This window comes from Cinclus cinclus, chromosome 3 (assembly GCF_963662255.1).
Source record: "Cinclus cinclus chromosome 3, bCinCin1.1, whole genome shotgun sequence".
NCBI lineage: Eukaryota > Metazoa > Chordata > Aves > Passeriformes > Cinclidae > Cinclus > Cinclus cinclus.
Window position 1 is genome coordinate 82,557,123 of NC_085048.1, and position 133,007 is coordinate 82,690,129.

At 36.2% G+C, this 133,007-nt stretch overlaps 2 protein-coding genes across 3 annotated transcripts; both read right to left on the reverse strand.

Annotated features, from left to right (window-relative positions):
• Positions 1 to 16,808: 16,808 nt before the first annotated feature.
• On the reverse strand, positions 16,809 to 118,929 carry BTBD9 (BTB domain containing 9). The gene is made up of 11 exons (XM_062490335.1): positions 118,795 to 118,929; positions 113,666 to 113,876; positions 112,770 to 113,133; positions 110,921 to 111,185; positions 108,889 to 109,108; positions 104,984 to 105,103; positions 52,050 to 52,159; positions 44,523 to 44,712; positions 37,338 to 37,445; positions 21,487 to 21,565; positions 16,809 to 16,913 (listed from the first exon to the last, which is right to left on the reverse strand). Exons 1-11 carry the CDS (start codon positions 118,874 to 118,876, stop codon positions 16,809 to 16,811), a joined length of 1,854 nt encoding a protein of 617 aa, XP_062346319.1. The 5' UTR covers positions 118,877 to 118,929.
• A 3,172-nt stretch (positions 118,930 to 122,101) lies between these two features.
• GLO1 (glyoxalase I) lies at positions 122,102 to 129,930 on the reverse strand. 2 transcript variants are annotated; one of them, XM_062489223.1, is made up of 6 exons: positions 129,859 to 129,930; positions 128,780 to 128,862; positions 127,466 to 127,606; positions 126,594 to 126,661; positions 125,599 to 125,688; positions 122,102 to 122,616 (listed from the first exon to the last, which is right to left on the reverse strand). In XM_062489223.1, exons 1-6 carry the CDS (start codon positions 129,928 to 129,930, stop codon positions 122,579 to 122,581), a joined length of 492 nt encoding a protein of 163 aa, XP_062345207.1. In that variant the 3' UTR covers positions 122,102 to 122,578. The 2 variants fall into 2 exon arrangements, with proteins under 2 accessions (XP_062345207.1, XP_062345206.1); XM_062489222.1 differs by having other exon boundaries at positions 122,102 to 123,705.
• Between the last annotated feature and the right edge of the window lie 3,077 nt (positions 129,931 to 133,007).

Below are 133,007 nucleotides of genomic sequence, written 5' to 3' on the forward strand. Positions count from 1 at the left end.
AAAGTCATAAGGTGAGGAGATAATTAGAATTTCTCTTTACCTGAATCTTATGCCATGCTGATTACCATAGTTTCTGAAAATGCACTTTAAATGACAATTAAACTAATTTTTTCTCTTCCTCCTACCCTGAATATTTTCTCAGGAATTGCTTTCTGTCTTCTGTCCAGGACCACTCAAACCATGTATGTTTTAGAGAATGTTTCCCTTCAGTTGAAACATCAGACACCAGTCCTTGCCAGCAATGGAACTGATTTGACAGAGCAAGAAATGTGTGACAGCATCTATGCGAGGAATAGTTTCCCTCCCTTTCTGGAGGCAGTTCATACATTCACAAACTGGTCAAATTTGTTTTGTAATGCACTGTTCTATCGCTTTGGGAAAGTGAGTTAGCAATTTCCAAGGTAATTCCCCAATTTTCCTGCCAAGAGCTCTGACAGGAGCCCCCAAGGAAAGAACCATTAAGCAAACATCTGTCTAATTCCTTTCTGTCAACATCACAACAGCTTCAGAAGTAGGGACTGACATGAAGGACCTGCCAGCTTTACCAGAGCCCACATTCTGAGGCTGAGATTAGCAGAAACTCAGTCTCAACAGTGATAAAGACCCAGAGAGATACTTAAGTGCACAAAGTAGCAAATTGCTGTTTTCCAAAATGTATTTTGATCGCCTTGATACAATATATGTCAATTTTTATAATAAAAATCTCCCTTGAGAATCTGCTGCAGGATTAGCATTGTCACCTGTCTAGTGATGATACATTGTACTGTCAACTTGTCAAAATGATTAAGTGACCAAGAAAGCCAAAATTTATCGAGAAAGTGCTAAAAATAAGAGCAGAAGGGGATATTTCTGTTTGTCAGCATCTGCTTTGTTTCAGTAGTTTGGCTCTGATGGTGGACGGAAAAGGAAAAAACACGGGGAGAAAGACAGGTAAGGAAACCCATTAATCTTGAGGAAAACAAGACTGTGATTTGCCCATCAACCTTAAGATTAAAATCAAAACAATGGGCAATTTTATTGTCACTTAAGAGGAAAATGTTAAAGCAACTTGCTACTTCACATCCTTAGAAGAATGATCTACAAAACACCTGTTACCTAATAGTTTCTAGAATATTTTCTGGGGAACAGAATATGTTAGTTATCTTCCTTGCCACAAAATGGGCCAGCCAACACTTCCAGACTACACCTGAAATAACACTTTTGCACAGTATCTAGCAGAGAATATTTTCATCAGTTAGATGACTACTAAAACTGTGATCTCATGTCACCAGGGAGGTGCTGCAATTTATATTAGTGACAGAGACTGTACTGTAGTTACCTTGACACAGACTTGTAATCAAGTTGAAAACGTTTAATATTTGGGATGTAGATGTTACAGAAGTATCTTAATGGAATAAAAGTCAGCCACTACATTTGATACAGGACTGCTTCAGGCAGCCTTGAGCATTTTCTGTGGTGTGTCAGCAGAAGGCACATAAATCTATGTCAACAGCATGGTTGATTTGGCTTGCCCACTACTGAAATCAGTGGAGACAATTAAGAGATCATATTCAATACACCTATTATAGGTATCTGCCAGCTTCAAAGTTCAGGCTACTTTCAACTACATAGTCAGGATTTCACATATTCACATATGAAATATTCTGGAAAGCAGATGATCTAAATTATTTTGGCATCTCTTGACCTTAGAAACTGTTACAGGTAGACACGAGCCTTACCTGTAGGTCAATTGGCTGTTGTGGCACTGAAAGTTCATGTTTCATCAGCTCCTCTCTCTATCAGAGAGGAAAAAGTCCTTGCAATGTTTACAAGAGCATCTCCTTGACTGTGGATCATATGATAGCCTGAAGTGCCAGGCCCTTTCATGAGCTGCTTAATATACATAAATCTGGCTAAAGGATAATTTTCTGGAGATGAATAATAAGGCTAGCTTCCTGTTTTCTTATTCCACTGAGAGAATATCTGAAATGTATAACAGTTAAGCTTAGAAATCATAGCATTTAAGTTATTGGGACAGTCCTTTCCCTAAACAGCTATCACTGGGAGCTGTTCAGAGTTAATACTTGGGAAATAAGAAAGAAAATGCCCTGGAGTACCAGTAAATTTGTGGCTTGTGTTTCTGAGCCTGCCAGTATTAACAGTGACATGAAGGGAAAACAGCATCCTCTTTGAGCAGATGTTTTATTCACCCTGGTCATGTCTTAGAAACCCCACGTGTTGTTGGGCCCATCCAAACAGCTGTGTGCCACTGCAAGGGACAGTGGAAGTTCTTAAACACACCATTACTCAAGCCTGAAGCTGGGAAATGCTAGAAGATTACAGGATTTCTTGCTGTAAGTCATGGGGCCTAGTCTAATTTGAAACAAAAAGAAAGGTCAGTTTAATGGGGAATTCAGATCTCATAAAATATGCAGGATAACATACGTATGCTTATACTATTGCTCCTAGTTCCAGAAAAGTAGGAAGAATACTGGACTTGCTGGCTGTTATAATCAGGGGCTGGCACTAAATCACAGATGTGCCAAAACTTTCCCCAGTTAGTTTTTAAGGCTTTTAAAGTACTAACTCTGTATTCAGTGTTCTCTGCCCAAAGACTTCCCAAAGTCTGCAACTGGGAGCGATGCCTTTGACAAGGGAGCAACTGACATTTCCCACTATTAAAATAAACATTTGTACCAAGCCTGTATGAGAACATGGACAAAGAAAGTATCTATGTAGTAATTATATGTTTTATTCCCCTTTCTGTAGATTGAACTTGAAAGATGGAGAACAGAACTGTCGCTGGCAGGAAGCCCTCCACACTGGAGTTACAGAAAGATGAAAGCTGCTGGGAGCAGGACAAGAAAGCAGGACCATTAAACATATGGGAAAAGACTTAACTGTACACATCAACTGGAAAGCTGTTGACTGAGAACATTTGAACACCCCTACTGTTATCTCCTGTGTTTGTGCAGAAAACCACATTTCTTCTAATAGCCTCAATTGCAAAGCTGTGCTTTTTTATTCTCCTACTAAGTTTTAACCAGGACAGTACTATGGCAGCATCGAAGGCACAGGCAATTCCTTTCCTTGTTCCATTCACTTCCAAAAGTAGCCATTTCTATCTGGTATTACCATTAATAACCAGATAAATCACAATATAACTCTAACGTAAGTTTATATATTGGCAGCAAACTTCTACTAACACTATATAGCTTAGAACATGGCTAAAGGATCATTGTGACATATGTTTCATTTATATCAATAAAACCCCATTTATCTGTTTATTAATAGTAAAACTTTAGCTTAGAAATATGTTTATAAAAGAAAGCATTACCTCCATTATGTGATACTGAAGTCTGAGCAATGTAAGTAGCAATAAAACCATACTATGTCAGCACCTTGGCAAAAATGTCTTTTCACCCAGCAGCTGATAACAAAATGTGATAATGTCACATCTGATTTAGCACAGGGCATTCAGCATGAAGAACACACCAGACAGAAATAGATCTTTTTCTACCACATTCTGCTTTCTTAAAATACACATCGTAAGTGTTCATTTCATTAGACTGCTGGAAAGCAAGACCTTTTCAGATGCTTATAGTGGCATCAGTTTAACACATTGCAATGATGGATTGATAGTAATTTGCCTTCTAAACAGAATGCACTTATACAACTGCACCAGGCAGCCTCAGCTGTGCCTTAAGCAAATTTTAATAAATACTCTTACCATGCCCTCCATTGATACATGCAAGTACATTGGTTTGTGCATGATCTCTTTGTACACGTGCCTAATGAAACCATTAAATCAAGCTGCAAAATAGCTATTTATCAAAAAGTAAATACCTCTGAACAGAGCTCAGACTTGGTCTCATGCATCTCCAAGGCAAGGGCAATTAGAAGTAATTGTTGCTAGAATAACTTTCACATGGATTTTAAGCAGCAATCCTGAAGTCTGTGACAAAGCTTATTACCTAAGGATACAACAGCCCATATTTTCAGAGCTCACAAATTCTCTGATTGAATTCGGGATCTCTCATTAGCAAAGCGTGTGCATGAGCACAGCTGATTTGCTGGTGGCCATTTGCATTCATCAGGTGTGCAGAAATACTTGCGAGCATGCATCACCTACAAGACAAAGATGTCTTTGTATTAAATAAGCACAGCTGTGCTTAGTCTCTGCTCTTGCCCACACATGAGCTCCAGGCAACAGATCCAACTTTGAGAGTTCACTGGAGAGCAGTTACACCTCCATGAGGATTTTAGCCCGAAAAAGAGGAGGCTCAGGAGACGCCTTATTTCTCTCTACAACCCCCAAAAGGAGGCTGTAGCTGGGTGGGGATTGGCCTCCTCTCTCTGGCAACCAGTGCCAGGATGAGAAGACACAGCCTCAGGCTGTGCCAGGGGAGGTTTTGGTTGGACTTCTGGGGAATTTCTCCACAGAAAAGTTGATTCAACATTGGAATGGACAACCCAGAGAGGTCGTGGAGTCACTGTCCCTGAAGATGTTTGAGAAATGACTGGAAATAGCATTTAATGCCATCATCTATTTAACAAGGTGGTGTTTAGTCAAAGATTGGACTTAATGATTTCAGAGGTATTTTCTAATCGAGTCTGTGATTCTGAGGATGACCAAAGCCCTTGGGTATTCTATAGCTGTGCTTCCCTGGCTGGAGCAGGTTCATCCCCTACATACAGCACCTGCAGGTGCTCAGCAGCAGCTCATGTCTTCTAAAAACCACAAGTGTGAATGCAGGACTATGAATGAAACTGGGCACTGACAAGCAAGTCTCAGGTAAAACACATATGACCTGGCAGATGTGAAAATGTAAAAGCTATTGCACAGTGCACAGAAGGGTGGGTCATCTTCATTTCCTCCTCAATAGACGCACAATGGGAACACTCAGGATGGCTTTTGTAGAGGAGATAATTAACTCACAAATACATTTAGTGCCTTGAAGAAGTCAATGAACACAAGCATACCAGTGATCTAGTGGGTATATTTAGGTTTCCAAAAAGAAACTCAGTTGTCATAGGGCGTAGAAGTGTCCCCTCACAAAAGAAGATGTTCAGACGACAGAAAACCAAATATACCTTTTATATTATAAAAACACCCCCTTCTTGCCAACTTGATTTTATTCCAGAAATGGTGATATTTCAGTGCTAAGAATACCACTATCTCCCTTACACACATGCTGTGAACGTTCACATCTGAAAAGCATGGAGGTGTTTGATCAAACAGAGCTACAGATACATTTCCATTAACACGTTGAGAACAACCAGCCTGTGCCCTCTCTGCAAGCCAGAAGGGTTCCTGTGTAATCAGTTTGTTGCTGAGGGAAGATCTGTGAATATTTCAGTTTCTCCCCAAGTCATGCAGTCTTCAAGGAAAAACACCTAGCAATTTAAACATCAACCTTCAAGTTAATGTTTACCACCTTAAAGAGCAGACAAAAAAGAACAGTCTTTCATAAACAGGACTAAAGGAGGCACTGCATAGACCAGGCACTTCCCAATGACTCAGGTGCAACAAGGAGTACTTTTGTGATGTGCCTACTCTTATTAAGTGGGATATGCTTTTATCTCTACACCTGTTCTTGCTTTTGAGGCAAAACCCACACACTTTTCCAGCTGCAGAAGGTCAGCATATTATTGGATGAGAAAAAGGGAAAGAGAATGGCAAAGCATGGATATACAGACTCATATAAGATTTTATATATTTTTTTTTTGTCTTGAGCTATAAGGCAACCATTGACTACTTTCCAAGATATTTAATTTAATTAACACAGCCTAAAAGGATATTTAGGCAGCAGTTAATGGAGGGTAAAATACAAAATGAATAAGCAACAAAAACATCCTGTTCATGTGCATCTTGCTTTGTATTGTAAAGACAAAATGATTGTGAATTGATCCGTATCTGGTCTAACTCTTACTGAAATGATGTGTCATGGTGTTTTAAACTTCAATTGCCACTGCTCATTAACAAGTGAGCCCATCTCTTAGAATTAGAAACAACTTTGAAATAAATCCTCAGGCTGTAGCAGTGACAGTGCTGACTGCACTCCACTACTGCTGGGAAAGGCAGCTTCAGTATTTCCACTGCAGTATGCACTCCCCTTCATGAGCTGATGATTTTACCATAGCACAAAGATAAATTGGACCCTAACAAGAGCAAGAATATTTCTTCTTAGCTTTGTTCCCATCCTACCTCTTTTCCTGCACTCTATGCGTTTTTTAATGTGTTTTTTCTTCTTGTCTAATATATCCAGCACTCACTACAAATTGCATTATCTTGAACACAATCAAGATTTTGCTGAGGGCTGCAATGAAAATTTCCCAAAGGCCTCAAGAGGCCTGTGATTTGTCAAGACAGTAAAAATCATTGGCTCTCTTTTTTAACTTGGACACATGGCATGGGAATGCAGATGGCTCCAGCATGAGCTTCTCATTAACTGGATTATACCATTTTCTGGCTTACTTTCAGCCTGTACCTGGTTATGCATACATCATTTCAAAATTAGGCTTCCTCACCTCAGTATTTCCACATGTGTCACAATTTAGTAACTGACCTGAGTGGCAGCTTATGCTTCAGAATCTACACATCTGCTTCTTAAAATAAACAGGAGGATCTGACGCTTAAAAATCTCTTTTTTATTCTCAAAATCTAATAATAACTTTCAAACATAACTATTGTATGACTAATCAAGGCACAAAAGAAATTATAGTTAATTACATTATGGCACTGTATGGTTTGCTGTGGTACCTCAGCTTGATTTTACAATTTAGTATACTCTTTTTTTTGAGTTTGACCTCTCCACTTTCTAGGTAACAAAGGTTATAAACTTTTATGAAGGAAATAGCATGACATACAAATGTTTAGAAGATTACATGATAGAGGAATGTAGCATATTTACAGAGAGGGACTGTCGTAAACTCACTGCTTTAGGTCATGAAGTTCTGAAAGATGGGCAAGGCTTACAAAAATTCTGCTCAATATGTGAGGCTGATAAGCCATGAAGATAAAGGTCTAATATTCATGAATCAAACATTCCATGCTTCCACCTTTCATGGAAGTCTGATGGACATCAAAGGGTTTATCAGCTACAAACCTCTGCAAAATCAAGTGTTTTTTGGTTTGTTTTTCAGGAAACAGAATCCCAAGCCTCAGTATTTGTCCACTATTTTTTTTTTTTTTTGTGAAGTAAAGTGAAATACTCATTCATACATTCCATCCAGAATGTAGCAGCACATCCTGGTAGCAACACCCAGCACCTGTTGGTCCAAACATTTGCAGTAGCTTCGTGGATGTCTGGTGGCCTGGAAATCACAGTGAAAATCACCACCATTTCCTATGTTGATATTAAGACTGTGTCATTATGAGTTAATATATCAATGATGAGGTTATTAACTTCCTTGCTGTGATGAGGTATCAATACAATTCTGCCCAAAGTCTTCTATTCACACATGCAATATGTGAGCAGCATCAGACAGGTTCTAACATTATGTTAACAAAACTACAGACAAGCAGTTAAGCACAAAAGATCACTTTATTTTTCAAATCACACCTCTCTCATTCTTGAAAAGGCGTATTTCTAATTGTTACTATTTTAAATATACTCTATATTTTCCTGTGAAGTTAAATACTTTGAAGAAGAATCCCCAAAGAAATAAATACAAAGCACAACAGTTTCACTTTATAATTTGCTTTGAGCATTGTCTGGTCCTACATCCACTCTGGCAGTCTGCTGCTCTTTGAAACTGTAAAATTCACAGCCAGCCTTCCTTGCTGCCACAGCCCTCTGCTTATCAGCTGTCAATAAAAACTGTTAATACAATGCCAGAGCATGCACAAAATAGCTTACAGCAGTTTAATAATTCTAAAACTTTCATTACAAATACACACATTGCTACTAAGAAAATAATTGGGATGCTTCTTTTTCCAGATGCTCATAGAAAATTCCATGTTACAAAATGCTTGTCTGATGATGTGCACGTCTGCTGGTGAAAAGGAAATCAGTACTAATGAGGTTTGCCGGGTTGTTTAATGGATAACTTACAAAACCAGACAATTCCCAAAGTTATCAACTGGGTCACTGCAGCACAATCTGCAACCACCATTTAACCTGAAATCTAATAAGCCCAAAGGGTTGGTAATGCACGTCTGCCACAGTATAAAATGACAATAAAACGACACCAACATTCAGAACACACCATGTGGGGTTTATTCTCATATGATGAGCACAGTCCAATGCAATAGCAAGGATCCTGCAGCCAGGGATGGAGGCCTGATGATGCAGTTTTATGATGCTTGTCATGATAATGGAGAGGTGGAAGTCATCCAGTGCAGGCAGCATCATGTCCCTTCAAAGAGAAAGTTGAAGCACTTCCCATACCAAAGTTGCACTCCTGAAAAGCTTTTCTTGAAAGAGGTATCAGTGAGAGCCTGAACAGGTGTGGCTGTGAGTTCATCCCAATTACATGTCTCACCTGGGACAGTACTCCTGAAAATGCAATTGGGGTCTGGCAGGCTGGTTTTGCTACATAAATATGCACTTAAAGAACATTCAAAGACTATGATAAAAACTGTAGCTGAAACTCGTACCTGTTGACAACAAAGTCTGAGGTAGTTTAGAACCACTCTATGAAAAAGAAGGAATTTAATGCACAAAAATTTCAAGATATAATTGCTACAGAGAAGGGGAGGGTAACATAGTGTAAAATGGATTTAAATTTCTGTCTGTCAAGAAAGAGAAGCCACTAACAGAGAATGAGTGAAAAAGTTCACTAAAAGCTAAACTTCTGTTTATCCTGGCTCTCAACATTAACATTCACTTAAAACAGAAAACCAAAGAAAATAGTGAAATTGAGCAAAGCAATTTTACAAGAGACTGGACAAGGTTAATAGACATGGGGTCCAAACTGTGAAGTAATGCTGTAATGCTGTACTTCACAAAATGAGTCCATGTGCTCAGTGTGATGTTCAGCTCCCTGGACAGCTGAAATACCTTCACAAAGGGACACTGAAAAGTTATGAATTCTTTCAAGGTTCACTCTTGATGATGTAGTTTACTTAGAAAAGAACAATTACGTACAATTAATACCTTGGACAATGCACAACTAGCAAATTGAGCAGATATCTGGTGTACTGTGGTGAGCAAGAAATCCTTAAAATTTAAACTTAAGTTATGTAAACCAGCATAAAACCTACCCTACTTCCTAAGGCAACAGTAAACTTGTTACTTATTTTCCTCCTCAGGGTAACAGACTGTAAACAGATCATGGATGTACAAGGCCCAAAAGGACTAGTAATTCCTACATCCATAGAGAGCCAAATTCAAATATTGCTCACTGTCACTTGACAGTCTAGTGGTAGTTTAGAGTCTGGTGTGAATGAAAGGGGATGATGATATTTTATTCAGCATAGTATAAAGAGGTAAAAATCATTTGTTTAAATTTCTTTATACATCACAATACAGAGGAAAATTACTGGGAACACCCCAGCAACAGTACATGATGCTATGTAGGGAGGAAAAGAAAAGGAATAACAACCTCCTTGCTTGTTAGGAGTAACAAGAGGGGGAAAGGAATAACAGGATGGGGAGATCATGTAAGAAAAAGTAAGAGCTGGAAAGATTGGGGACAAACAGAACAAGCTCAGACCACGAGAACTGTATACTTGTGTTGCTCTTGCCATAAAAACTAAAGCCTCACTTCCTATGTTCTCTTTTAGCACTCATATGCAGATGACTGATAGATTCCTTAACAAAATCCCATTTTTTTAACAAAAAAAGGCCATATAGAAACACATATTTGCAAACAGTCACTCAACTTGCTTAACACATACGTTTCCATCACTATATATGCCCAGATGCAACCGTGTAATTCTGTAACAGGCTTTCTTTCCCCCAAACTGCTCTTTTTGCAACTCCAGCTCTTACTTTAAGTGATATTTCTAATCTAATTATCCAAGCCTCATGAGCTTTGTATTACTGCATAAAAACACTCTTTTAAGTATTTACCTCTCAAAAATGCGTGTCACAATTTCTGACACAGATCCAGATCATGCAACAAGGGTTTACTAACCCTTGTTATTAAAAATGGCAAAAACAAACTTGGAGAGTAAACCAAACAGGATCCTGGCCTGTAGAAGCAGAAGAAACCTGCCCCTGTTCTTCAGCAATGAACCTGCCATGATTGTTTCAAAAGCCACTTCTCAGCATGACAAATCTCTACGAGAAATTACTGAGAGGAATCTTACCATCTTTTAGCAAGTGAAGATAACTCAAAGATCCAACAGACAGCTACAGAAGATGCCCAAAAGCCAGTTCTGTGGCCTGACCATATTTCAAAAGCACAAGCTGAAAGTTTTGAGTAAAGACAAAAATTTCTTAACATCTGTGGTTAAAAACACTTAGAGGATTCTAAGTGTCAACCACAAATCTCACCACCTAGCAACTACAGCTCCAGAATACAGAGACAACAGACAGGTGATGTAGACCACAAATTACATGATTGAAGGAAAGGCTGCACTGGGATTGCTCAGCCTGGAAAAGAGAAGGCTTTGGGATGACCTGACTGCGGCTGTCCAGTACTTAAAGGGAGCCTACAAGAGAGATGGAGGGGGATGTTTTACAAGGACATTTAGTGACAGGACAAGGGGGAATGGCTTCAAACTGACAGAGTAGGTTTTGACTAGGTATTAGGAATATACTCTTTAGTGTGAGGGTGGTGAGGCTCTGGAACAGGTTGCCCAGAAAAGCTGTGGATGCTCATCCCTGGAAGTGTTCAAGACCAGCTTGGATGGGTCTCTGAGCAACCTGGTCTAGCGAAATGTGTGCCTGTCATGGAAGGGAGGTGGGAACTCTATGATCTTTGAGGTCCCTTCCAACCCAATCATTCTGTGATTCCCTGATTCCTCTATAGAAGGATGCTGTGATAACTTGGACTACAGGGCACATAGTTTAGATACCCTCATCTGAGCAGTAACACTGTCCAACTCACTTGGCATTTCAGGACTTGCCTGGTACTTTCTGGACATATAGAAGTTAAAAGACCATATTAGACTAATTTTGTAAATTCCTCAGACCACTTAAAATAATTGACTGAAGCTGTTGATGTGTATCTGTCAGTTTTCAGGAGTCAGAGGACAATTCTGAAAATGATGAGAAACTTGTTTAACTGAGCAGCTGCACAAAGATAATAGATGTGCCAAGATGATAAATACAGAAAGGATGAATAAAAGCTCACTTTACCAATAGTGCAGCTTTCCTCCTCTGTGATAGCCCAGGGGCTAAAGTAGTAAGAGGCACTAGAGGGGCATCTTTACACCTGTGCAGGGTGATGCCACCACTCATTCAAATATTTAGTAATCAGAACTTCAATTCCATTACGTTGATGTAAGGAATCAATTACAATTTTTTCAGAACACTGAGCTGTATTAGTGTATTAGGGTGCAAGGAACAGTATGAATAGTACTTCTCTAATGACTGACTGTGTGAAAATGGATAATGTCATGGGTGTACGGAGCTCATTCTTCACTTCCACCATCTGGACATACCGTAGTAGTTAAACACATCCAGTATGATAAGACGGGTGTGTGATTGCACAGGCAGTCAGTACATGGGCATATGACAGATACCTGTATTTTCCTCGTGCTGCACTTTTTATTTTGGGCTTTCTTTATCTAAAGACAGTTGCAGAGTGATTTTAAAACTCTCCATGTAAGCATTCAAACACAGACCCAGATTCCACCATGGAATATGACTGGGACTTGGTCATTACCTCAGCCAAAGCTCTGCAACAAAAGCTTGGCAAGGGTCAAAAAGATGGCAGGGTTTTTTTTCAGCAGGTAACAGAAGTGCTATGAAGGTTCACTCTGTAAACACTGGAAGCCATGGCAGGCAAGGTAGCTAGGAGGAGTATCTGTGTTCTTCAGACTGCACCCATCTTTGAGATGAGCATTTAAATTGCTTTATATCGTATACACCTCACTGTAGCCAGACTGCCAATATGTAACAACTGGACAAAAAACTTTGGACTGGTTTGCCTGTACCTTTTTTAGACATTTGGACTTTTAAAGCAACCAGAATCCTGCCATACCACAATAGCAGCATTTCACACCTGCCTGCACAGATACTTTTTTTTCTTCATTTTGGAGCTTTAGAACATATTCTAAATGCAAGCTAAATAATTAGCTATGACCTCAATTTAATGCACATATACATACATATATATATATCTGTGTGTGTGTGTGTGTATATATATATGTGTGTATATATATATATATATATATATCTGAGTATTTAAGCAGTCCTAAAACTCGACCCAGGACCGTTCCTTCTGTATCCTGAATAAAGCTTTGTGGAGCTTACACACACACACACACACACACACACACACATATATATATGAGTAAACTAGTACAACTGACAACAACAATAACAACAATCAGTTCAGAGAGAACTAATGATTCTAACCTAAATAGAACCATTAACTGAGAGATGGGGATGGAAACCAGGCCTCAAGCATCCTCTGTGATCTACAATTATTTCTGAAGCATGGTTTAGTCCTCTGGCAATTGATATGATGACACACAAGCCTAAACATTTACTCTTGGATACATTAACTCTTACTGGCTCTATCATTTGCTTACTACTCTAGCCACAACAACAAAATTACCAATGCATTGACTTGTTTATTTGACAGTAGACTAACATCTGTCAAAATATAAACCAATTCTCTTCATAGAAAAATGCAATCTATATCTTATTAAATCAAAGTTCTAACTAATCTCTTATTAAGCATCTCTAAGTGGGTGTCACTTTATAGCCAGACACAACAATCAGACAAGAATGGCATTAACTTTGTCATCTAATTTTTGTACTGAAAATTTAATTAGACTGAAACAGTTACAGACTTCTTTTGCTTTCTTTCATGGAAACCAACTCTCATCAAGTCAGGTACTCAACTGAAAAGTCTCTAATGTTGTCATTAGTAAAGATGAAGATGCATTAAACTGAATTTTTCAGCAATTCTGAGAAGCACTGAGCTCTTACATGAGTCGTCATAATGAATAATACAATAATTTTCATGGAGAAAATAAGAAAGAAATGGAGCTCTGAAGGAAGAAAACTGCAATGAAGAAGAGTTCTTAGTCTAACAAAATCAGTGATTTCTCCTCTGTATTGTCTTTTACATTAGACTTGCATTAACTCCTCTCATTGTAATTCCATTTAACAGCCATTTGAGCTTGTTTTAAAGCTGATTTGAAAGGGGTTGAAAAACATCTTGAAAAACTGTAAGCTGCACAATGTTTGCTCACTTCAAAAATTAATTTCCTCAGATAATAATTTTCCCCTATATTCGGTGAATAAAAAACCTTTTATTTTCATTTGGAAAAAGTTAACTAAATAAAAAGATTTTAGAAAGGTCTTTGCTAAGCTCCACATGAGGTAAGTCTAAGCCTGAATTCAACCTGTGGAAGTAAAATTGAGAAAAGGAGGCCTAGGGAATTTAAAGGTACTGAAGTACAAAGAGAATCAGTGGCTCAATATTGTCAGTATAGTTATTTCCATTATGCAGAACTCTAATAACAGGTCTATTTCATTGTTTCTGATAAGAAAGCAATGAGTACCTGGTCAGTTCTGCTCTAACCTTGTTCTAAATAGAGTAAGACTGATTACACAGTTCTGAATAATTGCAGCAATTCATCACTTTGATAAACCCTGATACTACACAGTAACAGCACAACTTACTTTCACTGACAGGAAAAACTAAGATAAAAAAGGAAAAAAAGAAAGAAAACTTCAGAGGAATATACAGAAGTACATGTGAACTCAGGTGTCAATAAATGCGGACAATAATTAGCAAGAACATTCAAACAAAACCACAAATCAGTTCTGTGTTGTATTCCTCCTCCTTTGTCACTACTAACACACTGTGACATAATGTTTAAGACAAGAGACCTCTTCTAGGCAATGCAGGTATTAGGGGTGTTTGCTGGTGGGCAGTATTAGAAGACCCAGGGGAGTTCAGCTCTCTGTAAACATTGTATCTTTAAATAAAGAGGGGAAAGGTTGAAAGTATGAAGGGCTTGCGGCAGGACTTGCCTTAAGAGCCTGGGAGCTCACTTGGGTCACCTTGATGACAGGTTCTCAACTGAGTAGTTGAGAACTCTAAATAAAATGAAGACTCTGAGAAAAGCCATTGCGACTGACAAGAAGTCTAATACCAAAAATTGCTATTCACCTGCATGAAGGGACAATCCAAAGTTGGTTCTTTTTATAGATTCATGGGGGTGGGAAACCAAAGGGTTCACAGGACCTCAGAGTTTTTGCTTTGGGGATCTTAGATACGTTCATGTAAATTCCTGGCAGAGAGTGAATGTCATGGGAAATAAAGAGACATTTCTGTTCCACAATGAGTTACAGGACAAGATCAAACAGATGTTCCATAGGTTATAGCCTACAAGACCTATTTGTATCATAAAACCTAACTGTGCACATCAAAGATTACAAATGGAAAAATTCCATTCTTTGTGTGAGAGCCTAGGCTCAGACCAGATGGCATAACCTTTTTTGATTTTAGTTTTTTTAACATTTTCTACAATGGTGGCAACTAAATACTAACAGCTAGGAAGTTAGACCCTTTGCTTATCCACGGTTTGAGAAAAGCAGACTTGTTTGATGGAACTGGAAGGAAATACCACCAATGCTACACAAGGACATATCTGTCAAAAGCAAGACATGCTCCAGGCATCTCAGTAGTTTCAGCATGGATTAAAACCAAACTTTTTCAGTTGCAAAGGGACAAAAATTCCAACTTTTTGGACTTACACATAAACATGAGAGTGGTGTCCTCAGTAGCTGGTCTCAATTCTTCCATGCTCCAAAGGCTGTCAAGGTAATCAGCCCTGAAGACTGGGAGGTGGCTGGCACAAGCATTATCCTGCCTCAGAACTCCACACTGTCTAAGGCAGCTGTGGCACATGAATTACAAGCCTTATACAGCACGGTGGGCATCCATCTTCACCACCAGACATTTACAAGTCAGAACATAGCAGTGGGAAGGGAGGGAACTGTATGCAAACATCAGAAGTAAATTGTAATTTGACAATGAAAAATACCGTGGTATTATTGATTAAGCCTAATCAATTTTGTTTGAAAGAAAAGGGATGCTTTTCTTATTTGAAATATCCTCTGATTCATTGCTACCACTGATTATATTTCTTCTTGGGTTTAGCACAACTAGAATCCAACAGGGAAATTATTTCAAATTAAGTAGTGTGATAAATTAACATACAATTTGCTATGTTGATATAACTCACTTTATCACTATGGTTATGTAAAGGAAAACCGTATTTATCCTGCACTAGCTTTGTTTTCTTCTGACAAGGTTATTTATCATCACAGGAAATTCCAAGTTCATAAAACTGGTTAGCTGACATTTCCAATATAATATACTTCGTGAGGAGGAACAAGCATCCTAATCAGTTTTGCCAATTACATCAGTGTTTGTCTTAATACAAAATCTCTTTATCCCATACTGAAAGACCGACATGGAGTTCTTCCTAAAAGTCGTGCAGATCTGGAGACTAAGAGACTACATCATCATCAGTGTGAAAACACAATAAACAAAGTAGCAGGTAACATATTCCAGACAGATATGGATGGATAATGAACTCTGTGACTATAAAGTAAGAACTAGATCTTTTACAATATGGTGCAAAAGCATCACATTTTATGAAGATCATGAGAAATGTTAATGCATACACAGCCTTTGAATTTTTAGCTCCAGACTGTAAAACAACTCTTCTTGGAAAAATGTAAATTATCTGCAAATTCTTCTTTTGGTGTTTGAACAACTGCTTGTCAGTGACCAGATGGAGTTCCACTTTTCTAAACCAAACATTTTTATGTTCTGTTGCAAGTTGTCTTAGGCAGGCAAAATTTAAATAATCATCTTCAGGAGTGAAAAAATACATTTTTCTTCAAGACAGTTGTTTGATTTAGAAACTTCCATTTGAATGTAGGAAATTACAATTTTGTACTTTGAAAAGTCAACTAAGGTCAAGATTAATATAGATACATTAATTAGTTTGTTGATATAATGAATGCTTTTCTTGTCATCCCACTGATGAATGAGAGAATTTGCATCTCAGCAGGTAAGCATGTCTGATACTTCCTTAATCTACTGTACAGCATTTGCTATAGCCAAAAATAAGAAACGAAATGGAATAAAGAATCAAAATGATTTAGAAAACAAACTACTAGTTACAAAGGAATATGGATAAAGAATCACTTTAAAAATAAAATATATTCTGGACTGATGTGTTCCATAAACATTTTTTGGCTAATAAAAGCCTCCTGGGAATAAATACTTATTTTATATGCTTTCCATTCTGCTTGAGTAATTTTAGATTTCCACTGTAGCTCTGCCTTTTATTTCCTTCTGTTTTCCTTGCCTGGGTTAGATTAGAGAGGTAGGGTGTTAATGGGGTACTTGATGAAGATTGAAGACCTATTTTCTCCCCCCTTGAAGACCAGCCTGATTTGAACATATTGAGGAGAGTGAAAAAGTCTCTTCATATCCTTGGGAGAAAGCCTTTTCCATTTCAATACTTCCAGCTTTCATGATGGTCCCCTTCATTCACAAAGAAAGAAAAGGTGCCAGCACAAGAAAGTTCTGAATAATTTCACAGAATGTCAGTGGGGTTGCAAAAGCTCCCTTTCAACCTCCTCTATGGTTGGTGAACATGAGGATGCGAGGTGGATCCGGGAGGGGAATGCAGGGAACCAGGTGCTTGCAGCTCCAACAAGGCGAGAAACAAGCTACTGTCCACCAGTCCCCACCTCTGTTGTTGCTACTTCCTTACTACTCTCGTCCTTGTGGGTACTGTTTTGTGCTGGGCACTCAAAATGCACACAGTGAAACACCTGGAGAGAACATAAAATGAAAATAAAGCAAAACAATTTAATGCTGGCAAAAGCATGATCAAAGTAAGATGAAGTCTATAATCAGTGACAAAGCCAAAAGAGAATGTTTCACCATGAGATCAAAAACATTTACTCATGGGCAATAAACATTAGACAGGGACAACACTGGAGCAAGAGAAGGCCATCAAATTATACCAACCTTTGCATATGGCACTAAAAATCAGAAAGATGGTTCCAAAGCAGATAGGGATATTTGTAAACTATTTTTTTCTTTGCCAACTAGCAGGAATACCTATGGCATGCTATTGGATAATAACAACAATTATATTAATTGTCTTAAACACATTTTATAATCTAATCACTTCCTCAAAAGGCTGAATGTTCATGCACACTAGAAATGAAAATTAAATCATTACCAACATGATTCTATTTCAAGATTGCCCTCTGCTGTAATAACAATGGCAGCTCTACAGACATGTCCTGGCGTACGTAGAAAGGCATTCAGAGTGTCCAAGGTGGCTGCTGCTTCACCAGATGAAATATTCCATTTGAAATAGTGATCATTTTCTGATGATTCAAACAATACCTGGGACCAGGTGACTGTATCTTAGAGTAAGAGGACCATGTGTTAAGCATTTTTTTCCAATTTATTTTCTACTTTACTTACTTCTATTTGTTCTTGAAGAGCCTGGGAGAAGAAGGGGGAGGAACTCTTTCAGATTGTTACAAAACCTCTTTCTATATGATTTCTTATTGCTATGAATTGCACAACTTTGCCACATACTAAACATAAATATTTTCTTACACTGCTTTATATTTGCTATTTTCCCATGCATTGTAGTTTAAAAATTAAAGACTGATGAATGCTAAATCCTGAATTTTAAACTTATTTTCTTAACTTTGTATACTTCTATGACATCTTCTACTATTCTTGTCTTTAAGGCTCTTCTCACAAACAAAGGTAATCTCTTATAATCTTAACTGCCCTTTCCCAGACCCTTTCAAATTAATATATGCAAAATCAAATATCATAAACAAGACATAGATATACTAAATATTTATACAAGACTACAGAATACTATATTTTCTATCTTTTCTTCAATACAACTTCAAATCCTATTATTCTTTTTGACCATCCCTGCTCAAGTGAACATTGAGCAGACATCTGCACTGACATGTTTGCAGTAGCCCCAGGTCTTTTCTGAGGATGTAGCTAGTTAATTCAAATTCTGACAGCATACATAAAATGAATTTTAAAAATCTTCAGTCACTACTTGTTTTTTTTTAAATCCCCATTATATTTTTTGTGCCACTCAGTGTAAGTTTTTTTAATGCAGATACATTGAAATATGTGCTTATATTTCTATATATACACTCATGCTCACAGAAAGATGAATTGCTATGCCTTATATATACATATATGAACGGACTACAAATCTGCACTAGCACCCACACATAGACATGTGCACAAAATGGTTTTCCTCTGCATTTTTTCTGGTTTTTCCTAAAGCTGAACTAATTCCTATACTGGCATGCATTCTGTCCATCTGTTACAGTTCTTGTGAAGCCAATTTTTGTATTTCTCTCCACTTCTAAAGTAGTCCTTTTGTACTCATCCCACTCCCATGTTTTTAAAGTAACAGCTATTGTGATTTTTCCAGCTGCACTTTTCAGGATAAAGCCTCACAGAAAAGAACGTTCTCTCCTCAGTGCACCTCTGTAAGATGCTGCTTTCCTTGAAAAGAAGCACAGAATATGAGGGAGGTCTCTAAGACAGAATATTCTGTATTTCTACTGCATCCCACAATAATAATGTTTCTCATTTAAACCCTCACTTTACACAGTGATACAGCTTTTTTACACATAGTGAGGATAGCCCTGAAATTTAGCTAATACTAGCCTAGAAAGTCAGAAGTACACAATCCTTAAATTGTAACTTTCATTTTTACTGATTCTTTCATATTCACATCTTAATGGTCAAAAACACGTGGTATATTGACAAGCCTGTGAATTTGGAACATTCTCATTTACTCTGCCACTTCAGCATATAAAGAATACAGCATGTGAGAGAAGCCTAAGCTTGAGAGCACAGTTAAGCCCAGCTGCTTCATCCAGTACCAGATTAAGAATTTCAGAAAAGTATCACTAAAACAAACAATCTTGCATGTGCTTCTCTTAAAAGAAAAAGATGACAGTTCAGGATCATCCTGTGACCCACATCATGTTCTACTTCTTATGGATATTTTAAGAGAGGTCGGACACACACACAGGAAGGCCAACTACAAATACAGTGGCGCAGTAATTTGTAAGATAAAGCTCTCACATCAGCAACTAGGTGTCCTTTCCAGGTCAGTAATACTGGAGAGGAATAACAAGAGAAAACTTACATAGTGTCAGGTGATCTGTCTGACAAAGACATGATGACTAGGAAAAATAATTCTTTTCTCTACAAAAGTAGGATGTGCATAAGCTCGAGAAAACAGAAATTTACACTTCTATCACGTTCAAATACATCAAAAACTGTTCAAACTCCAGTCAAAAAAATTGTGAACATCACATCTTTCAAAATTTGGAAAACATGGCAAGAAAAAGATGAGTTTAAAAGAATAAAGAATTCACAAAATGGAGAAATTTTATGGGATTTATTTTAAATTCCAAAAATCAATTCTTCCCTTTGGGATGTACAAATTGTGTTTCAAAGTTCAAAGGTAAGTGTTGGCAGAACAAATAAGGAGTATTTTGCACCTATTACAGCAACAATCCTTGATAAGAATATGCTGCTGAATATGCTGTATATTTTATATAAAATGAAAATGGCTTGACATACTGTACAACCAGCTGTGGGCAAGTAATTCTGGACACTGCTTGCATTCTTACTGAAACAACTACTGAGACTATAGAACAAACCAAGACTTTGGTTACACTGTTACTATATAAATTGTAAATATGAAAAATAACTTGCTGGTTTCCTTGGAAAATTAAAATCTGTGACAAAATGTTACAGACCCTCTATTTAATATATGTATAAAAGTAATTTAGTCATATGTGCACACTGACAATGTTCCTCTCCTATAGGTGTTAGACGAAATAATTTAAAAAACAAGAAACAAATTAGTGTTGGATGCAGATTTTACAGACAAAAGAGGAAAAGACAAAGGACAACAGCACGTGTTTATAATTCAAATGGGACACTACATGAATAGCTGTAACCTCTATCCATACTCATCTTCATCATAGATAATGCAGTGTTCTATATAAATAATAAAGCAAGATACTGAAGTCCTGGGAAAGAGTAACCAATTTGAAATTTGAATTATGCCTAAAAGGCCATTGCTCTTCAGGGCTTAAAGCTACCTTTAAGAATTCAAAGTTGAAAGCAATGTTTTCTGGTTTACTAAGTTTATGCAATGCACCTTGTTCTTTTGTAACAAACACTGGCATGAGAGGAAACAAGACTGTCAATATGGATCAGTAATGGAAGAAGCCTTCTTCACACATGTACTACCCCATAGGCAGCTTCTGACACTAAGGCCTCACTGACTAAGGCTGAACTGTATGTGGTGGGAGACAGTGCTCAGAAACACAAAATAAAAACCTGTATTCCCAGTTCTGTTGGTTGGTCAGCTACTTTGCAGGAGTTGGCTGAGATGTTGATATCTGGTGCTACTTTTGTTTGCAAGAGTTGTGCTACAACTGGGCACAGATGCTCCCAGTGCTTAGGAACCAATAGCCCCAAGTGCTAAATACAATCAGAAAATCTCACTTCTGGGGATGACAAATTCTAATGAATCCAAATATCATAGAGCTACCCCAAGCTCAGTGTAAAGCATCCAAGTACCGTATTTGGTGGTGAGCTACATGTGTGGGATACAGACAGGCAATTCTATACACACAAACAGTGGTTTTTGGTGCCTCTTATAATGTTATCATATAAAGCCCTAATCTCACAAAGACCTACACACACTCTTAAATTCACATATTGTAAACTGTTTCACTGAAGTCAAGAGTAAAATCTGGACTTCATCTGAGATGATACACAATGATTACAAAAGAGAGAAGCACAAGTAAACAAAGATGGGATGATATTGCATTTGATGGGCTAGGATAAAATATGTTTTTCTGTATAAAATGAAAAGACTCTCTCGGTTTGACCACTACTATTCAATTGATTTACCAGGTATGAAAATTATTTATAACTCAATCAAATAAGACCTTCTTATGAATAATGAGATTTTTCTTATGTTTTATTAATTAAAAAGATAATATATGAGTGATAAAACCCAAGCATATCAGAGACCATACACCTTTCTCTAGTGCACTAAATTAATATTTTAATTGTTCATCAAAATAAGGATTGATTTAAAACCAAACCCAATAGGAGTGTTTGATGTCAGTGTGGAAAGGTCAAAACAAGGAACAGATAATAGCACTGTTCAAGTGTTTTGCTAGTCTGCCAGAGCAAAAAGATGAAGCATGTACATTTGAGAAAGCCTTATCAATTTCACTGCAAGATATGAAAAACTGTGCTGTTGTGTATTCATGAAGAACGTAGGATTTTTTAAAAGTTCCTTACCTCATTAGCTGTGTTGCGAGTTCCAACTATTCTGATAAAAGATGCAGGCTGTTTATCAAAAGTGATTGTTTGCCAGGATCTACAAAGAAAATTCAGAAAGACATACAAATATTGAACACAGTCACAAAAACCTGTAATAAAGCATTCAGAATGCATTCAAGTGACAGTATGTACTATTATCATTTAACAGGGGAAATGGAGAAACACTTTTCATTGCCTGAATATCCAGCACTACTTCCTCATTTTTAAGTGTCTTGACTGGGCTTATGCAATTTCATCCATACCTTATACCACTATAATTTGTATGCAGGGACAACAATTATAATATTATAATTTTGCTGAAAGTTAAGAATATGGTCAAAGAAAAATGCCCTAGACCAAAGTCTAAAATCCTTGACTAATATTGACTGTATTAGATAAACAAAAGGTCATGAATAATAAGATAAATAAAAGTAAATGCATCCTCCTATGAAGTCATGCGGTTAAAGAAAATTACAACAGTAGGAGGAAAAAAACCCCAAACCACCTAAAACCTCCAACTTTTCACATCTAAGTATAGCAGTAGAGGAGGAGCCAAGCCTTCTGCATGTGGGCAAAGGTCCTTCCTTTGAAGGAAGTTACAAATGTCACAAAGCACCATTTGCAGTTCAGGTTGTAAGCATTTCCTCATCCTGACACAGTGTCAGTGAGGAGAACAGACCACTCTTCAGGCTAGACTGAGAACACTAGAGGCACAGTGGGACCTCTATAATCTTTGTTCCTTACTCACACTCCTCTGCTCTGAGTGAGGTGAAACACCTCAAGCAGTCTAACACACAGCAGGAAAAGGACACCATAACTTTGTGCTCACAGTAAAAGAAAACAAACAAGAATAATACTAGGAACTAGAGGTTTCAGTTGGACACCAATTTTCCAGCAGTTTAGTACTTGAACACATTAAAATTTAAATTATTTTACATTCATAAAACATGAAAAAAATTTCCTGAATTTAACTTCTCAGCCAAACTACACTCTATCACAGAAGGCTTCAGAAATAAAATTAAGTTAGGTCTAACTTGATTAACTTACTATGGAAAAAAGCTGGATAGTTTTCCAGAATGGCTTCTGAATACCTTCAGAAGTGTTTATGTAAGAAAAAGAGGACCAAAGCAAAACTGGAATAGAACACTCACTACCAGCAGACTACCCCAAAGCCTGGCAGTATGAACAGCTTCATTGCTGACTATTTGTCCAGCATTTGATTTTTCCTTGTTGGGAAAATTCTTTTTGTCACAAACATAGCACTTCTTAGCTTAATTTAGTTGGCTATTAGTTTTATCACTGCTGTCTGGTTATATTTTCTGAAAGAAGATTACAAATCCAATCAAGTCCTAATTTCAAGCAGTTTACTGGTTTTACTCCATGAAGTAATGGGTGTAATTAGAGTCATTCATGACAACAGAAGATTGATTATTATTTTTAAAGCTCAGGCTGCTTCTTCATGCTTTAAATAAAATATAAAATGGGAATAGACTGTTTTGTTGATTATTTCAAGACCTGAAAGATTGTTATGATTTAAGCACCTCCCCCCTAAACAGGAGAATTATTCTTCTTGAGATCCCTTCTAACATTACTCTAGTACAGTCAGTCAATCTCCACGGGCAAATAGAACTTGTTACCTTGAACTACAAAGTCCCAAAGATGAGAGGCTGGGACAAAGGTGATCACAGCACTATTTCTCATAACAAAGTATTGCCATAGTTTGCATTATGCATACGCTTTGACATTTACACACACAACTTTATGCAAGGAGAACGATGATGCAAAAACCAGTTTGCTTTCTAGTGATTTGGAAAATACTTTAAAGCTGCACTAAATAGAAGAGTTTAAAATCCTAAGGAAGCTATTAAGAGCCTGTGCCTCCCTAGACACTAGTGTAGACTTTGTGTTCTGTTGTAAAAAAATACCTTAATTAGAGACCATAGAATAGAATGTAAGTGAGTATTTATTTTTACTGTTTCTGAGTACTGATCAGATGCACTGCAAGAGCTCAGTGCAGAATTTCCAAGTATGGCAATAAATGCCATTGTATGTCCCATGATGTGATACCAGGGAAGCTGATGCATCTATTTGGGAATACAGCTGAAGAGCACAACAGATAGTAAGAGAGATTGAGAAAAAGATCTCTGAGGATTGTTTTGATGACATACTTCCAGATCAACTCCTCCTGGAAGGTCCTGTGTTTCTTCACTTCCCACTGCATTGCAAGTCCTTACTTTCTCCTACAATGCTATAATTAGGATTGAATTATAATTAATCCTTTAATAATATTAAAATATAATGGAAAATAAGATAAAATTTCTTGAGGGTATGATAGATAGCATTTTCAGTAAACTCAGTCCTAAGAATATATACTATTTTGGTACGTGTCCATTTTGTTCCATTCTCATTGGAAAAAGAAAGTCAGAATTGCAGATAATTTGTAGAAGAGTTATTAAAATTCAAGAATATGGCCACTAGAGAATTAAGACTTGATTGCATAATGAGAAAATTAGGTGTCTCATTTTATTTTCTTAGCAAAAAGGAAAAAAGCAAAATAGGAAACAAGCCAAATGGATTTGGAGAGAATAATTTTTGAAATAAGGAACGCAAACCTTCACTGGAAAGTTGCATGGATTTGACTACATTTGAGAATGTTGGTATATGCAAGGCAATACATCTACAGTATAGATACATTTATGCAGCAGAGATAATTTATGCATGTAACTATACCCCTATGAGAAAGAGATTACTGACAGAACATTATCAAGGCATATCTGACCTATTTTTTGCTGATATAACAAATTCACTTAGAATTCTATTAATTTATAGAGCTGTAACAATTTTTCAGTGGTGTTCTTCAGTTAAATACATCATAGATAATCCTCAAGTTTCTTTTTAACCTTCCGTTTTTTACGACTAGTTATCTCTGCTGGTAGTATTTTAATAATTTCAGTTTCTCTGTAGAAATTCTATTTTGCAAATTGTTTTGCAGTCATGTCGTTTACCTAGTTGTTTTAAGCACATATACATGTGCTTACTTTACACTTTCCTCACACAAGCTTGCCTTTCTATTCTCAAAATCACTTTTGATGGTCATGACAAAAATTTCCTCCAAACTTTATACATTGCTCTCACATTGATTCACACGTAAGTCACCCTGTACCAGGAACAGCAACATTAAAGCAGATCAAAACCACTTCATTTTTAGCCTGGGATTATATAGTCCTGTGTAATGGATGGTATTTCTTCACCTTTACTCCCCATATGCCAAACAAACAAATCTTTCAAACTGGTGGCAATACTTTCACTGTCTTTACCTAGGACACAGTCATAAAGAAGCTATCAGAATTTACTTCTCTCATAAAATGATATTGCTGCCTTCTGGACTTTTTGTGTCTCTATACACCTTATTAGTGACCCTATAACAAATATATTTTTCAGAGTTTCACTTTATTAAATATTCAGGCAGTGTTGATATTTTTTATGCTTTGACACCTGTCTTGCTGGTTGATTTGTTTTAGATTTGCTGGCTCAGTCTGCAGCAGTTCTGGTCATCACTTTCAAAACAGAAATAATCACTGCGTCAAGCAGAGGTTTCCATCTCAAAGAGAAGACCCGGGACTAGCAGCCTACTCAGATTTATACCAGGATCCTCAAGACGAAATGCAGCACTACAAGTTGTTTGGCTAGCAGCTCCATTTTAAAACAGAAATTAGCCTTGTTACAGTCCTACAGCGTTTAACACTCTACATCTCACCTCAGCCACATGACTTCTAACTCTCTTGTTCTGCCTGACTCCCCTAAGGAGTCACAGTAATTGATGATTAGCATTCCAAAGCCATGCCTGCATCCTGTGAGCCTGTCATATTTAATTACATTTTAACTATATTCGTCTTCTATAATAACCTGTACATAATTTAGATAATTATCTTTTGCTCTCTTATTCTCTGACTCTGCCTGTCTCACTTAGAGCTCCTTGCAATGAAAATCACTTTCTCTGTTTAAACATATAAACAGACTCTTGAGCCAAGAATTTTCACCTCTCCAACAGCAACAGCTGAAAACCTGATGGCTTTGTGCATCTCACAATCTCTTCACTATACTCTATTCAGAGGAAGGAGAAAGATCACTAGAAATCACCCCATTTTCATATTTCTTATTTTCTTTTTCCTTATTAGGCAATTGCAAGAAGAATGCAAGAAATTCTGATGTCCAGGTCAACAAAATTAATGCCTTGCTATTCCTTAAAGTGTCTATAGCTCCAAAATAGCAATTCACCTCCTAAAGAACATAATGGGTTTTTTCAGCATTTGGAATATTTTCCTAGTTATTTCTAAGAAAAGCCACTATCTTTCTAAATATTTATTACACACGATAGGACATAAATAGTGATTCTTCCCCATTATTTCTTTGTCTTTCAGAAAGAACAAATTAAGGAAGAAGTGGAAGCTTATATTTTATTGAGGTTTTCTAATGAGCCAGTAGCACTACAGAATACTACCACAGTGTGGGCTTATACCAGAGCAGCACTGACCAGAGCTGAAACCCAGTTCAGGCCAAAGATGTCAGACAAAAGAGAAAGCTGTTACATGTAACTAACATACATCAATCTGTAATAACCATATCATATTCATAGGCTAAGCATGTACATTTTCATGTGCACATCATGTCTCCTCACTTTCCAAGATGACATACAATTTCAATTTTTCTGTTCCTCACTCCAAGAAAAAAAAAAAAAGAAAAGCAGACTGGGAAGCAAATGTAACCTACATTTTACTTTCTAATATTTGTGTACATATGCCTTATTCTACAGTAAGTGATGAAACACTTCTTAGCTTATTTTGATGTAGACTTTTTCCAATTGTGACTATGTATTTTTTAAATGGAATTTGTAAAAGCAGGTAACAGGACAATTGAAGAAGAGTTGTGTCCTTTTTCTATATATTAGTCTGATGACTGTGCTGGTATAAAGAAGGCAGATTGTAACCAGCATGTGATGCTGCCAAATAAAATAATTGTGTGCACAGATAAGCAAACTTACTGAGACTGGAGGAGTACCACAGTATGCATGGTATGTTACACTCTCTGCTTTGCTAATGAATACCATACTAACCTCTCTTATGGAGTACCTATAAAATAAACACAGAAGCACACACCATAAATGCTATAAAAGTAATTGTTATACAGATACTCTTTGTTATAAAAAGGTCTACAGCTACCTTATAAATTGCCTATAAAACCCATGTTTTCCACCATAACAGCTCTAAACTATGAAGTGAAGTAACACTCTCTCTCCTCTTACAGTTGTAATTTAACATAGGAATTCAGAAAGGCAAATCCATAAAGAAGTCAGACCAAGTAGCTGGCTCAGCCAACCCCTTGCCATCCAGCCTCCCAAGCCATTGAGGGGGGACGACAAAGGATGAGAAAGAAAATATTGCTAGGAATCAAAGGTCATCAGTGTTTTGGTTTATAAATCGTAGTCAATTATGATAAATTCTACTACTGGCCTACCTCAACTAAAACTGAGTTTCCATCTCATGGTGTGACCATGACAGTGCTTCTCAAAAGGTGGCTTATCAAACATGGGATTCCTAAGGAAGCAAGGAAGGTACAAGCTGGAAAAAACAATTTTTTATCTGTTGCTCTCAGAGATGGAGGCATAATGGATCTAACTACGCATCTTGGCAAAAAACCCCAAAAAACACCAAACAGCCAAAAAGGACTTTTAAGTACTAACAGAGGTAATAAAAATGGTTCATATAAATATTACAAGTGAGTGGAATAATCGTAAGAATAATGATAAATACTAAAAGTAACCTGTTGCAGTATTTGTTACATAATAGCTTTATATATTGACAAGTAAAAACATGGCATTTTGGGAAACTTTGCCTCAAAAGTTTTTATTGCAAACATACTTCCCATAAGGACTGCATAATTCTGAAAGGATCTGAACTAAATTTGTAGCTATTTGTAGGATAATTTCTATGATTTGGTCCCTTGCACCAATTCTAACAAAATATCGTTCCTCTATAAGAATGCTTTACTAAACTGCTACAAATGTTGTATTGCATACAATCTGTTGTAGAAACGAAATGTGGGCTTGACAAAACAGACCTACTAGAAAAAAATTCTGACATAAAATAGATTTCATGAAGTCTATACTGGCTTTCTGACATCTTTATTAAAACTTCTCACTTGAAAGACTCCATATAGTAACACCTGCTTTCAAAGCCTCAGTGTTGATATTTTTACTACTTCTAAAAAGTATTACAAGAAGAAAATGTTAAGATATAATCCAATTGAACAATGGAAAAACTGAATGTAATAATTATCTTTCTATCTAAATGAAACAATCAATTTTCAAATATTTCCACATACCATGTAGGTAACTGCTAGCATTTTTGTACTGCATAAGCCCGTATAATTTAGCTTGCTTACATATATTTTTAAGTTTCAATAGGTTGCCTTTCTGTATTCCCCAAAATACAGCTTATGTTTTAAAATTTTACATAAAATTAAATTATTAGTAATCTTCTGGAAACTGGCAGAATGCAATAAGGCAAATTTCTATGTTGTAGCAAGAACTGTGTGTAGTACCTACACACACATCCTTGGGGATTGGCAGTGGCAGATGAAGCTGACAGAAGACAAAGGTTGTGAACTGGAGTAACTTGAGAGTTCATCTTCCTTCTTGTGTACACCAGAGCACACATGCACATGACAAGTCTGTGTAATCCCAGAGGCTGAACTGGGTTTTTCGTACTTTCTTAGTGCCAACAGTTATTGCTCCTGATGCTCACACTGGTAGCAAAGATATGAAAAGCCATCCAATGTGATAACATAGCCAATAATACAATGAATGGGATGCTTTCAACTTTGAATACTTCTCATGCCCATATATCTGCAACACATTGTGGGCTACTTTTATTATATAACTTTTCATACCAATGGAAAAGTTGATTAAAAACAAATATATAAATAATTCTTTTAGAGATATGAGACAGAAACATACTCCGTATTAATCAGTTTCTTTGTAGTGTGCACACTAACACTATTTATCGCACTTGTCTCTTACATTCCCCTAGGTGTAATTTCATGGCCCACTCATAAAAACTTCACATTCTCAGCAACCGTTCTTCTATTACTGTCGATAACATCTAATTGACATGTCAAACCTCCAAGGAATGCGGTAAATTGAACCACAGCCTCTAAGAAGAATAAAACAGTGAAAAAAGTAAATCAGCATGTGCCCCCTCCCAACAGCAATGCAAGCATAGTGAGGTTTGGTAATGGAAGGGAGGAAAACTGTTACCCTTTCTACTACCACACTGAATTATCTATTAACCTCAATGTCAGAATGGAAAGCCTTGTGACCTCAGAGTAAAACTCATCCACTAAAAACCCTGAACCTGAATCCGTGACTGCAGTAATTTTAGACATGAGAATGAAGTGAGCCAAGACAGACAAAAGTAACAAGCACAACTTTTCTTCTGTTACTTTTTGAACAGAAAAAGTGAAAATTCATCGGAATAGTGTCTGGTAAACTGAATTTTAGTATTTAGTTAGGAATTCTCTGCCTTCAAAACTTACAGACAAAGAACTGGGTAAAATTTCACAAATACAATTTTAAAAAGAAAGGAAACATGAGTCATGATGAAAGAGCACAAAACAAAGTCAGGCAAAACTTGTTTGCATAGCAACCAAGGTATCAGGAAAAAAAGTAGAATGATTTTATAAATATGTACATGAAATATATTAAATCCATTAAGAAAGCAAAATTAGTTTACAGGTATAGAAGAAAAATAATGGAATTAAATTAGGCAATATGATGATGTTCTGTGCTAGTATTGAGAAATAAAAAATTCTTTATTTGGGAATTCAGTGTAATAGAAAAGCAAAGAGCAAAATGGAAGCATCATCTCTTTAAGTATCTGAAACAAACTGACAAAGCATTATTCTAAAAAAAAAAAAAAAAAAAGACCACATCCCACAGTGCAGAAAACCTCAAAGGATGAATCTAAAGATATAATAATTCTTTAACTTTGTGTTTCATGATTATAACCTGTCCTGGTAAAAATACTACCGTGAATAAATCAATAGCTTAATACTGCATGAATCTCAATGCAAAACATTTGTAACCCTAAAGACCATACCAGTTTTGGCCAGTATAAACAAATGCCTACTTTTCAGAGTTCTGATGAAATTAGATCCTGAATATCAACAACCAAATTAGGGCAAATCCTTTGATTTGACATGTTAACACCTGACTGGCCTCCTGATAGTAGATGTCAACAATTGCTATATTATTTAATGATTTGCCCTGTAATAAAAGGCCATAGAAAAAAAGCAACTTATATTCCAATCATGACTATTTGGGGATCTCTTATTCTCTTATTGATTTATTATCTTAAGCAACAATGAATTTCAAAGTAAATAGATATAGCCACAAAGCAACAGTTCAGCTATTAGGCATTCCTTTCTTATCTCAGGCAGATAAATAGGCCAGTTTCACAGGAGACATGTACAGTTTGGATAATTTTTCTGGTAGTAATATTTATTTACACGGGTGCTGAGAGGGTGCATGTGTGGGTACACCTACATGCATGTGGGTATACACGGAGACAGCTTCAAGAGAGGTAATTTATGACTGTGAAGGCAATCCAATGTACTGCCACAAGATAATAATTCTTGAAAGTAAATGAGTGCTGTTTTATTTTTTTAATTTTGAATAGAAGACTCTACTACAATTATTTTAGACATACTGATTTACTTATCTTTTAAAAGTATTTTCTTTCTGTATGGTAATAGCAATACACATATCTGTTTTTAATTTAACAATTTTTGCGGGTCTCCAAAGAGACACTGTCAAGTCTTTGCTGGCATGGGGGAAAAAACAAATACCTGAAAGAAACAGGTAGTGGTACTGTGGGTATTATTTGGTATTGTTTATCTTCTCTGAGGCAGAACTGAGCTAACATCCAAATTGATGTCAGAATTAGTGTGGTGGTTTCACAACTCTCCTCACAGCAATGTGTATGAAGAGGAGCCAAGACTATGGCAGCCACAGGGCAAAATGGAGCAAGGCAAAACTTTAATGAATCTGGTACATGCAGAGCAGTAGTGAACAACTACAAGGAAAAACATTTAAGGCAGAATAGGACACTGCAGGCTTGCTCAAAAGATCCATATATATTTGTGGCTGAAAAGCAAGCACAAGGAACTGAAGGTAGAAGTAGAAAAATAGAAAAGACAAATTAACAATTTTAAAACCTTGTGATCCTGAACTGCTGTTAAAAAATGTAACTTTAAAGAAGCCAGACCTTTCTTCAATCAAACTGGAATCACCTAAAATAGAAGTTAGCAGATGAAATGTTAGATGCAGAAATTCTACAGAGCTGAGAGGCTCCTAATGCTCTGAAATAGAAACTCTGGTTTCTCTCTGTGAAATCTTAATTCTTTCTGCTTAATAAGACAGCACTGTGAAGCTAGAGTCTTTCTTCTTTTGCCTTATTAGAATATTTAGAAAATGTGAGCATATAAACACAGGGAAAAATATGTACTTCTATGCCTCTATTATGCAGGGCTTAAAAGCTCAATAATTACACAAAATGACCCTTTATATCTGTCTGACTTTTTCCAGTAGGCATTATTACTGGGATAACGAACAAACTAATGAGAACTGTTAGTTTATTTCTGTGAAGTGAGACTTGAAATTGAGCTTAACAGTGTAGCAATTTCCCAGACATCTTGCTTGAATATATTTCATTTTGCATTGTATGCATGTGGCTACAGTGAGTTCGGCAACCGTGGAGCAGGCATCTGGATTTCACAGAGCTGCTATGAAATTTGCTTCATGTGAAATAAACAGGATGAACCATAGTTGAAATATACTCCATTTGACAGAAGAAGAGGTACAAGAGTAGCTCTGCTGTGAAATTAACTTCATGTAAAATAGGATGAAGTATGGTCAAAAAAATCTGCTTGACATCAGAGGTACAATTAGCAGTTCCTTTTATCCTGTTCCACCCTGCCACTTGGGAGATCAGGCATGAGACAGAATTAAGGACTACACAAACATTAGGAAAAATGTTGTTTTCTCATTCTAGGTGTGACAGAACAATAGATGAATGCACAACTGATGGGAAACGAGAAGAAATGTGATGCAGGCATACAGGCAGTTAGAAACAGAGCTGAGAAATGTTTGAGCCATTTTATTATGCAAGGAAACAGTTCTGTGGAGTAGTTAAGGAGAATAGTGATGAATGAAAACTGGTGCAAGGGAATTCTAGAAATGGGATCATACAGTGAAGTGCAGGAACTAGAAGAGGACAGGAATAAAAAACTGCTGTGTTTGTGGTTAAGTATAAGAAACTACAAATATAAGTATACAATGTGCCACGCGCAGTTACGAGGAAAGACATTCATACACTTCAAATACTATCTCCATAGCAGAACAAATAATCATATAATGATAGATATTAACCTGGTTTCACAAAAGTATACCCAGGGAAAAAATCCCAACTTGAGTTTGCCACTATTACTGTTTAGAGCAAAGTATTTTCTCACTTGAAATCCTCAGACAATATGCAAAACACTTTTCTGTACATCTGGAAAGTGGTTTAGGACTGTTAAGCGCATGACCTAGATCTCTCTAGGCGTTCTTTACCTGTGAATTATTATGAAATAAAATACACTACCAAATGAAAATCTGAACTGCACATAATACGTCATAAGGTGGAAATATGAAACACTGGACAAGAGCAAAAACCTCAAAGTTGAAAATTATTCTGAAAAAATTAATCAAAAGACAGTTAATAAATTTTGATAATGAATCTTGCATCCACACCCCACAGGTTGTTTTTTGTGAAAATATTGATTAGATTTATACATAAACTACAGAAAATAAATGTGGGTAACTGAACTAAGACTTTGAAATAGTTATATAAAAAAACCTCAATAAGCAGTGGAAATGTGAAATTAAGTTTGGCAGCTTTTGGACATTTATAACAGCAGAACATTCTGGATAACAAAGAATTAAAAAGATATGTATCATGCAGCATGTTATAAACCTCCTGGAAATCAAGTAACACCTGCCACAAGAAAATCCCAACCAACCATACAGATAGTTGACAAGAACTGCTTTAGGACTGTCCATCTATACACAATATTCACTGTCTCCCAAATTCTATCAGTTTTAGACAGAACATACTATACCTGCTGACAAGGGATTAGAGCCATTTCACAACAACTACAAGGAAGAGAACTTTGAATAAAGATACTGAGTTGATGAGTCGTGATAGCCTGCTTAGTATTTGTCTTTGCAGGATATATTTTATCAGAAGCGTTCATTAACTCTGAGGTCTAGTTCTCCTACTGGCCTTTGATATCTTCTGTTTTTCATTTGACTTTCAGACTCTGTCAGCAAATTCTCCTGACAAGTGCAAGCCTCTATTGTTTGACACCAGCATGCTCAAGTCCACTTATCATAAATGTTTTTAAGAACAGAAGGGAACACGACTGTTTTTCATTACTGTCATACTGTGTAGAGGAAAACAGCTTATTGTGGAAAAGAAAAAAAAAAACAGTCTCCACAGAGCATGTGAAAATTGTCATTTACACAACCAGTATGCATTAATTGACTCTCACTTAGGGAAGGTACACAATCTTCCCCTGTGAAGATAACAGACATCCAGTTTTTTATTCAGCCTTTTAAAACAGGGAGAAGAGAAGGTTAGGAGTAGCCTGTCACTTCCTGCCTTTGAGCACTGAATTATTAATTTACACAAAATACTACATTAAAAATGCCATTAAAACAACCTAAAGCAGCACACTGATGCTTTAAAGGGGTTCAAGCTTCAGCAGTCTGCCAAAACCAATACATGCTCTTTAAACATAATTTAATTTTCTTTCTCATAGTTTTTTTTTTTTGCCACTTCTCGATTATCAAAGGTTTCTGTCGAGGTCTGTGTTTGGGTAGGTTCACCCTACCCTTTGTGCCAGCAATTGAGCAAAAATTATTTGGTGATCTCACAGAACACTTGCAAGACAGCAGGCTAATGACTTCCACAAAAGTCTAACTCACTGCAAGAACAGGCAGCCAGAAAGCCAGGCAGCAAACAGCAAAGGCAAAACGTCTTATCCACAGAAAGAACTCTTACCCACACATCTTTGAAGACAGAACAATTAATAGGGAATATTACTAGTAATGCAAATTTTGTCACTGAAGTATTTGGTCTCTTCAAATGTGGGCCCCGGTGAAAGTCTCCCAGGTTTTAACTATCCACTTTGATTTTCTACACTGGAAAGTGAGTTATTTTCTTCAGTCTACTGCACAATATTAAACACAGAACTGATGCCAGAAAGGGTGACCTCAGGATTTCAAGACCTTATCAACCACTTACATTGCATTCAAAACATCCTTTACAAAAGAATCCCTTACATCCTTCTCAAAAGAATTCATATTTTAGCCTGACATGAATACACGTAGAAGTTTACTATCCCTTCTGAGAGGTACTTGCAGTCAAGCAGGCAATCACAGTCCCATGAAAGGGCATATCTACTTCTTATTTTCCTTAAACAAAGACGCAAGCCTAAGTGAAGACAATTTTTATACCAAAATAGGATTAGTTCATTTCAGGCTGGGATGTCAAATATTCATTTAAAAAAAAAAAAATTGGCTGAGATAAAGAACAGCTCCAAAACTGGACCACATTAGCAAAAGATTTGTTTTGTTTCATCTGAGTGAGAGGGGAGCACAGCATTCAAGAATATACAGAAAACAAAGAGATGTAGGTACTGTTGTTTCTATCCCTGCATGCTCTAGTCTGGTTAATAAAAATTACCAAATGTAGGCATTGTAACTCTCTGCCTAAACCTGATGGTGAGTCAAAGGCACACTGCTTCAGTTTGATCATTCCTTTCTTTGGGCAGCCTGTAAATCAGCAACAGAAGGCATTCAGAGCTAGAAATACCAATGTAATGCTAAGAGGAAGGACAGACAGATAAAAAAGAAGCCCTTTGCATCCAGCAGGAGTATCTTTACTGTTACAAAAAACCAGAAAAACTGCACCACCTCCACTTCATCAGCATCTGTTATTTTTGGTTAAAATCCAGCTCTATCTTCTCTATTTGTTGTCGCTGTTAAAATTATCTGAAGAGAAAACAAGTTGTTTTCATGGCAACCCTACCCAGGTTTTCAGTCTGACCTTTTTTTTTTCTTTTAATTACAGAAACTAAACCAAAAATTAGTTCTTCACATATCCCTGTCAGTGACCGGTTCAATTTCTCTCTCTTCATTAAGAAGTCCCTCCCACCATATTGAAAGTTTACCCAACAATTTTAAGTGAGAGCCTTCATACAGCATGAGACACTGAATGATGATGTCTCTTGCATTCTACCTTCAGCTGTTTTTAAGTACTAAGAGAACGGCTTTTTCAGATCATATTGTGTTCCAGTATTTTTCATAAAAGAAGTTAGTGTTCCAGTACTGTATGTAATTACATACTGTATGAAATTACAATGCTCTGCTCTTTACAGACCATTCCTAACATTTGTAGCATTTGGCAGTTATATAGCATTTTATACATTTATTTAACATATTTGAGAGAAAATATTGATATTATAGACATTATTGTATATATTTATTTTTATATGATACATATGCTTAGTTATCAAACTGCCATTACAATTAAAGTAATTTATGAGCTGAAGTAACTTCAGTGTTTCTGCAAATCATACCTGAAAATAAAATGAAACATATTTAGCTTTCTTTGACTGAAAAAAAAAGTCTGTATTTCTGATCATAAAGGCAAGACATATAAATTGAACATAAAAAATGCTATCAGATGCAAAGAAATCTCCTGAAATTTGATGGCCAGTGAACTCTGGAAGCTTTAAGACCCAGTCTTTTTATTTGTTTTAAGCAGATCGTTACAGACAGTGCTAGGACATTCTGTGTGTAGACTTCAAGAATAAAGACTGGCATTATGCCAGCTGACTGCACATCTGTCAACACAAAAAGTTAGGCAAAATGCAGTTCTTTAATCCACATGAAAATTGTTCCTGCAGCCACAGCTTTGAGAACTTCCAGAGTACCTATGTTTTGAATCACGATTTTGAAGTATACCCAAAGAAGGCAACTATCTTTACTTTAGGGATATACCTTTATTTACTCAAGGCTAAAGCTTTGAAAAATAACAAAAAAAAAAAAAAAGCAAAAAAGTGTGGTTTGAACATAGTGGAAAGATATTTGAACTGGGCAGTCTATCAGCAATTTCAACAGCACTGTGCATACTTAAGCAAGTGCTCCTTTTGGCTCTCATAAAGCTTTCAAGATCAAAATGTAAAAGGAAAAAGTGCACAAAGATTCCTGGTATCTCTTTCTTTCCCTTTTGTGGTTTCAGCCTTTTAGTGCTCCCACTGCTGGAGGCAGACAAAAAGATGAGTTTTATCTATTACGCTGAGATGTCTTTGAGAACAAGTAAAGATTTAATCATTCTCCAGACCTGCAGGCAGAACCCAGCTTTTCTGCTCATCAATACCCTGCCCTTTACAGGCACTGAAAGGACATGTCAAGTTCTCCTTCACCAACACATCTAGAGTGTATTGTAAAGCATTTGAGCCACACCGCTAAGAGATGAAATATAAACTTTAGAAAAATGTGTGTCAGCAGTGCTGCGACAAAGGACTGAGTAACTCACTTCATGTGACAAACTGAGAATTCAGAATACCTCTGAATTTGTAAAATCCATTTTGTTTTGGTTGGCACAAATACAAGATGAGTGGGGGCTGACCCCATATAAGCTGAAGACTTGAATTTTGTCCAAAGAAAGAAAGCACATCTTATGTAAAACTGACTCAGGGAAAATGAAAGATGTAAGATTTTTATAATTCTGAGCTTCCCTGGGGCTTAATCAGGAAATCACATCCCATCAACATTCACTGAATGCTGAGCATACATGGATTCTGGATATATAATATATAAATTTGCAGACTGTCTTTTCAGTCCCATGACCAGTACCTAGGTCATTCTTTGCTAGGAATTAGAACCATCATTACATGGTTTAAGAAGGGTCTCAGCACTAAATTACTCTTCCATACTTCAGGAAGGGATTTTATCAGAAAATATTTTATCAGATTTAGCAGAATCTGCAGTAAAGCCAACAGTGAGTACACATGTGGAGAGTATTCATGCCTGATTTCTCCTGATTTAAGTATTCAAATGAGAACGGAAGTTTTTCTCTCTTCTTTATCTCTGCTTAAGGAGCACTCTTTCTCTGGAAGGGTGCCTTTCAAAAGCAGAGTGTTTGGTACATAAGTCAAGTACTCCACTTTTGAAGAGAGACAAGGTCAAACTTTGGCAATTGTGTGGTCTGTTTGGTTCCTACCCTCACTCTCCCCACTCTCTTCAGATGTCATACAATGATTTGTGCATTTTGATAAGGAAGAAAGACATTTGATTAGCAAAATCCTTTATCAAGCACACTCTCTTTCCTCTCCTACCACATTTCTCAAGGCATGGTGGTTTGACATCAGGGGTCACTATAAACATGTGACCTCCAGAAAAACACAGTTTAACTTTTTGTGATCACAAAACCAAAGGTATAGTAGGCAGACTTTTTATGAATGAAGAATCCAACTGATCGTCTGAAGATCCAGTACCAGTCTTAAGAAATTGATTCTGGTTTGAAAGTCTTGCATTAATCTACAAGTTACGAAATAATAATTCTTTTCCCAGTAACTTAAGCAAGTAGTGAACAAAAAACCCACCGAAAAACCCAACTTCCAGTTCTTAATTTGTGCCAATGAGTAGAAAAACCTAAACTTACTTGCAGGAAATTTTTGTGCGATCCACCACCATGGTCCACTGTTGCTGATTCGTTGAAACCTCAATGTAGTAGCTGTAGCTCCGATCGTCACAGTCCCAAAGTAACAACCTAAGTATGAACAAGTTGTTGAGTGCTAAGTTAAACAAAAACAAACCAACCTTTAAATTTTTCAGGCCTTTATTTTCTCTACTTAATCCTTTCTAAACATAACTGTTTATTTTGGAATGTACTTCTAACACTCAACAAAGTCTTTACTGTTTCTGCCATCTCAAACTATGGTGTCTCTATTCTTATTATCCTGAGGACAGTAATAGACTTACTGGCTTATAATAATCAATTTATGAACATTAATCTATCATATTCATCCAATTACTTTTAATTTATTTGTCACGTGGCATTGCCTTCTTTAGACATGAAGCAAAGATCTATTTCAAAAAGTCAGTTTAGGAGAGGACAGATAAAGAATTAAGTGATTAAAAGGATTATGCTGCCTTAGTTGTATTTTCTTGGTTTTGGCAAATATATCAGAAATATATTAAAAAAAAGGAAAATAAGAAAATGGGAATTCTCAGTCCTGGTTCATCAGAAGAAGAGAAAAAAAGGTTATAAATTATTAAACAATTTGTTAAAAAGGCAGAAGAAAAAGATAGGTAATAAGGCTAATAAACATGCATTTCTTCAGGAAGTACACTAAGTGACATTGAATAGCCTTTGATTTCCTAACTTGTCTTACAGAGAGGAAGACCTAAAGCATAAGGGATGGCATTTAGTTCAAGTGTTATCAAAACCCACATCTGGCACATGTATTTACTTTTCTTTATATGGGTATTATCTCCCTGTTGTAAGAGAGATTTGGCCCAGAACTGGACACGGAACTCGAGGTGCAGCCTCCCTACCAAGTACAGGGGTAATCAACTTAGTTCAGCCCTTTCTTTTCAGCTTCTGAAATCCCAGTGTTAAACATGAAATTAGGTCTAGTGGTCAAGCAGATTCAAAGCAAATTCACTAGATGCTGAATCTAGCTCATTAATATTACCAGAAATAATATGCTCTCATAAGTAGCTTTAAGAAATCAGAACATTAAATTAGAGCACTTTCAACAAAAGTCTTTTAGCATTTATGAATACTGCCTATTTGCAAATTAAAAAATTCAGAGTTTACTTAGCAAAAAATAAAGAGTTGTCTGTGGCATCATGACGGACTTAAAAAGAAATCCCATACCCCAAAACATAACCACCCAACTTCAATGCCTCTACTTTATCTGACTATCCCCATTTTGCTTTACTTCAGCTGAAAGGTCTCCAAAGACACTGAATGAAGGACATCTTTTTAAAAAAAGTTTACTGATTACAGTCCTCTATGTGGTAACTACTACTAATCAACAAGTCCAAATTGATTTAACATTTATATTTAAACCAAATCTTTTAAATTATAAAAAGAAGAAAAATCAAAAACATTAATAAATTTGTTTTCCTTCAAAAAGGCTACCAAAACATAGCTACTTATGCTTTTCAATAGAATCCTTTTTATCATGGTGACTCATTGCTGTTTCCTTGATCCATGTTTTCAAAGCTATGATCAAGAGTTTGAATATCAGAAGCACACTGGTGACTGTAATTCCAGCTACCAATACCAGAAGTAAAACACAGCTGGCATGGTTTTAAAGCAAAAGGCTAACAGGACATATTTATTCCTTTCAAAAATATATAATTGCTGTCTCCCAAATCAACCTAATCTCATTAAATAGGTTTAAAAATCATATGGTTTTGAATTATTGCAAACCAAATAATGAGTGAATTAAATTCAGCGGCATCTTTCCCAAAGTGACTTTGCATGAATGCTAAATGTAGATTTCTGTTTCTTTAATACCTCTGAAGGAAAATAAAAAGCTGTTTTTTTCTCTAGTGGCTTTTTAGGAGACACTCAGGATGTAGACTGACAGTAAAACTTATTTGGAATTTACTCTGCTTGAAATGCCTTTCTGGATAAGCAGTGAAATGCTTCCAGGTGAAAGCTAGAGTATTCACCAGTGCACACTGACCACAAAGGCCTTTTTTTATGCCAGGTACAGCAATCTTTGCAACCCATTACAGGGAAATTACCATGCTGAACTTTTTTAGCAAAGCTATGTTTTGCTAAGATGAATATTAAATGACAGGAAGGAGAATATTCCACATGAAAAGACAGAACTATACCCATTGGAAATGCATCTGTTTATAGCAAAATTGCCCATGTTCTTAGGACTTTCCATATTGAAATAAAAAGCTAAATTAGCTCATTAGTGTATCTTGCCCTCAGGACTGAGAATGAAAAATTGAGTGAAGATTTATCCAGCTTAAACCTTCCAACACTGTGAGATTTAAGCATATTTCTTTTTTGGTTATCTGGAGTCTAAGCCTGTGAATCATTTAATATGACATTGCTGTTTACATCACATGCTCACAATGCCTCACTTTATAAAATAAAAGCATTTCAAAGATGAATAAAACTTCACATTGCAAGCATAGGAAAATTATTATATTGGCTACCTGTTACAAAAATGAAAAATGCCACAGTACCTTTTTTCAACGTGTCCCTAAATGTCATGTGTTGCCCTGTGATTGATTATTCTTAATTTCTAAAAACACTTTTTTGCTCTTTGTGCTTACTTTCTATTTTTAGATTTCTGTAAAAAAGATTGTCACTGTTTAGTTCAGACTGTAAGTACTGTAAGTCACTAGAGAGAACATACAGATAAATATTTGACAGTACTGTGTTCATAAATCACATGCATACTTGTAGAAATCCAAAAGACAGAAATTAAAACATGAGGTAGCAACACATATTGAAAGAGAAAGACCCCTCCCACATGGAAGGACACTTTTTTATACAATTGTTGCTGCATTTTTGCCTCTGGTTGTCTATAAACCCCTTCAATTTTCTGCAGATATTTATGTTCCAGTAGTTACCCTGCAAGAAAACAATCTGTCTTCCTACAAAGATCCTACAAAGGAGACAAAATTTCTGCAAATTTTCTAAGTGTTCCTATGATCATTCATTCTGAGTCATAATTTTACTCTCAAGTCAAGCAAGCACAGAAAATGAGCAGCAAAGAAAGAAAGAAAGGCTTCATAAGTGGAAGTGGTATGGAAAATCAGAAAGCATAAGAGATGTATATGATGATGGTATAAGCAAACAGAAAACACATTCAAGTTCACTGATGCTGTTTGTTAATTTAAGGATTACTCTGAATATGAAAAGCTATCATTTTCATACTAGCATTAAAGTCTTCAAAAACATTAATGTTGGCTAAGTAGCAAATGTACTTTTCTAAAGACAAAAAGTATTTCTATTTATTCTAACATGAAAATCACTATGGCATAGAATTCCATCCCTGCAAAGACTATAGCATAATACCACTAGATTTCTATTCCAGATAAATGCAGGGAGAATTAGACAAAGTAATTGTGATATGACAGCTACTGCAATATTCATGTTTTAGCCATTTAAAAATTAAATTATATTTACTATGTTACATACACCAGTTGCTGTCTTTCTGTTTCTAATTAAACAGTATAGTTATTCTGTCACTGATATGGGCTTTTCTAAGGACAAAAAGAAGAAAGATATTTTGTATCCAGACAGGCAACCCTGTGGAAAAACACCTAAACTAACATTTATTCTCCTTCTCTGTTCCAAGTGTCTTGTAAACTGAGAACTAATAAAAGAATAAAACTCTTAAGTACTTTTCAAAATTTCATAATCTAAGATGCCATATTTAGTAACAATTAAAAAAACCCAAACACAGTATCATAGAATAATTTGGATTGAAAGGGATGGGTTGAAATCTCCACATTTTCCATGTCTTCTCTATTAGAAAACAGTATTGAGCACTGATCGTCATTAAACCTCTTTCAGAATTTTTGAGTAAATTTTCACACAGAAGTCAAGACCTCCAAATTTATATACAAATACACAAAGAAGATTCAACACTGATGAAGTTTCAATGTGGCCTCCCATGGAATTCCAGAGTCAAACTGAACAGATGTCATTAGTTGACTGTGTGCCTGCTTAGCAGTGAAGGCTAGAAACATATTGAGCGGGAGTAACAGGAACTGAGCCAGCAAAGCAATGGAAAGAAATTATTGTTCTTTACTTGACAGTTGTTAGATCACACACGGCATACCGAATCCCTTTTTGGATCCTAAATTGATACATCTGAGCAATTCCAGCAGAGGACCACCAAAATGCTCATGAGGTTGAAGCACACATGAAGCAAGAGACTAAGCCAGCTGGCCTGTTTAGCCTAAGGAGGCTCGGGCTGGGGAAGAACCTAACAGCACTTGTCAACACCCAAGAACAGGTTAACACAGGCTATCCTGTTAAGAAGTCGGGGCATTTCCTGCCTTGGAAATTTTCAAGACTTGAGTGCATAAAGCCTTGGTTGGGATGGTCGTTTTTCATAACTGACACTCCTTTGAGAAACAACCTGATGCTAGATGTGTTCTTCCTCAAGTCCTTTCCAACCTGAAGGGTGATAAGATTCTTAGACTGGAATGACTTTTGCAGAAAGCATGCATACAATATATATTCTTGAAACATTCAACTCTGCATTTTCAAGGCATATTTGAACACCAATAGTTCTTCTGGTTTTTTTTAATACACTGAATTTAGTTGCCATGGTAACATATCATGTCTTGGAGGCTCTCTCCAGTGATACTCCCATTTCTATCGGTAGAAAAGCAGCTACTACCTTATTTCAAAGGTTTATGTATTTGCCCTCTGTGAAATAAATACATTCAATTGCATATTCGTGTTTCTGAACTTAAAAGATGCATACTTTAATCCCTAATTATTCACTTAAAATCCAAACCCATAGGTATAATGACTCAGTTTCTCAGGGTAGCGGAATTCATGTCATTCTGTAGTCACGGTGTACTGCCAGCCTAAAGCAAACACTCCTAGAATTTTTTTCTATTAGGTGCGAGCATGAGATCAAGGGAGTTTTCAAACAAGAAAATATCAGGAAAACAGGCAGTGTATACAGTTCCATCAGTTGTGGCAGACATTCTGTTAACAAAAAAATTCTCTTACTTTCATTAAGGTTAAATACTAAGACTTTTTGCTGTCATCTGTGTTTATATAAGATTTGATTCCTGTACCAAACATAGATTTCCTGATGCTGAATAAAGAGACCACTGTTACTATCTTTAGCAGTGCGTAATATAGAACATGTTCCAGACCCTTGCCAAAGCTACTGTAGGTGCCAGAGAGTGAAACTTCCCTTCCTCACTCCAAGGGGCAGCTTCTTTTCACTGCCTATGACCTGCAACTCAAAGCACTTGTTCTTCTAGGCAGTACACAAAAAGGGAAGAATGACATGCTGCTAGCATTTCTGTCTTTAGGCAATGCAGGTAGTCTCCTTGTCAGAAGATACCCTAGACTAGGATGTTTATTATTGCTATTTTTGTAAAGTAAGCTATTAATCTTGTTTGTACTATATATGCAGGGAAACTGACAAAGAAAGATGAGATTCTGAACCTGTAGCTGCACAATTCAATACCAAATAAATCACTAAATGCCTGCTAGTTTTGAATTATGTAATGTCTGGGGTTTTTTAATTTGCTCTACACATTTGCTCATTACACAGTTATCATTTCTTGGCAACCAGAAGTTTAATTCACCTAACACACTATTTAATAAAAAGACTTATTAAAAATCTTCTGCAAAAGAATAAACAATAGCATAGCATTTATTGTAGGAAAGTCAGGGTTTCTTCACTATCTGAAAAAGATGGTACAATACATCAAGTGAAGGATAACAGAAAGCAGTAAGACAGGAAGACAGAAACTGAGAAACTGCATTTTAGTTAGTATATTCTTCTCTTAATCTTTTATATTGCCAAAGCCTTAACTGCTACTTAAGTTTAAAGTGTCATGAAAATGACAGAATTACGTTTTCATCTACCTATTTAAAGAAATCTGAGTACTGCTTGGTTTTCTATTTGAGATACAATATTTAATAGAATATTAACAACACCCAACTCAAATGAGTGTGGAAAGTTGCCAGCAACACTTAATCAACTTGTTTCCACAGTGAGAACAATGCAGGACTTGCATTATGCATAACATCTACAGCTTGCATACACAAAAAACACTACTTTTGTTGGGTTAGGGATTTGCCTGGCTGTCTGATGCCAAGCTTTATCCTCAAAGTTTTACAACCGTCATAACAATGCCATAGGCCAAAACCAAACCACACAAAACAGAAATTGGCAGTTATAAAAGAGCTTTCAAGTCTCACTTGGCAGCTCATAACAGTGGGAAGGCACCAAGCTCCTAGAAATATGTATCTATGTACATGGCCTTTGTTGCAAGCCAGTACTCACCTGAGATATCAGCCTTTGATCACTGGTACTCCGAACTTCAGAAATCTTTATTTCACTGTCACAGAGCATACAGATTAAGTCCCTGACTACATAGTCTAAATTTACAAAGACCATGATGCCATTAAGACAGGGTCTTGCATGTCTGATTTTATGAAACAAACAACTCAAACATTTACCATCAGACAATCTGAAGTTGGCAAGAATATTTTTCTTTTCACCTGTGAAAATTCCCGCTCTTCTATCTATTTCCTAGGTCTCTACACCAGCCAAAGTTTTGATCTTCATATGTATATACACATTTACAGTAGAAACAGCCCAATGAACTTCAGTCCAAATCTAAATACATTCATTAATCCAGCCTTGTAAATCAATATCCACATTGCTTTATTGCACCCTCCATGTTTAAGTAAGAACTAGCACTTACTGTATAGTGAAAAGGAAGCCTGGCTGACTTGACATGATTTTCTCCAAGAAAATTGTTTCAGAATGAAGTGGATAAGAGTTACTTAACCATAAGTGAGATTGCAATTAAATTCTATTTTAAAATAAGTATATAACTTTAATCATATCATTTGACTGTTACCACTATTATGCTGCTGAAAAGTAATATTTTCTGGAATTGCACTCTGTATCTCGACATATAATACACACATTTAATTTTTAACATGCCTGTTACACTGAAGTAAGAAGCCAAATGACAACTACTGAACTAGCCCCCAAATTAATGTCATTTCCAAACGTCATACAATCTAAAAAAAATAACTGCTCAGCAAAAATTTCACTGTGCCCCCTAATTTAGGAAAAATAAACCCTCTTACCGTATTGATCCAATCATGTAGGGCTGTGCCAGCTGCACTACAATAGCTCCACTCCCAAGCTGGTGGCATGTGTATCCAGAATCCCAGTCATAGTTTTTTGTGTCTCCATTCAATAAGGCATTGCGACTGCGACTTACACCCTCAATCACACTGGCACAGTCTGCAATTGTTGCTACATTTTCAGTGGGAACTGTGAATTAAAAAGACAAAGATGACAGACATACAGTCAGAAAAAAGTTCAGAAGCCAGTGGCCTTTAATTCTGGAGAAAAAATAGGAAAAAAAAAAAAAGAAAATATGATCAACAGAAGGAAATTTAACTCATGTAACATGAACTATGATCAAGTGATAGTTTTTATAGTACTGATTCCAGAGTAGCTTGGTAAATTAACAGATGGATTTCAGTACTGAAGATATGAAAGAACTCTTTTTAACACAATCAAGAAAAACTATCTTGTCCAGCAAAACTTCAGAAATTTTGAAATAACTTCTTCCTGATTTCATGATGAAACCTCTCTCTACTACTACATCTGAAAATAGCTGAAGTATAGCTGAGAAATTTCAGAGCTAATTGTATGAGTCTTCAGCATGCAAAAAAGGAGATTATTTTTCATGAAGAGCTAGGATTCTGTGATTTCACTGTGCTACTGGTGTCAGAAGCATTACAAACCAAAACATCTTAAAAAACACGGGAAAAAACTGAAAGCTCATTGCCAAGTAGTAATCCAAGGCAGTGGGAAAGCAACCACTTCTGGAAAAGCTACTGTGTTATCAAATGTACTATCATCTCTGTCTGATCATAAAAAATTACTAAAACCACCACTTTACTATTCTAGAAATTTCTTGATTCCCATATTACTGAAAAGAGGCACTCAAAAATTCCCAGATTCTTATGGGGGAGCAGGTGTTAGACATTAGAAGTACTTCACTGGGAACAATCTGAATAAAGCAAAGGCTAACAATGCAAACGAAGAGTACTGGCATTGAATTAAAATTTGCCTTGACTTCCTTTACTTCCTCTCCTCCCTGGGAATAAGGGAACTTATTTGTGTATTCATTTTATATAGGCTTTAAAGCATCTTCTACATAGAGCTGGGGTTTTTTGTTTGCTTTGGTGATTTTTTTTTAATAGGAAGAGGAAGCTATTTCAATCTTGTTTAAAAAAAAGGAATTAGTAAAACATAGAGTCAAATCAATGCTCAGGTTGAGGCTCCATGGCACATTCCAGACATACTCCAAGCTATCTAAATGATTAATTGAATGTAGTGCAGCTCAGTTCATGCAATAGTTTGCCTGTGTGCCCTCTGAGCATCATCCTGCTCCTTCTCATGTTTAGATTTTTGCACTAATCCATGACCCTCCTAAGCAGATGTTACCCATAGTAGTCAATCTCCTTTAAAACCGTATAGAAACTGTCTTGGTGTGTTTTTAATATAATTCTGTGGTCCTCCCTACAACAGCTAATTACAAAGTGACTCTGACTAATTGGTGTGCAGAATGTGCCATCCTGTTCCTTTTCTCTAGGGTGTCTGCCACTCCCTATTTTGAATGTTCATTATCATCTTTTATATACACTTGATAAATTTATTAAAAGTACCATCTGGTGGGGACTCTGTTCTGTGCTGTATTTGCAAGTCTTTTGGTTGTCTTCCTTCTTCCCATTAGAATTTCTGCTTCAATTTAGGTCACTTATTTACAAATACAAACTGTCAAAACCAAGGGTCTCATTTCTGTTTTTTGGAGGGTTTTTTGGGTTTTTTGTTTTGTTTTTCCAGCTCTTACAGTAACCAATATTGTCAGAGAAAAGAGAAGCTTACAAATACAAAAACTGTTGTGGTTTTTTTTTTCCCCCCCTCTACTGTTCATACAGCAGTTTTGGGCTCAAAAGTCTGACTTGCTTTTATGGAACAGGAAAGATGTGTGTTAGCAAAGCAAACACATGCTGTAAGCACACAAAAGGAGATGATTGAGGCTACAGGACAGCAGCATCAAACATTTATTAAAACTTACTTTCTTGTCTCCTTGTGGTGAGGATATATGGTGCAATATGGAGCGATGAATAACTGGCAGTATATTTAATTCTAGCAATAGTATTGTTATAAAAGATTGCAATTTTCAAGAGATCGCCTAAGGGTCATCGATACTGACTATATTTAAAGATAAGACAGACATGTTACTCAACTGTCCTTAGAGATCTTCAAAGAAAAAATGTACCAGAAGTGTGTTGTAGCCTCAGTCATATTTATTTATCACTCCCCAAGCTTGTTTCTCTTACTTTGTCTTTTTAGCATACTTGATTTTTCATAAGATTTTTTTTTTCCCCTGAAGCATTCTGAAAAAAAAGATAATGATGCTGCAGCCAAGTGGCTTCTATATGTGAGTGTAGATTACTTCCTTTCACCTCTCATTCTGGACAGGTCAGCTTTTGCTTTCTGTCTATCCACTGTGACTTCACTAAAATGTGGGTGGGTGAGGAAATGAAAGAAAATACTCAAGTAACTTTTTCCAACACAGGAAGGACCAGAACAAAGTGGGTGTTTGTACTGGTTCACAAAACCAGCCATTAATAAACCTTAAATAAATTATGAAAATAAGCATACAGGGAGACAGCAGATCTCCTACATAGTCTGATTTTATAGGAAAGCAGCAATTTAAAGTATTATGGTCAGTTGAATATATTTCTACTGGACTCTAGGCAACAGTCAAAAGTTCTCTGCTTATGTGTAATTATTGTAACTGTTCATTTTAGTGAGTTCTCTTAAGACACTTAAAAAACTACCATTGTGAAGAAACTATAAACAAGAAATTCTATCAGAAGAAACAAATTTTTCTTTTAGTTAGTATGAATGACTGATTTTCCTCTCATGATTACATCTATTAAATGTTCAGCTTCCAATCACTCAATTTTTAACTATAAAATTGCATTCCTTCTCTACTTGAACGTCTACTAAGATGACAGAAGTTTCTTTCCTGGCTGGTTGGAAAATAGAAAGCTGAGACTAAAGAAAAAGAGAATTAAGGATGCAAGAATTATTTCAGAGTTTGATTATATTGTATTAAAGAATTAAAAGGGTATTAGGCATCTTGCTCTCATTATTTTCCACATGACAAAAGATTTGTTAAATGTTATCTTTATTCAATATATGAATTAGTCCTTGTTTATTTGTTACATGGTAGAAAAAAAAGAAATCTACAGACTTTTTAATTAACTAAAAAGTACAGCCACATGTCATGTCTTTCATTCCACATACTCTTTCTTATTTTCTAGAGTTGAAACTTGCTGATGAAATTACTACATTTAATTTAAATCTTCAATCAAATTATTCAAAGAAATCAAGAGCTCAAAAATATCAACTTCAAACAAATATCATCAGTATTTTCACCTGTTTCAGCGAAAAGCTTTCTGCAAGCCATATTTAGCTGGAAAAGAAAACCTCACTAATATGTGTTTTTGTCCAACTGTCAGAAATTGTGTTAGAAAAACTTCAGAGAAGGCTGATTTTTCACTTGATACATGGTACAGCTCATGATTCCTAATCCAATAAATTAGAACAAAACCATTAAAGTCACTAGAACTGGCCATACTTTTCACTGCCAACTAATTGGCTGCTACAGGGCTCTTTCATTAAACATTATGTCTGCAGAAGGCTTTCAGAAATATCAGTTGTTTTAGGAAGTGTGCATCCCTCCTTGTGGCACTGGAAACAGATAAAAGGATTAAAAAAGAACTGGAACCATATGAACAGATCTCTCTCGAAAGCAATGAGATGTGGTTGCCCTTTCTTGCAAAAAGGGGAAAAAAAAAGTCCCTGCAGTATTTAGATTTTTCTTCAACTTTTGATAATTTCTTAAAGCTATGGCTGCAGCAGAGCTGACTTATATTGCTGAGTAAGCCTGCATTGTTTTGAAAAAATGTGAACCTTTTTAAAAGAGAAAAAAACAAAATATGATAGCTTTGCATGGAGTCAACATTAAGTTAGACAAAAAACAGCATCTCTTACTGCTTCCCTGGGGAGAGACAAAGCAATCTTTTACAAAGCTGAACCACACACTAGGAAACTGATATGACTGATTTCTCCCTGTTACACATTTCGTTTTGTTTGTTCTTTTTCTTTTTCTAAATAACTGCCAGAGTAAAAGACAAGTGAATATTTATTTGTATCATTTTATTCCTTTTAAAACAAGTTCTCCTAAGGCATTGAACAGCACACAAATGAAGATTCACAATGATTCCTAAGTACTGAACAGCATTCCCCAGAGGGTGACCAAGGACATACCAGTGTTTTACATCCATCTTCTGCTCTTCAGTCATTATTCACTGTTCTCTCTTTCATGTGCAATGTACAAGTTACAATACAGTCTGATAGACTGAGACAGGCTACAGACCACACAGCTTTATGGAAAAGCCATCCACATTGAACACCAGACAGTGCTACAAAGAGCATTTTCTGCTACTTTTGCTTCAAAACTGCTACTCAGCTACCATTGGGTCATGTCAGTACCACATCTAGTATTGTACAAAGTAACTGTATAAATGATCTTCCACTTTAACTTTTAATGGCAATATGTCAAGTTAGTAATTTTTCATTAAAACCTCATATGCAAAACCACAAGAACATAAAATTGTTATAACAAAACAGCACTTAATTTTTATTATTTGCTTACCAGCCTTCTAATCTTCACTGTACTGTGGCAGCCATTACATAGATACTATGTATCAGGAGTATCTGATAAATTCTGATAAATATATCTGATAAATAAATCTGATAAATGTATCTGATAAATATATCTGATAAATTGTGCTTTTCATTTAAACAGCTCTCTGATTGAGTATCTTTCAGAAAAATTAAATAAATGATTACTTAAGTCTCTATATAACATCTAACCAAACACCTCAGCAGCCTCTTTTCTTTGGAATGAGTTTTCAAATGACAAAGTCTTCAAATCTTATTTTCAGTGCTATTTTGGTAGAAGTAGGGGTCACAAAGTTGTTTTGAAAGGACCTTACAGCCTTCAAGGGCTGACCAATACTTCATTTTTTTTTAATAAAATGGGGTATAAAAGCAACTGTGTTTGTCCTAACCTAATTTAATATTGTATTTAATATCATATGGGATAAGCAATGAACTGCTTTTCAAGGGTTTAAGATGAAAGTTTCTCTACTCAGTCACGCTGAAAAGCAACCTACTCTGATTACTGCACTTTCATATATTTAATTGATTTTTCCTATCTGCTTTCAATTCACTTTATCCTATCTGGTCACTTCAGAAACAGAAACAAACACAAATCCTCATCAGAGCAATAAAATAAATCTACACCAATCTATTGGTACTCATACTGAGTTTTTACACAAGTAGACCTTGGACTGACAGCCTGCTTGATCACAGGAGCCATACTATGTGGCACCTTATGGTAATCATCACACTGAAAAAAAACATTAAGTAGATATAATATCTTCCTGCTGGATCAAAGATGCTGAGAATATTTTTGAATAGGCAATACTGATAGCCAAAAATTCTGATGCAACAGCCATAGGTGCCCCTGCTCCATTTCACAACTGGACTGGCATCAAGTAATCCCCAAATCGTTTTATTTTTATCTTTCTCACCATAAACTCTGCAGGGTCATGTATACAACTGCTGGTGCCTCACCGATGGTTAGAAGACTATCCACATCTCACTTTCAATTAACTACTCCCCAAATTCTTACTTTTAATTTTCTCTCAGTTGTATTGACTAACATCCCTTTAAAATATAAAAAGCTGTGGAGACCTACAGGCCTCTCTTTCCCTACTGTTGATCACTTCAAATGAGTTACATGTACAACAGCTTGGCTGATCCACACTGAACAACAGCAAAGCTGCCCTTGATTAACAATCACCATTAACACCAGAAACCCTCACTATTATGCTGCCCAAACCCTATTCACCTGTAAGATTCTATGAAAACATTCTCACAAACTAAGAATTTTTAATAAAGCCATATAAAGTCTCCATCCTGCATATTACCTTTGAAACTTAAGACATGTTAAAATAGATCAAATAGTTTGTCTCACCAGAATGATCACTCAACCACAGAAAATAATTGAGTCTATGAAAGATGAGTCACAGTATAAGTTCACTTACACAAACATGCACAGATTCACTGCCTTGACTACTTATGATCAAACAATCTTTGTGGAAACACTCAAATAAAATTAAGTCCCAAATTCAGCATTTACTAAATAAGTTTGATCATCGGAAATAAAATATGTATTTGCACACACTGGTTTTGTATGAAGTTTCTAAAAATTCACAGCTGGCAGGGCCAACTAGGAAATTTAATTCAAAGGGCTTATCAAATCTGAGATACTTTGTTTCTCTGACAACTAGCTTACTGAAGGGAGATGTTTTCTTTTAACACAGTTCTTCCTTACTGCTTATTTTATTCTGTAGTCAATGGCAATGCTACTTGCACACTACCTAAAACGAAGGCTTTTGATTTGCCTTTGTATAATGTGCAGGGAAGAGGCTGAAGGATCTGCGTCTTGGCTTTTCATGGCTAAATATTATAGTTTTTAAAAAAAAATAAATTAAAGTGAATGTGTCTTATTAAAAATTTTCCTCTCATCCTATTTTGAAAATTGTTTTCCCTTCCATCTGTCATGGGTAGATATTTAAAATTTAAATATTTGTTTAAAACCAGCATGAACTCTGAGAATTTTGCTGAAATTCTTAAATTTATGTCATAAGTAATAAACTGTGGAAAATCCCACCTAGACAACTACTACATACTCTCTCTCCAGTGAACTTCAGGATCTGACTTTTGTGTGTTTACATGGAAGAAACCACAGAAACAACCCCGTTTGAACTATTAAAAAAAAATAATCAATATTAATCTTTCTGTGACACATTTTATCATTCAGTACTGTTGGTCTGTTGGGGATTTCTACCTTAAGCAACATAAAGGTACTTAAGTCAGTGTTATATAAGCTTCCCAGAGCTAAGAGAGCTCCATCAGCATGGTGTTCTGAGAGTAATAGCAGCACAGCTGATACAATGTTCTGCCATGGCTAAGCATGTCTATGACTCTTTGGGGGGAAATCAACACATGAGAGTTTACTTTCAGCAGTTGTAACCAGACTGTATAAGAGGCCCTAAATGTCCAAATCCATCATCACTACAATAAATAGCTGTGCTTAGTCCATTCTTGTAAGAGAATTCAGGCTAACCTACTGGGAGGCATGAGCAACCATATTGTGACATGCAAAGAAAAATCACATTGTCAGCACTCACTGACTCAGCTACCAGTGCCTTTGTCAGCAGTGGTTGATTTGAATTTCACCATTCCTGCAGCATCATTAATTAATCCTCAGTACTGGAATTTCATAGAAGTTGTAAGACTAGCCAAGTAATTCTATGCTTACAACACTGTTTAACTCAATTTAATGATTTCTGGATGGAAACAGAAGTAGAGTGCAGTAGTGGCCAGCTTCAAAAGACAAGTGTTTACAACAGTTCATAAAAAAGAAAAATGGTTTTATCTCTTACCTATCAGACCTTTCTCAAGAGTAAAAGATTTGTTCGTGAACATGCATTCAAATGCCACAATATGGAAAACTTTGTTCACTGTGTTGTGGGTTCCAACAATTCGAATATACCTATAGGGAAACAAAAAAAGGTAAACAGCACAAGTTAAATGTGACCAACTTCTGTGCACTTAAATATAATTGATTCAGTTAGACTATAATGTACAGACCCATAAAAATTGAGTAACTGTTTAAAAAAAGAGGAGTAAAAAAGAATATCAATTTCATAGCAGGTTTGCATCTAGGATGCATCTAGTCAGGATGCTTGTTCCAGTACAATTTAAGAAGAGAAACAGACCTTTAAAGAGAAGTGGAATCTGTTAAAAATGTTTCTGGATTAATTTGCCACGAAAAGCAAAATTAGGGATCTTCTGTTACAGAAATGGTCTGTTAGTGCAAACATGTGCTCATGGAGGTTTTAAATAGTAATAACAGTAAAAACAAGAACAACAGTAATAATAATCATCATCCTTTTACCAACAAATTTTCAGCACTGTAGAAGATTTCATACAGCCAGGTCAAACCCAAAAGATGAGTCAGATTTTTCTTCAAAAGTCAAAAATCAATTCCATTTTATTAAGACTGTTTCTAATTCTAACACTGGATGGACAGGATAGCAATCTCTGCTGGTATATCTTTTATTAATAATGAAAAGAACCCTCATTCAAATATTATGAAACAAAGCTACTCTGGCTTTCATTCCTGGTGGTATAACTTACATTTCTACACTCCAATTGCAAATCAAATAGAGCTGCTCTCAAATACTGTGACCTATTCACCTGCTGCATTTCCATGGAGGCTTTACCTTCCATAAACAACCACTAACCTTGATTCAGTCTGATTCTGCATTTTCTGAAGAGATCCAACAGTTCTTACTATAAATTTTGAGAAATCTCAAAAGGACTATTGTACACCACTCAATAAATGCTGAACAAGCAACCAGAAAACTTCCTAAACCAAATACCAACTGCTTCACAAGATGGGTTATCCGTACTTGCAGAAAGCTTTGTACGAATTAAACTGATTTCAATTAACAACTATCACAATGTATGAGTACTAAGTAATATCCTTGGTCTTTCATTTACATGGTATAATTATATTTCTAACTTAATTCAACAACAGCATCAATTTGGCTTGTGTTCTTCATCAGATCAAGCTGAGAAGATACATGGTATCTTTTCTGATATTTTCTTTTTAAACAATAAAACAACCATCATAGCTATTTACTGTGCTTATGATCATCTAGAAATTATTTTAATAATCACAACCTGGCACAAATAATTACATGTTATTGCCTAATTAATATTAACTCACAGATCAATCAGTTATCACACTAGCAGATGTCCTGAAAGTCATTCTATGTAGAAAAAATAAAGTTGCAGAAGTGAAGAAAATATTTATTATTTATAATGAAGATGGACCTGTGTTTTAAGAATAAAGCAGAACTTAGCCCTTACTCTGTAGCCGTGCCAAGTGCCTGCAAAGAGCATCACAGGAATCTTGGCTGACAGTGAGGCAAACAGGAAGTGTTTCCCCAGACCTTCCCATGTGAACCAGCTGACTTGCTTTTCATGAACTCTCGGCCACAGTTCGGACCCTAAACACACAGGTAATGTCCAAAATTTGACAATGGTAACTGATCTTGTTCCCTCCAGCCTCAGAAGCACAGAAGTCAATTAAACACAGGAGTAATTCTGGAATATTTTGAAGTGCACATGGTGGCTGGCTTGCCATAGAGACTCTCTTGTCTCTCCCAGGCAAGGAAGGTATTGATTGAGTTGTGCTGCTTGGACAAAATGCACCAGGCAAACCAACAGAGTGTTACTAATGGAGATGTACTTTGACATGCTTCAGTTACGCTTCCTTGCATTAAAGAGCTCAGAGAATAAACAAAGTAACAAGATTAATAGGAATGCAAGAAACAGCTTCATAATTAGCTTTAAAAGCTAATTTACTTAGATTTTTTCTGTTATAAAACTGTATCATTAGAGCAAACTTCTTGATTGTTCAGGGCAACCAGAAGTTGTTCAAATTCCTGTCAGCAACAAAGGAGGTTCATATGACACAAAGTTATCTATGAATCTTTGTGTGATTGCAGAGTAAAAGAATCACAATTCAATGCGTAGACTAGCTCCACTGTCGATGGACTTTAGACTCAACTGGTAAGACTGGAAGACAGGGAGAAACCCTGGCTCATTCTTTAAAGAATCCTTGATCAATTTGTCGGGTTTAAATGAACTTCCTTAGCTGGTAATCAAGAATGCAACTTCAAAATTTTGCCCCTTACTTTTATCTTCTGGCCCTTTTTCAGAATAATGGATACTGATACTATATAAAATGGATACTGATAATATATAAGTACTCTAAGAGTTTCATTCATATGTCACAGACTTCTCTAGCCATAAAGTAAAGCTATACATGACCCTAAAATTCTCACAACAGGAATATCAGAAAAATCTGGTTGGGTTTTTTCTGCATTACCAAGAAAACTGTTTTGACTATAAGGAAACAGCATGTTCTACTCGATCCTGGTAGAATTTTGAAATTTGAATGGACTACCTGGGTTGATTAATTAGGCACCTACATTGCAACATCTCTCATTCATCCCCCACTTTTCCCAGAGCAATTCCTCTCCTTTATATGAAATTATGATATTGGTACTCTGTTGTGACTACATATCTGAACAACTAAATTATGTTTTACTTCTGTACTTTACCTTTGTAAAGCGGACACATATAATGCAGGTAATGGCTGCTGTGGATCACACCACTGATTCTGCTGTGGATACCCTTGAGGACTACAAACACCAAAGCTCAGATGCCTAAATCATCGCAACCGTGTTTAGGACATATGTGTCAAAGAAAGAAAATATGTATACACCAGGAGTCATTTTAATGCTTCATTATAATAACACCAGAAAGAGACAAACTCTAAAATATATTAAGCACAAATTCTAATCCCTTGAGAATATTGAGACAGAAGACTAAATATGGGGAGGGAATGGAAATTAACAGGTATTTTGCACTGATATCCACTCTTCAGTTACACTCAAAGCAACTTAGAATAGCAATGGCAAACTCAAAGAACTAAATTTAATACGTAAAAAGAGTGCTCTTATAAATTGGCATTTCATTTTCCTTTGTGAAGCATTTGGTATAAGATACCACTACCAGAATTACTGCATACTTTATACCTCCTCTAACTGCTTAGAACCACTAACATTCACTTTATAATCACCACCACAAAGATGCATGAGGCACAGCTCAACACACAAGGGCATTAGAAGACATTGTGTTTGTCTTTTAGTGGAAAAGGAAACAGTGTTATTCAACACCATCTAAACTCCATTTATTGACAACTCCCTAAAACGAATAATCCTTCAAACTCACACAGCTGAATCAACAGACCTGTGGCAGGAAGATAGAAAAAATAAGGAAGAAAAATCTATTGCCAGCATTAAATCATGTGGGAGAACAGTGGACATATATAAATACATAAAATAAAGAATTAAGCCAGAACAAACATGAAAAGCATATCTGTCTTTTGACAGAAGACAAGTTTTCCTGCACTTAGACAGGAAAGTCTAATCAAGTCTATTTTATACCCAAGGAAATCCCTGCTGCAAATATTGAAAACAATGGTGAAAAATCAAACAAAACACTTACAAAAGACAAAATCATTGAACTCCAGTAGGAAAAGTACATCTAACACCAACAAAGCCTGGACAGTAACAAACATTCTCACCTTGGAAATACAACTGAGAGTGAAGCAGCTTGACAACACAACACATTTGACTTTGTAATGTGCCAGAATGTGTATGCAGGTATTTTATGCAGGGGTATTCAAGTGACTAAAAATATTGGTATACAACATTTAAACAGGACATGTAATTGTTTGTGTACCACATGTAAGCAGTATGTCAATCAATCAAATAATTGTATCTCAAAGGATAGAACCAAACTAACACTGATATGCATTGGAACGTAAGTAACACTTGCATAATGTGATAATATGTTGTGTATTCCATACATAATAATTTGTAAAAATAATAAGTTTACAAATGTTTTGTTCTTTTCTAATGGCTTCCAGTTTTTTATTTCTTTAAAACAGAAAAAGAACAATTTCAGATAAAATTGCTTTAATCTCCATCTTCACTCTATATGCATCTCTAGCTCCAATGACATTCTCAAATCTGAACTTGGTTCACCTGGTTTTATTTCAGGCCAGACCTCAACCCAAAACAGCTCAATTTCATAGAACCTGCCTGGATATGAGTAGAAATCTGCAATTACACCTGATCTCATAATGGACTTTGACTATAAGAACACAAAATAAAATATGAGAAGATATTAAGATTTGGATGTCATGAAATCTGTACTTAAAAAATATTCCTGATTTGACTTTGGAACCATGCGCAACTTAAATATCACCCTCACTTATCTTTATGCCATCTCTACTGAATACTTAAAATGGGACACTAATAAATTCAACTGTATAGAAAAAAAAGTAGTTTTTAAATAGAGCATAAAGCACTGTTCTTCAGAAAGTCTGGTTCTAGAACAAACTGGATGGGGAGATTCAAAGAACAGACACAAGCTGGCCCTGCACACCTTCCAGACTGGTGTGATATGAAGCCAGACTCTTTTCAAAGTGAACCCTATCTTCAATAGGACTCTGTTTCTTTGAATCACACTACATCCTCATGAAGTTTTATGACTTAGGATCAATTTAGCTTCATTATATAGATGCATTGTAGCCTCCAGATTTTTAAACATATTGAATAAAACACAAGAAAATACAGGAAAGTGCTGTTCAGTGAAATTGGAGAATGTTTTCCATTTTCCCCAGCTTCTCATGCTCCACCAGACTGTGAATTTAGCATGCAATACTTATTTTTTGCTACAATGGCACTTCAGTAAGTACTGTCTAGATCTAGACTAAAATCAGACTATAAACAATATGGCAAAGAAATACCTGAAAAGTATTAGCAAAAAGGGAGGGAGGAAAGGAAGGAAAGGAAGGAAAGGAAGGAAAGGAAGGAAAGGAAGGAAAGGAAGGAAAGGAAGGAAAGGAAGGAAAGGAAGGAAAGGAAGGAAAGGAAGGAAAGGAAGGAAAGGAAGGAAAGGAAGGAAAGGAAGGAAGGAAGGAAAGGAAGAAAGGAAGGAAAGGAAGGAAAGGAAGGAAAGGAAGGAAAGGAAGGAAAGGAAGGAAAGGAAAGGAAAGGAAGGAAAGGAAGGAAAGGAAGGAAAGGAAGGAAAGGAAGGAAAGGAAGGAAGGAAAGGAAGGAAAGGAAGGAAAGGAAGGAAAGGAAGGAAAGGAAGGAAAGGAAGGAAAGGAAGGAAAGGAAGGAAAGGAAGGAAAGGAAGGAAAGGAAGGAAAGGAAGGAAAGGAAGGAAAGGAAGGAAAGGAAGGAAAGGAAGGAAAGGAAGGAAAGGAAGGAAAGGAAGGAAAGGAAGGAAAGGAAGGAAAGGAAGGAAAGGAAGGAAAGGAAGGAAAGGAAGGAAAGGAAGAAAGGAAGGAAAGGAAGGAAAGGAAGGAAAAAGGAAAGGAAGGAAAAAAAAGCTAGATTGATTTCAATCTGCATCAAGGGAGCTCAACAAAGAAATAACTGAAGTTTTAACCTGTGCTTAAAAAAGCAAGGAATTTTCCAATTCGTCCTATAAAACTGTAATGAAGGTATATATAAAAATTTTGTTTAGCTCTGGCATCACAAAAATCAGATAGGGAGTGGTAAAGAAGGGTGAATTTGAAAAAAAGTCTGAAAATTATTTTTTAAAAGGAAGCCATTATTGATATAATCCTTTTTATATAAGTTTTGTTTGGATGAATCATTACTAATCAGAAACACAGTAACTCCTGGTATTTGAGCTCACAGGCATAAGAGACTCAGAGAAGACCTTCAGGGCTCTCAAAGGGGGGATCATAAATGCACATGAAGAATTAAATGTTATAAAAAGGTAAAAAAAACCCCTAAACTGACCAACAAACAAATAAACTGAGCAGTTTATTCATTATCTCAACAACTAAATAAACCACCACACCCTATGCAAACAGTTTAACATTTTACTTACAGAAAAATACATCCAAGGATATATGCAAGAAACCTTTACCATTCGGTATGTTAAAACTATACTGGAAAACTACTAAACAATATTCAAATGAAATCAGCTAGGTATTAGTAATTTAACATAATAACATAATAAAAAATGACTGATTACATATTTTTCATCAATATTTTTATGATTTGAAAACTTGTACCTACAGATACAACTATTGTAATTGCAGGTGGTTAGAAAATTGATGCAAAGTCTTGCTGGCTCAATTTCAAATTTGCTACTCAGTTTTGGAATATGGGGCAATTCACTAAGCAAAGTATGTCTCATACATTTTAAAAACTTATGATATAGTATGTACTGTTACTATTCAAGTGTGGTCTGGGTCTGGGACAAGAATGCCTTTGTTACCTGAACAAGCTTTGGTTCCTTAACTAAAGCTATGACCATACAACTATTTAACCTCTGTATTTCTCAGTGATACACAGATTTACAAACACCAGCCAACAGTAACTGTATCACAAGAGACATCAACTTTAATTGTTCAACATTAGGAGCAATGTTTGTAGGAAGAAAACCACTAAAATGAAAAAAATCACAAGTAACATCCCACCCATGCAGTGGAATGTCAGTTCTGACTGCTTTAGTGTCCTTGCTAACATGAAGCGTGCAACACCTGTTCTTCTCCTGGTAACACACACCTTAGCCAAACTTTATTATCATTCTTCAGATGGATTTTAGAAATTATTAATGAAGACTGAATGTCACAGGATATATATATATATATCAGACACTATGAAAGAGAAGCCTCATTGGAAATTACAAGACACGTTTTTTGTGTTTGTGAAACAGATGCCTGATGTGAGACAGAACAGTGAAAGTATCAACCAATTATTTCTAAATTCACCAAGTTCTGTCTTTTACGAGAAAAAGCCTCACATGGTATCCACTAGCAGTATAATCTGCTCCACATGTATACCACTGCTACCTCAGTTTATCAGTGTCTCTAAACTTCCTTGCTTATACTTTCCAGCATATTCAAGACCCAACTCTTAGCTACTGCAGGCCTGAACTAAGCTATAAGATAAAGGACAAAAGAAATATTATTTAGGACTATTCATCAAACACAGACAGTGCAGCAGATTCAATCTTGCAAGCTTCATGGGTCTAGATCTTTTAAAATCAAATTGCATTTTACTGAAAACAATTGATGACATGGTGAAAGAAGATCATAAATTTGGATTACAAGTAGGTGGTCTATATTAACCTGTACAAACACTCCTACACAGCTCATCAGCAATGAGATGGCAAAAGAGAAGGGTAGTGACTTTCAATATATGTACACAAATAATAAAATATCCAGAAACTCAAGTTCATGTGAGAATAGTTGAATATGGTTAAAGACAGAGCATTTAAGACAGACAACTATTGCAATGATTTCTTGTTGTCACTACTTCTCTTTTTTCCACTTTTTTTTGTGGTTTGTTTTAATTGTAGAGTAGAACCACATGTATCACATATTTGCCACATTTCTCTTGCTGATTTAATAAGCAGTAAGAACTGTTTAATTCAGAGCAGCACTCTACAGTATTGTACCAATTAAACTGATTACAATGAATATTTATTCACTGAAACACTGCCATCAGGCTGGAGTGGTACACTAAGTGCCACAGCCGCAAGATGTTATTATTTTGTAAAATGTAGATCTTCCTGTACTACAAAATGAAAATAACTTGTTTGGTATGGTTATGAAATACACCACTAAAACTTGTGAGCAGACCTGCAGAAGATAGAAATATACTGACTGTGCTAATGAATTCAGATCTCTTTCAATTGGTTCCTTAACCAAGGAAGAATAACCATTCAAGAAGTTATCTTCCTGTGCTTAAGCATGTAAAAATATGAAACTGTTTTAAATCTAATTCCATAAATCTTAAAATCACATTGGGTGCAATGAAAGAAGAGAATAAATGGCAACCAGAAAAATAAAGTAAGGCTTTTCTTCCAAACTTTATTCCTTTTAAAGTTAAAAAAAAAAAAAAAAGGTAAATTTCTCACCTGCCAAAATTTCCCTGAGTGAGCTGCACACAGGTTACTTCTAGGTGACAGTAATCCAGTGGGAGATTGCAGCCACTGATGCACCGACAACCTCCTCAGAATGGACCCCAGACTCAAACGGAAGGAAGAACACTACATACAGACTAATTAATGTGGGAAGGGAGGAATATAACTAAAAAATAGGAGTTTGGGTAGTAATTAATGCAAAAGTTATATAATTGCTAACCAATGAATGTTGAAGTATTTGTTTGCTGAAATGTATAAATAGCGTAATATTTTGGTTATCAGGGAGCCAGCATTTTTTGGGTTACCACCCAGATCCCTACTTGGAGCAAACTAGAATAAAAAAAATAAATACATCACCTTAGTGTGTGACTCAACGCTGCACAAGTAACAAGCTCATATTTAAGACAACAATAATGCATATTTGTATCAGTAACAACAACAAATCTGCTTTGTCTTTCTTAGCCTTTCTTGCCTTTCAAATACTTAATAACAGATTCTACAGAGCTTTGAAAGGACATGAAAAAGTCACTTGCCTGTGCACAAAAATTTTGAACAGTTACAGGAAGACTACTTCTGTAGTGAAGTAAACTTTTTGGCCATGGAAAGAAACACCAGACTAATAACTTCCTTCACTATGAACCAAGAATCTCTTATCTGAGAATGAAACAGAGCTTTATCTGGATGCCTATGTAAAGACAGAATGCATTAAGCCATCATCCATTTGGCTACCTATATAATAAAATGTGCCAAAGAGCAGTTTCATCAACTGTTTCAAAAAGTAACAAACTGCACTGAAAATGCTGGAAGTTGCAAATCAATAGGCTTAAAGCCAAGTTATGACAAAATAAAGAATTCTTAAATAATTCAATGATCTCATCATTTAAATGATTTAATGATCTAGGATCCTCTAATGTAACAAACTTATTTCTTTTTCATAAACCTCTGCCTTTTTCAGTCCAGATGACAGGCAGTACTTCTTTTCTGAACTTAAAGCTATTTCTGAAATATTTTCAGTACTCAAAAAGCTACTGTATTAAACCTCAAATCAGATAAATCTTGGTATCTTTTTCCTCCACTGTGAAATTTGGAATTATGTTCAAAACCACTGAAATGTAGCTCAAAAATTCACACACACACACACGTATATATATATACATAAAGAAAATGTGAAGGAGATTTTTTAAGTGCTCTGATCCATCTAAATGCTTACCACAATATCCTTGACACCACCATCTAAACCTGTGTCAGACTTCTGTTTTCTTCTCAATAATAGCTGGAAGAAGAATTCTGCCTATACAGCACATCTCTAACACTAACAGAGTTTTCAGAGTTTTCAACATTTGGTTTGATGGGAACTTGTTTTCTTTGACTTCTACTTTTGACTGTTGCTGAATTCACTCAGCTAACACTTAGAATGTGACTCCTCAATGAAGAAATAAACCACTATACTTGAACCAAAAAGTCAGAAGAAAAAATATAGGAGAAGATGAAAAAAAGAAAAATAAGTAAAAGGGATTTCCCTATACTGCAGAGCAGGTAAGATAGTGAGAATGAAATTAGTGATTTAGGATATTAGCTCTAACAATTGTACAGTCCATGAGAAACCTGCAGTTACACATTTGTGTTGGAATCCACTCAACTGGTCTCTTTATGCACTTGTTTCATCACAGCTGCCCTCAGGATATTTGACAGCTCTCTATTGTTATTACCTTGTATGTGGCCTTCCCAAAGTGGCTATCAGCATACACAACTCTCTCCTATTCGAAATCCAATTAGATCATTACAACATTACATTGGAAAAAAAGCCTCTGAAAGGCATTAGGTTGCATTGTATCTTCTTCAAGCAGATTTTTTTTCCTCTAAATAACACGATTCTTGCCTCAGTAGTGACAGGAGTGCTCTGTGGAAGAATATCTTTTAAATGAATCTACCACACAGTTACATGAATCTCAGTTCTGTAGACATAAACTTCATTAGCACATCAATTCAATTTTCCTGAATGTCCTGCATCACTTTATTAAGCTGACAATTAGAACGCAGTACTGCATTATTTTGGTATGTAACTAAAAGTAAGTTAATGGATTTTATTCTTATATATGAATGCAGTGAAAACATGTTTCAGGAGGCAGCTCTTTGTTATATTTCACTGCTTTATTCCTAGTTGTAACTGATGTCAGTTAGGTGGCTATTAGTCTAATAGTACCTTTTCCTCCATAATATTATTATTATTCTCAGTAGAATGACATAAATATCCATTTAGAAATGGAGGCAATCAATATTATTTATTGCTATATTTTCATTAACTAGAAATTTACAGAGAATACAGGGCTGTGACTTCTTTCTGCGCTTCACAGAGTAGAACCTGTGAACTTCACAACTGAGGTTTCCCCACCTGCCCTTCCTCACCTGGTTTCTCTTACCTTCCTCACCTATACTGAAAGTCAATTTTCCACACTTAACTTTCAGATCTTTTACAGATCAATAATTAACCTGTGTACTTCTCATCACAAAATGACATTTAAAAACCCTACTGCCTACATATCTAGCAGGTTAATTGTATTGATCTATGTAATGTATATATTTTGATGTATACCCTAACCATTTATTACATCTTAGAAAGCATTCTTGATGTCCTACAACCTCTAATGACTCAACTGCATCAATCCTAAACTCAAACTTTCTGATAATTTTCTTTATATTACATTATAGTATTAGCTCAGAGAAGTCTGGTCATTGCTTCTATCTAAATACACACAGTTGATTCTAAATACTTCAATTTTCAGATTCTAAACTTCAATTCCAGGAAGAGATGCCAGCAGCACCAAAATGCTAGCAAGAGTGGTTTATAGGATGATTTCCAGGAAAGGAGTCCAGAACCACAGATACTTTGCAAAAATGACCAAAGCACAAGGAAACAAAGTTATGGCAATTTTTATGCTACAGTACCGTTGGCTTTACACCTCACATTATGGATTAAAACACATACAAGTCTTACAAGTAAGTCTCAGCATCTCAGCTGAAACCTGCATCCCTACAAATCACCTGCTATTATTATCCATGGTATCCAGATTAAAGTTAAAACATGGGTGCTTAACTCTTGTTAGGATCACGCTTTCATTTTGCTATACACATACACCATAGAAATAGGGTTTCTGTGTTACTGAACTGCATTTGAAATTCTCTCTTATACTCAGGCATTCTACTGTATTTGCTGATTTTCCACACATAAGTAAGTAAACCAGAAATACTGGACATGAACAAATTTCAGCTCTAATAATTTTCTATAGTTGGAATACGAAAAATTATTTTCCCAGTGTCTGATTCCATTCTATACATAAAATACATGAACTATTTGGTGAAAACATTACAGCTAGATCCCATATAAGGATGTATGACTATACATGTCAAGAAATTTGAACAACAAACATCTAACAAAATGCATAATGCTAAGAGAAGATCAACTAATCTATGAGACTTGACATCTCCTTGTGTTTCAGGACAGATATTTAAACAAAAAGGAAAAACAAAACAATAAAAAAAAAAACCAAAACACCACAATCTACCAAGCAATCCCCAAAACTAGGGAAAGAAGAGAAATAATAAGAAGAGCGACAAAAAAAAAAAAGAAAAAAAGGAGAAAATGCAGTGAAAATTAATAAATAGACTGATCTACATTATTCTAGACCTATGTCATTTCAACACATATTTTTAAAGGAACTTGCTTTGAAGTAGTAGTTACTTTTCACTATGAGGTTAAATAACAAAATCTTTCCCCATACAAATGAGATCTGATTTTACTGTAACACCTCTTAACATATTTAGTTTCAGACTTCAAAATATTTACCATGTTTTGTGAAAGACAAAAACAAACCTAAGCAATGATCAAGGACAGCATCATTTTGAAAATACCTTGCTAGATTTACATTGTGTCCGTGCATTGTCAATATTAAATAGTAAGAATTCAAATCTCATTTTTATTATCAATAATTCACTATTACTGCAGAATGTCAGCATTCTAGAAAGTAAACCCTGTATATATGCTTTTAGTTCAGCACCTGCAGCTTTGGTTTTCCACCTCTGTTTCAAAGCAATAGTATTGCACATACATAAACTAAAAGGGACATCTAGAATGAATAAATAAAACGCAGAAGACTGCTTTAGTGCACTGCAAATGAACAGCAGTGCAGGTGCACCTTACCACGACTGGTATGTACCACGTCTGCTTTGCACTAGTGAAGTCTATGAATCTGCCTACTCTACACCAAAAAAAATGAGCCTCAAATCACTCACACTCTCATAAATACTAAAGCTAAAGGCCTGAGACACATTTAAATTAAAACTCAAAGTTAAACCTTCATGAGTTTTGAAATATTAAACCATCATCAAAAATATATTTTTTTGAGGTATTACTTATATTTTATTCTATGATGTCCTTTTCCAGAAAAAGGTATTTCGGACCTGTAGTTTAATAAAAGGTTTGGACTAGAGACCAAACTTCATATAAATAAAAAGCTGAAAACGTGGTCAACCTTTTGGCCTGAAAAAAGCAGTCTTGTTTCAGCACAAAACCTGAAGTTTAAACTACTCATTTTTGAGAGTGAGTTCATACACAGCTAACATATCCATTCCCTTTTAAAATAGATTACTTGAAACATTCTCCTACCAATTTTCTTCTATATTTATAAACATTATTGTTAGCGTGTTCACTGCAATGACAGTTAAGCTCTGCACTAGATTAGGATAAGCCAAGACTGATTTTTCTCACTATCAAGGGATGAATACTCTTTGGCTCTTCTTTTTTTCTTTTCAAATTGTCTGTTCCAGACCTGTTGAACATTAGTATTCTCCACAGTACACAGAACTCACTTTATTGGTAACTGTTACAGGCTTTCACCCAGTGTTCTTACTCTATAATAAATTCAGTGTGAAAATTAACATTAAACCTGCCCCATGCCTTATGAGTATGCAATTAGCAAAAAAAAAAAAAAAGCCAAAACCATCTCAAAACTTTACTGTATCACATGATGATATATCCTACAAAAGGGTTCAGGACAGAAGTTATTAGCAGTAGCCATCATTAGCACAGTCCCCAAGCAGAGGGCAGAAATGTACCAATCTAACAGTGACCTCTGAAGTCCCTACATTTGATATTTTGTTTTGAAGTAGAACACTTACTCTGTAGTCAACATATTCAAACATAAAGAAAAAGAGTTTCTACAACTGTATCTGAAAACAACCTGGTGGAGAGTATTGCAGGGGGAACAAGCGTTTCAAAAAATTAGCACATCAGAAAGTCACCTCATAAAAATTTCCACTCCTCCTACCCATTACAGAATACATAATCATAATAACTTTTTATCTATTTATATGTGCAGACACATGCATGTACACATATATAAGCATGCCTAAAAGGAAGTCAACACAAAGCCACAGTTAATAAATAGAATGGACATGACCTATTAGCTCAGACGCTTCGGATTTCAAATTAAGAAATTGATTTAACACAATACTCCATTAAAAAGATCCAACAAAAATGCTTTAAAAGCTTGAAGTAATAGGATTGCACACCTCATCTGTTCAAGGGCAAACATGAACTAAAGGATGCTCATGTGATGATGGTTATAATGACAACATGCAGTTGATGATTAAAGGATGTTCATATATATATATTCACGATCTCTGATGTTTCTGAAGTTGAAAGAGTTGAAGGTTACCCCTCTCTGCCCTGAAACATAGGTCAATCAAGTAAAATTGAGATTATCAGATGGAAAGATAAATAAAATTTTGATATTATTGCTTCAAATTTATTTTTTTCAAAATTTTTGGTTTGCCTGAAGGGTTTTGTCTGGTTGATTTTATTTTTTTAACAGAAATGTTAAAAATATTATTCTGGACTCAGAATGGATGAACCTTATAAAACAATGCTTTAGCCTCTTCCAAACAGGAAAGAAGTGCAGAAGGGAGATCCTGACATTTTATTTAACATCAACAATATTGCCTGTTAATATACACAGTCAATGAATCTGTAAATTACAATATGAAGCAGGAAACTTACATTTCATATAAGTTAATTGTATGAAATACATATTTCTTTTGATAAGGCTAAAACCCTTACAGAAAACAAATAATTTCCTTTTAAGAGCATCCATACATGGCAACAAGACATTTAAATTAATACTGAAATCTTAAAACATATGAAAAATTTTCTAAACTTAACACTTGACAAGAACTAAAATTATTTACTAAGGATTTGAGCTTTATTTTTACCCCCCTCAGCTGGAATGAATCATTTTATGACCATACATAGCCTATGAGTTTAATAGTGCAGAATACAATAGAGAACAATGGGGGAAATTTTCAACTACCAATATGAAATTTTGAAGCAAACTGCCTCCTCCAAATACATACACTACATTGTGCAGGAATTCCCAGTCACCAAAACAGGATTTAAAGGATAAATGACAATGATTTTGGCATTCGCAATCTCATATAAAAGAGAACATGATAATGATTTAATTCTTCTTAACTATATTGGGTTGGGGTCTTTTGCCAACCTTAAAATATCAGTGTTGCTCTTACTCAATTCAGAGTTTCAAGCCCTTTCTTATTTTTCCTTTATAACCCCTGCTCTGGTGAATTTAATTGCCATGGCAGTGCCAGAATACTGTCTGATCCTAACAGGTCAGCATTGATTGCTCCAAACCAATTGGTTCCTTCATTACAGAGAAAATGAGGTAAAGAGAAAAGGCAAGCGTGCTCTCGCACAGTCAGCTGGACTTCAGCACTTGCCCTTCTTCTTCCTCATTAACTAGCAACCAATCGATCAGGAACTTACCCAGAGCCCACAAAAACTATTCATCACCTCTGACATGCAATGGTTTTAGCAGGTTGCTCAAGGAAAAAATATTTGATGTATCTATCTTCAGAGCCTTTAAAGCTCATACAGTTTTTAAACTTCCATCCAAGAGAAAGGAAAAAAAGAAAATTGAATTGTTACACTCCTACATAATTCCAGTCCAAACCTTGAATCCAAAATAAAATCTGTTAGCTATTTGCCCAAGACAACAATCGTGGTGTACCTAATTTTAAGTGTCCTTTATTGTGAAGAACTTTGATGGAGAGAAAGATCACAGCTGGGAGAAAGAGTACAGGTGGCCTCACTCCCTGCTTAAAGCTCATTTTCTTCTGTACTTCCATGGCTGAACAATTTAAAAATGCCAGTGAATGTTAATACTAAAGCTTAACACATCGTTTTTACCTCCACCTTTTAAAATATTTGAAGAATGCTTGTATTTCCAACTATTTCACATCACCTTTTCTAAACAGTCCATTTACTGTCAACTCCATACTTCATTTGCCCATATAATTGCAAAAGACCCCCTTTACATTGCTTGTCAAAATTACTAACTGTTCAAATTGCTTTTCAAGAAGAATCATTAAGAGAAGAATCTTTAAGAGTAATCTGTACTGGTTAGCTCTTATTCTGGTCAGCTATTCATGTTTGTTTCTTCTCTTTCTCTGATTGTAAACTCTGCACAATATGCCTTGTCCTTGTACTTTGCTCATTAACACAGATTTGTAACTTCGCATTACTACCATCTTGAAATATTGCTATCAAGTTGATTTCAAGAGAAAAAAATCAGAGATACTGTAATGAACAAATAAGCAGGGAATAAGAGGTTTTAAAAAGAACAACCAACACACCAGCAAAACACCTCAAGAAGAAAACAAAGAAAATTAAGAGGACAAGAAATGAAGAAAGGGAAGAAGCAGTAGACAACAGACTGCATGAAGAAATAAAGACTGGCATAATTTTAATTAGGAAAAAGAAAATTCCAATTAAAGATAAAGCATTAATTCTACTAAAAGAACCAGAAAAGAGAAATATCAAACCAGTATGTCACTTTATGGCACACTGAATAGAAAAAAAATGTAAGAAGGCTGCAGAAATATAGGTGTAATCCTTTTATTTGCAAATCATTACTTCTCTCCCAGTAATGTCTCCTGTCTAACAAATGAAAAGAAAAGGTTAAGGTTATTATTTTGAACAAATCCACAGAAACTAATTGACTGAATCCACAGAACATCATAAAGAAAAAAATCAGGTGTTTTACCTATGTTCTTTATAATAGAAACATGACATGTGACCAGTCATATTGGAAACTAATTTCAGTTGAAATTAGAGGAAAGTTTTAGCTGTTAAATCATATTCATCCCAGACTACTATAACAATTCTTAACTATACAGTAAAATGGAATTTCCAAGCACAAATAAATTAACTAATTCTTTTGCTAAAGGTTTCATCTGTGATGACATACAGATTCAGCTTACTTTCTGCTGCAGTTTTTCAACCTTTTGAAACCTTTAAAGCAGCTGTGAAGTTCTGTGTATCACTTAAAGGCCATTATTTCTGAAAAGATGATATTGCTATGCAGGAACAGTCTCCTGTGAAGCAAATCAATTTACCAATGGAGTACAGTACGTAAAGGGCTATTTGCAGGACCTAATCTAGCAGTTTGGATTCTACCTGAACTCTGAATGATGATTTCAGTTCCTCAAGTCTAGCTGGGTTATCCTTTGTCATCAAATCACACACAACTGCACATTTATGAGTAGGCAACTAACTCTGACAGAAATTGGATGATGAGCTTTGCTGTGACTATTCAGCAACACATACTCATTCATATGTCAGGAGAGAAGCATAAGCATGTTCAGCAACAATTTTAAAGACCGTATGATTATCTGATAACTCAGAAATAATCTTCCAATGGTAAAAAGGCATTCCAGCAGATTTGTCACAATTATGATAGAATAAAAAAATAAACATTTTACATACTACTGCAGAAAAAAACCTGCATTTAAAAAAACAGCTAAATCAAAGGTTCCATATTTCTTTGGTCAGTGACCATTCTCTAAGTTTTCTATGAGTTTTAAGCTTTTGGAGACATTTTTCATACCTCCCTTCTCTAAACCAGTCAGTCACAAGCTGGTCAGGCTATGCTGCTTCTTGGTGAAGTCTTCTGGACTCTTGACAAACTTTTTAAAGTGGAATTTTCTTTTTCTAATGATAAAATGGTCATTTCCTCAAGGGTCCAGAATTAGAAATTTGGATATGACTGAGCTGAGTGAATAATGCTGATTCATATTACAAGTCATACTCCTGTCTATATAATAAAATAATATTTTTTTGCACCAGCAGGTGATACTGCAGTCCTATATCCAGTTTAGCATTCACTAAAAATTGCAGAACTGTCTGGTGCTGAAGTGCTATTCAGCCATTTGCTCCTTACCCTCATTCTCTAAATCATATATCTCTATACATATACATATTTTTTCTCTTGTTTTTAGGAAACAGCATTCTATTTATTTCAGACTGTGTTTCCACTTTGTCAAGATCCCTTTCAACTCTAATTTTACCCTTCTGCATAACTGCATCCCTTCTTACAGTTTCATGCTATCTGCAAATTTAAGAAAAATACATTCCTAATATATGGAGTAGTGTGGATTGTGTGAAAGACCCCAAAAAATCCCACTTCACACTATCATTCCATTTTCCATTTCTATTTAACTATGTTTACAATAGGTGCTAGTCAAATTTTACATTCACTTCACAATATTTTTCTGTAGACCATGTTCTTCTTGCTTGCATACGGAAATACCATTTAACCATTTTACCAAAAGCTTCACTTACAAGAAAATCTAACAAGTACTGATTTATTTCTTATCCATGCCCTGATTTTCTGCCTCAGAAGGAAACTAAAATGACTGTCTGATTTTGACAAATCCAGTTGAGCTGACAGTAATTCCTTTATCTTCAAGTGCCTACAAACAATTTGTACAATTACTTGTTCTAACGTTTTTCTGGAAAGTGAAATTGTGGTATATGACACAGTTTCTCAGCTCCCTCTTTTTGCTTTTTTAAGGATGAGAAAGGAAATAATTTGGTACCCATTACATATTTTCCATGAATTCATAACATCAATGTCTTCCAAGCTAATAGGTATAAGCTACAAGTTTAAAAGCTGCTTTTTGTGTAAATGAAATAAAGTATGAAGTGTTAGTGTTAAGACAGAATGTAATCCATAATGCTGAGAGCTCTTCTCACTAATTTAATCAGATGCAATAGTATACTTAACAATACACCTGTGAGGGTGTCTCAGAGACCTCCACTGGAAGGCAGAAGAGGAGAAAAGACCTTAAGTGAGACTGTCATATTCTGCTGCAACCTTCCTACAGAAAAAAAATATTGACACCTTAATTCTCTTTTTCCCTCCCCGCTAGCTGAAAGATATAGGTCTTCCTGGGAGGGAGGGAGGGAGGGAGGGAGGGATGGATGGATGGAATTCAACAGCTTTCTGACTTCTTGAGAAAATCCCACTCAAGAGGAAAACCTCTGCAGGTGAATGCTTATCTTACTGGAAATGCACAGAAACTTACATTCAACACAGACCATGACAGCACACTTATAGCTCTGAAAAACAAGTACACCTTATTTTTTTTAAATTTACTGACTGAAATTACTAAAAGTGTGACAGCTGATCTGCTGGTATCTGCTAAGTGTTCATAAGAATTATCGAGAATTCTGTTGTTTTCTACCTACACCTAAGTGCAACAGAAAACTGTATTTCAAAGTCTCTCTTGTCATATTATATATGGAGATTAAAATATTATAATAAAATTAAGAGAACTATTTAAAAAATATTGCTTTTTCCAAACATAAACTGGGTGCTGAAAGGCACAAGAAACTCAAGGAAGACAATTAGTTCTGTCTTGTTCTTCTGTATGCAAGAAGTAATAACACTGAGGTAAAACGATGCAGAGTTTTTATTTATTTGAAATAACTTTTTATAATATGGCTAAATGGGAAGCAAGGAGGAAGAATCTATTGCATTTATTTGTTTAATGCAAATGCCCACACATTAATTTTACCATTGTTTCAAAATTTGGACACTCAAGGTAAGGGAGCAGAGAGAAAATAAATTGTGTCAATAACAATGTCTTATGTGCTTTGCAACAAAACCCTGAGAACTGCATTCCCACTTTACATAAGTGGTTGCCTGTTTAAAAATATTTTACAATGTTTTTTACACTTCAGCAGTGTTGGTAACATATCAGCATGTTTCACATTGGTATTCTTGTACTATTTAATGCAGTAATCATTGGGAAAAAGAAACAAAACTCAGAAACCTGTGAGACAAATCCTTACCTTATCACCCCCAAAAAACTTATACTCTGGTTAGAGATACACTTAAAATCCCTCTAGGGTAGCTGAAGTAACATAGGTTTGTTTAATATGTAAGTATAAAGCCAAAATGCTATGTTTGTTCCTTTAGACATATTTTCTGACAAGAATAACCTCAGAAATAGCAAGGGGAGAGATAAAATCCAATAATACACCTTAGAAAAAAGGTTGAGTGGTTTAGTAAGGTTAATTTTCAAACCTATTATAGTATCCTTTGATGACTGTAATCAGGTAACAGAAGAATAAGCACTATTCCACAAGAAAGATGAAATTACCAGCTCTTCCTATTTCAAGCTCAGTCATTTTACATTCAATTTTTCTCCATGTGATATACAGATCTTAAAAGAAAACAAAAAACCATAACATGACTGTAAAATATTATTTTAGAAATTGTCAGTCTTAGTGCTGCAATTCTGGAATTGTGACCAGAAAGAGAAGAGGAACTTCAGTGTGGGAAGAGCAATATTTCCATGCAGATTTAACTTAAATCCACATAGACTGTTCAGACCATTTCCAGGCTAAGTCATGCAGGCCTGCTGAAGCATTTCCCACCCAAGCTTACTATACTGGAACTAACACAACACCAGTACACAGATTGCAAACAAAAATGGAAAAAGACTTCACAGCAGGAGTGGACAATGCTCATCATCCTGATCATCAGAAGTGGAAAAACAGAGGGCAGAGGTTTCCAGGCAGGTTTGCAGAGAAGAAGGTGAGTTTGCACTGGGGCTGAGACGTTGCTGATAACCCACTCTGTGCCTCTGAGCAGCTCTTAAATACACATCTTGGAGATGTCCCTGCTGAGCTTTGCAGCAAAAGAGGATTAAAACCCAGGCACTAACTACTGGTTACTAACAACTAGCTAAAACAACTACTGCCCCTCCCATTTTCCCAGATGTACTTATTAGCTAAGGTAAAGGTACATTCAAACTCCCAAAGCAAAAACTGATGTCTCTCTCTTTCTCTGTACTTGTATACTTTAATTCACTGTAAGAAATAGTCTGCACATTGTTAAATAACATTGTTAAATAACAATTGCTAATCTTTCCTTTGATAAAAGGCTTTTCAAACTGTAAAGCTGCAGTAACAGTTTTCTAACTTCAAGGACTCATGTTCATCCATTTCAGATGGACTGCAATCAAGTTTAGTAGTAGAACTTCAAAGATTGAAAATAGCTATATCCCACTGAGGAATTTATGCAATCTGTTTCTTATGTCATTATGGAGAAGAACACTGAAATGAAAGTCAAGACACTGTTCCATACTTATTTTCAGCCTGGGATCATGCTTTCTTTTATGGGAGATCTCTTCACTGCACATTCAACTAGAACAGTTACATGCTTACCTTATTATTCCACTAATAGTTCATTCTCTATTTTTAATACAAACTTTTTGTCCTACCTTGCTGTTTCTCTATGAAGTAATAATAAGCTCTTGCATTTAATCACAGTTTATCAGTTGAACCAATAGAGTTAAAGATGCAAAAGACTGTCTAGGCTAAAGTGAAACTTTGAGACATTCAGTGTAGTCTGGATATTGTAACAGTATCCTGATCATCACAGCTTCAGTGACCCTGACACCTTTGTTGACCTTAGTAAAAAAAACCCTACCAAAATAGAGTTAACTTTACAAAAATTATAAGAACAAAAACCACTGTGAAAAGTCGATATTTTTGTTTAAAAGATGAGCAAGAGATGGCAATCAAACACTTTCAATTCGCAGAAAAGCATCTTCCATCTCAAAGTCAGCACTAGCTCCTTTTCAATTAATAGCTCAATCAAAACATGCAAATTATACCAAGTAAAGTATATTTGGAAATGAAAAATATTGAATGACAAATTAATGCCTGAGAGCCATTCTCCTACAAGTTGCTTGACAAGAAGAATCTTCAAGAACACTAGATCTGTAGCTTTGACACTTTGCAATTTCAAGTAACAACAACAAATTTTGCTTTTGAAAAAATATTGTAAGCCTACAAAATGAGAACTAGTTACATTTATTTTACCACTCTACTGAGTATATTTCTATGACTTTGCTGATGCTCCTGTTACTCACGACCTTTAAAGGGTGGTAGAAAATACATCAGCATCAGATTCAGTACTGCTTTGCTAGTTAAAATACTGCCCTTTTGTTTGTAACACAAACTCTGTTTTTGACGCAAGAAACCACATAACAATCAGTTCAACTTTTGCTTATCCCAAAGATTAATCTATTCTGCATATTACAGTTCTATCTTACTGATATTATAGTTGCAAGAATAAAATCAGAGCAAAGAAAACTCAGTCTGCAGCTTTCAGACAGAGTACTTCATTCCAAAACCATAATTTCTAAGTAGGATAATTATTTTTCTAAGACATTAGGAAAGCAGCAATTGTAGGCAGACAATTTTTTCCCAGTCAAACCTGTCCACCTGTCTTAAGACACTTGATACATTTAATATACTTTCAGACCAAACAAAACAGTTTTCAAACTCATTCAATGAATGGCACATTATCATTCCAGCATTCAATATGTTTATTTTATCTCCCAGAGATAAGGCCCCAGAGCAATCACTTCACAAATACATCACTTTCCTTATCAGCCCGTCCTCAGCTGGTGGTCAATTCTAGTGATGACATAAAAGACAATGCTATAACAGCCTCAGACACTATTGACTTAGCAGGAATGGCAATGCCTCAAATACAGTGGCCTCCCAGAGAAAGAAGGCTAGAAAACAGGATGCAAGGAACACGTCAGCACTACTAACAGAATCAGAGAAGGAAAATAGCTACAAAGCTTATACACCAAGTGTGAACGCCTAACTTGGCAAATACATTTAAATCAGCTTTCTTTTAAGCTAAAATGGATACCTTCTAGCAAGAGACAAATACAAAGTCTATATTCAATTAAATTCCCTATTCACCACATTGTTTCTGAACCAGGAATATCACATGGAAAGAATGTATTTCATTCAATACATTTGATTCTCAAAATATGTCAATTAAAAGTCCAAAATAAAACCCCAGTCTTAGGCTGCAATGCAAAATGTAACCAGAAGTATGTATTTTATCACCATATGCTGAAACCAGGGGGAGCAGGGTTCCTTATGTCTTCCTCCAGGGAGGTATCTTCTGTTAATGGGTCATTGAGTCCCACTGCATGACTGATAAAATTACATCATCCCATTGGGAGATGCTCCACCCAGGAGGAGGAGCCAAGCATTTCCTACCTAGATAAAATTTGAGATTTGGAACATCAGAGCAGCCTTTTCCCACTGGATTCCCAGAGAAATACCAGACCCATCTACACCACTACTAGACTTTTCAGAAGAAAACTGCTCCCTTCTACAGCATCACTGGTTCAACAGAACCACATCTGTCACTCCTTGAGGACTGCAGCCACCATCTAATCAGACTGCTACCAACACCCTGACAAATCCCAGATTCACCACTTCTCATGTTACTTTATACATATTTAAATTTTTGCTCTTTTAATGCCAACTATATAATAAAAGTAACTCCTGTTACTCAAAATGTAAACTTTTTTTTTTAAGTACAACATTATTCTCATTGTTAGCAAAAAATTCAAATGAAAAATATTTCTTTGGAAGGCTACAGTAGAATTTTTACAAAGTATTATGGATTTACAAAGAATTAAGGAAAAGTAAAAAACCTTCTGGACTGAATGAAGTATTCTTTGTAGGACTTTAGCCGAGCCAGCACAGTAATATTGAGGAAAAATCTTTTGTATATCCGTGTCAGTATACAGAAAAAAGTAAAACCAAACCTAAATTACACCTTTGACCAACAATGTCCATACCAAGGGAAAACTGCAGAACCAATGCAACTGTATCACCAAAATCTTTTAGGGAATTAGTATACTATACCCATCCCTGGAGGTGTTCAAGGCCAGGTTGGATGGAGCTCTGAGCAACCTGGTCTAGTGGAAGATATCCCTGTCGTGGCAAGAGGCTAGAACAAGATCTTTGAGGAACCTTCCAACCTGAACCACTCTATAATTCTACACAGAGCAAGAAAACAACGCTTCCTTTACAAAGGCTTGATGGTGGTATATTTATATTGTGGAGTATTAAAGACCAAAACAAGCCAATAAAATGTATTTGTAGGATTAAGCAAAAAAACCTGAAGGCTATTCCATTTCTATATGACAATCATCATGGTGATTTAAGATCCTTAACTAGTATATACCACTCTCTCACACTTCCACTGATTCAACTCTGCAGTTGCCCTGGGCCATTCCCATGTGTGTGCATCCTGAGCAGGAATTTTTTTACACCTCCCCCCCCCAGTATTATACCATACCACATCCCACAAAGTATAGTGTGCTACAGCACATAAAATCTGTGCCAGAAAAAGCAAATGCTGCTTACAAGATATTCACTACAGTAGACAGGTAATGTCAAATTTTTACCAGGAACTAAGAATAAAGGAAAAAAAATGTGTAGGAATTTGGCTAGGTTCCTGAAAACCAATGTTTTCTTTCCTCATTACATTTAATAGCAATAACTACCTGTCATGTAAAAGTCTGTTGATTTTCCAGTGGACCTCTCTTCGCTCTTTCACAAAATTGTTGGCAAGAGTAGAACCTTCTGTTTATAATATACTTCTCATATTTAATAGTCATTCATGTTGAGAGTATAATGAAGACTACAAGTATTAGCAATATTATGTCACTTTATTTGCAGTTTCTTCTCGCTCAACAGATGCACAGTGGTTCTTCCAATATGCAATGTTTTATGAGTTAGTTTAAGCCATAACAAATTATCAGTGAATATCTTAAGTGTACAAACTGTGTATAGGCTTGGTCTACAACTGTGAAAAAGTAACTTCTGCTATCCCTACTACCACCTTAATCTGCAAATAAAGGTGAACAGAAGCATTAAATCTCTGTATTGAACATAAAAATCCTGCAAGTCCTCCATCCTTACATGAAGCACCCCTGTCCATCTGATGTCTACACACCTTAATGTATCTAACTAAAACCTCTCCCAGTGTTCCATGATCCAGCTCCCCACTCCTGCCCCACAGAGTTACTCATTCACCTTCCTCCATGCAGCCTGAAGTGCTTCCACTTCTCAATATCCCACTACTTAAGACACACAATCCATGTGCTTCAACTATTTGCTTCTATGCTAAGAGAGTTAATGCAGTACTCTCAAGGGCAGAGCTCTGAGTCCAGAGAATCACAGAATCAATTAGGCTGGAAAAGACCTCTGAGATCCTCAAACTCAACCTATGACCAAACACCAACTTGTCAACTAGACCATGGCACTAAGTGCCATGTCCAGCTGTCTCTTGAAAAACTCCTGGGATGGTAACTCCACCACCTCTCTGGACAGTCTGTTCCAATGCTGGAAAACCCTTCCCATGATTAAATCCCATCATCTTGATGTCCAGCCTGAACCTTCCCTGGCACCACTTGAGGCTTGGTCTTCTTGTGCTGTTGCTGGTTGCCTGGCCTCACCTTGAATATTGTGTGCGGTTTTGGTCACTGCAATGTAAAAAAGATATTATAGAGTGTCCATAAAAGGGCTGTGAAGATGGTGAAAGGCCTTGAGATGAAACCATATGATGAGTGGCTGAGGTCTCGGTGTGTTCAGCCTAGAGGAGACTGAGGGAAGATCCCATTACAGTTGCATTTTCCTTGTGAGGGCAAGAGGAGGGCCAGACACTGATCTCTTCTCTGTGGTGGCCAGTGACAGGACCTGTGGGAAGAGCCTGAAGTTGTGTCAGGGGAGGGTTAGGGTGGATATCAGGAAAAATTTCTTCGCCCAGAGGGTGGCTGTGCACTGGAAGATGCTCCCCGGGGAAATGGTCACAGCACCAGCTTGACAGAGTTTAAGAAGCATTTGGACATTGCTCTCAGGCACACGGTATCACTCTTGGGGTGTCCTGTCCAAGGAGCTGGACTTGATTCTTGTGGGCCACTTCCAACCCAGATTATTCTGTGATTCTGTAGGGACCCCTCCAAGCCTGCTTTCCTCCAGGCTTAACAACTCCAGCTCCCTCATTTGCTCCTCATAGGAGTTACCCTGGTGCCCTTCTCTGGGCACACTGCAGCACCTCAATGTCCTTCTTGTAGTAAAGGGCTCAAAACTCAACAACGGATCCAAGATGTCACCTTACCAGTGCCAAGTACAGGGGGATAACCACTGCCCTGGTCCTGCTAGCCACACTACTGCTGATGCAAGCCAGGATTGGCTTTCTTGGCCACCTGGGCACATGCTGAGTCATGTTTAGCTGGCTGTCGACCAGCACAAGTTCGTCACAACTTTTCCTCCTACGTTTATTGACTGTCTATTCCTCTTAGAAGCAGCAGGAAAGTGTATGTGTCTACACATATATGAAACCTGGGCTCTTAAATGCCTAAGGTAGATGGAAGGAATGTCCTATATCATCACCTAGAGGATAGGGGCTTAGCTGTATTTTTAAAATGTGTACATGTACGAATTTTCACAGAAAACTCCAAGATGGAAATAAGAGTGACTCAAAATCCAGAAAAACTCCAGCAGCATAACAAAAGCTAAGCTAATATCAGCATAAAACTGAACCAGTATGATTCAACCTCCCTTATATCCTGAAAGCATTTATAGGTCTTCTGAAAAGCTTCTACTCAACAAGACCACCTAAAATGTCAGTGGGCAACATTTTGGAATCCTCAGTGAGAAGACATTAAAGTCACATTTAGATAAATAGAAGTGAATAAGTTAAATTTATAAATATAAAGTAATACAATTTATACAATCCATAAAAAAAATCTCTCAGAAATTCTGTATTAATAGAATATATAAATTAATAGAAGTTAAATTTAGAAATGCTTTGTGGGGCACAAGGCAACTGTACATCAATTGTAGGGTTCAGAAACTTGCACGATATCTGCATAAAATAAAATACCAATAACAAATAACAAAATACTTTTAAAAACTAACAAAATCTTATAGTTTTAAGTGAATGAATCCTGGAGCATTTAATTTCCTCTTAGCAACTAATTTCCTTTATATCTACTATTAATTTCATTTACCAATATATTACATAAAGCTTTGAAAAGTCATAATATTAGACATACCCCTGCTCACAAAATTCAGTATCTCACACTCTACTGTGCCTTAACTTCAACATATTTTAAAAACTGAATCCATATAAAAAAAGTTTAAGAATCTAATGTATTTAATGCTACAAAAAGCAGGATTTTGCCCTAGCTAGAAGGGATACTTTTGTGCTTGGAGTGTGATTTTGAACCTGCTAGGTTAACTAAGTTTATCCGAAGAAGAGAGCAATTCATTTGTCCAAATGTGATGTGTACTCCCTGGTCCACAGAGAAAAATAAAATACAAGACAGCAAATAATGCATGTGCACAGTCAGAGCTGAGAAATCAGGCTGGCAAACTAAAAACACTGTAAGACTGACTGCAGAAAACCTGTTCCATTCTTTCTGAGGATGAAACTATGGGTTAAAACATGAACAAGAGTCAAGGACATAACTGGGGAATGTTGCATGATTCAATGCTGCACTGTTGAACTGGGCACAGTCCCTTTGCAGGCTGCAGCTCTGATGGGATGCCCAAAAACTGTGGTAGAACAGACTTTTCTCAAGTACCTATCAAGTAGAGCTCCCCAGTATATGAAACCTGTGGCTTCACTTAACATTAGTAATTGTAAACTGAGTTCAACATGAAATGGCAATAAATGCAAGACTTTATTATAAACATAAACCTAATGACGCCAAGTAAGGTTATGACAGCATGATTTTGTCCCTTCCAAACATCCAAATACTGGATTTGCAACTTTGCAAAGAAAATTCACAAAGAAAATTCAAGCTTCTGATCTTTAAAGCCGGTATGTCTATCATATAGTGTAACACTTTTTGGTGTTATACATACATATGGTGTATCATTTGGTGAATGAAATTCAGATGTATGTTCACAACATAAACATTTGTCATGCAGGAACCATGTCAACATGTTTGACAACAAAAAACTTTTTGTCAACAAAAGTTAACCAAGAGCAAATAAGAACAACATTCATTCTCCACCCCATCAGCAGTACAGGTGAATGGGATATTCAACAAGTTTCACAGATATTTGCTGCCAACTGGGGAAAACCAACATTCTAGAATTTCTGCTGCTACTTTAAAATCAACTGGATGAGAGAGACAGCAGTTCAATGAGATGCCTGCTGAGTCTACTCCCACCCAGACTCTTTCAAACCAGTGTCCTACAGGATTATTAAAATTCAAGACACCTGTATGTGATATCAGTTATAAACAGAAATGCAGCAAAAATCAGCAGTCCTGGTTTTAATTTTTCTTCTAAATTTATGCCCAGAGACACCTCACATTTAGAAAGGTGATTTTTCTTAATTTCACTTTGAAATTTCTTTTGTGTTGAAAATTATCTTGTATTTTAAATTAATACACATGCTTCTGAGGGCATCGATCATCAAGATACTTATCATTAAACCATTAATCATTAAATTTATCATTATCATAAAATTAAGAATAAGACACATTATCTATACTGCTGATTATAAACTGCAAAATAAAGGCAGAAAAATACCACCACCCTGAAATAAAAATGTGTTTTTCCTTAAACCAAAATTCTTTAGAAATGCATTCCCAAATGCATTTTGCACCTGTCCATTCTTCCCTGTTATCCATGAAAATATGTCATCCTGGGAAAGAGAATGTAGATCCTTGAGTGCCATAATGCTTTGATATGAAAAAATAGTTAGGTAGCTATTGTTTAAGGCAATAGTCACAACAAATAAACCTATGAGGAAAGGGAGTAGAAGAAAGAAAAATATCTTTCAGGTTGAACCAAGTAACACAGTGTAAGCAAAACTTCTCTTGTTAACAATTACTCAGGTCACAAGAATCCAAAACATTTTCTCCTTATGAGGTCGCACATCAACAACAATTTCACATTTCAATTAAAAACGGGGGAAAAAAAATAAAAAAAAGCCAGAGAAATAAATGCTTCAACAACTAATGGTCATTTAATGTTATTTTACCAACAAAAGAAAAAAATTAATTTATGTATAGTTCCTTGAAAAGGAAATTTCAGCTGTGGCTACTCTACTTTTCAGATAATTCTACAATATACTTGGTGCAGAAAAAGTAAAAGCTGTCATTTTTCCAAGTCTCATGGTTTTCACCTGTTAAATTTAAGAGCAAAGAGCTCTCTATCTCTTGTCTTGGGGAAAGAAATTCAAAGACAGAATTAATACAGAAGTCCAATAATCTGACAAACTGTCAAGTGATTAGACTGCTGTATTATGATGATCAAGCCAACAACTTTTCTACCATCTGAAGGGTGAGGTCTTACTTAATCCCCAATTTCATTATTTCAAGCTCCCCACTTTTAAAATTTCTGAACAAGGAGTTCCACCTCACAACACTTCTGGTGCTTATCAGTCAGAGCTTATTCATTTATATCAACAACTTATTGGGAGGTAGAAAACTACCCTCTCATGGGTCAGTGAATTCAAACTGTTTATGCAGAGGTGAGACATGCACCAGAGTCAGCACAATGCAGCAAGGCAAACACGTTCACCCAAAAATGAGGAAAAAGATCTTCCACCCTTTTCAGCTTTCCTAATATCTTGCTATAGATTGTACTTGCACATACCAGCTAACCCATCTTATGAACAACTAGTGTCCTAAATTGCTTCCAAGAAGTAGAAAACACTATTTCCTCATTGCTAAGAATTATTCTAACAGTGAGCATGTCAGGACACTGAGTGAGGGGACACGATTCACATCATCAACTCTGAACACTTCTCACAGCCTTGCTATGAAGCAGGAGATGACCAGAAGCCCTGTGGTGGAGCTGGTGTATGTGGGTACCTGAATGATAAATCATTGAAATCTTGTCAGGCACCTAAAGCAAAGTATGGAACTGCCCCCAAAACACTCAACTCCCACATCAGCGCTTCAAGCAGAATAACCTGGCATCTTCCCAATAAACATGAAGGCAAAGGGTCATCAACAGATGAACAGATGTGAGAGATGTGACAGATGCAATTACATGTCTATCAGAAACAAGGCAGCTATGCTTCCAAAACCACCTTACTCAGGCCACCAGGTCATACCAAGCTGCAGAGCAACTGACCTAGATGGAGCATCACAAGCATGGTACATACTTTCCAGTATTTAAACTACTCAAGCTTACATTTGTACACATTCCTATGAAGTCAAACTACCATAACCCTAACTACGGAAATTTAATATAATTATTTAAAACTCTGTAAAAATTTAAATATCAGAATCCTATGCACAAGCATTGTTTTGCAGATTTACTCTGCTTCTCTTTTTTCATAAAAAAGAAAAAGTACGCATTTCCCTCTAAAATTGCTAAAATACAAGTAAATGACAAATTTCAACAGATATGGATCTGAAGCAATGAAACACACGCATTAAAAAAACATTAAAATGCATGGTTAAAGAGATGTTTAACTAAGAAAATTATCCTTTGCCAAAATCTAGTAGCAATACTCTTTAGTTTTTTCCACAAGACACAATTTTATTATTCATGCAATGCCATATCAGGTCTGATTAAAATATAAAATCTCTTTAGGAAATGTTAAGACTATATTACACCACAATTTACAGCTTATTTGTCAAACTGTGACAACAGTGTATTTCTTATCAAACAACCTCTATTACTATGTATGAAGATTCACCCTAAAATAACTTCACAGTTGTCAGAGATGATTGTAAAATTAAAGCCCATGGTTCAGTAAGAAATACATTCAATACATAAGCATAACGGCTGTATTGAGCTTTATATCATGTATCTGCTCCTTTTGGGAAGACATATGGCAACATTCACTCTTGCTTTCATTGTTCACTCTGTCTTAAGCTTTCTTAAATATTGTTTCTGGATGTGACAAGAAAAACAGAAGCCCATTGAAGTGCTCTGTGCACCTGGAAAATTAGATGGGGTGGCTGTACCATCACTGCTATTCTTCACTGAGATTAAAGTTTATTAGTGAAGACTCTAAAAGGAGCTTCTGTAAAGGGAAATTTGAAAGAATCCTGATTGCCTTAACTTTGACAGTAATTAAACCAAAATAATAGACCTTATGCAAAGGTTTTGACCAACATTTTAATGAGGTTGGAGAGCACTTTTTTCAACTGCTATAGCTATGGACTCCTGATAACAAAATACTGGACTATTGAGTGCTCACACAGTAAGCTATTGAATTTCCAAACAAGAAAAGCAGCCAGGACTCGTACAGCTTTCTACCAGCTAATTTCAGTAAATTCAAACCTTTTAAAACTGCACAATAAAGTGCTTTTGTACACCTTTATTAGCTGAATCTGTATCAAAGAGCAAAAAAAAAAAAATTTCCCGATGAGATCTCTGGGCTTGAATGCTGAGGTTTTAACTTCAGTAGTGGGAGACAGGAATTTAAAGCACTTCCACTGTCAGTTAAGTCCACATTTGAGTTCCCTGTTTGGCAATTACACTGATATTATAATTCCCACAACCACAACGTTCACTTCTGTTCAATTTATAGAATCATACATATTTAAAAAGGTATAATTATGACTTCAAAATCTAGATTTTTTAGAAACAACACAACATAGAATCAGCACTTGCTTCAAATCCTGTCTGTAAGTCTACTAGAACAGAAACACAGGAAGAATTATAAAGAACAATTAAACTGAGCAGAAGGAAGAAAATAATAGATAAATTGAGAAAATTCTAATTTTAAAAAATAAAACCTTCAAAACTACATTTAACTTCAAACTTTCTTTCCATGTAAGAGCTGGACAATAAAATATGAATCAGAAAGATTTTTGGCTTTTTTTGTTTGGGTATTTTTTTTAACATGTGCCTTTAAATTAATGCTAAAAACAACATCAGCAGCATTTTGTTTTGATTCAGTCAAATAAGGAATTACATGACTTTGAGTAAATTATAACCTTAAAAGTTTAAATAACTTCCAATGAAACCATTACTGTCACTCAAACAATTTTCTACAGTTAAAGCCTGCACATTAAGTATAAATTAATTTGCCATTTGAAGAATATCAATAATTTATCTGCTCAGTTTGAAGAAGGAAAGATGCAATTGGAGATTTTTTTTTCTGGAAAGATTTTAGTTATTGCATAGTGCTCTCTAGTGGCAAAAGGTATTCAAGTCAATTGGAACAATTCTGTCTGAGGAGTTTATGTTACAACATGATTTTGCACAACTTAATGCATACCTATGCTTCTTTGGAGCTTGGGAAAGGTGCTTGGTTTTGCAGTGTTTTTGTTAGTTTTGTGGGATTTTGTTTTATATATAAAACTACAATCTCCCACATGCAACTTTTCTCATGGAAACACTTCAAGTACAATCTTTGTGAATATCATTAATGTTTAATCGAAAAACAGTTCATCTTTCTCTAAATCATGCATCTTCATTTATATCTATGCAGGATATTCCATGAACAACAAAACAGAAATCATTTGCATAACTCTTCATTGATGTTCTCTGACTTCAAGCACACCCCATAAGTACAGAACACTGTAAACTGCAGTTTCTATACTGTAGAAAGCACTTTCTACAGTCGGCATGTATACTTCCTTCTAAACTATATTTTTATTTCCTATGATTCAGTAGGTTACAGATGAAGACTTGGATACCCACACATGTAGCCAAGTTGTATTTTGTACATTATAAATCATACCTAATGCATGTAATGACAAAGATCCCCTATCCCCATTAATCTGCACAAAAAAAAAAAAGATATATATTTTCTGTTATATTTTTAAAGTGACTTATTTTATTTTAAGATTAGTATCATCTTTGCATAAGTCATCACAAATTCACTCATCCATCACCTGGGAACAAAGACACAAGTTTGATTTGTGCAAGAAGTGCAGAGGAATTTACTGGTCTTTCAATAAGCTCACTCCCTATGTCTCCCAACAGCAAATTTTCACTGGGATCCTTATGACAGACAGTGCAGATTTCCTTTTGTATTTATGATCTAAGAAAAAAACCCCTTTACATTACTTCTCAAATGCAGATAAACTTATTTCCATGTTCATGAAAAAGATAAATCTGATATTCAGCTGTGAAATGGAACAAACCATGCCTTATTTAATAAGGTTTCTAAACTACCATTTTATGCCTTTTGGGGAAATGGCATCTTTTCTGGCTGATTAATAAAATTCTAACATAATTCTAGCAATAAAACAAGCACAGGTAAGACTGGCTAATCCCTTTCCATAACAAAATTGTAAATACTCTGTTAATAACTGTCTATGACAATTTTGAAGCATTAAAAGTGAAGTTGGTTTGTATTAAAAATAATTGTTAAAGATCTAAGTATTATGAGCATCTGAATTCCAATATAATTTGTCATAAAAGAAATGACAAAGCAAGATTGAAACCCCAAAGACAGATGGTCTTTTTTGTTTGTTTGTTTCTTTTAAACAAAATGTAAGGATTAGATTAGAGAATATTAGAATTATAGTCAGCCATATATAGGAGCCATTGCAATTGACCATGGTTGTTCATTTCTTGTTGTTTAAATGGCTCATTCTTAAGCGTTAAATACCACATGCAAAATTATGCTTTCTAGGCAAGACTTTTACACAATAAAGTGAGTTTAAAACATTTGAATTACTTAACTACATTTCAGCCCAAACCTCCAAAGAGAACCAGAGATACACTGGTTGGTGTGACATGTCCCTAGACAGGCTCCCCTGGCAGGAGCAAACAGCGCATTCCAACTGCTGACAGGGAGAGCAGAGCCGAGCAGGCTCTGATCAAAGCAAACTCAAGGACCAGGGATTCAAAAGGTTCTGGCAGGCAAAAAGAACGTATGTATCTAAATATTGGACTTGTTTTAAGAAAGCAAGCCAAAATGCTTTGATCCAAGGAACCACCTAGTGCTGGAAGGATATACAGCCCACTGGAAAGCCCTCAGATGGGTCAGTTTCTTTGCATGTACCTAAGATGTACATATACAAGCTCTGAAACATTATTGATTTTGATACCTCTTACCAGCTGAGGTATGACCCAGGGACTAGATAAAAAACTCCTAATAAACCAGAATTTTTTTTAACTTGTACTTCTTATTTTTATTTCAAGGTTTTTACATTATCTAGAAGTAAGCTGCTCCTGTTGAGAACACAGGGTCTCTGAACACTCTTTGGAAGACTGTCATTGATTTTTATTACCCGGGTTTGTTAGGTTTTTCTAAAGCTATTCACTGAAGGTAAAGGTGCATATTTGTTGTTCTGAAAAGCTACTCTGGCAATAAACAGGTCTTTCCAGTACATTAGTATCACCGTTTCACAACTTCTGGAAAACAATGCAGATGCAAAACCAGCCTTTGCCCATACCAGTCTCTACCTGGTGTTCAGAATGCCAGAGAACTCTGCTGAGCACAGCAGAATTTCTGTATGAATTCATAGCTCAGAAAACCTTTGCAAGTATGGCTTACTCCTTTTAAGGGCTGTACCATAAACATACTGATGATACTTAAAAACTGCTGAATTCTTGGAACCTAATAAAAAACCTTCATTCCACAATATGATAAAGTACTGATCATTGTCACAATGCAAGTTTTAAGCATGAACTGCATTTCCCATAAAGAACTTTTCCCACTATCTAGTATCTGCTAAAACAGTTTGCACCATTTAGCTTTCATTTTGAACATAGTAAACACTAAATGCTGGAGGACCCTCATTAAAAAAAAGGCGCAAGAGGGCTTTTTAAGACCATATAAATATATAAATCCTTATTATTCCTTTTTAAAACTTTACAGAAAATATGCCTATTTCAGGTTGTCAAACACTTATTCTAAATGAAAAGACTTTCTGAAGCATTTTTGATATTTGGATTAACTTTAAGAAGCATATGACCATGGAGACTGTGGTTGTTTCCATAACTGATAATTTAGGAAAGGAAATTTATCAGCACTTTATTCTGAATTTCTTACTTTATTTTATTTAACAAAGCAATTCTAGTTCTTATATGCATAGCACTCTTGCTAGAAAGAACAATTTTAAGAAATCTTTTATTATTAAAAAAATCTTCTATTATTGTTTTAAAATATTATTACATGTGGCATCTAGTTAGCTAGATTTTCAATACTCCCAGTCTGATATTATTTCAATGTAACATTCTGGATTTTGAACGTTGCATTCTCTATATAATATGAGTATTACACCAGCATACAGTGTGCAATTAAAACAATTATTCATTCTATCTATAAAGGAACTGAAATTAATCTTCCTGAAAGTAGTCCTAGCATCCTGCTTAAATAGGCTTGTATGTCTTCATGTATGTACACAAATGTATGTGTGTAGAGGTGCTCTATACAGCCACTGAAAACACTATCAAATACTGCAAAAACACTAAAGGCAAAATCAATTCTACATTTGCTACACATTATTTTATAATGATATAACACCAGAGAAAAACAGTATGGGAATTACTGCTTATATAAGAAAATCAGTTTTCTAGAACTCCTAATTTATTTTACGTCAGCAAGAATGTTGTAAATTAAAATTCAGTACCCTACATGGGCTTAAATACACAAGACATACAGTTTTGTTTCCTAGTCAAAGAAAGATCTGACTGTGTACATTTCATATTAAACCTTGAAATTACTGTAAGGATAGAATAAATAGGTTCTCACAGGCATATTGACTTTTGCTATGAAAATAGACTGAATTTATAGATAGTTCTCACATGCTTACTGATCCAGTACAGTGTCTTGAACTACTGTGCAGACTAAAAAGCCCGGTCTCTTCTTGCAAGAGGTGTTTTTAAAACATCTTCATAGGAATAGGAATTTGAAAAGTTAGCATGGTGCCTTAGAACTGTGTCTAAACGTAGTGTTTTGCAGGCATCTTTCCTTACCATCAAACAAATGGACACTCTGCATATAAACTGTCAGAACAAAAAATAAGTTGAGGTTTCCTGCTTACATTCTTTTCTCAGAGCTGATCTGCCTCTGCATTGCAAATTTTAGCATAACACTAAAGCCTAAAGAACAGCACTTTTTAAAATCTCTTATCACCATTTTTAGCAACAGACAAGCAATATAAACATAACAGTTTTCACTCTCTGGCCCTTGTATTCCTTTCCATGTGAGAATGCATATGGCCTCAGTTCAGCAGACAATAGAAAAGTGTCCAACGGCAGAGACAGAAATCCCTTTTTGGGCTCCTAATGTGGTCACCAGAGCCCAAGGCAAACCAAAAACAAACTGCACTTTCCATACATTGGGATGCGGGGGCTGTGAGGGAGGAGATGAAGAAAACCCTGGAGCTTGTCATCTGAAATTAATTGAACTTAGCCATGCCAGGAAAACATTGGTAATAAACACTCCCCAACTAAATAAAGCTTCTACGTTAGGAAAAAAATAAAAATTTATGGCAGTAATTTCATCTTGGGTTTTTTCAAGAAGAGCTTGCACTCAATAGAGAAATCCCAAAGGAGCAATGTAGGCAGCAGTAAGGCAGACTTCTAAAAAGATACCACTTAATTTCTCACTCCTCCCTTGCACTACTGCTCCTCTTCCTTGTATTTAACTGAATATTAGCTCTATCACTGAAATATGGTACCTCAAGGTTGCTCATTCTGTAGAGGTAGGAAGTCTTACGTTTCAGCATCCTCCTGAGAGGATATTAAATCTCTGCAGGTTCATCACTCATTCCATCATCCTAAAAGCAGTCCAAAGATGCTATACAACTTGGTATTAACAAAATGCCATAAAAGATTAAAACATATAAAATTTTAAAACAATAAATCTCTACTTGAACCACAGAATAAACATTCTATATAACAATAATTGACACTGCATTTCTTATTCCCTACGTGCCACAGAAACAAAGTGACTCTGGATTTGGCAACTGCTGAATACATGTTTTCTTCACTCTCTTATGCATCTTACATACTATTAAAAATCTAGCAACTAGCATTCATCAAATCTATTAAATACACAGCATCCAAATCCTTCAAGCACTAAAAGTAAAACTCTGTGATATTAGTTTGTTCTGTAAACAAAAGCAGATTAGCCAATATCTTGTAGTTTTATTTTACTCATTTTCAAAAGAACACTACAGCTAAAGGAATTTTTTAGATGACCTATATTAAAAAAAATAACAATGCACTCTACAAAACCTAAAGAAATTATCAGTGACATACTTTATTACTTCACTCTGGATCATAACAAAAAATAAAAATTTCTGTACATCTCACACATGTATCTATTGTGTCATAGAACAGCTTACACTGACATGCTTTTAATGCGTCAGAAAAAAAAAAAAAACAAAATTCTCCAAATTAATTATTTAACAAGTTGATCCTCATGCAAAGAGCTTTCACTCTGTAAAAGCGTTCAAGCAAACAAAACTATAGTCCCCAGTTCAGGCCTGCTACCTCCAAGTTTTTCCCCGATTCTGCACAGCAGTCATTCTGCACAAAAGCACAGGAAAACCTCTCCCAGAATTCAGTCTCAAGATTATTCTGGCTACACTAACTGTTTTTGAGGTATCTGAAAATGGAAGCAGATATACTGCTCACACTCTTAATGCAGTAGGCCTGTCCCTGGCATAATTCCAGCCTAGCCCAACTAGCACTCCCTTCTTAAGCACTACTTCAGCACTACTTCCACATGGGCCAGAAGCTATTCCACCCAAGGGCAATGAGGACAGTCAATAGATTCTGAAAGTTGAATGGGGTTTTATAGGATGGACATGGCCAAAATGTAAAAGGGCATTACAGGACTAAAGAATAGGCATTGGGACGATTTTGTCTGTTACTTTTTAGATACAACTATAGCCTACTTGAAGCAGTTCCAAGGTTTAAACCAGTAGTTATTAAAAACAAACATACTTTCTAGGCCAAATGATAAATTCTGTAAATTTGCTCAGCTCTCCTAAGCATTCTCCAGGCTTGTCTTGCAGGCCATGCTTCTGTGTTTTGCACATGACACTCGCTCCTAATCCTGCCTTCCACATACATAGCTTACTTTGTCCTTTGCCCTCATATTCTCAGTTTAAAAGGTTTTCTTTACTTTAAAAGGTTATCCTCCTATTCTCGTCTTCTGCCCAGGCTCTCAGGAGACTCACAAGCTACACAGTTCTTACGAATTCATGTAATCTCCCTATCAGGCTTATACTGTACGTTTAAAGAAAGTCTGGAGAATGCCAGCTGCCTTTAAAGAGGATGAAATAGTTGGGTTGGTTTTGTTTGGGTTTTTTAAATTTTATTTTAAGAGCTACCAAATTTAGAAAAAAAAATAGTGCAGCATTTGTTTCCCTTTAAACACAGTGATTACCAGGCTGATTTTCTGATAGAAACTTCTGAGAATAAATCAGTGACATTGGCATTTATTATGCTGTATTTATGTATTAATCCAATTATATTATCCAAATATACACACAAAAACTTTACAAATAATGACTACCTGCCATATATATGCAGTTTAATTTACTGAAACAGTTCCAAATCTCATCTAGCACAAATATCCCATCATTTTCAAATCAACAAAACATTGTAATTCTGTTGAAACCATTTGATCCATTTTACCTTAAATTAACACAGTATCTACAAGCTGTTGTGTCACAGCTGACCATAGCATTCACCTAGCTGTCCAAATTTTTTAAAGTAGCTTCCCAGTTCAGTACAGGAAGATGCTGCCAGAATAAAACCAGCTGATTCCAGTGAGGAATTAAGGCCTTTCCCACAGCAAGTATGAAACTTTTACTACTTATTCTTCCCTCCCTTCTTCCTGCAATAGGACCCAAGCCTCAGTTTTACTTAGATTATAATGATGAGCTCTGGTTGTCTATCACATCTGTTTACAGGTAAGGAATTAAGCCATGCTGGGTGAACTAAAAACAAAGGAAAGGCACAAATGTGAGATAGCTTTAAACTGTTACTATCTGGCACTACCTCAGCAGAGAATTAAGACCATCAAAAACACAGAAGAAAAGAGATTTATATAAGAAAATATAGAAACTTTATTAGGAACAGCAGAGAAAAGAGCAGCTCAGCAAAACAAAGGCTCAGCCTGCTCCAGGGACTGATTAGATCAGCAGTTTTACTGACTGGCCTGCAGAGAGTCACTAGGGTACTGTGCTATGGGTGAAGAGCATATTCATGTTTAATCCAAGAGTGTGTTTTCCTACTTAGTTACTGTGCATATGAACAAGAACTATTCTTCATTCACAAACTAGGTATCATCCTGCTTTAAAGCATCCACAGCCAGTGGAAGATAGCTAATGATGCAAAAAATCTGATGACTTTCTGTATCTCCTACCACTGTAAAGTAAGGGAATAAAACAAAGGAAGTTTCAAGCTTGATTCTTGGATCTCCTGCCTACATCCAATTTAGCTAATTGTTTTTCTTTCCGTAAGAGGCTGGCAGAGTTTCCCACACACTTTGGAATCCCAACTTCCAGTTTAAGCATATGAGGTTAAGCAGAGCCCCAGATGTTTTACCCTTCAAGAGAAAGTGAGAGTCAACATCAAAAATCCCTGCCTCAGTGCTAACCTTGAGCTCAGGGCAGAGGCAGGAACCATTCCAACAAGGCCGTCTGAAGGAAGATGAAGCAGTGACAGCACAGGATATGGCAGCTGTGTGTTAGTCACTATGCCAAGAAACCAGCTGTCTTAACACCTGATTTTTCAAACCAGAATAAACTGCTTACAATTTAGGCCTTGCCTGGAAAATAATTTAAAGAATTAAATAAGGAATTAACAGGTTTTTTACCTATAAGGATCTCCAAAGCAACAGAGGAGGAATATGAGCATCAAGACATTGTTAATGTGCAAGTGAACTGCTGTATTTAACTTGCTCAAAAGAAAGTGGTGTAAAGAGGAAAGCAGAGTCAAAAAGAAATGCATCTTCTAGCATGCCAGAGAACAAGCACTTGTTGCATTTGTTCTTTTGGAAATTGTCAGAAATTGTATTCTAGAAAATAGGGCACAAAAATTACTCCAGTAAGCCTGGAATAAAGTATTCTTCATTAAAGCTCTAACGTTACAGTACTATGAATGAGAATTTTTCTAACACTGAAGTGTGGCCATAATTCTACAAAGAATAAAATTTTCAACATTATTTTTAAGGCTTGTACCTCCAAGCCATGTGGAAAGTACAGGTGTATTTCAGAATACCTGGATAAGAAGTCTCCATTTTTGTTCTCCATATTGGTGTTTACTACTTTATTTTATACTCATTGTATCTTCCAGATCTAATAACTCTGAAGTAGAATGTTGAAAATATTTGCCTGTAATTAATATGGAATAAGTTCACTCAAAAGCACCACATATGAACACCTAAAAACATTCTGCACAAGAAAACAAGCTACAAAAAAATCTAACTCTTCCCCTTGAGTAATGCTAATTTGTATATATACACCTCTTTCTTTGCAAGTTGTGCATCATTAAGATGAGACACATCAGTCTACTCCATCTTAGTGGAACTTTTGCTTACTCAATATAAGAGGATTTTAGCCAATTTTCATGAAACTACTGTATTAACTGGGCTAGATCTTATAACTAAGAACTGACATATTAGTAAATGACTCTATTGACACCTAAGTCAAGATTAACTACAAGGTCAATATGAAAGTTCTCCTTAAAAGACTAGGAGGGTAGAAAAGCTCCATAGTACTGTGAAGACACTTCTAGCCAATATCTGAAGCAGCAATGATGGATTCTGAAAGCCAGAAGTCTGAAGGAGAAGGAGCAAACTGCTGAAGGAAGCAAACCAAAACACATTCAGAGGACCCCAGAAACAACTCCTCTCCTTTAAAAAGGCCACTAGAAATAGGAAAAAAAATGCAGAGATTACTAAAAAGCTCAGTCCCTTTCCATCAGCATGATCCTATGTACCTCACCTCTCCATTCATTGTTTATGACTCCACTGGTGACCTCTGTTTTCTTTTAAGTACTATAACTACTTCAAGTAATTTCCACGGTAACTGCACACAGTTTCTAATTTTAATAGCTAAACCAAATTTTTACCTGAGTGAAATAATACATATTCTAGCTCTTTATGCAGACATAATTCACTAGAAGCTAAAATGAAGAAAGATATTCAAGTGCAGTTATGCCTGAAAAAGAAAAGAAGGTAATTTTCCAGTTTTACAGCTGCTTTCAGAATTCTGCCTGAAGGATTACACTCAGCAGTTACTCAGAAGCAAAATATTACTTCTATTCCATAGATTTTGAACATGAACTATTAAATCTCTTAGATCAATAGACATTCTGCCCACCTGCACTTAAGAAATTGATATAATGACTATAACATTTTCATACTGAAACATTTCCATTTTAGGTAAAGGATTAGAGAACAAATATATTCAACTTTCAAAATTGCATCACAGCAGTTGCATACAATATAAGTCATAAAGCTATATAATAAAGATTAGATTATGAATTTCATCAAAATGGCAATTTTAAATAATGTACCACTGAGCTTACCTTAAAATAAAATGGGATACTAGATGCTCTTCAGTGCCTAGATACCTCTTTCCCCCCTGCAATTTTTTTACAATATAGCTACTAAATAAATTTGATAGTTTGTTTTTGAACAGCTCTAACACTGGTCATTAACAGTACAAAATGAGAAAAAGTGTCAAGTAAGGTCAGAGCAGATAGAGAAGATATATTTAGAAATCAGTTCATTAAAAAAAAAAAAAATTGAGTCTTCCAAAAACTCAAGAGGTTGCTCAAGAACAGTACTTTAAACAGGCTGTCCAGCAAAGTGAGTGAGTTATCATCCCTGAAGTTACTTAAAAGACATGTGTGGATGTGGACTTGGCAGTACTGAGTTAACAGTTGGACACCACCTAAGAGGTCTTTTTCAACCTAAATGATTCTGTGATTCTACTTCCTCTTACATGCCACACCTTCCATAAAAAATGTATCATAGAACCATCCCAAAACACACATCACATTTTTAACTGAGGCACTGTATTTGACAACGTTAATACAGAAAATGGGCCAATCTGGGCAGACAGTTTGCAATCCATGCATTGCATTATGCAATTTTTCTTAGCCTATGATTTGGAGGATTCCTCAGCAATAACTTTTGAAAGAAATCTGCACTAAATGAGCTTAGAGGACAGAATAAAATGTTCCATCAACGCTCCAGTTGCTAAATGCCTTTTTAGATTAATTTTAGATGCAACATCATACTGTATCTAACACACATCTTTTGAGAATTCCACTTAGAAATGGTTCCTTCATTCAATGAGCACAAGAATTTTGTTAAAATGTTGCGGAAACAAAGTATTTTAAATATGCTGGTGATCTCAAGCATTATTGTATTTACTTCCAGATACCTATGGGGTAAACCACTCAGGTGCCAGATGAGATGTTATGGGGCCAACACATGCCCACATGCCAGAGGATGGTAAAGAGCCTTGACCTACATACCTAGAAATCAGGTGACTCATAGATGGTGCAGACAAGGCATAGGTAAGTACAAAGTTTTCATAATACAAGGAATAAAAAAGGATTAGGGAGTCTGAAAAAATAAATTTTCTAGCAGTGAACAGTAGCTTCTGTTAAAAAGATGGATTACACTCTCTTCTGTGCAAATTACCTGTGAGCACAGTGAACCCCTTTTACTTTACTATAATTCAATACTCGTGAACATGTCTGACAACTGTTGATGATACAAGGAACATTTTCTTACTACTAATCTGCATTATGTCAATCCACACCAAGAGGATAAAATACATTTATAGTCTTCAGTTTCACCCAAGAGTGAACTATTTCAATTTCATTCATTTTCACTCCAAAGAAATAATATAGATTTGCTATATTGAAACAATTGTTTCCCTTTCATTTACACACTTATCTATGAAGGTAAGATGAAATATGACCCAGGAAGTCATCTCTCTTTACAGCTGTTACATATGTTTTATAATTTACTACATTCTGGAATCATCAGCAATAAAGTCTTCTAGCCCTTCATCCTATTTTGATCTACTGAAGTTTTAAAATCAGTTTTCATCTAAATATACATTAAATTATTCCCTTAAAAAAAAAGATTAAATAGTACCTGAATGGGAAGAGTGTCTATGCATATATATATATATATACACACAGTGTTTTACAAAGATTTATTTTTCCTAGCTATTAAGTAAAAATCAAGAATTCTCTTGTAAAAAAACAAAGCAAAAATAACACCAAATAAAAAATTAACATCATAAACAATACTGGAAAAAAATGTAAATTGTCCTGCTGCAATACTACAATAAAAAGAAGAACTCTAAAATGCCAAGTTCGATAGAAAATAGAAGAAAACCTTACAGATAAAAGATTTAGTAATATGCACTGAGGGAACACAACTGCTATACGAAAACACCCTAAGGCACAGTTAAGATTGATTGTATGCCTCAATACTACATACTTATAATTTACTTTTAAATTTTTCAAATATCCAAGTATGTGACACTTAAACCTATAATTTCTAGTCTAAAAAGCTTGTTATACATTACTCTTTTCAGCTATTGCTTTCTTAACTGAAGTTATTTTTAAACTCTATTATCTGAATTTTGGTGGTATAAAAAGAGCAGGGGTGCCACATCAGTTAATGGGAAAATGAACACAATCTTAGATCACAAGGGAAATTGGTATAAAATACTCCACTACAAACCCTATACATCTGAAGAATCAAGTAGCTTCAAAGTAAACTGCAAAACAACTGAAAAAATTCCTCTTTCAAGTCTTCATAGGAAGACGTGAAAGAAAAAAAGTATTTTAACTTCAGACTCAGTAATTTTTAAGATTACAGTTCTAGTCATGAACTTAAAAAATTAATGGATTTTTTCCTCATCCCCAAAATAGATAAAACTTAAGAAAATTCCCTGAATAGGCTTAGAGCAAACATTTTGGAGAAAATAAACAAACAAACTAATCTCAAAAAAGAAACCAAACCAACTAACCAATCCAGCAGAAAACCCCATGTCTCTCCATTTGATTTTAGCTTCTAAAGTATATAAGGGAATTAATCTTTGCAAACCATGCATCATACTGAAAGGAATACTACTAAATCTTACTTTAAAAAATTGAACCAAACTGGAATTCTCATGTGACTCACACAGTTACTTACATAACTATATGAAAAGCCAAAAGAGTTTTCATTTGCAAAGTACTGTCAATATCAAGAACAGAAGTAGTGAAATCTCTAATCTTGTTTTTAAGTAGCCTGGAAGCTAAAACCTAAGTTTTAGTGCAGTCTCCAAGTCTACAGATGAAAGTAAACTTTTTTGGCTAGTCAAATGGCAGGGGGGAATCACTGAAATACTGCACATCATTGGGAAGGGTGCTGACAACAAAACAGTTCTGTCAGTCTGTTACAGCGTGCCGAACCCAAATCGCAAATGCTCACATACAGTTACAGTCTCCACACCTCAAGGAGCGTGTACTAGAGTCACAGAACGTACAGCCAACATCATCTAAAATCACAAACACAACTGAATGGATGGAACCAAAAAGTAATGGTTGAAGGGTCTACACTTGACATTCACAAAGGCTTAGTAAGAGTCAACCAAGTGAATGCAGTGTTTTCACTCACCAGATCCCACAATATTGGAATTAGAAGAAACAAAGTAGCAAAAGAATTGTCTAAACAGATAAAACTACTTTTTTAATGCAGTAGTTAATGAGCTCTCGGACCTGCAAGCAGTTGACAGCACTAAGGTCCCCAGTCAGAGAGGAACCTCAGATATATGAACAGCCAAGCTATCTAAGAATATGTATTATCAGACTCAGGGGCATATGAGGATGGAAAAGAAGGATGTGCTCACAGCCCCTCCCTGACCAGCACCTCCTGCTCTCGAGGTCAGACTGGACACATGGCAAGGTGCCCACTGACCTCACTCAACAGGGCACTTACACTGTTAATGAAAATGCAGCTTGATTAGCCAACTTTGCAATTTGTCTTTAACAGAGACAGGGTAATTAAATCGAACAGAATATAGATTTAGAAATCAATATTTAATACACCTTCCATCACAGCTGTTATTCCCCAATACAAATGAGAAAGACAATGGTAGAAAGAAAAGTCATGAAACTACTACTTTATTGATCACTAAAGATGTTACTTGCAGTATCTAAAACTTCCAAGACCTTTATTACATTTGCCGTGAAGTATAGTAAAATTTGTCCCAATCTTACAAATGAAAAACAAACTTGAAAGCATAAAGCCCTTAAAGTTACTTTCCGGTAAAATTCAAAACCCAAATGCAGAATCTGGCATTTCAGAAAAACCATTTCTTCTTTCCTTTGGGAGACATTATAAATAGTAACTGCTTCCCATACAATAGCAACCTAAAAATCATAAATCCCACATGGTTTTCCTATCATTGACCCTACCATAAAAAAAATAAATCTATCTTACAACATTTTTCACTTGCGGAGTTTTTCCCAAAAATTGTATTTTTTCTGAGTAATAGATATTTCCTCCACTGTTTTCTTTCCTTCATTCACTAATTTCCGTCAGTTGAAGAGATTTATACACGCATTCATGTCCTATTTTCTACAAATTTGATTCTCTGTAGCACATAATTTGCTCAGTTTGATTCTTCATTTTCAACTGTTTGTATACTATCTTCTTTCATATTAGAGAGTGAATATTCCTTTTAAAAACTATTTAAAGCTGCATGAAATAGAACCATAAGCCCCATCCTCCCAATAGAAACTGAGATGAGAAAGAATAAATACAAGCCAAACCCAAGTATCTTAGCTTCAAGATGAGTTTCATTAGCTTCTTTTGAAGAGAAAAAAGACACTGAAAAGTAATTTACTTTAGGGCTTTTCCACTCATACATTTACCTTTCTGCTACACAGAAGATAACTTGAGGTTTGTGAACAAACAATCAAGTTTAATTACTGACAAATTGGCTTTAGTGTAAAATTTTTATCATCCAAATTATTTCACAGCTAAGATTGGACTAATGTTGGTTAGCAGATGGCATTATAAATGCAAGTTCACAGAAGTGCATTGCTTGGTTCACGTAAACAAGCTGAATATTTATAATGCGCAGTTTTAAGTGTGGTACAGTGTTTCAGGTACACATGGGCAAATCATGTCCATTATCTGCTAAGAAATGGGAATGCAGAGAAATACTTTACACAATGGCATCCAACAACTTCAACAGATGGCCACCAGGGATCAACAAACTAAAATAAACCAGAATTCTTACAAATCTGCCAAAACATTATTTCCTTTTTGAAAAACCTGTCTTTGTAAATAAGTATGGGAAGTTTTCACAGTTAATTCTAGCCCTGGGAGTTCAACAGAAAACACAGAAGAGAGTTTAAAGAAAAGTGGTCAAGATGTCTTTTAAACACACTCTTATTATGTAACATTAACTTGAAAATACAGCTTGCTGTAGAATTATCATCAATCATTTGATAATTCAGCATTTAGGTATATCTTCTTGTATCATTGTCAAGATGAACAATTACTGATAATTTTCACCTACATCAGATCTCATTTATGAGGTGAAACACTGAAAACAGACCTCAAGACAATTTAAAGTTTAAGAAACTCAAAATGAATATCTCAAAATTCAGACTAAAGAAATTCCAACCTTACTGCAAAAAACCTACTTATTATTATGTCAAACATGAGAAATATGTAATCTAGGTCTCTTAGAAAGTTAATAGTTTCTTCCAAACCATAAAGTAAAGATAAAATAATTATACTTTTTTTTATAATTCATGCCCAACAAACTGGATTGGCAGACTCTCCCTATTTCTTGGGTATTTCTATACAAGGTATATTGACACTCTACGTACACTTTTTCAGACAAATACTCATTTTCAGATGATAAGTTGTCTGGCAGGTTGTCATCAACAGCTTAAATGCACACTAGCTTTTTTGATTTTCCTCAAATCTGAGTTGCGCTCTTTAGGTTAGGATAATTGAAATTGCTATGACAGACAGGAGAACGTATCTGAAAAGAAAAAAAAACTGCTTTGATAAAGCTCTTGATGAAAAATCTTATTGATTATTCCTGTAGAGAAATGAGCTATTGTACTACTAGGAGCTCATTTGGAGCTGAATTTAGAAGCATAAGCTTAAGATCAGAAGTATACATAACCTGAAATGAAGAAAAAGATCTTTTAAATCAATAAACACTCCAACCCAGATGAGGCAATAGCTTTCTTGATCCTGTGTAGATGATCTATATTGTTTGAAAAATCTCTGACTATTACCTTTTCTTAGGAGCAGAAAAAACAGAATGAAAACCTACTAGAAGAGAAAAAAGGATGTTTAAACACTGACAGACAGAAAACTAAGCAGCAGCTCTTCATTAAAATGGAGCCTACAGAAAAGCATCTCCTCCTATTTCACAGTTAAAAGGCAAAGTATTGGAAACATGCCAATAAAGACTCCTAAATATGATCACATCGTAAAAGAAATAACAATGAGCTCTACTCTGCACCCCCAAAAAAACAACAAGAAAAAAAAAAAAACAAAAAAAAACTGCCTGCAATGAAAATTTATTTTTGAAAATAATGTCAGTTAAAAGCCTCAAAGGTCTGGAGTAACACTTCCAAAACTGCTTTTATTATTTATTACTATGCTTCAGTAACAAAAATCAAGATAATTTTTACTTATTTCTGGACATTACATTACTAGTGTATTACTTATAGTATTAGATTCAGGAAAATATTTTAAAATTTCAGTTACCCCGAAATAAAGGAAAGCTAATTTGAATTATGCAGCAAGGTTGGGATTTCTTTCTACACTCACAAACATCAGAATATCTGCACAAATAGAAGCAAAGTATTTACACCAAAGTCAATGCTTCCCAAAGAACAGTACAAACATAATAACTAATCCACATGTTGCCTGTGCAACTATTTGTAGTTCTCAGATGCAGACTAAGGTAAAGATGGTTTCAGTTACCCAAATTTAATAATTCCATTTGCAGGAAGTCCTTTTATAAGGATGCTAAGGACTTACTAATGAAAAAAATATTTTTGAGACTGACAGAAGGCCTTGTTGAGCTCTAGTCAGCAACTCTATGTTTTCTAGTTAGGTCAGTGATGCAGTAGTGCTTCCTTTTAAGTTAAAACAATATTCAAAAGCTTCTCTTGGATGTCTCCACACATTTTCTGAACACCACCATTCCCTACTGGGAAACAGGAAAGAATGCATAAAAAACACTCCCAGCACTAAATTAGATCTGCAGACCCTGCTTTCCCCTCAATTTATTTCAAGTATGTGGGACAATGCTTCAACTGCATTTTCCTTCAAGAGTTGATTCCTCATTTGTTTCAACATCTTCTTAAATCAAACCGTATTTGGAATGTCTTTTGGCAAGTTACTGTCCACTAAGATTCCACCAAGCTCAGAAAAACTGCAAAATGGCTATCCATAAGAGATAATGTTACCAGAGACCTACTGGTAAGGCTGAAAGTGAGGCATTGCTGCTTAATCAGTAGCTAATTTCAATAACTCCCCTGGAGACAAAGAAAAATAAAATTACTGCAGCACCACGAGTAGAAAACACAGTTATTTGAGGCTGCCTGATTAAGACCAGAATTAAAGAAAAATGTTTCGTCTAGCCTAAACTTGAAAATCACAGCTCCTCGCATATCACTACATGCAAAATAATTATGCACAACTACTAACATTTGAGTTTAGAACTGCCTTAGCACTGAAAAATTTACTCTTCTTGCATTTTTTCAATGTTCAGGAGACACGGTCTACAATTTAATTTGTCTTCACTCAGGCAGAGGATTACAAATGGTGTAATCATTAGCAGCAAAAACTGTTGAAGCGCTAAACAAAAAATCCACCCAGTATCACCAATGCTTAATAAAAGGAAAGGCAAGTAATTTTCTCTGCACCGATAAATGCATTTAAAACACAAATACATCTTTTAAGGGAGACACGGAGCCCTTATATCACTATTAATTCAATACATTTCAGCTTAAAGCAGACTTAAAAACAGGAAAAAGAATATGCTTAAATAATTTCCCACATTTACAGCATGATTCTACAGGCATCTACCAGTTCTCTTAATAGAAACATACTTCAGGACCAAATGTTTCTGCAGTAATAATTAATATTTCCTTTTGAGAAATCACATTAATATAATCACAAAAAGAGCTAAGACAAGAATAATAGCAAATACAGACAAAAACTGATCTCTTTACCCTTTCAATATATTTTTGAATGTTGGTATTACTGACAAAATAGCATTGATTTCAAACTATAAATTTGTCTGGTCAGGGAAATACTTCCCCAGCCAAAATACAGAATCATCCAGTGTCAGACTAAAGATGGAAAATGAATCGAAGGTTTCCTTTGGATTTTATGTATTAACTCTGCCCTTGTTCCCTCTAGACCATAAACAGCAAACCAGAATGATTTTGAAAATCTGGGAAGTTTAATACACAAAAACAGCACACAGTAGGAATAACACTTTCATCAAAGGAGTGTAAACAGAAAGAAATTAGGTCTTTTAAACTTTTATTGGAGTGACACCTTGTGGCTACATTTGCCTTATTATTAAAAACCTCAAAATTTTTTGTTTTCTTGTAATTCTTTTAATGCAGGTCCTTCAAACATTGTGGTCAAGGATGAAGTAAAAAGATGAAGTCACAAAACAAAAATAAAAGGATGAAAAAAGTGAGAAGGATAAATCAGACAACAGCATTACCTGCTCAAAGACCTTTAGCGGTTTTAACATTCACTGCTACAAGAGGAAGATGGAATAACTAAGAACCTGACACTTGTTCCTAACTTCCACAGGAAGCTGATCACATGAACATTTTCTGTGTCCTGTCTTCCCTCTAGAGAGTTTTCAGGTCTACATGAAAGTTGATATAAAAGTGTAAACAAAGAAAACAGGACCAAAAGAAATTCTAAAAAAATGCACTACCATATCAAAAAAGGGGGTAAAAACCACCCTGCAATCACACTCTCTTACTTGCTTTTTCTGCATAGTATATGACTGTTAAATTTTCAAAGATGGTAGAATAAACTATTTTAAAAGCATTTAAAGCAAAAATTAAAAGTCTAAAACAATTATGTCAATAAATTCCCCATATGTTATACTCAATATTTTCTTTTACTAAAACCCCTCTAAGTACAGCAACACTCTCCTACTTGTTAAACAGAGCTTTGGCACTGAACAAGCAATCTTCTCTGTACAAGTTAGCTTATCTAAATCAGGAATTATATTCTACAAATAACAAATCATCTGATATGTATAAGAAAACAAACAATCTTATCTTCTTTTCATTCTAGAATTTCAGTCTTTGGTTACTTCCCTTCCATTTTCTTCACCTATTAATCTAAGAGAAGTTATGGCTGGCAAAAGTTATTCTGAACCTATTAAGACAGACGGAGCACATAAGTAACAGGAAGAAGCAAAGAATGTAAATAATCTTATCACATTACTTGACTTTCCCTAATCAGTTGGGATGGTTTGATATGTGCTCTGCCAAATACATATTATCTTTCATGGGAATGCCCCTAACTCCAACACTACTGTGATTATTCCAAACCACTCCATGCATCAAAAAAGATCAAATCATAATAATAACTGACACACATAACAAATTACTCATTTAGGAGGCTGAATTGGTCTTAATTGACTGTGATATAAGTTACTCATTTTATTTAACAACTAACAGCAAGAAGGTTGCATTTTTTCATCCTGCTTGTGTGAAAAAGGCATTGATTGTAGAATTGAACATGGATAGATTTGCTTAAGAGGAAAGTAACAGGTTTTCAAAAAGACAAACAAAAACCCCAACCTGTATACATGTAAATAAAGCATACACTCCATTAATATTTATGCCTGTGGAAATGTTTGAACAGCTTCTTAAAACTTAGATGAACATATCAGTTCAGACTTTGACAGCTCCCACCTTTTACAATTAATATTTATGTAAAAGGTAACCCAAAAAGGCAACTAACCTTGCCTAATATTGCAGGGCTCATATCCTGTTCATAATCTGTGTTTGAACAATGGCTCTACTGTATCAGACAACTGGCTGTCCTTCAACAACCTGTACAGAATCTGGCATGTTCTACTCCTCACTTTGGAAAAGGGCACACAAATGAAAAAAACCCAGCCAATAATTCTACTCTTCAATTCTTTGTTGCACCTCAAAATAGCATCTTACACAGCGACCCCAATAAATCACTTTGAGCTAAAATCACTTTTTTTAAATTAAAAAATTACCAAACTACCACCTATCTGAAGCCCTACCTGTTAAGGCGTTCAGTCCGTGATTATCTACAAAAAATGCATTCAAACAGTAAGACAAAAAGAGTAAAATGCCAAAACTAACGGCAAGAAGACAAAACATAACATGATGCTTCCAATCCTCTGTACTGTTGTCCATTAGCAAGAAAATTTTGGCACTGGGACTTGTGACACTAAAACAAGACTACACAACAGAAACAGCATTGAGAAAAACAGGGCATATGAAATGCTTAAAACATACCTGTCCCTGGATAAGCATGTAAAACATGACTGTGAAACAGAGTATCAAATATTAAAAGAATACATTCTGACAACCTCACATTAGCTGGTATTTTAAATCTCTGCTCACAAGACTGGAGAACACCTCTTTTTTCAGGTGACAAGAAAATGGTTCGTATATGAGGATTTCTGTTTTGTGTATGTTAGTATTCTAGAAATAACTAATTTAATTCATTCAAGTAAACAGAACTACTTTAAATACATTATCACGAAACACTGAAATTGGAGACAAAGCAAAAGTTTAGTAGTCCTTGCTTACTTCTTTCTGAAAGGAATATAGATTAAAAGACAGATAAATAAGTCTCTAATACTAATATTTATGTGTACATAACCTTCACTGCTCAAAGCCTCTCTCCTGGAGGGAATTTGATGAAAATTCCTGATCAAACAAGAGCCAAGCTTAAAGTAATACCTAACTATTTATATTAATACAATTAAATACAAGGTTCTTAATGTGGAACTCTTTAAAAATTTGTCAGCAATTTTACATCTCTAATTACATTTTAAATAGTCTCTTCTTCCTAGAGACAGGGGAAAAATACTTAAAAGAACAGTAAATTATAGCCATTTTTGTCTAGCAAATGCATTCATACTATAACATAGGCTTCAGTTCACTGATGTAAATAAAGATTACAGAATAACCTTATCTACACTGTCTTTAATTATTATGGTGACTCAGCTGAGAACTAATATTTTGCCTTAAGGTTACTGCTCCTTAACAATAAGTGCTCATAAACTTATGCTGCTACATCACTTTCTCTTTAGCTCTTCCACTTGCTCTTCAAATAACCTGCATCTCCAAGAAATTCCCTACTGTTTTGTGGATATGATAATGAGGAACAGATATTTATAGAAAAGAACAGGATTTTTTTTGGGGAAAAAGAAAGCACTTCTCTCCATGGGGATTCCAAGAGTTGCTGTGCCAATTAAAAAGTTTACAGAATAATTATTACAATACAGGTCATTTCCTCTCAGGGACTATGACCCAAAACCTAATGATTACAGCATCTTTGGTATGTACAGGTTGTATCCTCCCATACCACTAAAACTCATCTAGTAATTTTCACAGAATGGCAGATGTGGAAGGGACCCACAAGGACCATCAAAGTCCCTGTCCTGGCCCGGCACAGCACCATCCCCAAGAGTAACACCCTGTGCCCAAGAGCAATGTCCAAATGCCTCTTGAACTCTGTCAGGCTGCTGCTGTGACCACTTCCCTGGGGAGCCTGTTCCAGTGCCCAACCATTCTCTGGGTGGAAGAACCTTTTCCTTACATCCACCCTAACCCTCCCCTGACACAACTTCAGGCCATTCCCTCATTTCCTGTCACTGGCCACCACAGAGCAGAGATCAGTGCCTGCCCCTCCTCATCTCCTCACAATGAAGGTGTAACAGCAGTGAGATCTCCTCTCATTCTCCTTTTCTCCAGGCTGAACAGACCAAGTGACCTTGGCTGCTCCCCATATGGCTTCTCCTCAAGGCCCTTCACCATTGTCATTGCCCTCCTTTGGACCCTGGCTAATAGCTTAATATCCTTCTTATATTGTGGCACCCAAAACTGGACATCAGAGTCATTCATCAAAGTTCTTTAGTCCTAACTTTCCCCTTTCTCCCTTTCACAACTGTTTAAAACAGTGCAACAGCAGAAAATACGTAATACATAAAAATACATTTTCAAGTTCTACAGTAAGTATGTAAGTGCATTATAAACATTTAGGCAGGGATGATGTTTACTACTGAGCAAAAAAAACCCTGCATCAGCTGCAAAAAAGGTGGGTGTGACTTAAGGAAAAAAAAAGTCTATAGATATGGAAAAAACAGTTTTTGAACCAGACACCACCTGCATTGTATCAACTACATTAATATTAGAAAATAATAACAATTATAGAACTGCATAAACTAAGATGCACTATTTTTTTAGTGTAGCTGATAAAAGTTGAGATATGTTTTCAGAAATACATAATGAAGTAGCAAAATCCAGCAACTTATTCTGGTGCCTACATTCTTTAATGCCAGACACTGTGTATTACACTGATGAACTAACCTGCAGACACGGGCAGGAAAATACAGGTTCTGCCAGGACCGACAGAGGTATTTTGAGTGATCAATAACCCGAATCCAGTCCAGCTCATCCATGGACACCTCAATGTAGTAGGAATAAGACCTATGGATTGCCAAAAAACACTGGTTAGAATACAAGTCAACAAATTTTAGGTATTAAATTTCACACCATCTTCTGGATTTTCAGATTTTGTGTTGAAAAAAAAACTGTTTGCTCTTACCCAGATCCCTATTTTCTAAGCAGCTTTGAAAATAAACTCTCACAGTTAAGATGTATTTTCAGAATGATTTAAAACATCCACACACTCAATCTACAGTCATTAGATGAGACTACTATATCTCAAAATATGGAATTAAATTGAGACTTTTGACTCTGTCATAAAAGTTATCATTTATATTCCTTCCTTGTGGAATAAAACTAAACCACCAGTGATACAGTACTATTTCTACTGCCAAATCAATAAAGAAAAAATGAAAAACAGCTACTAGATCAAAAATGCAAATTCAAACTCCTCACTCAAAAAAAGCAAATTTACTTTATGACCATTTTCACTGATGTTGTTCTACACTTCTGACCCTTTGAGTTCTTTGTGATACATCTTTGAGCCTGTCATTACTTCCTTACACAAATTACCTCATGTAAAATAAAAAAGCCACTAACAGGCTTCTGTGTCTTCCTCTTACCAGTTAGGTTTACCTTATACTTTGCTGTTAAAAGAAAGCAAACCCAAACTAGAACTTGTAAGTCACAGCTAATTCCCTATTATATCCATGACTGTAATGCTTAAAATAAAGTAGAAATTTCACTTGTGGAACTGTAGATGTTTGAGTATTTTCTTTCTCCTAAGGCACTAGTCTGCAACATTCACAGGCATCTCAACAGCACCATGTCAGCATTTAACATCTTCTCACACTGATTTCTAAAGAGGAGTTGCTCCTAAAGTGTTCTGCACAGGCATTTCTTATTAAACATTAATGCCATTGTTAATGTTTCCAATTTTCCTGAGGACTTAAATGAGTATGCACTTAAAGTGATCTTGTTTAAAAATCCTTAAAATGTTAGATGGCTGTGAATACCTTGGAAAAGTAAGGCTGAGTTGTTAAATGTCAATTGCATAACCAGCTTTCCCATTCACACCTATCAGCTGTGTAATATTCACAACCCACATAAATATGATGTATTTTAGCAACATTACTATTCTAACATGTGTGTACTTGATCAAACTAGGCCCCAAAGTTTTAGAGTTTGAGCAGTTTGTATACTAAAGTTACTGATAGTCCTGTGCCTTAAGAGTTTAGAAGTTCTCACAACCTCACTGTTAACTAACATATATTTGTAACCAATACACAACAAGCTGCTTGTTGGTTTCTGAAGATAGCAAACACAGAAATATTACCTCAAAATTGCAGTTTCATTATCATACACGACAGTATGCCTTTAAGTTTTTTTAAGGCTGGATAGCATCTTATTTGAAGAGGCAGTTTGGATGGCTACTCACCTTTTACAGCTAAGATTCAAACTGTTAACACCTCTGAACTAGAGGTGCAAAACACCTGTTACTTTCCATTTGGTTCTGTTAAGAATATCCAATAGACCAGAGCTTCATACAGACAGTCAAAATGAAGAGAGTAGTTAAAAAAATTGTTCAACAAGAAGCAATCATGCGGTACAGATTAGTACATGTCTGTACAGGTGTTAAAATACGCCTTTAGAAGACATTATTCATGTATCCCATGAGAAAGATGCAGTTTAGTGGCCAGCAATTGTTAGACAAAGACTATAGAAAGGAAAAGATTTCTACAAAAAGCAAGGACAATCACAGAGCAAGTTCCTTAAGATCTTGGATGGCAAATTTCTGCACACCTCTCTGGCCAAACTCTTCCCAAGTTCAATTATCCTGCTGTAAGTTGTTTTCCTAATATTTAATATAAATTTATCTTCTTGCCTGTGTCCACTGCTCTTTGCACTCTCAGCACACAGCTGCAAGAGAATTCTGTCCCTGGAGAAAATAAATATTCTTTGTATTTTTCCTCTGAATAGGTGAGAACAACAAATTCTCCTTTCTAAGCCTGCTCATCTTAAAACAGTAGGTTCTCATGTGCTCAAGCCTTTGCCATCTTGGTGTCCTGCTAAACTCACTCCAGAAAATCAGTATCTTATACTGAGGAGCCCACAAACAGACAAAGTACTCCAAATGCCTCCACTTCCATTTATCTTAGACAGCTGAGTTACTGGAGGGAAAAAAGCTTGACAATTCATAGAACAGAGAATCACAGAATATGCTGAATTACAAGGGAACCCCTAGGATGATCAAAATCCAACTCCTGGCCTTGCACAGGATATAAAGATCTAATTCCACTACTGTACCTGTTGGGAAGCAAAAGGAAGCCCAATAGCAAACTTTCCACAGAAATCAGGTTGACTTAAAAACAAAAAAATAAAAATCAGCATGACATAGAAACTACATCTTAAACTGTTGAGCCCTCAGTATCTTATGAAGACAAAAATCTCTACAGATTCACCCTGACAGATATTCTGCCAGCAATAACAATTTGTTCTTCAAATTTCAGATGAAGCACACAGGACACCAAGCAATAGATAACTTTATCAGAAGTTGTCTCAAGAAGAACATTTTTGACCTGAGTTTAACCAGCTACAAATTTATGCCCTGCAGATGAGGGGCATTTTACCAATTATAGAAGTTCTCTAAAAATTGCTAGAGAACTCATTATTAATACATCTCTAATACTGTTTCAGATTTTATAAAGTTAGTTGATAATTGGTTAATAAATTTGGTTGATCTTCTGGCACAATTAGTATAATATTATATAAAGCAGTTGCTTATACCTTCATAGATCTACTTTTTGATCCTTACAAAAAATAGAAGTGAAACAAATTTCAGTTGAACTGAAGTAGTAGAACTTCCTTGAAAAAGTTAAATAGCTAAAATTAATGAAATTGGTTTGGAATTATTAGTAACTAACTCATACTTAAAAATTGATTTAAATTTACAAAAAAAACCCACCCTAACTAAAAGTTTTATATACACACTGTTCTAGAATAACATGGCTTAGCTAAAAAAGCATAATGCAACTGTTCTGCAACACTAAACTGTTAGTCTGGAAATAATAAAATTAATGCTTTCGCAGAAAGGTAATAAGGTATATAATAAATGTATAAGTAGCTTGTTTTATTGTTTTTTAACAGCTAATAAATATCTGCTGAGCTGTCCACTAAACTGAAAGATCTTTGGCACGGCAAGTTACAAAATTAACATATTAAATTCGTCAGATAAAAAGAATCTTGCAATTTTTCTACTTCAGCGGCCTCTCAATTGTTCAAATGAGCCTAATTTGAATTTTTATACATTCCATAACAATGTAAAGTAGCTCAGTAACAACTAGCTACAGCACCTATGACAATTCATATTTCAGCAGCCTAACCATGAAGTGGCTTCTAATAACTACTGTAGTCAGTTAGCAATTCACATTCTAAATAAATTTTATTACCTCTGAACTACAGAATCATTTAGGCTGAAAAAGACCTCCAAGATCAAGTCCAATCTTACTATCAAAGTGCGCAATTTCTTAACAATTTTGATATTTAAAAAAAATGGAACAAAAAAAGAATCTTAATAATGTTTGAAATGAAAATACGCAAAAATATTTAAATACTTTAATGTAGTTTAACACCTCTAAATATGATCTGTTGTGTAAATAACCAAAATTACATTTAAAACTCAGGTTGCTTTCAAATAAACCTTGAAACTGTCATCTCCAGCATTATCATGCTATTTCCATAAAATATTTAATTTATCGTTTGCACTGCTACATTATCTCCAGTTCAAAATGCATTCCTTTTCCTTTTTATGTCACCTTGGCACCTACCGACTGTCTCTGTCCCACAGGAGAATTCGTATGTGGTTGATTATTGAGGGCTGGCCTAGTTTAATCTCAATCCCGGACCGGCAGTCATCGTTGATCGGGTGGCGAGAGAATCCGTGATCCAGGTCGTAGTTCTGAGTATCTCCATCCAACAGAGCAGACTTCAGCTCCCCTTTTACAACTTGTGCTCCATATTTCATTGTTGCGATATTCTCCCCTGGTACTAAGAAGAAAAGGAAATAACTGCTCATATTTTACACTCTCATACTGCAAATTAGATGCCCTGAATATCAACTCTATTCGATCAGAAAAAAGATTTATTGCTAGTATCCTTGCTTGGCCATAAACACATGCTCTAGGGATAAAAAATGGAAAAAGAAAAGAAGATAAAAAAAGAGGAATTAAAAAATTAGCTTCAATTTTATTTGGTATCTCCTACATGTTTCATAGTAATAAAGCTGTGATAATTTACTATTACGTAGCAGCTATATTCTCAGTCCCCTTCATGATTTTAACAGAGTTCTGTTGCAACTGTCAACTGTTGTTTGCTTTTGGTTTGGGTTCTATTGGGTTTTCTTTTCCCCCTAAATGGAAGAAACTTAAATGTACAAGATGTGTATCTAATGTTCAAGATGCATCCTGAATTTGCAGAGTGGTTTATACAGCAATAAAGCCATATATGCTCCTTTAGCAGCTATGCAAGCTTCCAGTACCCTGCAAAGCTAAATGAACTCAAGTGAAATGGGAAACTTCTAGCTACTTGGGCTTTAAACTGACATGGAAAAGCAAGTTTTTTATTCCACCATTTCACAGTAAGAAGCCTGTGTCCTTGGAACAGCTTTCTTCAAGCTAACTGGGAAAAACAATCCCTAACTTCAATTATAGAACAATACTCTGTAAACTAGCCTCTTCAAAAGACATTTTTAACAGCTTTGTTCAAGGAGAGATCCTAGAAAATATGATCTGAAAACTAAATGATGAAAAGCCACCCCAAACTTTTCAGGCAGATAGACAAGAGAAGCATGAATTTTAACAAGGTGTTAAAGATCTGTCATGTAAAGAACAGAATTTGAAGTGGTAAGTGGTTGTCAACATTTCCACAAATAGAAAAAGTTTCAAGATCCTGAATGAGTACTAAAGCAACAAAAATTCTACTCTCCAAAAATCTACAATTAGGAGAATTTTGTTGTGGAGATAAATAACCAGGAAAAGAAGCCAGAAAAGACCATTTGACCTTATTCAAATTAATCAACTGTAGTGTCAACAGAACGTCTCACATGAAAAGATTTTTACAATATCCTAATATTAAACTCATATGTTTAAATATTAATAACTATAACTTCTAAGGAAGAGCAATGAGACTATGCAGTTCTAAGATAGCAGTAATTTTCAGGGCTCATCATGCATGACTGAGAATACAGTGCAGACTCCTAAAGAACATTTAAGTTTTTTCTTTTCTATGGGTCAAATTCACACATTAGATGGCTAACAATATATTTTTAAAGCTTAAGTGTTAGATACTCTTGTTGAATTAACAGAGAGCACCGATAAAAAGTCAAACACAAGGCTTCTTACACTTTTCAGGCTTCCATTAAAATGACTTCAGAGACTTGTTTAAACTATTTAGACAAGCATGTAAAGAGTAAGAGAAAAGTTGTAAGTAGTAAATTATGAAAGTGTTTATGAAATAGAAAACAAGTCACTATCAACATAAAACCATTTAAATATATCTCATAGCAAATTCATTTTTATTTTCAATTATTTTGTAAAACGTTTTCTATTAAATTAGAACTTCCTCTAGGAAAATGGTATTATATTCGTGTTTGAGCAATATCTGAGATACAAAGCAAGAAAATAAGTGACTAATATCAAGAAATAAAAATGACATGAACAGTTATACAATGTGATGTTTCATACTGCAAACCTTTTATAGCACACAGTAGTAGATGAAAACTTGAAGCACAAATTAACTATATCTGCCAGACAACCACAGTCACTCAATGAGAAGGAAACAAACAAAAAACTTGATGCTTACTTAACATGCCCCTGTAGTTGAGGTCCATGTCCCGACTCTCTGAACGAATCTTAATGGCATCTAAGATGGCATCAGGTGATAACAATCCAGAAGGTCTTACAACATTCAGTAGCTCTGTTAGACTCATTAGTGGCAAACGTACTGCTTGCATGATTTCAGCGTGGTTTTCCTTGGGGTTATGTTTACACCAGTTCATCAAAGCTTGGAAAATGTCCTTTTCAGGAGCTGCAAATGAGTCTCTCAGTACAATACTTAGAAGAGCAGTCTGAAAAAGAGAAATAAGAACAAAAAATGAACCCCCTAAATAAACAGAAATTAAATTGAATTTTATTTTTTTAATAAAAGGAAATTAAAATAAGGCAAAAATTAATGGCTATTTTAACTTGAAGCTATTAAAAATAAATTCTAAAGGCGTGACTCCCTGAAACTGTAGCTTGTTTTAGTTACATAAGAATTACAAAATCCATGACCAAAATAATGAGCAATATTACAAAATCACTAGAAGAAACTGAAATGTAGAGAACTAATCAAATCAATATAATACCATTCAGCAGTCCAGATTTACTTTGGAATACTACAAGAAATTTGAGAACTTGGCAGTATAGCTCAAAATATTCCGTTAAACTTAGGTTGCTATAAGACTGCTGATGAGAAAAAAAAGTGTTGCTTGGAATAACTTTTTTTAACCATTTCTAACTGCTTGGGATTTCTCTTCTGTCACAATCTTTCTCGCTGTCTTTTGGTACCAACTAAGAGTCACCAGTTAAAATCCAGTGGCTCTTACTCATGCAGGAAACCCACTGGCTGCAAAAAGAGAACAAAAATAATCAAATAGCTTTTTGATTTTCACTTAACCAGCAAAATAATCAGGAGCTTGTCTAGAAAAAGGAAAGATTTCTCATATATACCAGGACTGTCTATGCAAAAGAACTCAAGTGTGCACTTCCTGATTAATTGTATTTGCTCATTTTTATATTGATAATACGCTCTCAGAGCTCAGATTTAACAAACTGCACGTGACAAAGTACAGAGAGAGAAAAATTACTTTTTTTCCTTATACAACAAGAAACTTACAGTAGTGTCATATACTCATTCAAGGAGCAGACCCTTCACAGCTTTTCTCCTAAGTAAAAACACTTTAAAAACCCCCAACTAAAGCATAATTCATTCAAGGTTCTCCGCTGCTTCATAGGAACACTACTTGAAAACGCTCTCACTATTATGTCCAGCCCAAAGATCTCTCCAGAGTAAGTACAAAATTTCAACTTCATAGAACAGCCTGACTCAGTCACAAATATTTATGCAGCTAACAAAAAACACAAAAAACCCAAACCACCCTACCACACCACCATATTCTGCAAGTTCAGAACATGATGACAATCACCAATACAAATCATAGTAATGTCCAGAATGCTTTAGCTTACCCAGCAGAAAATTATCTCTCACTGATGAAGCCTATATCAAGGAATTAATAGAACAAAGTATGTCCTGTCATATTCAAGTCTATATTTGACTTCCCCTCTGCAGTATTCAGAAGCCAAATTATATTATACCAGGAACAGATTAAACAAGACAAATTAAAATTAGATTGCCTGCTTCCATCTTTTAGAACACTCCATTAGATATACTGTGTTTAGCTATATTGACGGGTCAATACCTAAAAAGTTCAGAACAGATTTTCAGTTCAGCTTGTCTTGAATACTTCCAACCATCACAGTTTCACAAGTATAGAATAACTATGAACTCACACAAGTTTTTAATTGGTGCCCCATTAGTATTTCATCACAAAATTGTATTACCATTAAAATTAAAAGTCCTGGGGAAAAAAAAATGCAAATAAAATATATACCTTAGAAAGTGACAGGAAGCCTTCACTGGAGAGCACCTCTTGGGCATTTCTATCCATGAACATACAGCACATAAAAGTTAATTTGGGAAGAGAATAAAGACTGGCAACATCAAAAGTCATACAAACATTCTGAATATTAAGTATTGTGCAAAGATACTCAGACGTGGAATCCTCCAGTTCTGGGAATCCGTATTTATGCGCTAGGCTTAGAAAGTCAAGAAGAACCTCCTCTTTCTCATCTCGTAATGTAGCACGACCAGTGTAAATATACTTCAACAGCATGGTAAATGCTTCTGCAGTGGTGTCCTGAAGAGGAATTTCTGCTTCGGGCTGAGATTCTCTCATTCCTCCATACAATAATGCTCTATAAGGAAGACAGCTTAGTTTAGTTAGTAGCTTATCCCTCTGACAAAATTCACTGGAATATTAAATGCATTTCTATTGAAAAATCCCAAGCTCCTAAAAAAAAACATGGATTAGTATTACTCCTAGTTTTAAAGTATATATTCTAGTCTGTGTCAGCCAAACCTTTTCTCAATTCCAATTCATCAAAATGAAACTTGCTGAGTATATTCCATAGAAACACATCATTTATACTCCGAGAAATTAAAACAACTTCGCATTAATACTTTCCTGTTCTCAAGTTCTCTTTCTCTTGAATTTGTGAAACTACCTTCAAAATCCAATTTAATGAAGGTCAAAAGAATAACACTGTGACATGGTATTTATCTTTTTCTATTTGAACACAATGATTTGATGTGCTGGGAAACATTCACACAGAAAAGGTCACACTCAATGGACAGATGATTACACCCTGAAAAGTTCACAGAGAAACAATGTTTATCTCATCTCCATAAACATTTCCTGTGAGCCTGTCAAAAAAAGTCATACTTCACCTGAAATAATGGCATCTAGCAGCCAGGATCACTCTGTGTGCCGGAAAACGCTTCTTCTCCACAATGAAGGTAACGTCGCTGTATTCCTCCCCGTTCATTAGAGCACCAATATGCTCTGACAGAATGTGAACGTGGTCAATCTCCCCCACCGCCGTGTACGGACGAAGCGGGTGGCTGTTACTCATCTTGGAGGGATGATGATACTGGTAGCCTAAAGGACAAAGAAAAAAAGCAGTATTGTACAGGGCAAAAATATTATGAATAGCAGGCATAAATGCAATAACAAAAGAGTGTCTAATCTAAGTAATCATATATTACAAGAAAAATTAAACCAAGATGCTTTCTATGAAAGTTCATTTTCAACGAGACTCAACAGTTTGCACCAACAACTCTAGCTAAGTATTTCAGAGAATTGTCACCCTGTTATTCAGTCAATTCGTTTACTTAAACCAAAAAAATTTAAACAAAGGGTATTAAAAACTAAACTATTTTACATGATGCTACCATTAGAAAGCAATTTCATCTGAATTAAAATGCACATGCACAAAATGGAAATAAGCAAGGTGACCAATTAAGCCTAGTCTTAACTTTCCAGTCTGTATTAGAATCAGTGAAAAATGAAAACTGTTTTTGCAGGTTTCTAGTCAAGTTTCCAGAATATGGAGAAAATAATCAGGATAACTTTTAATAAATAACAAAGTCTGTCAGAGAAAAAAGTTTAACAATGTACAATTCAATTTTCTTGTTCTTTACACTCAGTTTTCTTGATGACTTCTTGTTCTCTCATATACATATATATATGAAAACAAACCCCCTAATAACTCTCAGTCATAAAATTAGGAGATCGCTTAATGTAGAATATAGATAATAGAATATAGATAACATATATATAGAATAAAAATACAGAATATAGGTTTGTCATATCTTCTACAGAATTCTTTTGTTTCTTCTTCTTTCATTAAAGGTTTTAGCTTTTTATGGTTTTGGTTTATTTTGGCAACAGAGGCTTTCTGTAGTCTCAATGGCAAGAGCATCCAAAAGCAAATTTAGGTCTTACATTGGCTTCTACTGTTATACTCCAGTTAACTTTTCTTTAAAAAGAGGCTGGCTGTTTTAGGTAATGACCATCCATATCTTCGGAGACATCTTCCCTGCTCCAGTTACTAGCCACTTTTCAAAATGGGCAGATACGTAGTGCTGAAGAAAGGTGTTGCACCACAAGAACCAAGAAAATTATAAGGCTATACCTTGCACATACCTCACACAAATCTTTTAAGTCAAATATTCACGACAGAAATACACTTATAGGCTCTATTGTAAAAATACTATGAGAAAATGTAAAAAAAAATCCAAACAGATGCACTTGGGGTGAATTATTATTTGCACTTTAACACATAGAAATGCTTTACCCCAAATCAAGATACTATGGAGAAACAGTCTCAAAGAACTTCAAATGAAAATTTAAAGAAAGTGACAGAAAATAAAATTTAAGAAAAATACAGCATATTAAATCAATTTATTAAATAATAGATCACAGCACAAATGGGAACAAATCCCCAGGTTTCCACTGGCTGTCTCTGTTACTTGAATTAGAAGCTGTGTCCCTGTGTAGCCACTACAGCACAAAACCAGCAACACTGGCCAATATACTGGAGGCAACCTAACCATAAGTACATAGAACACTATACAGTCATTCTTCTATCCTGACATGAAAGCAAATTAATTTTCAGGTTTTCATAATAACAGACTATTCTTCCACTTGCATTGGTTAATTTACAATTAGTTAAGACAATTTAGATTTATGCTATATACATTTTCAGTAAGATTTGTTTTCTAACAAGCAAGATTAACTTACTTAACTTACTTGCCCAGCAACATCTGTTTGCACCAGCAGTACCACTTATCACAACATAATTCTTTGAGAGTTTATAGACAGAGGTAAAATTGAAATGTCCTCAAAATAGAAAACTTTTTGTAACACTGAGGGAGGATACAAAAAGATGTCTTTGTTACTTGTTACTCAGCTGCAATCTCAGGTCTCCATACTCCTGGAAGACTTCCATACCACACCCATAATTGCTGTTGTTGATCTTCATTTGCAATAGTCAGGCAAACCAACTACATGTGAATTACACATCATCACAGAACTCAGTATTACCTCTCTTCTGCTAGTTTAAACATTTATTTATTAGGGAAGCTACCTTCATTCGTGTACAAATATCAGCATATCTTAATTTTTAAATCTCATTTTATTTTCAACTTTTTTACTATATTCTACTTCTTTGTTTCTCTTGTCTTTAAAAAATGAGAACTGGTACTGTCTGAATAAAACTGAGAGACTGTAAAAATAGTGAAGACAAAGGAATGCCACCAGCTGCACATTAACTTTGCTGTCAGTAGCTGTGGACATTGTCATGTGCCAATAGGGTGAAAAGCTCAAAGAAAATTGTTTCTATTTAAGGTTAAATAAACAAAATCAAAAGCACACTTCCCTCTCAAGAGTACATAAACCTCTGTCTAAACAAGTATCCAGTGATTATAAGAGGGCAAAGTCTGAAATGGGAACAGTTGCTAGTGACCCAAGGATGCCCAGTGAACATCAGGATGCTGTACACCAGCAAGCAATGAAAGTAGAAATTTAGGTATCACCCTGTGTGTAAGCAGCAAGGCAGATTTCTTCTGATGCTTAATGCTCTCCAAACTGCTGGTTCCATGTACAATTCTAAACCATCATCAGTTTCAAACACAAACTTGTTGAGCATAGGAAATAAGGGACTCAAATGATGGCGACAAGCCGAGGAGGTCTTTCAAATGCTTGAATGACCCAAAGTGTTGGGCACTGTCACCTTTACAAAACCATGTTCAGGCCTTTTCTGTGCTCTATGGGTACCACCAGTATATTGAAGAAACACACCAACCAACTCATCTATTGTCTACTAGTACAGGCTTCCAACACAAGTTTTCTCTGTATTGTGGATTTTTCATACAAGGCAGACCAGTGAGACAGTCCTGTCCTCAAAACATAGAACCAAATAATACATGATTTCATATCTTCCTAGGCTGGATGAATTAATGGTACAAATTCAGGCAACCCTTGTTTGAGGAAGTAAAACTTAATAACCACTTTAGCTGTGCCAAGTTGCTATGAGCTCACAATTTCCCTGTACAGCTAAACACATCTTTTTCTAGTTGTTATTTGAAAGTACTATTTATAATTTTTAAAAAAGATGAATGCTGCTAAGAACTTGGGCAAATCCCTTCCTGAAGCTCCCTCTGGCATCTTCTGTCATCAAACAACATCACTTTTTCAGAGAATACAGATGCTTACTCTTCCTGGCAGTCAAAGAACATGCCATTTACAAGCCTGTTGCCAGCACCATAACCTACTTCCAGGAGGTATTCAGAGCTAATTAACTGCTTCAGGAGTCAGCAGCTGCAGCTTTGGTCATGACACAGAAACAAACAAACAAAACAGTCTTCTCAGAGATTTTGAGGCACCATTAGAACCACAACAATCTGAAAAGGCATTTGTTAAGTCCTAAGGCCTACAAATCACTTCTCTGACCTCACTGGAAGACACACTATCTGGTGGCCAGCTTCAACACTGAGCATGTGAAAAATGCAGTGTAGTATTTATGACATAAGGAAGTATGCAATACTACATAATGTGTGTTTTGCCTGGAGAAACAATCACCCCTCTGAACTTTCAGTTTGCTGTATTTCTACTCAGTAGTCTATCCCACATATGTTATGTGAAACAAAAACATGACCTAGGAAATGCAGCGACAACAGCAATGGCACCCTCTCTAAACAACTCTCAGTTGCAATGAAAGATCAGTATTCAGTCTCTTCCCTCCCTCATTTAGGCCAACCCTCAAGAATCCTCTGAAAAGCAGTGCTGCTTCAATGAAACATGGAAGTGTTGTTTCTCTAGCAGGTGTAGAAAACTGAATATAAGAAAATAATCACAAATTGAAGAAAAATCTTATACAACATGAGTGAAAAATGTTTACATAACTGATAGCTCCATCAAAACTTTAGAAGCAAATGCAAGTAAACAGATTATTGCTACAATTACTTTTTTTCATGCAGTAAGTACAGATTCTAAACACTGAGCAAATAATTTCATACCCTTAAAACAACTAATTCCAACATCCTCTAGTTTGTGCCTAGGAAGCTAATACTTTTATCAGAACTACACAAGGAGAATGTTCTTAAATGTAATTCTTTTACACTGCTCTTTTGTCTAAAAACTGGTTCTCAGTTGATTGGATGGTACTTGAGTAGTACTTTAATTTTAAGTAATTCATTACATCATAATTACTTCATAAGTTGTAAATAAATTCCAGTAAAATATTACTTTTGTTTCAATTGCTATTACCACAGACTCCCAGAACATGATAGGTGTAACAGTAACACTACTGTACAAACATCACTGGCTCAAATCACATGGTTTATATTTTCAATGGATACACGTATTTCTTTTTGTAAATATATGATCTCAGGAAACAAATTCTCAGTAAATACTTCAAGATTCAGAGTGTAAATACCTCGGTTCTGTCAGAACCCTAGCTCCTCTGCACTTCTAAGTAACAATAACAAAGTTGAACCTGAGTGAAAATCCTAACAGAAATAAACCCAAACAAGTTTTGATACTTTGTATCCAAAAATACAAACTACATAATCAGTCCTTTACTACTTTATAAATACATAATATGAAAGGTCAAGCAAGCGCAATTCACAGAACTTCCAAATCTCATCTCCTTCTGTTGTGAAAGGACTAATAGGAAAGCAGATGGTAACATTAAGGGAAACGAACCACACCATCCAATCACAGCATTCTAAACAGCAATCTAGTACCAAAAAACGTTTTGACTCAAAGCATATGGGAAGTTGTGCCCTGCTCATCTGCAAACACATTCCTGTCACTTAAGTGCTGCAGTGCTAATAATTTACATTCCACGCAGATGCCTTCCTGTCACAGAAGAGAATGAGTAAGTTCAGCTAAGTACAAAGAACAATATACTCGGTGCAGATTATTTATTAATACATATATAGAATTAACCTGATTAAAATGGCATACAACGAAAACATTAAAAATCTCAAGAAAACACATCAGGAACACTCACCAGGGAAGTTGTCTGAAGACCTACAGTGAGCGTAGCCTGTAGGCAGATTCCCTGCTTCTGGGAAATTAGGGTTCTTCGCCATTCTGAACAACAGATAGATTGAACAGCAAGCTCATAGAAACACTATTCAGAAACATCCAGCTGCACAGCAACAACTGGACCATTTCCTGGAACAATGCATGAAACACACACCATCAGAATCCGTGAGCACAAAGCCTTATGAAGAAAGTCAGAGAGGTGAGTATTTCTCAATTCAACTTTTTGCAGAAATAAATTTTTTAAAAAACCTTCGGTATAATGGGAAAACTTATAAAAACATTAGAATTCAGGAACAGTATTTCTGTTTGGAGTCATCATAACTTAATGTTGACCATTCATATTTTTTACCATCACAGAAGGTAGTAACATGTTGCCATATTCATTATAAGCCAAAAAATTCCATCATGACATTTCTGCTACAGCATTAATGTCCCTGAAAACACCACTTTCCCATATGGGTGTCCTAATTAAACCAGGTCTATACAAACTGTACCACACATATTTAATTGCCTACACAGACAAAGTTATCCAAGTGTTCTTGCATAGCTAAAGTTTTGGGGATACTGTTTGGATTTTCGTGGTTGTCTTTTTTTTTTTTTTTTTACAAAACTTGGCAGTTGCGGATCTTTATATTGTGCAAGCCTTTTTTTAAACAGGAAATCAAAACAAAACTGTAGGGTCAGGAAATAGAGAAATATAGAGGCTTAACTACATAAAGACAAAATAGAGACATATATAGGCTTGCTTAAATATGTAACCAACATAATGAGTCTCTCTCAACAAGCATAAATTATTGTTAACCTTCCCATCAAACCTGCCAGAAGGAAAAATAAACTGTATTTAATTTGCTAAACAGATGATACCTTGATCTATGAATTCTCTCATAAAGGTCACTTTAATTTTCTTTATGGAATATGTTGAAGAGAACAAAGGAGGAGAAGGTAGAAAAAAAATATTTTTAGATAGTCTCATGAACTAGAAAGCAACCAGACCTTAATCCTGCAAATCAAATCCAGACTTTTGACAAAGAATGTATCCTGGTTTTTGAGGATCAAAATGTAATATGTAAGTATCTTTCCTATAAGTAATGCACATTATCAAGTTGGCTCATGTTATCAAAATATATTCAAAAGGCATTCATGAAAATTCTTGAGGTCTTTTTTTGATAAATTTGAGTAAACATCTCAACAGAACACTTCAAGCACCTGATTTACAGATTTGTAACACAAGACACATTACATACACCTGCTTTGTGAGCAGGCTCAAATTAAATCCTAAAACACATAAAAACCTAAATGGTTCCAGCACAGGACTTTAAGAAGGTCTATGCGCTTCACTTTTAAAACATGATCAAAGAGCATTGCTCGGCAAGCGAAATCACCGGCAGATTGCTAACAAGTTAACATCAAATTATCTGTTTTTTTTAAAATCTGATAATATGTCTTCGAAGTTAAGAGTAATTTCAATGAATCACAGCAGTGCGTAACTTGCAGAGTGGTTAAACTACTACGACACCAAAGCACCAGGGAAAACACTGGGTACCGCGAGAGCGTCAAAACAACGAACGTATGTATTCTAAGAAAAAGAATTCGAATTAGATGGCCACAGCAGGGCCTTGAGAAGCCAGCCAGGGGCAGGACGAGGCGGCGGCAGCCGAGGCGGGCGCGGACCTGAGACGGCGGCCGGAGCCGGCGATGCGCCCAAGGTCGCGCCCGGGGTACCCCGGGCCGCCACCGACCCCCGGCTCGGGAGGCGCCAGGGGAGGCGACCCCAGCCCGCTCGGCCGCCCCCTCCCTCGCCTGCCACAAAAAGGAACTTCAGCTGAAATCGCTTCCCCGCCAAACGCGCCCGGCACCTTCCCCGGACGGCGGCGCCCCCCCGGCCCGCCCTGCCCGCACCTCGGGACCCCGGGCAGCCTCGGGGCTGCGGCCACCGCACCCCTCCCGCCCGCGGGACTCACCGGCCCCGCCGCCGCCGAGGCCGCCTCCCCCCGCCCCGCCGCCGTCCATACGTCACCCAGCGGCGCGCTGACGTCACGGGCAGCAGCGTCCTGCGTGTGACGCAGAGCCGGTCCCGCCGCCCCCCTTCCTGCTCCGCCCATGGAGCGCCTGCGGCCGGGACGCGGCGGCGCTGCCGGGCAACAGGGGCTGTGAAAGAGCGACTGGTGGTGTTTAACCTTCCCCGCCGTCCCTGCCGCTGCTCCTCGGCTGCATTCCAAATCCCTGTCTCCTTAGTAGCGGCGTCCGTAGCTCCTACCCTTGGATGCGTGTCCTGCTTTCCTGCGTCAGGAGAGCCTCTCCCAGCGGGAGTGGGGAATGTGGGCCTGTCGCTGCGTAACCGTGAGAATGAATTCTGCTGCACTGCATGAAGCTAAATTGAAGCCCTCCGAGAAGCAGAGCGCTACACGCGATTTATTTCCATGCTTTATTTAGCAGAAAATTGGCCTTCCTTCGAAGAAGGAAAAAAAGTCTCCTGTAATCAGTGAGAACATGAGATAATTTCAGAAGTTTTTCTACGTCTGAAATATTTTAATACTGTTGCACGTTAAAAGACTTATCATTGAATGTTTTTCTTCAGTAGTTTATTCTTGGGTTTCATATCTGCAAATACTGGTTTAAATTAATTCTCAATATGACAAGCAGCAGTAACTTTTTTTTCAAAAAACCCCAAACCCACGCCTTGCTCACTTCATGATACTGCTGTAACTAGTTTGTAGATGCCAGTGTTTTTGCACTAGTTTCCTCTTTATTACCTCACAATCTATTATATCTACACTTCGTCAAGCACACAAAAAAAACCAAGATTAGCCAACATGCTTACAGTAAATTGTGATTACTAAGCAGAAAAATTTTAGCATAGCCTGCTCCTACTTCTGTAGTCTTCCACTGGACTACATGACAGGAAAAAAGTGTACTAATGTCTTTCCAAATAATTCCACGGGTGAGGGTATGGGTGTTAATGTCTTTGAAATAGTTCTCAATGTCTCTACCAACTTCAAGCCGCAGGTTTGTTACAGATCCCGAGATAATTGGAGTCTTGAAACAGAAAACTTGAGTGTACACAAGTCTGAGTTTCTGAACTTTGGGGGAAAACAGCAACTTTAAGGGGGAGTATGTGGTAGACAGTTCAGGAAGGCTGTACCTTCCTAATGCCACAGCCAATGGGGAAAGGAAGAGGGCACCATGTGGCTGGCAGTTTGTAAAAAGGAGACTGCACCCCCAAAATCTCGAGAGAAAACCTTGCAGGCCCCAGTGAGCTGTCTCCCTTTATTAAAATAAATTTGCAGGATTCCTTTGTGGACGCTGGCTTTTCATAGAGCAGCTTTTCCACACCCATGGGGTCTTAACTGGGATCCTTCCACTGTCTAGGTCCAGCACAGGGCAGGAGGAGCTGGAGGCGTGCCTTACCCAGTTTTTAGGTGACACAGTTCCCTTTGGCACTGGCACTGTCCAAGAGACAGACAAGAGGTGTACAAGAGGTGAGGTCTGTGAAGAGTCTACAGGAAAGGACCACTGGAAACTTCACTGCTGCATACAGTGATTCAAAACAGAATCCTCAAAGCAAAACAGTGAACCTTTCAGTCATCTAGAATTTCAACAATAAGCAAAGCAAAAGGTCATCATGCTTTTTTGTAGTTTTCACCAATGCTTTATTGAGAAGTGAACTGCAATAACACTGTCTGTTAAGCCTTTGGTTACATTACACATTATTTGATAGCCACATAACTGAAGAAGTCAGGTGCTACTCAGACCAGAATAAGACAAGGCAAAGGGTTTCTCTTTCCTTGTTGGAAGCAAAAACAAAAACAAACACAAAAAAAAAAAATCAAACTTCTCATCATTTACACTGTTTATAACATGTGAAACTGCATAAAGTCGAATAATTTGTTTAACACATGAAAATGCTACATGTTTTCCTGCTGCTCACAGGTATATACCATTACTTGTTTTAGGAAGGCAGATCAAATGCCCTAGTAGTAGGAAACTCTTGTTTTAGATACTGTTTTTCATTAATTTCCTAAGGCAGAATATACAGAGCATTTAACTCAAATATAGCCCCAGGCTTCTACTGAAACAAAAATTATGAGCAAGTTCTTCCTAGTGTTGAAAGAGGCAAGAGTCAACGACGGATTAGCAGCTGTGAGACCTCTTCTCTTGACTGTCAATCAGCAGTTAGAAACTGAGCTGAAAGACTGAATTCTTTCTGCTGTACAAATTTATCGCCTCTATAAAATTTCTTTCTGCAAGACTGTTTAAGACTGCTCCTTAAATTTTGCCTGGACTAATGTAAATAAGATTATGACTTTTATAAGCATGCTCATCAAAATTAGCTTGACATTTTATTTTTTAGTATACAAGATAGGACATGAAGTCTTCAGGGTCTTCTGACATTAGAAAATATGCTGAAGTTTCTTTTTGCCTCCTCGTTGATGCTCAACAGTAGTAACACAGGATTTGTTGTTGTTTAATCCATGTGAGATGCAGTGAGTTTCTGGTCACATATCTTTGAGAGTGTTTATTGAAATACTAATATAACGAATGTTCAAGAGGAGAATCTGTGTAAGTGCTCTTCCAGAAAATGACTGAGTATTCCTAACTGGAAACAATTTGCAGTGGCATCACAGGACAAGTAAAAAGGAATCCTAGTGAGGTCCCAGGGGATAGTTTTGAAGGAGACTCTGAACATGACTGATTCCTCTCTATTAAGCAAATTTCACAAACACTGTTACAGATTTCTCCAGGAGTCTGAAAGTAGGCCTCTTATACAATATACTTCACTAGAACTAAGTGAGAGTCACCATGTGGTTAGGATTCAAAATTTCAATCCAGTAGCCATCAGGATCCTGAACAAATGCAAGTCCTTTCATTTTACCTATTAGGATAAAAAAAAAAAAAATTAAGACTATATGACTGGTTCAAATATGACTACTCTGAAATTTTTTTTTCCTTTTGCACGAGAATTAGTTCAAATTTAGACTGATAATTCAAAAAATATCCAGATTTGTTTTTAATCAGCATTAGATCTTTGTATGCAAAACTGTCAATCCTATTCTCAATAAAGCTGCAGCTTAAAGTCACTTTGGAATTCCATCTTTTGTTGTTTCAAGTTTTTTTGCATATCCCCCTGTAACTGTTCCTCCTCAAAAGTAAGAAAAATATTTTTGTGCTCTGGAGATGTTTTGATATGATTTCTTGAACTGGCTTTGCTGGTATAAAATCCTGTGTTCCTCTGCCCTGTTCATTTCCCACCATTCCTGACTCAACACTGAAATTTTACCATAATATTTTTACCCTGACATGGTTTACAGTACACTTCTGCATCACTTCATAAAGCAGAAAAATGCAGGACAGGATTGTTACAAGTTTTACTGTTGGAAAACATTCATTAAAACAGGGGCCCCAAAAGTTGTTTTCGACAGTAGATCAGGATAGCACAGCATAACATGTTATCTTCATAAAGTGTTAACCACACACTTGCAGTTACACTTGCTCCATTTAGTTATTTACTGTAACAGAACCAGCCTAGCTCTTAATATATTCTAGTGACAAAAACAACTGAGAAAATAGATGTTTGATTAGAAAGGCAGGAGAATAAACCCCACACATGATCTCCCAGCCTGCTGTGCAAACCATGTGAAGTCCAAAACTTCCTTCTCCTCTTTGGCATTTGTTGCATCAATTTGGTTTCTGAATTTTGAAGACGAGCTTTTGCTCTGCCCCCGCCCCTTGACTGCTTCAGAAGTTCTTTCTTGTGATTCCAAACATTTATAGTCTAAGCTTGTTCTTCTATGTACTTTCATTCCTACCAGTGCACAGCTCTAAGTCAGCAACTCATTTCAAGCCTCTCAGGTTTTAACAAATGGACAAATTAAAAAAGGCTCAGAAACTCTAAAATGCTAGAAATACCAAGATCTATTCTTAATTCAAGAAATCAACTCAAGTTTTCAGCTATATTTCTTCGTTTGCTTCAGCTGATAACACAGTGAATAAGATGAAAATCACTTAAGTCTCTTTTCACTTACCAGTATTACATGTCTGTTTTTGAATGCATCAGTCCTAAAAATCTCATGAGACTTTTTATGAAAGAGAATCCAGCAGAAAAATGCAAGACTTCTTACCACTTCTGCATTTTGGGATATTTTCACATAGACATTCTTTGTTTATATACTCTCTAGACATTTGTACTACACATTGTATGATACAATATACATTGTACTATGCAAGTCAATTATGATACAAACTAATGGGGCTATTCCTACCGAAGCTGACAGAACAGCTAAAAATACAATAACTAGTAGGTTGTATAGTATGTGTTAGGTGGATTTACATGAAAATAGCTAGGAATGTTAAGAATTACTCAGTTCAAATGGGTGGGAACTAATAGGTTTTCTGGCTTATTCTCCTAAGACAAGAAGCAAGCAGATGTGCCATGTGAATTTGATCCACGTTACCATAAATTCTGTAACAACTCTAGGCAGCAGTATACATGACATGTAAACTAAGACATCAACAGAGACTGTGAATTTTACTGAAGGTCAAGCTGCATACAGAAGGCATGTAGCAGACTGATGTATTATTGTTACGGGGATGGATCTATTGCCAATTTTGCCCACTCTATAAAGGGGTGCAGGGGTAACTGGTTCTGAAACTTCCAAGCAGCGGCAACTCCTAGCAACACATTACCCAGCTTTCCAGGAAGATCTCCTAGACAGAACATATTAAAACCCAGGAAAAAAAACTACTTGCATTTCTGATCAAGACTTACCATCATCTGGTTTCTTCACAAATTTCACTCCTAGTTCTTCAAACCTCTTACAAGCTTTATAGACATCTGGAACAGCAATTCCAATGTGTCCTTTGCAAGAAGGTAAAAAGAGTGAAGTGCATTTTAAGTACTGCTGAGTGTTCTGTGAAAAAAGCCTGCTTAGTATTTCATGCTGTAGTTCACATAACTACTTTTAAGAAAAACTCCAGAAAGAAGAGCATTTGGGGTATTAACATTATTCTTCTTCAAAGTGTTGTCTTTTGACAATGCCAATTAAATATGAATGTTATGAACGTTAGAGTTGAAGCATCTCATGTTGTTTAGACACGAACTTTATCTACAGTAGGAAAAAATAAGATTTTCAATCAAACTGTTAAATCGGTATTTTGTTCCTTGAAGCACAGCTCTGTAACAGGATTTTGTTGTATCTGCTCTGTTTAACAGCACGTGGAGTTTATCATGAATGCTGTCCTTGCAGAGACTGACACTAGTGCTATGCAAGAACTGAGCTTACAAATCAATTCAGGAGCTTTAAATGTCAAGTGTCTGGACCAAGTGTGAAACTTATTTCACAGCAGTGACCTTTCAAACACTCAGAGTATTAAATCAAGCCACACAAATAATATCCTCAGTGCTAGAGACAAACAGAATTGTCCTTCTACCTTAAAATCAGTAACCAGTAGATTATACAGTGGAAATCCAAGATTAAATCAGTTAAAGCACCATGATAATCTAATACACAAGCACAGCTGATGTTCTTCACTCAGTAGTTACAATTAGTATGTGTTTGCTTGCCAAAGGATTAGATTCTTGATAGAGAGTGTAACTATGGCTCATTACTCTGAAACACATTGGTTCATTTAATTTCATCATTTTTCACAGTATACATGTTGAAAGAAGAGAGATAGGGATGAAAGGCAAGTTCCCTTCTTTCCAAGAGTTAGTACATTTTATTTCAAAACTTAAAAGGTATAAACACAAGACTAAAGACCTACCAAATCCTCGGGGATCTGAATTGCCATTGTGATAAGACTGACTGTCATCATTTTCAGTGCCCCAGTTGCTGTAAGAAGTAATTATTACATTTTAAAGAAAAGGATTAAAATTAACAAATCCTATTTCAACAAACTTCCTTGGGGAGGGTAAGTTGTTTCTCCTAAGAAACCAGAGAATTTCAGCTGTTGGCTGAATTCATTGAATTACAAAGATCTTCCCTAGCCATAGGATCCAAGAGACGGTCTTGGGGCTAATCCAGTCATGTTCACATTCCTTCACTGTTATTTAGGGTCTACATTTGAATGAGTCAGAAATACTCCTGTCTCACTCAGATCAGAGAGAAGGTTTTGCTGCACAGATCACTTAATCTACCCACCACTGGGGAACAAGTGATGGTAGTGGGTCCTGGAGTTAAGTAAGACAGCACTTGGGAGAATGTTTCTGCACAATTATGATGATTAGTAGCATTAACCCAATTGTCCTGTTTACAGGAAGCATATGTCTTGACTTTATACCTCTTTAGATCAGATTCCAAAATAAATAGTTACCCATTATTAGGATGCTTTGGGGACCCAAAGAAAGGTCTAGCCATGTTGGGTTTCCCTAAATTACTTACCCAGATGGCATGCACATAAAATATAGCAAGTACTGTTTCATATTAATGTTCACCTAGCAGTTTGAAAGAGCTGTGAAAGAGGAAGATTAACCTTTCCAAGTACCCAATCTCAGATATATTGTAAAGATGTATGACAGTGAAGATGTATCCACAGTAATGATTAAATTTTTTATTCAATCTAATGGGATTTACACTTATCCAATACTGTTTAATCACTATTAGCTAAGTGTCATATCTCTTTATATAAACACTTACTGTGTCAGTTCAAGTGTGGCTTTTCTAGAGAAGGTCCAAGGTGTTCTCTCGGCTTTATCTTTCGGGATGTCATTTTTATCTTCATACCCCAGGAAATAGAGTGAGAACTTCATAGGAGGAAAGTCAAATTTTTGAAGCAGTCTAAATGGCAAATGACAATTATTTTGAAATAGTAACTTAAAAGGGTAGTCAGTAGCTTGCAAATAAATCAAGATGCTTCCCCTATGGAAAAATTATTTCCATTAATTTTTGCTCTTCTATAATACACACCTTAAAATAGCTACATTTCAAACTCTCAAAGATACTTCAGAACACATTACAAACCAACATAATTTAAAAGAATCAGATGTTTAAAAACCAAACTTTCAGTAACTGAATAGAAGACAGTACAAAGGTTATCACTCTGTTACTTGACTGTGTTTTCACAGGAAAACCTTTAAGCACTTTAAAATTTCACCAACAAATAAAAAGATCTAGTTTGAATCCTACTCTCCCCTAGAGAGCTCACTGATACCAAACAAAGTTTAAGAACACAGCAAACATACCTTTAGATGAAATACATTTATAGTTTCAACAGCTAGTTATAATAATACAATCCCTTTCAGATGTGATGCAATTTGAATCAATTAAAAATACATGAAGCATATGTTTTTATGTAGGATATTTAACTGGAACAAACAGGCATGCAAAATTAATCTAATTTCTTTTTTACAAGGTATTTAATTTTTATTTTCACTACAATGGAAGTCATTTACTTTAGTTTAGTCTGGACTCATTTCACAATGTCTGAAAACATACTATTTTGTTTTGAAGTAACTCAAATGCTTAGAATGCACAAAAAGCCCCAGCATAAACAAGCTTCTGCATGGTATCTGCCTCTCAAAAGCCTTCTCCAAAACACCGACCCTGGACTTCACCTGCACCTTTTATTGCCTTGTTCTCATGTTACTGGAGGCAGTCATAAGCCACCTCTGAGAACTAGCAGAAAAAAAATTAATTTCAAGATTTTTAACAATGACTCCTCATTATAAGTAGTTATAAAAGCTACCAGTTAGCTGCAGGCTCAGTGAAGAGGAAGCAAGCAAGCTGTACCCTGATAATTAATGACCTATTACAGAAAAAAATGGAATTTCTAGCCAAGACCAGTTCATTTTCAGCTTAGGCATCTACAGCTTGCTGCCAGACCATCCAACTAAGCATCAGCATTGTTTAGGTAGTCAGACCAATTAGTATAATTACATCCAAAAAAATTAATTCTTTTCAGAAGAACAGAAGAAAAACCCAAACTTATCATGGCATACAAATTCTACTCACGTCATTCCAAGTACCCTTGTATAAAAATCCAATGACTTCTTAGGATCCTTTACTCTTAACATTGTCTGCTGAAATATGAAATCCTGCAGGGGAAAAATGGTTTATTCTTTTTACATCAGCCAGAATTGAATTATAGGTATTAACAAAGATGCTGGTTAGTAATGACTCTAAAACCAGTAGGTTCAGAAGTAACAAAGAGAACTACATTAAGTCTAAATAAAACCTTTCTTCCTTATCTTATACATACAGATCTGTGTTACATAAATGTTTTTGTAATGTAGTGTTTAAAACAAATAAACAATCCCATGAGTGGTATCACTAAATATACATTATCACCTTCATCAAAAAAGGGTATCCTTGTATTTATTATTCTTTTATGGGGCTATGGCATACATGAACAACTTCACACACAAGCACCACAGGCGCATGAATATTCAATATTGAGCCTCCTAGACTCCTGAACTCATTATTTTTATTATTTCATGGCACAGGTATAGAACTTCCGTCAAACTTGATTTTATATCCTGGCAGCAAAACCGGGCTGCAAATCTGTAAGGACATTTTCTTGAAGCCCCAGGGTAACTATATACCAAGAGCCTTGCGAACGACCAAGTGGATAAAAAGTGAGTGGTAGAAGAGTTGACAGAAGTAACGGGGAAAAAAAAAAAACCCAAAACATGCAATTACAAGGTTCTCCTAAATAAAAAGCAGGAAGGTTTGGTTGGGCTTTTTGGCGAGGATTTTTTTTTTTTTTTTTTTTTTTTTTTTTTTTTTTTTTTTTTGTGCAGCGCGGGCAGGGACTGGCCGAAGCGCTCGCTCAGAGCCAGGACAGGGGCGGGCCCGGCCGAGCGCGCCCCGAGGGTTTCAGGGGCTCTCAAGGACCGGCCCGGTCCTGTCACAGACAGGCCCCCAGGGCTGCTCCGTGCCCGGCCACACTGCGCTGCCCCGCCGGGCCCCGGCCCGGCCCCATGCCGGCCCCCACAACCCCGCACGGCCGCCCGGTGAGGCGCCGTGAGGGCCCCGGGGAGCAGCGGGCGCCGCAGCCGCGGGGAGCGCCCATCACCCCCAAACCGGCCCACCTTGGTGCTGGCATCTGGCTCCGAGCAGGCGCCGTAGGCTGCCTCGTCCGTGAGCCCGCTGGGTTCCGCCATGTCGGGAGACGGGGGCGGAGAGGAGGAGGAGGAAGAGGAGGAGGCAGGAAGGCGGTGCTGCGGCCCGCCCCTCCCTCTCCTCCCGCGGCCGGGCCGCTCCCTCGCAAGGGTGCCCGAGAAGGATGCTGCGAAAGTGTGGGAATAGATCGAGGTCTGTCAGTTCACCCCTAACTCATGGCGAACCCCCAAAGCTCTGAATCAAATTTCTCATTTTTTTGTTTTGCTGTTAGTCAGTAGATATATCTGCACAATTATGATTTAGCAACTACATTACGAACGTTGTCTGCTTGGCTAATCTTCTGTTTTAAGGAAAAGAGAAGACAGTCCTAAAATGAATGGGCTTTCTGGACGAGAACCACCGAGAGTGAAGTCAGAAAAACTGAGGAGTAAGTGGGAAAAAGGTAGTCCCAGCCATGGGCATTCACAGCTGTGACTCATTCACAATGAGACAGTACTCATTGACCACCTACTCAAAGCGGATCCCAGACTCAAATGGAAGGACGAATTGCACCTGTGGACCAATTAGAATTAGAAGCGAGAGATGCAACTATCAAATGCAGGGTTGAGCACTAATTAATAGTAAAGTTATGCCTTTGTTTGTTGAAATTTATATAACTGTTAAGTTTTGATTATTGGGGAGCCAGCATTTTGTGTGTTACCACCCACCTCCCTACTTGGAGCAAACTAGAATAAAAAAAAATAGAAATATCTTGTCTCCGTGTATGAATTGATGCTGCACAGGTAAGGAGCCCATGTCCAGGAAAACATAAGGACCAAAGGGAAGGAGCTTCTCTGACTGTGGCATTACTTAGCTGAAATGTGGCATGGAAGTGAAGATTCCCTATGGTGACCTGAGGATGCATCCCTCCGGTTGCCACTGGGAGGCCGAGAGTGCCATACCAGGGCCAGAGGAGACACAGCTGATAACCCAGCTCCCCTGGGATGGTGCTGCTTTTGTAAGCCCTGGCAGCATCAGGCTCTTTGGGAATCCTGGCCTTGCCTTGTTACTGTTCTCATGGCAGCTTTGGTTTATTATTGACGGAGGTTGATTTCTGCTTTTACCTCCAGATGTTGGGAAAAGATTTCAAATAGCATTTGTCACAGAATCACAGAATTGGGCAGGTTGGAAGGGACCCAGTGGAACTGTTCCAATTTTCCCGCTCACTCAGTGTTAGCCCAGAGTACATGGATTGTGTCCAGATGGATTTTGAATATCTCCAGCGAGGGACACTCCACAACCTCTCTGGGCAATCTGTTCCAGGGCTCAGTCATCTTCACATTCAGAAGTTCCTCATATTCAGGTGAACTTCCTGTGCATCACTTTCTGCCTTTTATCCCTTATCCTACTGCTTGGCACCACAGAGAAGAGTCTGGAAATATCCTCTTGGCACTCCCTTCCCACCCCTCCCTTTAGATATTTATACACATTGATGAGGGCCCCTTTCGGTCATCTCTTCAATCTCTGGAGTTACGCACTGTCCTTTAGTATAAAAATATAATTTCGGGCTTAAGAGTGAAGGGTAATATTTCAAAAATGCAGAAATGAAGAGCAGGATTGAATACACTGCTTTGGGAAAAAAACCAATTAGAAGTCCACATGTTTTATAATGGAGAGCAAAGCACTTTCGCAGCGCGGAGCTCCATCTGCGTTACTCGAGTAACTTCCATAGGCACATTTAGCCGCGCCAGCGGTTCCCAGGTACACAAGAATTTTACGCTGGAACGACGGTTCGGATGCCGGGGGCCGAATTTTGGCCGTCCGTGCGCGGGCACGGCGCCGGGAGCGCGCCCTGAGCCCCGCGGGCGTTGGAGCCGCAGCCCCGAGCCGTTACGGGCTCCCGGTACCGGTACCGGTACCGGCCCCTCCGCAGAACCAGACTCCGGCAGGAGTGCGTCCGCGGAGGGCGCCGAGCCTCCCGCTTCGGGGAGCGCCGGTGGGCGCTGCGAGGAGAGGCAGCTCCGGCCAGGTCGGTGAGGATGTTCGACTGCATCTCTCTGCCAAGCTGAAGTGCCGGCTTAGGCATCTCAGCTTTTCAGGAGAGAGCCGAAAGGCTGTATTCCCAATGCTTAGTGCTTGGGAATCCTCCACTTCTCCTTCCCTCTCTCTCATTCTCCTTCAACCCTCCTAAGATGATGGGTGCATGCTGGAAGCCAGACCTACTTTCCTTGAATGAACAGGTCCTGTAGAGAGAGTTTGGGGCATCCTGGAGAGCAGAAGAGAAATTTTTGACATAAAAGCATGTTTGTTATTCCAGCCTGTGGGCAGATGGAACTCATGCAAGTTTTTGAAAAGTGTGAGAATCTCACCTGAGTAGCCAGCTGTCCTGAGTATAGATTTTGGAGAGCCAGGGAAGATGCCAGGATACAAGAGAGTCTTTGTGGGTTTTTTAAAGAAAGCTGCGAGAGCCCCACCTCTCTCATCTTGCCCTTTAGGGGAAAGCTAAAAGCCAACCAGTTAAAAGGCAAGGAAGTTAGCATCCAACCTATTCCACTTGAGTGGAATAATCAAGGAGGAAAGTACCTCTGCTAACCTTGTGGATGACCAGGTTAGTCACAGAAACATGAAGAAAAATAAATAAATGCAATTCGTTTACTTTTTTTTTTTTTTTGTGGCTTTCCTAAATTTGTTTTTTGAGTTTTTGGTGGTATATTTACTTCAGGAAAGGGATGAACACTTTACATAACAGGTGATTGCATGCCTAAAACCGTAGAACATCAGCCAGTTTTTTGCCTATTACATGGGCAAAAATAAGGAGCTAGTAATTTACTACCAGGTGTTGCTTTTCAGGTGTTTCTTTTCATGTCAGCCTCACCTTTGATTTTTTATTTCCCAAATCAGGCAATAGTGTCTTAGAGAGTATACATTTACAGCAGTGGTAGGCTGTCCTTAGGCCTCATATGAGCTACTAAGTAATTCGTGATAGTTATCTTGATCCTTATTGTAATAGTACACTGAGCAGAATAGCAATTTCTGTGTATGCAAGTCTTTTTGTAATCTCAGTTGCTGAGTTTGGGTATAATTTAGAAACTAAAATTTAAATAAGTAATTAGTATTTTAAATAATTTATATTTCTCAG

Coding starts and splice junctions, on each gene's coding strand:
- BTBD9 (XM_062490335.1), bottom strand. CDS start 118,876: ATGGCGAAGAACCCTAATTTCCCAGAAGCAGGGAATCTGCCTACAGGC. Junction 113,134..113,665: donor GCTAGATGCCATTATTTCAG/GTGAAGTATGAC, acceptor TCTTCCTTATAG/AGCATTATTGTATGGAGGAA. Junction 37,446..44,522: donor TACATGATTGGATCAATACG/GTAAGAGGGTTT, acceptor GTTCATACTTAG/GTTGTTACTTTGGGACTGTG.
- GLO1 (XM_062489222.1), bottom strand. CDS start 129,930: ATGGCGGAACCCAGCGGGCTCACGGACGAGGCAGCCTACGGCGCCTGC. Junction 128,863..129,858: donor AGCCAGATGCCAGCACCAAG/GTGGGCCGGTTT, acceptor TTTCCCCTGCAG/GATTTCATATTTCAGCAGAC. Junction 127,607..128,779: donor ACAAGGGTACTTGGAATGAC/GTGAGTAGAATT, acceptor TTTGCCATTTAG/ACTGCTTCAAAAATTTGACT.